The sequence below is a fragment of the Nelumbo lutea genome, chromosome 4, assembly GCF_056320005.1.
Source record: "Nelumbo lutea isolate HS-2025 chromosome 4, American lotus-T2T, whole genome shotgun sequence".
NCBI classification, from domain to species: Eukaryota; Viridiplantae; Streptophyta; class Magnoliopsida; order Proteales; family Nelumbonaceae; genus Nelumbo; species Nelumbo lutea.
Genome location: NC_142687.1, coordinates 86,297,619 through 86,421,136, shown reverse-complemented (window position 1 = coordinate 86,421,136; position 123,518 = coordinate 86,297,619). Strand labels below are relative to the sequence as shown.

Genomic DNA, 123,518 nt, shown 5'->3' with positions numbered 1-123,518 from the left:
CAACACATTTATGACATATATATGTTTTATAGAATAGAGAAAGTTTCAATATTCATAATATATAGGCCTCAAAATACAGGACTGAAACAATTACAGAGGACCTCTCATATCAGACTAACACTGCTCCCGCATACCTTTTTTAGCTAGAAGGTGAGCAAGAGAATTAAAATAATGGTCCCCACCCAAAACTCATTGGGAATCTCTTCATGACTGTATTTCAGAAATGGAGCACAATAACTAAAAAACTCCCTTTGTCTCAAATCTTAATTAGAAATATTCTATAGATTATAAAATATTGTCAATACCTGATTTTTACTCGGTCTTCTCTCTAAACTTTTAATTCACCTCGGAGAATTAAAAGAATCTAATTCTCATCCCCAAATCCACAAAATCCTCTGATGATCTCATCCGATACCCTTGAAGCCTAAGAATGCCCCCTCATTCCAAACTCCCAAAATCACCCCTCATACCAAATTCCTAAAATGCTCTTGACCAAAATACCCCTCATGTCAAAGACCTAAAACTATTTCAAGTTACCAAAACTACCTCTCATGTCAAATGACCAAAATACTCTCCATTCCACATTCCCAAAATACCCTACTTCCAAATCACGAAAAAAAAAACCTCATCCCCTAAATTACCAAAATGCCCCCTTCTTACAAAATTACCAAAATACCACGTATTCCAATTTTCCCAAATACTCTTCATTCCCTAAATCCCTAAAATACACCTTTTAAATTCTCAAAATATCCTTGACCAAATTACCAAAATTCCTTCTATTCTAAATTACCAAAATACCCCTTTTTCAAATTTCCAAAATGCCCCCTTAACCAAGATTACCAAAATACCCTTATTCACCAAATTACCCAATTACCCTTCTTAACCTACCTCTTTAAACCCCAAATCACCAAATTGCCTCAAAATTACCCGATTGCCCTTTTATCCCAAAATACCAATTCCCCAAGTCTTAAATTACAAAAATACCCTTTTGAAACCCGAATTACCTAAATACCCCCCTTTAAACTTGTATCACCCTCTCCAAACCCTAACTTACCAAATCAGCCCCCTTTTTTTCTGAAAGTTTATTAGCCCCCCTTTCTTCCCATTATAAGAAGAGGCTCAGGTCGAATGAGAGGGGGGCTCTCTCTTTGTTAGGCTATCGAATTAAGAATTCAGAGAGGAGGTCGGATGAAAGGAGTTTGAAGAGGGGGAGGTTGGATGAGAAGGGGTTTTCGAAGAGAGAGGGCGAAGAGAGGAGTCTCAGAGTTCTTGAAGGGGAAAAGGAGGAGAGAGAGAGAATGAAGAAAAGATAGAGGATATCGGGCAAGAGAGAGAGCTCTCATTTTTTAAGAAAAGGGGGAGATTACAGAGAGCATGAGAGGGTTTGAGAGAGAAAACGAAAGAGAGAAGAATGGCGAGATGAGAGAGCTCGAGCAAGAGGTTACAAAGGAATTGAGAGATATCAAAGAGACAAAAGAGTAGAGAAGATTTCTTTTCCTTCCATAGACCGAATGCATTAGTCACCTCTGCCTTCCCTTTCGCAAATATCCTATTTGCTATTCGGGTTATATTGCTACTATTAGAACCCTCGATCTGCCCCCTTTGTCATCGACCAACTAAAGCTTCCACAGCACCAGACCGATTTCATCAAATCATTCCAACCTTTACATTCAAGTTCGCTAACTCTGTAGATTCTCACAACAGCATCGTTAGGTTAAAGGCTATAGGAGATAGGTAAAATTTTTTACCTCACATCTTGTTGAGTCTTTGTTCTGCGAAACATGTAATCTCTTAATTTATTTCAAATTTTCCTTGCTTTGTTTTCAGTCCTGCATTCAAGTTTGAACACTCGAGTATGCGCATTCTCCAAGAGTCCAAGATGTTTGTGTTTCCTCTCTCTTCAGACCATTCAGCTGAGTTCGAAGGTGGGGGCTCTGACAGAAAAGGGGTGAGGGAGCAATCTCCCACCTTTTTGCTTAGGCCCCTGCATCAAAAAGGGGATTGTTCTATGAATACAGAAGGGAGCATCCTTTCAGGCTACTGGAGGATCCAGGTCTCCAATTCAGACTGAAATTTTAGAAAAGGGATTTGGCATTCACACTGACAAGAGAGCCTATCCCCTTCCCTCTCCCTTTCTCAACTTACCCAAAATAACCTCGTCCTAGTCGTGGTGTAGAGTCATTATTAATTTCTAAATATTTTACAAAATCCAATCTCAAGAGGCCCATCATTCTCATTTAGTTGTTCTGATGGGTGGCGAGTCCATCTGATTAGCCATGAAGTGAACAATTAGTATTTTTTCGACGTTCACAAACATGAACCAATCTTTCACCATTAACATATTCAACATCAAATTACAGTTGTATAGCTAACAATTCTATGTTCACATCTCCTATTCATTGAATGCAATATGAAAGAGTGGGCAAAGAAGTAGATAGAGAAGGAAAGGAAGAATAAGTCATGCTGATGGTGGTCTATGCAACCACTGGTTGTTGTAATATCCTCTTGATGAATGATAAGCAACCGACCAATGAGAAATATTTGCAATAACCAAGTCGTAGCAATTATCTTGAACTTCAAATGGGTTATATGACAAAAGAATGAGAACATGGTGATCATCTTCACTCTCAATATCATCGATGAACATTTGTAATAACCTGGTCTAGGCCAATTGGGTAAGGCTAGCTTATTGGTTCTGAAAGGGGGATGGAGGCATACTAGGACTAGTAAGCCTTAGGTACTCCTTCCTTGGACTTATGGTCCTCATGAGGCATCTACATTTAGGGGTGTCTATGAAAAACCGAACTAAATTGAGAAAACCGAACTGCAAAATGCAGTTAACTGAACCAATCGGTTTGGTTTCAATTTGGATTTTTTGAAAAACCAAAGGACCAATTCAGTTTGAAAATCTGCACCCAAATAAAAACGTGGAAATGGATTGTAGAACCACATTATATCAGCATCCTGAAAGGCAAAACAACCAAAAATAAATTGAGTTAAAAAGAGGGGAATTTTTAACAAGACTGATTGAAATACAAGACAATTAATTAATGTAAATGGGTATACATACATACATATATAGATAGATAGATAGAAAGAGAAAGAGAGAGAACAAGTACATGAAGATGTGTTACATATAATAGTTTGGTCAAAATATCAGCAATATGAACTTAGTGGGAGATACCAAATCATTACTAGTTTCTCTAGAACGCTCATATGTCATATACATGCATGCATATTGTGTTCATTCTTGTGTATATACTACTCACATGTGAATCCAATGGATGTAGAGCCACAACCTTATCACACACCATATGATAGGGGTGAGGAAGGCAAAATACGAAGTTGGTCAATATGTGCTAGGTCCAAATGAGTTCAATGACAACTATAGTTGTAGAGATGGCAATTTGACCATCCCCTACCGGACCTGAAACTCAGAGGATCGGGACGGAAAGAAGATGGTATTTGTCTATTCCACCCCACCTATATTATATTATATTATATTATATTATATTATATTATATATTGTATTGTATTATATTATATTATATTATACTGTAGGAAGATTTTAAAAAATAAAAATTAAATTTGCAAGTATGCAACTAGGAATGACTAAGGTGGGACGGCACAAATTCGGAATCCTCGTTACTTGTAAGAACGGGAATGGGGTTTGGATTTCTAGCCCTGATGGGATTCGGGGTCGGGGCATGCAAAACATGGCCCTGCCCCGCCCTGTTGCCATTCATATAATTGCAATAGCAGGCAAATTAGCTTTTGTGGTCGGGTCTTAATTTTTTTGGTTTTTCTTTGATATTTTATTATATCACAAAAAAAAAATAGTTTTTGTGCTCAAACAAATAACAATTGTTTTTTCTTAGTACTCCAAGAAACTAAATTGGAATCGAAGAATAGTGCAAAATCACTAACTGATCGTCGATCATCTAGGCACCCAGCCTAATCGGCACTAGAGAATGCCTATAACTGGGAAGAATGGATAGGTTAGATGTCCAAGCCATGAGAGGTCGTCCCTTTGAGATAGCATAATATGCGTTTAACTACACTTCAATGTGTTGACATGCTTTGTTTATGGTGAAGACCGCATTACACACTGCAAGGAGCCAATTAACTCAGCCCGCTTCAAAAGATCAACTATATGATAGAACGTGCATGGTGTTGAATAATCAGATGAAAGCATGCTTTTGAAGCTAACAAAATATTGGTTTTTAAAAGAAAAACAAAATTTCTAGAATATTTATATGATGGAACATGCCGGGTGTTGAATAATTAGACGAAAACATGCATATTTGAAACTTGATTCAAGAATATGTTTTTAGTTTCAGTTTTAAAAACAAAATACACACACAAACAGCCAAGAACATGTTTTTCATGTTTTTATTTTAACAAAAAAATCTGTTTTCAAATGAAATGGTTTTGATTTATTTTTAGAACGGAAATAATAAAAACAATTCACGTTGCAAAACACCCTCTAAGAAAAGCATATTGTACTGGTATAAGGGCCATTTAAATAACGTAGCACTATACTAATAACCCCATCCCCAAGGTCAATGGTTACAGGAATTGAATCAATGTTTCTGGATTGGTACAGGGCAATGGACTGAAAACGTCCACTTGATTTTAATTCCGGGGATGTATGTGGCTTTCAGCGAGGCATATGTATTTGGACATTACTATGGAACTAGGTTGGTGATAATTGAACTTATGATCTTCATAAGGTTGGTGATAACCGGTCAGGGGTCCAGTTATCAGGTCGAACGGTTTGACTATTCGAACTGAATGGTCGACCCGTTTTGACAAAAAAATAAAAAAAAAATGGTCAAAACCATTCAAACGATTCGAACGGTTAACCACCTGCTGACAAAATCATTGGTTTTTTGAGAAATCCTGGTTTTGGGGAAAAAAACAAAACCGATCACCTAACTGGTTCCTGGTTTTTCCAGTCCGGTTTTGAAAACCATGCTCTGCTCAATCACCACATTGATTATCTGAGACCCAAGGGCTTCATAGCAGTGTTTTAAACTCGCCATTCACTCGGATTGTCGAATTATCTTAACTGTACCTGGGATTTGATCAAAAACCATCTATTTTGGATGATTGAATATTCGGTCACGGGAGCCAAGGGGAGGGGTGTCAATGGATCAGTTTTGGATTGTACCCCATCCAAACTAAAACCAATTTGGACAGACTAGATAGACTAAGAAGGCATATTGAATTGGACTAGTTCAGACTTAATGGTCCAATGTATTTATCAGATTGGATTGGACCTGGTCCATGTGTAATGAATTAAGCAAATTTCCGGTCCATTGATGGAAGACAAGAATATAGGTGTCAACAATGGACCAGGTTTGGGTTAGAACCAATCTAAATTAAAACAATTTTGAACAGATTGGACAGTCCAGGCATTGAATTAGATTGGTCCAAAGTATTCATTGAATTGGATTGGGCCCGATACTCTAGGTTTACACAACTAAGGCCCAATTTGGTTCATGGGAATAGGGGTCTGGAATCGAAATCTGAATGGGCTATTCCAATTCCATCTGTTTGGTTGGGCATAATTAGAATTTCACTCCCATTCCTGCTGGAATGGCATTCCCCTATAGGGAATGGCCACTCCCTACCCCTCTCTTGGAAATTAAGGGCCCGTTTAGTTTGTAGTCAGAATCGGAATCAAAATGGTCCATTCTCATAGTCTGTTTGGTTTGGACGAGAATGGAAATGGGAATTAAAATCAGCAGGAATGGGATTTCATTCCCAAGGGAGGGGCAAGGAATGGCCATTCCCTCAAATGGGGGAATGCCATTCCAACAGGAATGGGAATGGGATTCCAATTCCGCCTAACCAAATAACTGGAATCGAAATAGACCATTCCGATTTCGATTCCAAACCCCTATTCTTGTAAATCAAATAGACCTTAAATCTCATTCCTGATAACTCTCATTTTCATTCTCATTCCTGTCTGAACCAAATAGACTATGGGAATGGACCACTCCGATTCCGATTCTAAAGAATTTCGATTCCGATTTCAATTTCAACTGTGAACCAAATGGACCTTATGAGTTTTATATAGGTGGACAGAAATGAGCGTGCCAAGACAACCCCGATAGCCCAAGCACGGCCCATTGTATGCATGTTCAATGAACACTACTTGATAAATAATCTAATAACTGTGTCAAATTTTATTTTGAATCTTTTTAATGTGTCAAAAATTTTTGTAAGTGATTATGAGGTCCCGTTTGATGTATCTTTCCGTGTGGCCTATCAGTTATTTACAAGTCTACAGACTGCATTTACATCTTTTTCGTTTGATTGCTAATAGATCTAACTGCCAAAAGTCGATGCATAAAAAAGATACGAAAAATCAATTTTGAGCTATTTTCAAGAAATTCCAAATAAAATTTTTCAGTATTTTCTGATTCATCTTTGCATGGAAAAATATGCCTGAACCAAACGATGTTCAAACCGCCCCTCGATGTACTCACCATGTGTGCTACCTGATCCAGACTGCCCTCGGTGAGCTGAACATGAGCCCAACCAAAAGGTTTAAGTGCTGAGGGATTAGGCTTAAAAACTAACAGCCAGTCAGCTGCTCTAAGCCTATACTCGCCTCATTGATGGGCCTCATTCCATTCTTTAGTTGGCTACGACGATCGGGCCCCACCATGCAGTCCACCGATGAATTGTTTGGTCCTACCAAATCGCTCCAAACGGACCGCCCGGTCTAAATTCAACGCCATCAAGATGAGTGTTTTAACTTCTAACAATTTTCCTCGGCGTGATAAAAAAAAAAATCATACTCTATTTTGTTGAGAATAAAACCAGATGATAGACACGTTGATTATGATATTCCAATGCGTTGCCACTTACGTGGGCCCTGCACTACCGGATTAGGAACCTCCATCAAACCGGCCTTCTGGAGTCTGGACAGCCGGACCTGGCAGGTTGCCAACTGGCAACCTTGGTAATGATATAAACACATAGTTCTTTCTGGGACCCATTTGATGTTGATGGCGAACAAATCCTTGATGCATTGCTGGCAAGCCTGGCCTTACCACCTCTTCTACGTGTTAGCACAAAGTCCACAGCTTAACACCACCTCCACGCACGTGTCACCTTTTCACTAACATGACCATACTGATCAACGAGAGAAACCCAAGCACTTCTATAAGAGATCAAGAGCCCGCCCGAAATAATTCCAACACGTCCTCCCTCTCTCTCTCTCTCTCTCTCGATCAGGTTCTCTGTTCTCTCATGGCATCGGAAAACGTCAGACAACGAATCAGAGATGAAGCCACCGAGTCCACCGATGCCGACAACGGCAACAGGACAAGGAGAGACAAGAAGACGGCCATGGCAAAACGCGGTCTCCGATCGTTAACCATCGCAGTGGCCGTTCCACTCTCCCTCGCAATCACAAATATCTACTTGTTCGGTAGTCCTGATCGATACCGTACCTTAAAGAAGCCCTCCTCCTGGTATCATCCATCCATCTGGGCCTTACACCTGGCCTGTTTGGCTTCGACCTTCCTAATGGGCCTCTCGTCTTGGCTTGTATGGGCCGATGGTGGGTTCCACCGTGGACGCTCCGCCTTACCTCTTTACGTCTCCCAGCTTGCTCTATGTCTGTCTTGGGACCCTCTTGTGTTCGCGTTAGGGTTATCTCGGATAGGGTTGATGGTGTGCATCGCGTTGTTTGGGGTTCTTGTGGGATGTTCTCGGAGCTTTGGGCAGGTGAATCCAACCGCGGGGGACCTTGTTAAGCCTTGTTTACTGTGTGCAGCGTTCAGGATGATTGTAAATTATTTACTTCTTTAAATACAATATCTCTGTAGTCTGTAGTCTATACTGTAGGCTGTATCTTCGTTCTTATGTACACTCTCTTGTCTCGATGTATTATAATATTCTCGTCCATTATTTCAACCTTATGATTAGAAGATCATAGCCGTCAGACCTAGATCAAAAATTTGAACGGCTAAAGGAATTCAAAGTCAAAAACCAGGAAAGCTAGATGTGCCAGGAATTCTATAACCTAAATTTGAACTGCAAAGACTGAATTGAACAAGGCATGTTCGTCTACTCCATTTACTACTTCTAATTTATGATATTTGTAAAAAATAAAAATAAATAAATAAATAAACCTTCAACTGTGGGCCGGGCCGGTTGAAATAGGAAATCCAGTTTGATTTTCAAACGTTGATATACAAACACCCGATCGGAAGTGGAACCTGCTATCATGGGCCAGACCGGGCTTAGCACTATGATAAGGTCTATAGCCGGGCCCGGACGGGTTTTGGGCCTGCCAATTAATTCACTATATTTAATATATATAATAATTAAACAATTTACACCCGCTCGGAACATGCTAAGTTGGATGATCATGGCCCGGGCCAGGCTTATCTTTGAGCCTGCCAATTAATTCACTATTTTTAATATGCTAAGTTGGATGACCATGGGCCGGGCTAGGCAGCACTATGATAAGGTTTATAGCCCGGGCCCGGGTGGGCTTTGGCCTTTGGGTACACTATATTTAATATACATAATAGTTGCATTATACGACATATAAATATAATTTATATAAATTGTGGGCCGGGCCGGAAATGATCTCTATTATATAAATCTGATTTGGCAATGCCAGTTCGGATAAAGTTTGTCTTGCCCAATTACCCCAGGGACAAATTTGGTAAATCGGTTTAGGGTCAAAATTGGACAAATTCGAATTGGACCCAGCCTTACCTAACCCAGTACGACTTCGACCTCTCCCTCCAGTTAAATTTAAAAGATTGAAAACCCTTCTCTTAATTGAGGCCCTGCAATGCAATAGCCAATTGCTCGAGTTGTCTTCTCTAACCCTTGATTCAGCATCTATCTCTTTCCATTATTGACATTAACTCAATATTTGCCCATGAACTTGTATTTAATTGCTTGTTATTAGCTTTTAAATTTAACTGAAATTTTCGTTAAAAAAAAAGCAAAATGAGTTTAACGATATGGTAAGTTTATTAAATATTTGATTCACTTGATCTGTTTAATTTATTTTTCTCCTTGACAATCCAAAACTCATTTATGAATTAATGTTTTTTTGTACCAAAAAAAATGCTATTAAGTAATGAATCGTTTTTTTCTATAAAATCTTATGAAGTGATGATATCATTATAGTATTATTTATAATGTTATAATTCGCTAAAATACGATGTATTTATTATTAATTTATAATTGTTAACGTATCCCTGACCTGTGAGTCCTTGTTTACTTTTTAGTCTTTGAATGATCAAACTCAGCATATGCTTGGGCGGGGTTTCTGAGAAAGAGTCTGGAAGCCGGAAGCTAAGGTTCCCCTCCGCAATAACAATAAGACAAGCTTTAATAGGGTTGTGATACAAGCATAACCCTTTGATGGGAATCTTTTCTTCATAAGATCCTAAATAAAATAATAAACTAGTAAAATGTTGCAATTCTTCAAACATTTTATTCGATTACTTTACTTAAAACAGCCCAAGCCCATCTTACCCCTTCCACTATTTTATCCAAAAATAAAGGCCCATCTGATGCAACTCTTCTATATTCCTCTTACCTCGCCCTTCAGATAATGGCGGGACCCATGAAAGGCCAAATCGTCTAATCTAATGGTCATCGTCTAGAGCTCCACTCGTAACGTTTGCCCAATTAAAATACACCTCGTCAGTCCGTACACATGGGTCCCATTTGTTTGGATGACGTGGTACATCGCAATAATCGTTTGGTTCTGTATACAGGATACGGGAGAACTTTACTAGTTACTGGTTACTACCCAAAATCTCTCTCTCTCTCTCTCGCGCTCTGTTGTCTGTCTGTTCAATTGTATATATATGGAAGGAAAAATAAAAGGAAAAAGAAAATGGGTTTTGTAATAGAATTTGTCCAAATGAATGGTCCCTCTGTTCTTACTCCATGTCTGTAAATCTTTCCTTCTCCACCGACCGACCTTTTGCCCATCTGTGCAAGTGAAAGAGAAAGAGAGACACACACGCAGAGAACACAGAGAGCCGCCTAAGGGAACTTCAAGTCTCAGATCTTTTTTCAGGATTAACGTTTATGATTTTATCGCAGAGGAATCTGCTGTCCTTCCAATGTAGGAAACCCTACATTCCTTCATTTTCAGATACTGATCTCAATCCACGACCCATCTGGGGTTAGGGTAAGGATTTCTCATCTGATCGGAGAAGAAAATCTGAAGGAAAATGAGACTGCTGGAGCGGTGCTTGGGTGCTCGCCGTGTTCGACAGATCCAGAGAGGTATTCGCCACGCTAAGATCACCCTTGTTTGCCTGTTCTTGACTGTCATCGTTCTTCGCGGTACCATCGGTGCTGGCAAATTCGGCACGCCCGAGCAGGATTTCAAGGAGATCCGAGACCATTTCTACTTTCGCAAGCGGGCCGAGCCTCACCGTGTCCTCGAAGAAGCCCAGACCATGGAAGGTGCCACAACCACAACCACAAGCAACAACTACGCCACATTTGATCCATCCAAACTGATGGTAGATGAGGAAGAAGACGAAAAGCCTGACCCCAACAAACCTTACAGTCTTGGACCAAAAATCTCAGATTGGGACGAGCAGCGAGCTAGATGGCTCCAAGAAAACCCTAATTTCCCGAATTTCATTGGGCCCAACAAACCTAGGGTTCTATTGGTCACTGGGTCTTCGCCGAAGCCTTGTGAGAATCCGGTCGGCGACCATTACCTCTTGAAGTCGATCAAGAACAAGATCGATTACTGCCGACTCCATGGGATCGAGATCTTCTACAACATGGCGCTCCTCGATGCAGAGATGGCTGGATTTTGGGCAAAGCTTCCGCTTATTCGGAAGCTCCTCCTCTCCCAACCGGAGGTCGAGTTCTTGTGGTGGATGGACAGTGACGCTATGTTTACTGATATGGCTTTTGAGGTCCCCTGGGAACGTTACAAGGATCACAATTTCGTGATGCACGGGTGGAATGAGATGGTATACGATCAGAAGAACTGGATTGGACTGAACACGGGAAGTTTCCTGCTCAGGAACTGTCAATGGTCGCTTGATATGCTGGATGCTTGGGCTCCGATGGGACCCAAGGGAAAGATTAGGACTGAAGCAGGGAAGATCCTCACAAGGGAGCTCAAGGACCGACCTGTTTTCGAGGCTGATGATCAGTCCGCCATGGTTTACCTTCTAGCCACACAGAGAGATAAGTGGGGCGACAAGGTATACCTGGAGAGCGCATACTACTTACACGGATACTGGGGGATTCTGGTCGATAGGTATGAGGAGATGATCGAGAACTACCACCCGGGGCTGGGTGATCACCGATGGCCTCTCGTTACCCACTTCGTGGGTTGCAAGCCTTGTGGGAAGTTTGGGGATTATCCTGTCGAGAGATGCCTGAAGCAGATGGACAGAGCTTTTAATTTTGGTGATAATCAGATACTACAGATTTATGGATTCACCCACAAGTCGTTAGCCAGCAGGAGGGTCAAGAGGATTCGGAATGAGACCAGCAATCCTCTAGAGGTAAAGGATGAGCTTGGGTTGCTTCACCCTGCATTCAAAGCTGTAAAGGTATCATCTTCTTGACAACCAGATTAGAATTGGGATGCTCCCTATCTGATTTTTGTTCGTTGTTAAATCTTAATAGATGCGATTTCTGTTGTGTATGTTGTTCTTATTTATGTTATGGTAGGTTTTGTGATATTTCTTTCTTATTTTTGCTCTGTGATGATATCAAAACCAAGCTTTTAAATTAAATTGATTTCCAAAGGAAACAAAACCCATTTTACATATACAGTCGCCATGGCGAATTTCTGTTGCATTGTATATCTTTCTTGTATGTAAAATTGCAAGTTTGCAAGTAAGTAGCTAACCTCTGCATTTCCCATGGCACAACCACACGAAACAGAGTTGTTTGCTGGAACACTTATTTTCAATCTAGTACCCCCCCCCCCCCCCCCTCAAGGAGAAGGGTGTATTTAGCTCTCAAGAAGGCTCATCCATATACTGGGGGAGGTAGATGGAAAGTAGTAATCATTGTACGTAAATCTTGTAGAATATGTAGATGAAGTCATGCAGTAGCCAACACTATCTTCTCAAATTTCAATCTGATTCTGCTCTGCCTATTAATTTAATAAGCTCTAAGAGAGTTTGATAACGTGTCTCTGTGTTCCTTCTAGCTCTAAATGTTTCTAAATAAGCTATTATTTAGAAATATAAAATTGTCAACTAATGCGTAAGTGCTAGACTGTAATTGAAGGCAACAATAAATAAATTCCATAAACACCATTAAGTAATCGTAATAGTTCATGGGGTTTCCGTTGGACAGCTTCATTGGTGACCAGATTGGGAGGGAGTAGAGAAATTAGAACTTGAAGCGGTTCTAGAAGTTGGGACCCTACAGTTGGTACCGGTAAGTTCCAGAAAGCTCAAATTCATCGTAGTCTAAACGTTCTGCTTGTATGCATTCTTTTATCTTTAGGCTTGTCCATGATTTGCACAAACATAAAGGAGAAGACAAAATCGAACACAAAAACAAAGAAAGAAAGAAAGGCGAGACAAGGCTTAGTGAGGAAAATGCAACGTGTGTGAGAAGTGAGAACTTAGTACAACCAGGGCAGAGCCAGGAGCTTTCATTCGGTAAACCGGTCTTTGACCAATGTTCTCTTGTTTGCTATGAGGCATCATTCCATAGCCAGGAACTTTCATTTGCTTGGGAAACATGCTTTTCGAAGTAAATACCCAAAATGGGTGTTTAGCAACCTCAAAACTAATTTCCAATGTTTAAGAAAACGACCCCGAACCAGAACCGTTCTGGCCACCGGTTTCTGGGTTGATGGTTTGACCGTCCGATCTGAACTGATGGCCTGTTCTGACAAAATAACTTTAAAATAATTAAATAATTTAAATTTAAAATGGTCAAAAACCGTTGAACATGTTGATGGTTTGACCATTTGGGTCAATGAAACATTGACCAGTTCAATGGTTTTTGGCCAGAGACCAGGTTTGGGGTAAAACGGAACCAGTTGTCTGGACAGTTCCCGAGCATCCGATCATCTGGGTCAATAGTGGTTCGAAAATCATGCTAATTTCTGACTTTTACATACTTGTAACACCACCATATGTGGTAGAATTAAAATGTAGTATTGCAGCTTATTTATCCATACCTATTATCATAATAAAAATCACATTGTACCTGTGTAGTTAATATTAAATATTTAAATCCATAAATAACAAAAAAAATAATAACGGATTCACCACAATACATAATCAATGTAACAAACAACAAGAACACCATGCAAATTAATAACCCAACAACAATGCAACGTAAGAGTGATGCAATCACAATAAGCCCATATCATCCATGATTTGATCAATAAATTGTTAGCCGTCTTTAAGTGTCACTTCTTGGTGACTGAATAATAGGCCTATGTATCTTGCCCTATCACCATCTATCCAAAAGAAGCTATTATTATTATGCCCCTATTGAATAAGGCATGCATTTTCAGTGAAACAAACAATAAAAAACCATCTAAACCTAGTAAGAAATAGTCCAATGTTTAAATAAGCATTAAAAAATAGTCCAATTCCAACAATAAATAACTGTCCAAGATTTAAGCATGGAAAAAACAGTTCAATTCCAACAAGAAATAATTGTTCAAAATTTTAAGCATGGAAAAAAACAATTAATAATAATTCAAGGTTTAAGCATAGAAAAAACAGTCCATTACCATCAAGAAATAACAGTCCAAGGTCCAAGTATATGGAAAAAAAAATAGTCTACCACCATCAAAAATTAACAGTCTAAGCTTTAAGTATATGGAAAAAAATAGTCCAAAACCATCAAAAGAATAATAGTCTACTGTTTAGGTCATGTTCACTTTTCGGTAAATTACTTACCTGGGTAAATGTGGTTACCGGGGTAATTCTAGTGTTGGCAACTTTCCCCTTAGGTGGGAAAGTTATTTATCCACCTAAGAGATGGGTATCACTTACCCGGGTAAGTGGTACCCAGGAAAATAAATTTTTCCTTGTCCCCACATAAATATGAAAAACCTCATCGACCAACTTCCCCCCTCTCAAAATCAAAAAAAAAATGCCCGTTAAGAAAGGTAGCAAAAAAACAATCCAGTCCCCATTCAAGTACTATGTTTGTGTCACATTCAAGCAAGATATATATCCATTTTAGCGGTAGGTAAAAGTCCAAGATACAACTGGGTATTGAGCTATGCAATTCATGCACTGCTTAACTATCCAAAAAGAGAGGAATGTATTAGAGAAAATGCACAAAAGCATACAAATAGAAAAATGAAGGCATACAGTTGTTAAAAAAAAAATGCAACCAAAAAACACATTCAAGCTATGCAAAATATATCAGCCACCAATAATCAAAAATTATGAAGGTGAGGCATATAGGTGATGTTTGGTATAGCTTCCATTTATTTGAAAAACTTTTGCACTTGATTTATCTTTAAAACCAAGAAAAAAAGTAGTTGATAAATGTTTTTCTACTATTGTTTGACAACTAAGCAGCATTAAGTGTAGGAGGAAAATATCACTTTCGCCATGTAGGTGCAAAACTTTTGCACCTTAGTGTAGGAGGAAACGGTAAAATGAAGCTTCTCCCAACGGTTGATTTACACATAAGCCAAGATAAACGTCTATTTGATGAACAAGCTTACTAAATACCATTTTGCAACAAGTGTCTACATGGCGTTGAGCTGGCACTGTTTTTCAAATTAACAGAAGCCATACCAAACACCATCATAATTATTGCTATGAAAAAAAATCAGGTCATGAAAAATATATTAGACTTAAAAGACATTTCTTGTTCAACATATCAAATATATAATAGTTGAGAGTTCAATATTTACATGCATATCTCATTCATGATGAAAGGGATTATATATACATTCGAAGGGGTTCGAAGGGGTTACACAAATCAAATAATGAGTTGATCCCATTTGAAATGGTTCACAAACCAAACAAATAACAGATTGAAATAGAGTAATAAAGCATACAAATATTAACTTAAAGATGGGTAAATAGCGGTTTAAGATGCCATACATGAGAATCAGCATTCTTATATAGAATCTTAAAAAATTGGGGATTGTCAAAGTTGGTTAGTTAATGAGTAGAAATGAAAGAGAGAGAGAGAGAGATGAGGAATAATATAAAGGAATAAAAACAAGAAATGAATAAGAAGATTGAAGACGAAATGAGTTAGGGTTTACCTGGTTTTTGTTAGGCTTAGATGGTAGTGAGAGCAAAGAGGGCTGAGAGTTCCGATAGAACTAGATGGTTGAGAGAGTGACGGCATATTGAGACACCCCTAAAGCCAAAAGTCCAAAGGCTATTTTTTGGAATTTCTATTTTTGGCCTATAAGATTCAGTTTGGAATGAGTACAAATACAAATATATAGAGTGCAGAACCTTGTGTTTTGTATATATTTGTATTTGTACTCATTCTAAACTGAGCCTAAAGGGATTTAGATTTCTGGGATTCAACTTCCCAAAGTTGGTGCTTCCAAGTAAAGAAAGCTTTTTTTGTGCTTTCAGTTTTTCAGACAAAATGGATGTTTGAAAGCAAAAGTTTATCCAAACACCACATCTAAACTCACAAGAAAGGGACTTCTCCGAACTTCATATGGTAACCATCTGCTTCTTGATTTTCCTATTATGATGCAACTGTTTTTAAGAAGGATAGACATAGTTTGCACAATCTTAGCATGCCTCTAAATAAAGGTTCAAATTCCATCACATATCAGCCCGTGTCAGATGATACTCATCGTATCAATGCATCACTGATACTTAAATCAGAAATCTTTTAGGCTGTGTTTGGTTGCAATGCAAATAAATTTGCACTGATGCAAAACTACGACAGTGCAAATAATTCAAGTGTAAATTTTGATCTATTTTTGTTTTAAATTTTAGTTTATTTTGTTTCATTGCAATGAAATTGAAGTAAATTAAGACACTAAGCAGAATAAAATAAAATATAAAACAAAATTAAATGAGAATTTGCATTTTTTTCATTTGCACTCCCATACATTTGTATTAGTGAAATATATATTAAAAAAGGTGGGTAAGGTGTATCCATATTTTTAACTTTGCCTCTAATTAATTGGGTCGTAAAGTTATTATATTAGAAGAGGAATATAGCTAAAATTTTATCCTACTCAAGTTGGTATTATTTTGGTTAATGAAAAAAAAAGCATGTAAAATGAAAAAAGATGTGGCTAAATTGGTATTCCTACTCAAATTCTTTATTATCTCTCAGCAAGAAAAGGACTGACAAACAAGATTCATGTTTTTTTGGAGATCATGTTGTTGGGTGTTGGAGATTCAATTGCGTCAAGTTGATTGACCTTGCTCCCATGTATGCAGCCCACTCAAGCCGTTGTATACAAAGTTGTTTCCTTACATTGCATAATAATCTGATCCCCAACCCCCAAATGATATTGAGAATGAAAATAGAAAACAAAAAAAAAGAGGGTTAGGGAAAAGGAACAATCAATGTGTGAGGAGTTTTAATAACTTATTAATTCACTATGATCCAAGTTGATTGACTTTTTTAAAACACATTTAAGAAAACAATGGAAAATCTCGGGCATGTTTGTCTGCCTGTGGGAAAGGCTTTCATAAAGTGTTTTGTGCAACTAGAACCCATTCGTATTATGATTTATCAACTAGAGGGTATACAAAAACAAAACTGGGAAAACCCTAAATTTGGCTTTGGCCACTATGCAAAGCAAAATTTGGTTCTTCTCTATTAAATTTCAATAGTAAAAACAGAGGAGGTTCAGTATAATTACCATCATTATACAGGAGAGGTTGTAGGGATGTAATCGAGTCGAGTCAAGTCAAGTTTTGGGTTTCATATTCGAACTTGATTAGACTCACCTCAAGCCAATTATAAATAATTTTTTATGAAAAAATTATAAATAAATTAATCGAGTCGAGTCAAGTCAAGTTTTGGGTTTCATATTCGAACTTGATTCGACTCACCTCGAGCCAATTATAAATATTTTTTTATGAAAAAAATATAAATAAATTAATATTTAAAAAGATATTAAAAATGTGATTCTATATTTAAATTTATATAAATCAATATTATGAAATGTTATGAATAAAATTATATGATGAAATTTGACTATAAATTTATTTATTTGTATTATAAATAAATTAATAAAAAATAATATTTATTTATATTATAAATAAAAATACATTAAAAATAATAATTTATTAGAAGGTTCGCAAGCTACTCGAACTGAGTATTACAATGCTCAAACTTGACTAAGTCAAACTTAACTCGACTCAATGATCTTCAAGCCGAGGTCGAATATTTTGCAAGCTGAGCTTGAGTAACTTGTGAGTTGGCTCGGCTCGCTTACACCCCTATTTTTGTGGTATTCACTATTCAATGATTGATCCACATGCATTATTGCATCAATGAACATGATAGATAGATTTAGGGATGGCAATTTCCCCCATAAAATTTGGGCCCAGTCTCGGATGGGAGGGTTTTCCCCGAATCGAGTACTGGGCGGGAACGGGTTTTGTATATAATTCCCCGAACCCGAAGGTAAATTAGTAAAATATTTTTAGGTTCAATATTAATATTTAAAATATTTCTAAGTTTTTCTTAAATTTTTAAAATCCTAAGATCCATAATTTTATTTTTGAACTACCCCTAAAATATTATAGTTTAATTCTAAAATGACCCCAAATTCTTATATCCTATGTATAAATTGTCCATAAAATAAATAATTTTTAAGTAATTGTCTTGGATTGAGGAAAATTCGAGAACTCTCCACCCTGGATGGGGAATAGATGCCCCGCCACCAGGGACGGAACAGGTATAAGGTAAGGTATCGTGACTTTGGAGTGGAAACGGGGAGGAGATGCCCCGCCCCATTGCCATTCCTATTTAGATTGATTGGATTAAGGCCAAAAAGGATTAATTGCTATGAAATCTCTCAATTTTACTAAATAAATGAATGTCCTCTTCGAACGACGGACTTAGTCTAGACTCTATGGGCAAATGATATCACATTCCAAACAGTGGACTCCGCTTATGAGAATTGAGAGGTTGAGAACCCTTGACCACTAGGGAACTAATAATAATTGCAAGTTGGGTTAGAGACAGATAATCAGTTTGTCAGAGCTCTCCTAGTGTTGTGGCCTTTCCCCAGCTCAGAGACAAGGTGCCTTCATAATCAAACTAGCCTGTGTAGACTACTTGATACAATGGATATGTATAAAGTAGTTTGGTCATGAAGTCTAATCCAAATGTTTGCTATCAAAAGTATTATGAAATTTTTTTACCAATAGGTTTTCTAGTTATTTGTGGCAGAGATGTCGGATCAAATCCCACCGCCATCAGGTTGGAGTTTACATTGGTAACCCACAAAGCATGCGCCACCGGTGCCTTATATGCATATCTCAACGTGTATTGGAACATCTCCCATACTTGTTATTGAGAGATGTTTACAATACATGGCTGGGATGTGATGCAGGGCACCTGTGGGGCTATCTTTATGGGGTGCCAAAATGAATTCTCAAGGTTGGGGGTTATGGGTGTGAGGGACGGGTTATTTCCCATTGTGTAATCCATGGTTTTAAAAAATGGTTCAGAAATAAAACCGTTTTAGTCATTGGTTTTTAGGTTGACGGTCTGATCATCAGGTTTGAATGGACAATCCGTTCTAACAAATAAATTTAAAAAAATAATAAAATTGTCAAAACCATTAAACGAGTCAATATGTTCGACCGCTCAAATCAATGAATTTTTTTTTTTTTATGGTTTTTTACCAAATACCGAATTTGAGGTAAAACAGAACCAATTGCCTTAATAATTCCTAGGTCGAATAGTCCAATCGTCTAAATCAACAACGATTCTCAAACTATGGTGCAACCCCATAAAAAAATTAAAAATTAAAAATAAATGTAAGGAATTTTACTTTTTTTATTGTAGTGTTGCTTGAGAGGAGTTGTTAAGCAATAAAATCATTATTCTATTGGGGCTCACTATTCTATGGATACCTATATCGCCCGTATTAAAACAAAATAGATACCTATCTTTCTATGGTTAGTCATTGCATTTCGATATGAGGTGCTCATTCTAAATGATGGTACCCCACCTGCAATAAGGGATGGAGAGCCATCATCTCAACATTAAATCAATAATGAATCTCACCTGTGTCCCTCGTGTGTAAAGGTGGGATTATAAATCCCAATTATTGGGATATGGAATCCCACCATTTTGGTGGGTTCTTCTTGGCTCCTTCAATGATATATGAACACATCCTTTTGCGCCTCTATATTGTTCCAAGTTAGCAAATTTATCCCATTAAATGAATAAAGAGGACAATTTCTAATTAATAGAGATGGAATATAATTCCTATTCGTTCTCTTTCTGGTCTTTAATGGTCTTCTTCCCAACTTGTAAAGAAAAATCTTCTTCTCAACCTAACAAAACCCTAGAATAGAGTTAATCATTATCTTTGGCATTCCACCTCTACTTCCACAAGGACCCTTCTTTCATTCACCATTTATATGGCCTTCAATATTTCTTGTTCCCGTTCATTGACTGTAATAACTAGTGCTTAGGAAACCAGGCCAGCTTGCCGGTCAAACCGATTGAACTGTGACCCAGGACCTTAGTTGGTCCGATCACACCCCAATAACCATATTTGTTAAAAATTCATTGAAAACCGATCGATCGGTCAATTTAACTGAAAAACCAGTGAATCGATGCTGGTTTTATGAAACTGATGGAGCGCGATCCGGCTGGTCTTAGCTGTCTGCTGCCTTGCTTTCTAACGGGGTAGTAGGGATCCTGAAACGGGAGAGATGGGAAAGCTCCGGGGGGAACCCGGTGTAGAGGCTCCAAAGCTCAAGTTAAAATCTTTCAAAAGCAAGGTAATACCAGATAGCGCATACCTCTCTTATCGGGGGGCAAGGGGCTCTTATAGTCGCTTCGCGTACTCGTCCCGAGGCCCTTGTCAGATCGGGTATGATTACTCTGGCGCTTGTCAACTCGGCTGTCGTCCCTTCTGCTGAGACAGAACCGTCACTACCTAACCGTCTAACTGGAGATGGCGGCGTCAGTGGCGGTGGCAGGTGGCCGTTTAGAGTGCTGCTCCCAAAACGTCAGATCCCAAGTTAGTTAGGCGTGGCGCCCTCGGGCACGGAATTCCCTGGTGCCAGGCATGGTACGACTTGTTTGGCTTTGGTGCCTAGAAGATTATGCGAAGTGCTGAGCGAGGTGGTCTTGAGCTCGGAGGTATCTCGAACTGTAACAAGGTGGGTCAGTTCGGCGAAGTGTGTCCCGAGCTGTTATAAGGTGGCAGTTCGGCGAAGTCTACCCCGAGCTGTTACAAGGTGGTAGTTCGGCGAAGTCTATCCCGAGCTGTTACAAGCGCAGTTCGGCGAAGTCTACCCCGAGCTGTTTACAAGGCGGTCAGTTCGGTGAAGTCTACCCCGAGCTGTTACAAGGTGGCAGTTCGGCAAAGTCTATCCCAAGCTGTTACAAGGTGGGTCAGTTCGGCGAAGTCTATCCCGAGCTGTTACAAGGTGGGTCAGTTCGGCGAAGTCTACCCCGAACTGTTACAAGGTGGGTTAGTTCGGCGGAGTGTGCCCTTGTTGCCGCCTAGGCTTGACCCCTTTTGTCGAGCTGTCGTTTCTGCCACATGTCTCATAATAAAGAGGTCGGGCCAAATTTTCCTTCATCAATTGCCCCCCACTCCTTGCGCTGAGGGCCTTGCCATGGTGCGGGGAGTTTTCGTGAGGTGATTGTAGATTTGTCCCGTCCTTCAAACCTTCGCTATACGAGACGCTTTTGCTAGGGTTTTTTCGGTTTTCGAGAAGGCTGGAAACGTGCCTTACTCAAAAATGCTGGTGGTTGTGACCGTGCGTTTTAAATTTCAAACCAAATCGCGCCGCTGGGACGTGACAGTGGGTCATTTCAAAAAGGCACACCACTGTTGTACGTACGCCGTCGACTGTCAGGGAGACATGCGGCGCGTCAGATTCGAAAAGACGCGTGTCGAAGCGACGTCGGTTTCAAAAAGACTTGCTGACGTTTCGCTTTTTTTGGAAAGACGTGCGCCAATCACGTCTCGACTTTAAGGGTTGCGCGGTTGGTAAGAACGTGGGCCGTCGGATCGTCTTCAGTTTGCACGGTCGATTCTTGGTTACTGTAGCTATAAATAGTGGGAGACCCCGGTTGGTTTGTCACTTCTGCGGTTGTCTATCGAGTTCGCGTCCAACCTTCCAACTCGCATCTATCTCTTCCAGCTCGCGTCAAGGCTGGTTATACAGTCTTCACGGTTCTTTAGCTTGTTCTTCAAACTTTCCGATGAGTACTTTCTTGAACCTATCTTTTCCCCAATGTCTAGCTTTGATAGCTCAGACGATTCTTCGAGTAGGGCCGACGTAGGTTCCACCAACCGAGCCGTGTCCCCAGACTGCCTTAGTGACCCCGAGGTGGAGCTTGAAGACTATGAACTAGTGGGCCGAGTTGCTTCGGGCAGTTTGGCGTCTACCTCCCGCCGAGGTCGGATGCTAGACAGGTTTGGTCCTTCGACCATGACGCCTGAGGGGCTTCAATCCATACTTCTGTCCTATAATCTTCCTGGGGGGTACACATATTTCATTCCTTCGGGTAGCTTTCCTTGGGAACACGGTCCCGACGAGATCATGATTTTTCGAGAGCAGCTCGCCGCAGGGTTGCGACTTCCTTTCCATCCCCTCCTCGTCGAAGTCATAAACCACTTCGGTGTCACCATTGGCCAGCTTCATCCGAACTCTATTCGGAACCTGGTGGGGACGATATCCCTTTTTTGCGAGCAGAATTTCCCCTTGGACTTAGAGATATTCTCCTCTATCTTGATGCTCAAGAGGCAGGCGGGTCCTCTTCCTGGGGGGAGACGGGCGTATTACCTTACTCCTCGCCAGGGTTTTAAGCTTCTGCACGATCTCCCTAACAAGGTCCCGGCGTGGAAGTGGGACTATTTCGGCATGCGAAGTGCACAATGATGGCCCTTTCAGACCGGGTGGGGTGAGGCCGCTCCCGACTCGGGCGTAACTCTTGATAAAGAGACGGTGAAGGGTCTCCGGCAGTGGGCACGGCAAGGCTTAAAGTGCCACCACTACTTAACGGAGGCTAAGCTTTTTGCAGCCGGTCTGAGTTCGGGTAGGTTTCTGGCTATGCGGTTTCTTGCTTGCTCTGTTCCTTCATTTTTTCTGATGTCGAACTCGTTCTGCAGGTGTGATGGATGCGGAGAGAACTCGCGGCGGGCGTTTGTTCCAAGGTATGAAGAGGAGGAAGCGGGTCGCCAAGCGAACTCGTACCGAGCTGCCCCTGGATGAGGAGCCCCAAGCCCCAGATCATACGACAAAGGATCTGCCCAGGGAGCCCGAAGTGACTCCACCGGTGCACGAGACTGCCGGGGCGCCTTTCGCTGAAACCACTCATATGGGCGCTCCTGCGTACTCAAGTGCTCCTCACTCTTGGTCTGCTCATACGCGGGCGGGGCCCTCAGGCTCGGGAGCTCAAGGGGAGTTTAGGAGCGTGTTGATGCCGAACTACGCTCTTCAAAAGAGTAGGGATGCTACTTTCCCCGAGGAGGTCACGGCGTGGACCGATCTTCCCTTGAATCAGGTCGCTTGCCGCGCCGTAACACATGCCATGGTGGTAAGTGAGATTCCGTCTTCCTTTTTTATTTTGTTGCTTCTGTTGTTATTTGCTCACTTGTTTCTTTTGGTAGGTGAATTCTTCAATTCATGCCTTGGCTGCCCAAGTGGAGAGGAGCTCGCGACAGGCGCGAGCTGCTGCTCATGCAGCTGAAGAAGCCTTCCGTGCTGCAGAGGCAAATACCTAGGCTGCTGAGGCGGCTGCTTACGGTGCTGAAAGGGCTGCTCGCGTCACGATGGCCAGACAGGCGAGGTCTCAGCGTGACGCCGAGGCCATGGGGGTAGTTGTCAAGCACATGGCGGACTTGAAGTTGGATTTGCAGCATCAAGTCGAGTATCTTCAGGAGGACATTAGGCAGTTGAAGACTATATTGCCTCCCTGCGTTTTGACGATCTGATGGTGGACTCTTACAGGAGGGGGTTCAAGTTGAGCCGGTGGATGATCCGGAATACATACCCCGACCTCGATGTAAGTGTCATAATCACTTCGCGCATAACTCAGGAGATGTCCAATGCTGCCGATGGCGAGCCGGACTCTGAAAGAGAGGCAGGGCCTTCGGGTGTTGTTGAAGTGCCTTCCGATGGCGAAGAAATAGCTCCGGGAATGTAAATTTTTTTTTTTTGCCAATGTACTATTTCTTGCAATGGAGTCTTTTTCCCCTTGCTCATCTTCCCCGAGTTGTTTCTTTGCCGGGTTTTTAGATTTCCGGGGTCTTTTATGCTATGAACTGATTTTTTGCCGAGCTGATAATGTGTTGAAGTTCCTCGGCTTGCCTTGTGGCACGGCCTGACTTCGTCCACTTCGCTAGGTGGTTTATAGGTAGTATCGCCTCAAGTTCACGATGTTCCACGTTCGGGGTACTCGTTTGCCTTCCAAGGTTTCGAGTTCATATGCGCCCCGAGCGTTGTTTTTACTTTATAAGGACCTTCCCAATTAGGTCCAAGCTTGCCGACGCCGGGTTCGGGCACCATAATTTTCTAGAGGACCAGGTCGCCGACTCGGAAGCTTCGTCGCTTTACTCTGCTATTGTAGTAGCGGGCTACCTACTGCTGGTATGCCGCTGTTCGGATGTGCGCGAGGTCCCTTACCTCGTCCAGTAGGTCGAGGTTGGTGCGTAACTCGTCTCCGTTCGTCCGATCGTCGTACATTTCTAATCGCAACGTTGGTATTTCAATTTCCGCCGGGATCACCGCTTCAGTGCCGTAGGTGAGGTTGAAGGGGGTTTCTCCCGTGGCTGCTTTTTCGGTCGTTCGGTGAGCCCATAAGACACTTGGTAGCTCTTCGGCCCACAATCCCTTAGCTCGATCCAGACGTGCTTTCAGTCCGCGCAGGATGGCTCTGCTCATTACTTCCGTCTGACCGTTTGCCTGTGGGTGCGCGACTAACGTGAAATTTTGCCGAATCCCCATGTCCTGGCACCATTCTTGGAACTTGATATCCTCGAACTGTTTGCCGTTGTCGGAAATTAGAACCCGAGGTAATCCGAAGCGACATACTATGTTCTTCTAAAAGAAGTTCTGTATGTTTCGGGCCGTAACAGTTGCCAGAGGTTCGGCTTCTATCCACTTCGTAAAATAATCTACCGCAACAACTAAGAATTTTCGCCCTCCTGCTGCTGGTGGGAATGGCCCGAGGAGGTCGATGCCCCATTGTGCAAAGGGCCACGGGCTGGCGAGGTATTTGAGGTCAGAGGCATGTTGATGGTGGATGTTAGTGTGCTTCTGACACTTGTCGCATTTTCTGATGAGCTCGACAGCTTCTGCCTTCATCGTTGGCCAATAGTATCCTTGTCGAAGTGCCTTTTGGGCGAGTGCTCTGCCCCCCAAGTGTCCGCCGCACAGGCCTTCATGAGTGTCGCGGAGTACAAACTCGGCTTCGGTAGGTCGCAGGCACCGCAAATAGGGGAGCGTGTACGACCGTCGGTATAACTGTTCGTCTATTATGACATATTTGGCCGCCTGGCGCTGCACCCTTTTGGCGGCATTGCGTTCTACAGGGAGGGTTCCGTCTATCAGGAAGCTCGTGAGTGGATCGATCCAGCTCGGCTCTGCTTCTAAGATGGGAGCGACCTCCTCTGTCCCCCCGAGAATACTAGGCCGAGGTTAGTCCTCTATGTACACAGTTCTCATATTGTTGTGACTCGTGCTGGCTAACCGGGACAAGGCGTCGACCTTAGTGTTTTCAGACCTCGGGATTTGCCTGATGATGTGTGACCGGAAGTTGAGCAGGGCTTCTTTTACTTTGGCCAAATATGCGATCATGGAGAGATCGTGTGCTTTGTACTCGCCGGTAATTTGGTTTACCACGAGCTGAGAATCGCTGCAGATGACCAAGTGTTTTGCCTTTAACTTTCGCGCTAGGTCCAGCCCGGCGATTAGTGCTTCGTACTTTGCCTCGTTGTTGGATGCCGCGAACTCAAAGCGTAGCGCGTACTCTACTTTTGTGCCGCTCGGGCCGCACAAGACTATTCCAGCTCCGCTGCCCTGCCGGTTCGAGGAACCATCCACGTGAAGGATCCAGGGCTCCTCATCCCAATTCGCTCTTCGCCTGATCAGGAAAGATGCCACACTGTATGCTACTTCACGGGGTTCAAACTCTATGGGCTCAGGAGCTCCGGGTCTGCCGCAAATGGAGACCTCGGGCTCGATCTGCAGGGCTTCTTGGCTGAAAGTGCACTCGACGATAAAATCTGCCAAAGCTTTGGGCCATGATAGCGGTTCTCGGTTTGTACTGGAGATCGTACTCGCTGAGTTCGATGGCCCATTTCGTCACTCGACCGGAGACTTCGGGTTTGAGTAAAACTTGTCTGAGAGGTTTGTCAGTTAGGACGATGACTGTATGAGCCTGGAAGTACGGGCGGAGTTTCCGAGCTGCTATTACTAGGGCGTATGCTAGTTTTTCTATCTCCGGGTACCTTTCCTCTGCTCACTGCAAAATCTTACTAACATAATATATGGGTCGTTGGACCCGGTCTGTTTTCTTTATTAGTACCAAACTGACCGCCTCGTCGCTCGCCGAGAGGTACAGTTGTAAGACCTCGCCCACCTCGGGCCGGGCTAAGGTTGGTATACAAGCAAGGTAATATTTTAGTTCGTCGAACGCGAACTGACAGTCCTGGGTCCATTCGAACCCTTTGCCTTTGACTGCCTTGAAGAAGGGTAGGCAGCGGTCTGCTGACTTGGATAAGAAGCGGCTTAGAGCGGCTATGCGGCCGTTTAGCCTCTGGACCTCTTTTACTTTCCCAGGTGGTTTCATATCTAGAACGACTTTTACTTTGTCCGGGTTGGCCTCAATACCGCGCCGATTGACAATGTAGCCTAGGAACTTGCCCGAGGTGACGCCGAAGACACACTTGTTGGGATTCAACTTCATGCAAAAGTGTCGCAAGATTTGGAACACAGAATCTAAGTCTTATATTAACTCTTGTGAAAACTAAGTTTTCACGACCATGTCTTCTACATAGCACTCTATCTTCGTACCAATCAGGGGCCGAAACAGCTTATTTACAAGTCTTTCGAAGGTTGCCCAGGCGTTTTTTAGTCCGAAGGGCATGACTTTGTAGCAATACAGGCCGAACTCGGTAATGAAGCTGGTTTTTTCCTCGTTGGACGGGTCCATCCTAACTTGGTTGTAGCCCGAGTAGGCGTCCAGGAAGCTTAGACACTCGTTTCCCAAGGTCGCGTCCACTAGGTGGTCAATTCTAGGGAGGGGGAAGCAGTCTTTCGGGCAGGCTCGGTTCAGGTCGGTATAGTCGACGCACATGCGCCACTTGCCGTTTGCCTTTTTTCCCAACACCGGGTTGGCCACCCAGCTCGGGTAGTGGACTTCCCTTATGAAGTTTGCTGCGAGGAGCTTCTCAACCTCCTCGTCGACCGCTCTCCAGCGTTCTGGGGCTAAGTTGCGTTTCTTCTGTCTAACGGGTCTAACTACAGGGTCAGTATTAAGCTTGTGAGTTATCAGTCCGGGGCAAATACCGGGCATGTCGGCCACGGACCAGGCAAAAATATCTAAATTTTGGAGTAAAAAACTTACCAGTTCGGCTCGTACGGGATCTTCGATGGAAGCTCCGATGCTTAGTGTGCGAGCTGGGTCCGTAGCTGAAGCCTGGATTGCGACTGTTTCCTCCGTGGGCGAAGCTCACTCCTCACCTTGCTCCACCGGCCGCTCCAGCTCGAGGTCGTCAGCCGTCTTGGTTTTTCCCTTTAGGGCGGCGACGTAGCACTTGCGGGACTCGAGCTGGTCGCCCCACGCTTCCCCTATACCGAAGTCCGTAGGGAACTTCATGGCCAAATAGTAGGTGGAGACCGCCGCCCGTAGGACATGCGTGATCGGCCGCCCTATTATGGCATTGTATGGGGAGGGGGTCGCGACTACCAGGAAATCATGGTTGAGTCTGACCGCACAAGGCCATGTGCCGACTTCCACAGGGACAGTTATTTTCCCGAGGGGCCTAACTTCCTCTCCGCTGAAACCTACCAGGGGAGTGTTCGCGGGCTTCAGCTCGCTCCTCTTTAACTGCAGCTGGTCAAATGCCGATTTGAAGAGGATGTCCGCTGAGCTGCCCGAATCTACGGGCACGCGCCTGACCTCGAAATCGCTAATCCTTAGCTTAATGACAAGCGCGTCATCATGGGGGTAGTGGACTCCTCGCGCGTCGTCCTCCGTGAAAAAGATTGGCTCTTCGGTCTTTGGCCTCTTTGGGGGGTTCCTTTCTTCGAGGGCCACTTCGCGAACTGAAGTTCGGGCTGCTGCCGAGGTACACTCCGCTACTACGGATCCTCCCACTATGACATGGATGGTTCCCCGAACTGGCCTCTCTTCCGGAGGCTGCTTCTGCAACGGTTCGGCAGGTCTGTTGCTAGACTCGGGTGCATCCTTTTCCTACTCCCCTTGCCGACCTGCTTTATTGTTATTGTTGTGCTGTACAAAATTTCTCAAGTATCCGCGACGGATGAGTCCCTCTATATCGTCGCGGAGGTTATTACACTGTTCGATGCTATGACCATGGTCTCGATGGAAACTACAATACAAATTCTTGTTTCTATCGTTCGGATTTCCCTTCAGGCGAGGTGGCCACTTAACGTACGGAGCGTCTTTGATCGTCATTAAGATCTCTGTCCGCCTCGTGTTCAACGACATGTAGTCCGTCCGAACTGCTAAGGGGGCCCGGAAGGACTGGTTCGGCTTCGGCTCCCAGGTCGGGTTTTTTCTACTCACCGGGTTGGAGAGCTCGCCTTCTCTCTTTCTTTTCTCGTTCCCGCCTTCGGTTCGTTGGTTGATCTCTTCCTCTGTCCTCATGAACTTATCCGCGAGTTTGAGGAATTCGGCCACGGTCGCGGGCTGGTTGGCCACCATGTGCCATTTGAACTCTTTGTGCGTCACCCCTCTTTTGGCCGCCGCGAGCTGCACTGCGGGGTCCAACCGTGGTATTTGCAAGCATGCCTCGTTGAACCGCTTGATGTAGCCCCGAATAGACTCTCCTTCTCTTTGGACCACTCCGAAGATGCTTTCCTTTGTTCTGGGGCACCGTCGGCTGGTGACGAAGTGCGTGGTGAACACTTGCACGAACTGGGCCCAGCACTTTATCGACCCGGGGGCCAGGTTCCTGTACCAAGTGCGGGCTACCCCCCTGAGGGTGGTGGTAAAGGCCACGCACATGCACGATTCGTTAGCCCTGGCGATGTGCATTTGCGACTGAAAGGCGTCAACGTGGTCGTTGGGGTCGAAGGACCCGTCGTACTTGTCCAGAGGTGGGAGTTTGAAGTCTCTGGGTAAGGGGACCGCCAGGAGTTCCGATGCGAGGGGGGAAGGAACGGAGAGAGCCGGGGTAGCCCCTACCTCGTCCGAGCTCGTGGCTTTGCCTCTGACTTCTGACAAGGCGCGGGTGGCGGTCTGGCGGCTTCGCCGGCGCCTTCGCCATTGAGCGGGCCTTGTGCTGGCGCTGCTGGCCTCCGTGTTACCGACCTCGATGGGCCCGGAGTGCTGGTAGTCCGCCGCCAGGGCGCTGAATCGATTCTCGGTGAGCGGGAGCTCGGGCTTGGAGCGCCGGGGTGCTGACCTCGCGGGCGAGGTTCCCGACCCACCCGCGGGTTGCAAGGCGGGGATGACATTTCTCTCTCATCGGCCTGGGGACGAGGCCTGACTGTTGGGGTGGTTTTGGGGCCGGGAGGCCTTCGCCTGGCGGGGGCGCCCATCCTGCGGGGAGGCCTTGACCGGCCTCGGAGCGGGGTGGCGAGGTGGAAGTAGTGGTTGGTTCAGTGGCAGTTGGGGGAACTGCTGTTGGTAGTGATACTGGGAGATGTTGTGCAGCACTTGGTGCTGGTGAAGCTGGTGTTGCTGGAACTGTTGCATTTGGGCTTGCATTGCCCGCATGCACTGCACCAGGTCCTCCAACCGATCTTGGCTATCTGCCAGGGGGACGGCAGTTGGTTCAGTGAAAGTTGTCTCAATGGGGAGATGAAAGGGGACGGTTGTGGTAGGAGGGTTTACGGGTGCCACTGTTTGTGGCGTGTTCAGGATGGGGGTCCCATCCGCCAAAAGGGGGATGGTGAACTGTCCAACGCACACTACGGGGACCTGAAGTTGCTCCCCGGTGGCGTTTGTCTCCGTGCCGCGTCTGGTGTTGCTAGAATAGGCCATGAGTATTGGGATTTTTAAAGAAGAAAGGGGGTATCGAAGTTTGGAGGGAGGCTTTTTGCAGCGTTTCCCACAGACGGCGCCAATTGATGGAGCGCGATCCGGCTGGTCTTAGCTGCCCTCTGCCTTGCTTTCTAACGGGGTAGCAGGGATCCTGAAACGGGAGAAATGAGAAAGCTCCGGGGGGAACCCGGTGTAGAGGCTCCGAAGCTCAAGTTAGATTCTTTCAAAAGCAAGGTAATACCAGATAGCGCAAAGTTTTTGCATACCTCTCTTATCGGGGGGCAGGGGGCTCTTATAGTCGCTTCTTGTACTCGTCCCGAGGCCCTTGTCAGATCGGGTATGATTATTCTGGCGCTTGTCAATTCGGCTGTCGTCTCTTCTGCTGAGACAGAACCGTCACTGCCTAACCGTCTAACTGGAGATGGCGGCGTGGGTGGCGGTGGCAGGTGGCCATTTAGAGTGCTGCTGCCAAAACGTCAGATCCCTAGTCAGTCAGGCGTGGCGCCCTCGGGCACGGAATTCCCTTGTGCCAGGCATGGTATGACTTGTTTGGCTTTGGTGCCTAGAAGATGATGCGAAGTGCTGAGCGATGCGGTCTTTAGCTCGGAGGTATCCCGAACTGTAACAAGGTGGGTCAGTTCGGCGAAGTGTGTCCCAAGCTGTTACAAGGTGGCAGTTCGGCGAAGTCTACCCCGTGCTGTTACAAGGTGGTAGTTTGGCGAAATCTATCCCGAGCTGTTACAAGGCACAGTTCGGCGAAGTCTACCCCGAGCTGTTTACAAGGCGGTCAGTTCGGCAAAGTCTACCCCGAGCTGTTACAAGGTGGCAGTTCGGCGAAGTCTACCCCGAGCTGTTACAAGATGGTAGTTCGGCGAAGTCTATCCCGAGCTGTTACAAGGCGCAGTTAGGCGAAGTCTACCCCGAGCTGTTACAAGATGGTAGTTCGGCGATGTCTACCCCGAGCTGTTACAAGGTGGGTTAGTTCGGCGGAGTGTGCCCTTGTTGCCGCCTAGGCTTGACCCCTTTTACCGAGCTGTCGTTTTTGTCACGTATCTCATAATAAAGAGGTCGGGCCAAATTTTCCTTCATCAGAAACCATTCGGGTCCTTAAATAATTGCAATTTTAAAACATAAAATTAACAACACTTTAACCCATGATCTCTTATTTTTATATGTTGCTTAATTACCACTAGTCCACCTCTATACCCAATTCGATTCTTCGAACATTGATAATAACCATTAAGGCCAGAGGAATCAAACCATAAGAGTTCATGGCCCAAGATCCACAAAAAGCCCTACTTCATGGTTCATGTTCAATGACTATAATAAGTTAATAATTAATGCTAGAGGAACCAATCTAGTATACTTCTACCAAAAACACAATAACTACCAAAGAACATAGGGCAGTTCGGGTGGTTCCGTTCAACACTGGAAATGTTGATAAGGAGTACGAAGGATCAAACGCATACATCCTCCAAGTGGATGGGGACTTTCCTCTTCATCTTTCTTCATTAAACACCCACATTTCTTTATGGGTAGGAGATAAAAAGCATGCAACAGAACTGAAAAGGTTATGGATTATGGTTCGATTGAAGGCAGTTTAGGTTTTCAAGGATAACATTAATTTCATTTGTCGGCGTCGTGTGGACTCTTTAGAGAGAAGAGAGAAAGGGTGAGAAAGAGAGAGAGAAAAAGAAGGGCTATAGTGAGTAAAGGGTAATGTAGGTTGCAACAAGACGGTGGCTGTAATTTCTCTAAAAGACGTGAAATTGTGTCTATCTTTAAAGATCTAGTTTTTTCTTTACTTATAGGCGCAGAATTTCTCGTCCGAAAGAAAAAGGTAACGTGATATATATATATATGTTTTAGACGTTTCCTTTGATTCAAATATCATTTTCCTTTAGTCTCTGGTTGCAACACATGTCCTTTGTTTCATATTTCATCGAGATCATCATTATATCTCTCTTTCTCTAATAGATGAATTCCATTTCTGGTATGGCAGCGACCATCACTCTATCCCCTCTTTTCCCCTAGAGGTGTAAAGTGGGCCGTGTCATGTCACCCTTCTCAATGAAAATTCTGGGCTGGGCCATAGGGTGGGTCTTCGACTTGGGCCAAATCGAGTTAGATTAAATGAATATGGATAAGGTTATAGATTATGAATTACGATTACCCAAAAATAAATAAATAAAATTATAAAATAATTCAAATAAAAAATTTATTTCATTTAAATTTGAATGAATAATGATACAAATTGCAAAGCATACAAATATTAAAATATACAATGGTTAGATACTTCATACTTCATACTTGGATGAGTGAAATATGAAAATGGAATAAATTAATAAAATATGAAAAATACAATATAGTTACAAATTGAAAATACAAAATTACATTAATAGCAAATAAATTAAATAAAATTAAAACAAAATTTATAATAATTTTAAAAAAATAAAAAAATTGTGGGTTATTTGTTAAAATTTACATATACATTATGATGAAAGCATTCACACTTTCATCATCTCCTTCAAGTGAAATATTCGGTGTACTTAATAGTATCATGCCTTCCTTTGTCTTGTATTTGTAAAGTTGTAATCTATATTCTGCATCATGACTGCATCTAGCCAACCCTGGTACAATTGTACCTACAAGTCTTGTACTTAGTAGATCATGAATGACGTGCCATGGCAAGATTGGCTACGAGAAATGTTCTCTAACTTCTCCCAATATTTTTAAATTTATTTTCCATTATTTCAACAACTCATTTAAATTGTGGGTTATTTCTTCTTCCTTCTCATGTATGAGAAAATGTCTGGTCAAATGGTCAATACCACCCTTGCTATAATAGCTAAAATCTTTTCTACATTTTTTGCAAAGTTCTCTTTTCCCCTTCCCCTCAACATCTTCTATTTTAAATATTTTCCAAATAGAACTACTAAACTTGGGGTTTTGGGAAGAGCCGGCCTTTTTTTAATTCTAGAAAAATAAAATTAATTTAATTGGACGTACCCCAGATTGTCGGTTCAAAACCCCAACTTGATTTCAATGGTTCAGAATCCCAAATTAATTTTAAATATTTTTCGAGCCTCCCAAATTACTAACTTGAAGAATCAGACGATCAACCAATCAAACTATGAGACTATCAAAGTTCACTCTGATTGCAAAGAATGTATGAGAGACTGAGAGAGGGAAGATTGAAGAGATTAAGAGATTAAGAGGAATAAGAGAATTGTTGAATTGGTGTGATGAGAATAATGGTGGAGGATAGGGGCCATAGGGCTATTTATAGGAATTGAAAATAATTCAATCGTGCCAGGCTGGACCGGGTCGGGCCAGTCCAATTTAGGGTTTTTATATTTGAGTGTTACTGGGTTTTGTTTTTGTTAATTTAGGGGTTTTATATTTGGTTTTTTTTTTCTAATCTATTCAATGGGAATAGCTTGACTGACTAGTTTTTCTTTGTTTTCTCTTGTTTTGTTTCTAAGATTGGATGATAGTGGTAGTGGGAATAGCTTCAATAGCTTGACTGACTAGGTTTAATGCTTTGCTAATTTTACCTATTACAATTTACAAAGCATTTTGAAACCACTTTCCTTTTCCTTTGATTTCTCATTATTATTTTTTTTCTGAATAAATCGACCCTCTCTAAATCATCAACAAAATTAGAAAGTCTGAAAAAAATCTTCAACAATTTGACCTTGCTTTTGTTTCAGACAATTCCTCCTGGTACCTAAGGTAGCCAACTTAGTACATTAATAATTATTAGTAATATTACTAAATAGTGTTTTTTAGAAATAATTATCAAAACCATTATTATATTACTCTTTATAAATTATGATAGACTACCCATAATAATTATTTAATTCATTAATAAATATAAAAAATTATCAAAATAGTTAATAATATTAAATATTTTTTATATTTAATATTATTCAAATAACTAACAGCCAAATTAGTCTAGTGAATAATTATTGATAATTTGCTATTTCAAAAATTATCAAAACAGTTAATAGCATTAAATATTTCTGATAATTAATATTATTAAAAAAACTAACAGTTGAGCTAGTCTAGTTAATAATTATTGATAATTTGCTATTTCTTGACATTTTAGTACAACTGTTTTACAATTTCTGAAAATATTACAGTAACTACTAATTAATAATTACTTCTGAAATAATTAACAGTAATTAACAATAATTATTAATTACCAGTAAATAACAAATCATATAACTAAAATAAATTACCACTATTTACCATAAATTATCATATTTTTGTTCCAAAGTTTTCCCCATTTATGTGAGAATGTAGAACTGTTTGTTAATTACTCCCACAACAATCTTTCTTGCAAATTATCACTATTCAATCAAACTATTCTTATTAAATTCAACTTTATCTCAACGAGTAATTCACTATAAACTTTCATCTTTAGAATGACATGTTTTTATTAATGAATATTATTACATTTACTTATCATTTATAAGGTTTAATTGGCCCGTGCTTAGCATGGGCCCCCTCTGCTAGTATCGAAGTAAATCAGTTGGTATGTTGGATACGGGAGGAGTGGTTTCAAAGATAGATTTTTGCCATGTCTCTTCACGGGGTCTCGGGTCTAGGCGTTTACACCTTTTCCTTGAGGTTCACCTATGAGTAGGGCTTTTACTCTTTATTAATAAAAAAATATTAGGTCCGAGCTCGAGTTTGAGTCCGTTCCGATCAACGGGCCTATATTTGGGCCCGAGCTCGGCCCTGATAAAAAGCTTGAAGCCCGAGCCTGTACCCGAAGCCCGACCTAATAAAAAAAACTCAAAATTTTCCCTATTCAAATGGATAGTATATATTTTAATTCAGATGTTTTTTTCCCCTATTTAAATGAGCAATAGGCCTACAAGTGAATCAACAACCTTCTTAAATCAAAAAATTTATTCAAATGAACATCACATATGGTTTTTATTTAGGTTTAGTTATAGGCCGGGCTCGGGCCAAAATATTTTGGGAAAGCCCGAGCCCAGCTCGAATTTTATACAGGCCAGGCTTTTTAGCCCGAGGTTAAACCCGCAGGCCAAATCGTAAGCCAAAAGGTCTATTCAAACCCGTCTGGGGGCCGGGCCAGCCCGTCGGACCACCCGGCCCATGATCAGGTCTACCTGTGAGCACAAGCTTGGCTACAATTCTACTCCTAGGAATCCTTCTCTACCTTAGTCGTAAGTGGAGTGGAGTGGGGTGGAGTCATCTATGTTTATAATCTCGCCCGTTTCGAGTATGATGAGCTAGTACGTCGTAGTTTAGATGGTGTGACATTTGCAACTTGCCTTGGAGCATCATATTCTTGAGCGGATGTTGTGAGGAGTGGCATTGTAGCATAGGTGATTGTTGTGTTGTTGTGGATTGTGAAGTATTCCTAATCTATTGCCTGTGTCGAATTTTGTGCAACGGACTTTTGGTGTTACGCTGTCAGCCTTCAGGCCTATGGGTACTTTTCTACGCATTTTTCTTTCTTTTCTTTGTCCAAAATTATTTTGGTATGTTGTGTCATTGGTATGCAACTGCATAAAGCTCTAAGACTTGGAAAAAAAGGTATTGCCTTTTGTAGAATAAGGTATGTGACTGCATAAAGCTCAAGAAGATAACTTTTCTTGTTAATTGATGGAATCGGATTGGATACAATGAATCCAAATTTGATTTGTTTATATTCACATTCAAATCGAATCTTACATAACAAAGTTTATATCAAATTCATATGGAATTCAGATCATGATCAATAAGTTAAATGAAAAATATCAAGAAATTATAATTATCAAATAAAATGAACTAAAAATGAGTTTTTTTGTTCCACTAGATAATGACCGCCTTGTATTAATTATGGGGCCAATATTCTAACCTACTTTGCTTCAAAGTCATTATCAATTTATCTTAGTTTTTTATTTGATTTTAATCATATATGTACATACATATACTATATTGTTTTATTTTTTATTTGATTTAAGAGATTAAATCATATTTTATTTGTGAATAATAACCCACTTTGTTTTAATTTGAGTTCATTATTTAATTTATAAAAATTAAATCAGGTTTGTAATTGATAACCTATTTCATCTAAAAGAACCACACTATAGGAAGTCTTTATAACACATCTTTTATTTGAAGGGACTGTACGGGTAAGAAATAGAGGTAAAGGAAATTGACCAAAGTAGTAATTAATGATTTAAGCACACAAAATTTAACAAATAATATGGCATTAAACCATGGTTTTTAAAACCGAACCAGTCAGGGCACCGCTTTCTGGTTTGGCGGTTCAACCATCCAGGTCGAGCGGTGTGACTCGTGATATCATAAATAAATAAAAAACAAAAAATACTTATATATGATAAAAAATACCATTGAAATTAAAAAAAAAATTACACAGGAAAAATAACAACATATGAAAAACATAAAAATATCTAAATATAAAAATAATAAAATACAAAAAAATCCAAAAAAATATAGAAAATATCTAGAAAATATAGAAAATTGTCCAAAAAATATAGAAAAAAATATGTAAGCAAGAATATGTAATGCTAACCTTTTTTTTAGAAGAAAAAAGCATATCGGTTCAAAAAAAAATTATCTGAACATATTTTGAGAAGAAAGCATAAATTTCATATCAAAGCATATTTTGAGAAGAAAAAAAAGAAAGAAATTTCAAAAAAAATATAGGATGAGGCCCTAATTTTTCATAACAAATGAAGAATAAGAAGGATAGAAGAAGAAGAATGTGTTGATTTGATAAAATTTCAGATATTCCTTGCTTATCATTTCGGGTTTTGAAGCCTTTGAGGGTATAAGACTGCATACATCTTGTGTATTGAGTCAACAAGCTTGTCGAGTGCTGAATGCCGCTGCAAGCTCGTCGTCTGCCGCTGCAAGTGCTAGTGTCTGGTGAATCTTTTCGTCGTCGGACGCCGCTGCAAGTGCTTGGGTTAGGGTGAATCTTTTCGCTGCTGGAAGTTCATCAGTCGTCGTCAGATGCCGAAGTTGATGGCCGCCACAGGTGGTAGGGTGTGAGGGTTGAGACTTGAGAGGACTAAGGAGTGAGGAGGGAACTCGGGAAATAACCCTAAAGGCTAGACCGAATAAGGGACTAGGATTCGAAAATCAAACTGGTTGGGATATAATTGGTATTTTATTTTTTGTTTTTTATTTAAAACATTAAAAATAAAAATATTAACCCATGAACCGCTGCCCGGGTCGAATGGTTTAGAGGTCCGACTACCCAGGTTAGCGATTTTTTTACTTTTCAACATTTTTTCAAATTTTGGTTTCTAGTAAAACCGGACTTGGGTGGCTGACCGGTTACCAGTTTTCCAGTCCGATCCGATTTTGAAAACTATGCCATAATAGAATTGTGAAATAGGATTCATGTAGCCGATCCCATATACCTAGTGATGAAGGATGATTTGACCCAACCTATGAAGCGGTGACACGCAGACACTGACTCAGCATAAAGCGACAGCTCAACAGTAAGGCCCAGTACAACCAACTAACGGGCTCATAAAGTAGCTCGCTACATCGTAGCGCACAAAGGGAGGAGCTCACCACAACGCGAGCTCCAGGTTCCCCGAGCTACCTCTAAAGGGATATTCTGAGGCAACTTTAGCTTGTAAGCTAAGAAAACCAGCCCGCTCGAGCTCCCAAGCAGACAAGTCATCATGAGAACCAATTGTACTTAGGGTACACCTGAAGTATTCCGAGCTCGCTACAAAGTAGCTCGCGAATGGGCCGCATGAGCACTCCTCAGGAAGCTTCTATCTGGCAGGCCGTACCGATCAGACTGCGCCACGTCCCTTACTGATGGTGCACTCCCTGTCCTTTCGACAGTTTGCACCCATGTCTCTCAACAGGCAGAGGCGTGCCTGTCACCTTGGAGACGTGTCACTCACCCGGGCGAGGAGTATGCCACAACGACCACCTGCACAGCCCTGGCAGGTAACAGTTGTGGCAGGGGCCCAGTGGCGATTATAGCCAATCTGACAAGAGCGCCTCTATAAAAGCCCTCAGGGAAGAAGAGAAGCTTCTTCTTGAGATCTCTAATCTCTCGAGTATATTGATAAAGCGTGACCTACACTCTTAACTATCGACTCTTCTTTTCCTTCTTTCTTGCATTCTAACTTAAGCATCGGAGTATTCCCACCGGGTAAAATCCCCGGGAATCCTTCCTTTCATCTTCTCAGGTGCCGTCCGTTGCCAGTAAGGAGCCAGTCAGCAGCCAGCTAGGAGTGCCCGGATCGTGTCGCATCATTAGTCCATGTCATTTCGACAGTTTGCATCCAAGTCTCTCAGTAGGCAAAGGCGTGCCTGTCACCTTGGAGACGTGTCACTCACCCGGGCGAGGAGTACGCCACAACGGCCCCTTGCGCAGCCCTGGCAAGTAACGGCTGCGGCAGGGGCCCAATGGCGGTTATACTCGATCTGACAAGAGCACCCCTATAAAAGCCCTCAGGGCGGAAGAGAAGCTTCTTCTTGAGATCTCTATTCTCTCGAGTATACTGATAAAGTGCAACCGACACTCTTAGCTATCGACTCTACTTTTCCTTCTTTCTTGCATTCTAACTTAAGCATCGAAGTATTCCCACCGGGTAACATCCCCGGGAATCCTTCCTTTCATCTTTTCAGGTTCCGTCCATTGCCAGCAAGGAGCCAGTCAGCAGCCAGCTAAGAGTGCCCGGATCGTGCCACATCATTTGGCGTCGTCTGTGGGAAACACTTCAAAAGGCCTTTCTCTCTAAACTTTCTGAGTTCTTTTCTTCCTCGAAACGACCCAACGCTCATGGCTTCCTCCAACAACGTCGAACGAAGCACGAAAATGGATAAGTCCAAGGAACAACCCCAGTCTCCTACTGTCTGTATCGGACAGTTCACTATCCCCCTCTCAGCGGACAGAATCCCCAGCTTGAATGTGCCTCTCATAGTGGCACCTATCGTCGCCCCACTTCCTGTTATAGTCGGAGCGACGTTCACCGAACCCTTGGTCATGCCCCTAGCGGCCAGCTCAAACCAATTGGAGGACTTGATGCAGTGTATACGGGCCATGCAGGCCCAAATGCAACAGTTCCACCAGCTTCAGCTCTATCAACAACACGTACTGCACCAGGTCTCCCAGTATCAGTATCAGCAACAGTTCCCCCAACTGCCTCAACCTCAACTTCAGCAGCCGTAGTTCCCGCCTCGGCACCCGGCCTCTCAGCAAGCTAAGTTTCACCGTCAGGACGAGCGCCCCTCAGGCCGAGGAGAGGTCCCCCAAAACCTCCCAAAAAATCAGGCCTCCCCCCGCATCAGACGAGAGAGACTGGCTATCTCGATCTCACCGCTAGCGGATAGGTCGGGAGGCCCCCAACTCGTCGGGTCAACGTCACATCGCCAGTCGAAGTTTGAAACCCCACTCCTTGAGAACCAGTTCGAGGTCCTGGCAACGGAACCCAAGTAGGACCCCTCTTTTCGCAGCCGTCACCTGCAGATTGGGATACTCCCTGCGCAGAACATTCCGGACAGTAGAGAGGTGAGCAACACGAACGCCAAGCCCACCAAGAAGCAGAGATGCCACCGCTGAGCTCGCCGATCTGTCACTCGCGATTTACTAGAGCTCATGGGCAAAGAAGAGGTAAGCTCGGCCGAAGCCAAAGCCCCCTACTCTCGGTTTCATCCCCCTTGTCCTCCGAGCTCCTGACAGTCCCGATGCCCAAAGACTTCAAGCTCCCCCCTCTTGACAAGTATAACGGGTCGTTTGACCCAAATGATCACGTAGATGCCTTTCAGTCGCAGATGCACCTGGCGCAAGCTAGTGAGTCGTGCATGTGCGTGGCCTTCTCCACTACTTTTAGGGGAGCAGCCCGTATGTGGCATCGGAACTTGGCACCCGGGTCGATAAGAAGTTGGGCACAGTTCGTACAAAACTTCACATTCCACTTCATCACTAGCAAGCGGTGTCCGTGAACTGAAGAAAGTCTCCTCAACATAGTACAGAGAGAGGGAGAATCCATCCAAAGTTATATCAAGCAGTTCAACGATGCATGTATGCAGATATCGCGCCTGGACCCCGCAGTACGCATTGTAGTGGCTAAGAAGGGCGTGGCACACAAAGAGTTTAAATGGCACATGGTCGTCAACCAAATGGTGACCATAACCGAGTTCCTGAAGCTTGCGGACAGGTTCATAGCCACCGAAGAGGAGATCAACCAAAATGGCAAGGGCGCGCCCGAAAAAAGAATGAGGGAAGGAGAACTTTCCAGTCAAGGGGACGGCCGAAAGAAAAAGGACACAGCTCGGGGGGCAGAGCTTTCCGGTCAATTTTTCTGACCTCCTGTAGCGGACCGAGTTGATTACACCCCACTGAACGCGAAGCGAGCTGAAATCCTGATGGCGATCAAGGATGCCCCGTACGTGAAGTGGCCACCCCGTCTGAGAGGGAATCCCAGTGAAAGAAATAAGAACCTGTATTACAATTTTCACAAAGATCACGATCACAATACCGAGAGTTGTAAAAACCTCCGTGACGAGATAGAGGAGCTCATCTGTCGCGGATATCTAAGAAACTTTGTACAAAATAATAACAATAGTAATAGAACAGGTCGGCAAGGGGAGCACGGTAAGGATGCCCCCGAGTCCAGTAGCAAGTCGGCCGAGCAACTGCAGAGGCAGCCTCCGGAGGAGAGGCCAGTTCGGGGAACCATCCACATGATAGTGGGAGGTTCGATCGTTGCGGGTTGCACTTCAGCAGCAGCTCGGACGTCGGTTCGTGAGGCCACCCGGGAGGAGCAGAACCCCCCAAAATGGCCGAGGACAGAAGAGCCAATTTTCTTCACAGAGGATGATGCGCGAGGGGTCCACTACCTCCATGATGACGTGCTCGTAATAAAGCTAAGAATCAACAACTTTGAGGTCAGGCGCGTACTCGTCGACTCAGGTAGCTCAGCTGACATCCTTTTCAAAGCTGCGTTTGATCAGCTCCAGTTGCAAGGAGGCGACCTGAAGCCCGCAGACACTCCTTTAGTAGGCTTCAATGGATTAGAAACCTGGCCCCTTGGAAAAATAACAGTACTTGTGGAAGTCGGCATGTGGCCTTGTGTGGTCATATTCAAGCACGACTTCCTGGTGGTCGCGACCCCCTCCCCCTATAATGCCATAATAGGTCAACCAATCACCCATGTCTTACGGGCGGTGGTCTCCACTTACCATTTGGCTATGAAGTTTCCAACAGACTTCAGTGTGGGGGTAGCGTGGAGCGACCATCTTAAATCTCATAAGTGCTACGTCGCCGCCCTGAAGGGAAAAGACAAGGTAGTCGATGACCTCGAGCTGGAGCGGCCTATGGAGCAAAGCGAAGAACAAGCCACGCCCACAGAAGAAACAGTCACGGTTCTAACCTCAGCAACGGATCCAGCCCGAACGCTTCAGATTGGCGCTTCCGTCCAAGAACCTCTACGATTGGAACTGGTAAGTTTCTTACTTCAAAATTTAGATATTTTTGCATGGTCCGCGGCAAAGATGCCTGGTATAGACCCCGAACTCATAACTCACAAGCTGAACACTGATCCTGTAGTTAGGTCCGTTAGATAGAAGAAATGCAACCTAGCCCCAGAGCAGTGGAAAGCGGTCGACAAGGAGGTCGAAAAGCTCCTCACAACAGACTTCATAAGAGAAGTCCACTACCCGAGTTAGGTAGCCAACCCCGTCCTGGTAAAGAAGGCCAACAGCAAGTGGCGCATGTGCGTCGACTACACCGACCTGAACCGGGCTTGCCCAAAAGACTGCTTCTCGCTCCCCATAATCGATTGCTTGGTAGACGCAACCTCAGGGCACGAGTTGCTAAGTGTATTGGACACCTATTCGGGCTATAACCAAATCAAGATGGACCCGACAGACGAAGAAATGACTGCCTTCATCATGGAGTTCAGCCTATACTATTACAAGGTTATGCCCTTCGGGTTGAGAAACACAAGGGCAACCTTTCAAAGGCTTGTAAATAAATTGTTTGCGCCGTTAATCGGCAGAAAAGTAGAATGTTATGTAGACGACATGGTCGTCAAAACTCAATTCTCACATGAATTAATACAAGATTTGCATTATGTTTTTTAAATTCTGCGTATGTTTAATATGAGACTGAACCCAAACAAGTGTGTGTTTGGTGTGACATCGGGCAAGTTCCTAGGATACATCGTTAATTGACGTGGCATCAAAGCCAACCCGGATAAGATTAAGGCCATTTTAGATATGAGACCACTCCGGAAGCAAAAGGAGGTTCAGAGGTTAAATGGGCGCATAGCCGCCCTGAGCCGCTTCATGTCTAAATCGGCAGACCGTTGTTTGCCGTTCTTTAAGGCAATTAAGAGAAAAGGGTTCGAATGGACCCAAGACTGCCAGCTCGCGTTCGACGAGCTCAAGAAATACCTCACCAGTGTGCCGAACTTAACCCGGCCCGATGAGGGCGATGTTTTAGAACTGTACCTCTCAGCGAGTGACGAAATGGTCAATTTGGTACTAATAAAGGAAGTAGATCGGGTTCAACGACCCATCTACTATGTTAGTAAAGTATTGCAGGGAGCAGAAACGAGATACTCGGAGATGGAAAAGCTAGCATACGCACTGATAATCGTAGCTCGGAAGCTCCGCCCATACTATTATCGTCCTCACCGACAAACCTCTGAGGCAAGTGTTGCTTAAACCCGAGGTCTCTGGTCGGTTGACGAAGTGGGTCGTTGAGCTCAGCGAGTACGACCTCCAATACAAGCCGCGAATTGCCATTAAGGCCCAAACTTTAGCAGATTTTGTAGCCAAATGTACATTCAACTCCAAAGTTCCCAGGCTGGTTGAGCAGGAGGCACCCAACTTAGATGAGCCTGAAGCTCCCAGGCTGGTCGAGTCTGAACCCAATGAAGTAGAAGCCAGTGTGGCATCTCTCCTAGCTCGGCCAATCACGAGCTGGGATGAGGAGCCCTGGATCCTTCACGTAGATGGCTCCTCGAACCAACAGGGCAGCGGAGCCGGAATAGTTCTACACGGCCTAAGCGGCATGAAACGGGAATACACGCTATGCTTCAAGTTCGCGGCGTCTAACAAAGAAGCAGAGTACGAGCCGTTGATAGCTGGACTAGCCCTAGCTAGAGAAGTAAAAGCAAGGCACATTGTTATCTACAGCGACTCCCAGCTCGTGGTTAACCAGGTCACCGCCGAGTATGAAGCTCGTGAGCCAACCATGATTGTCTACTTGACCAAAGTTAGAGAAGCCCTACTGCACTTCCAGTCACACTTCATCAGACAGATCCCTAGGTCAGAGAACGCTGAGGCCGATGCTCTATCCAAGTTTGCCAGCACTAGAGACATCACCATGAGAACCGTGTACATAGAGGACCTGTCTCGGCCTAGCATTCTCAGGGGGCAGAGGAGGTCGCTCCCGTCGTCTAAGCAGAGCCGAGCTAGATTGACCCGCTCGCGAGCTTCTTGCTACACGGAACCCTCCCAGCAGATCGCAATGTAGCCAGAAAGGTGCAGCACCAAGCAGCCAAATACGTCATGATAGACGAGCGGCTATACAGGAGATCCTGCACGCTCCCTTATCTGCGTTGCTTGCGGCCTATTGATGCCGAACTCGTACTCCGCGACACTCTATGAGGGGTTGTGCGACGGGCACTTGGGGGGCAGAGCCCTTGCCCAGAAAGCACTTCGACAAGGGTATTATTGGCCAACAATGAAGGCAGATGCCATCGAACTCATCAGAAAATGCGACAAATGTTAGAGACATGCCAATATCCACACCAACCTACTGCCGACCTCAAGTATCTCACCAGTCCGTGGCCCTTTGCACAATGGGGCATCGATCTATTCGGGCCATTCCCGCCAGCGACGGATGGAAGGAAGTTCCTAGTGGTAGCAGTGGACTATTTTACCAAGTGGGTAGAAGTCGAACCCCTCGTAATGATCACGGCCTGAAATGTTCAAAACTTCTTTTGGAAAAACATTGTATGCCGCTTCGGATTACCTCGGGTATTGATTTCTGACAACGAGAAGCAGTTCGAAGACATCAAATTCCAAGACTGGTGCCTAGACATGGGAATCCGACAAAACTTTACTTCAGTCGCACACCCTCAAGCAAACAATCAGGCAGAAGTAACGAACAGAGCCATCCTCTACGGGTTAAAGGCACGGCTGGACTGAGCTAAAGGATTATGGGCAGATGAACTACCCAGTGTTCTGTGGGCGTATCGGACCACAAAGAAGACCACCACGAGAGAAACACCCTTTAATCTCACCTACGACACTGAAACGAGCTTGAGACCCTCGAAGGGAAACAAGTACCTCGGGCATGGAATATTGTCAACTTAAGACAATACTATCTGTAGCAACCGAGTAGGCCATGAGCTGCTCCCAAAGCCCAAGGGCAAAAAACGCCGAGCTAACATGACCTCGGCACAATAAGACCCGGTGGCCTTTGAGGCATGGGCAAACCTCAAAAATAGACTATAAGTCACCCCTAGAGCCTAAGGGCAAAGAACGTCGAGCTAACAAAGACCTCGACATCAAAAAAGACCTAGCCACTTCAATGGCGAAGGCAAAGTATGAAATATCGAAGGCGTAAGCAGCTCGGGTTTAATCCTTACAAAGCATAGCTCGTCTCAGTATGTTGGTTGAACTGAGGAATAACCAACCGATGCATAGTTCGGGCATACATGGTAATCACCTCGCGGTATGCCATAGAGGCCTTAAACGTTAAAGGACAGATCGGGATAACGACTATCGAAAGGTCCTACTTCGAGCATGTAGCTCTGAAGACTCAAGTGATGAGATCGCTTTAGCAAAAATAAAGGGAGTTTGTCATACTCAGAAGAAGGAAATAACTTTCATTGACACTTCAAAAAAAAAAGAAGAAACCGAGCTAAATGGCTCGGGAAAAGTTTGAATATCATAGGGCACAACCGTCCAACCAAAGACTTGCGAAAGACCAAGTTTATGGCACCCGGAAGCCACCAGAAGCCCAGAGAAACGCCGCCTCCTCATCCTCTGGAGAGTCAGGCTCCTCTTCCCTCGCTTGGTCCGCCGTCTCAGGAGACAGACCCTTCATTGTAATGCTGTCGAGGTTGAGTCCAGAGAACTTCTTCTGAACCAGCCACCGACAAAGCTTAAACCCCGAGCGGTACGAACCCGAGCCGTACTCGGCCTGGAGGTCTTGAAATTCTTGGGAGTCTTTAAAATCCCAGACCGCTTTCTCTCGCTCAGCCTCCACCATCTGATCAAAGTTTCAAATCCGATTTAGAAGAGTGGACTCCAAGTCCTACACCTACTGCCTGAGGAGCTCCCTCTCCGCCGCCATCCTCGATGATTCCTCCCTGTAGTGTGTGTTTTCTTCAGAAAGCCAGGCGATCTGAGCCTCTTGGACGTGGACGAGCAGCTCCTGAGACTCGCTCCCCTTATGGGTGTGATGGAGCTCGCCCCGGATCCGGTCAAGCTTGCCCTAGCTTCTGGTTGGTAGCCCGCTGTTCAAGGGCTTTGACGCGATGGATGTGCGTCTGGAGAGACATGGCATGGATGGCAGAATTCACCTGCCGACAGAAAAATAGATCAGAAGACAACGGAAAAAAGGGCAAAACAAGAGAGAAAAAAGGGAAAAAAGGTCAATTACCACCATGCAATGAGTGGAGGTGAATGCGGAGAGGTCCCCGGGCTCCATGTTTCCCGATTGAGCGATCTCGTCATTAGTGATCGCCTTCCGGCTCCTCCGGCAAGCCACCAGATAATCATTTTCCCCTCCCAATTTCCTACTGGGAACCGGGGGTAAGGACGGGGCTGAAGGGGATTACAAGGAACCTCCCCCAGCTAAGGGAGCTCGTTTCCCCCAGGGTTAATCCCACTAGCCCCCCCAGGTGGGGGCATCGGAACATCGGGCGGAGGAGAGGGTAGAACCGCCTCAGTAGACCCGAACTTAGTACTTCCTGAAGGAGGGGTTTGGTCGAGGCGCGTCCTCTTCGCATGGCGTCTCTGGCTGCCCAAGAGAAGGCGGCGCGAATCAGCACTGGACATGATGGCTGCCAAAAGAACACAGGGTATTAGTTCGACAACAAACAAGATACGTGTACACAATTGTCACAAGATACTACACGACCTAAAAGGCCAACCTACCCGGGCTCAAGCCTGCCTCCACGAGCTTCTTTCGGTCAAATATTCCGAGCAAATAAGACCTACCGACACCCAGGACAACATCATTTTCTGAGTTTTGGGGTCCAGGTCGGCCCCGGGGTCCTGGATGGCGCCCCTCCAAGCAGTGGGGAAGGGCCACCCCTTGGGGTTATGGACCACAAAGTAATCCCGCTTCCAGGTAGGAATCTTATTTGGCAGCTCGTACAAGAGCTTATAGCCGCAGCGGGGAGAGAGGTAATAAAAGTGCCTCTCTGGAGGAACTCCAGAAGCAACATTTTTTATACAGAGAATAGAAGTAAAAATGTCAAGGTCCAAGGGAAGGCAGTACTCATAACACAAAGAAATGGTCCCAACCATGTTCCGGGTAGCGTTGGGATGAAGCTGATCGATGGTAACATTAAAATGGTTTAGCACCTCCACTATTAGGGGGTGCAGGGGAAGACGCAAGCCAGCCTCAAGCTATTCCTGGAAAATAACTATACCGTTGGGACCATGCTCCCAAGGGAAGTTACCAGTGGGGAGACTGTAGACAAGATCCCCGGGAAGGTGAAAATAGCAGATCAGGGACATGAGTCTCTCTGCCGTCATAGAGGAGGGACTGAAGGTGTCAGAATCCCTCCCACGGGAACTAGAGGCCACATCACCGGAGGTCTCTCGTGCCTCTGGAACCTGCTCCCAAGCTCTCCCCGAGCTTGAGGGAGCGTCATTGTCATGGTTACCGTCCCGGTAACAAGTATGGTATGGATACCTAGACATGAATGACAGTGATTGAGACTCATCGGAAAAGACAAAACGAAGTGAATGGAAGAGCTTGGGTAAACTAGATGGATTCGCGACCTCAGAATCTGGAGATAGCAAGATAGCATGAAAGGAAATGAGGCCTAGGGGGCCCTCCTATTTATAGCCACTACACCTTCGAATCAACGGCCCAGATTGAGGCAGATCTGATGGTTCGCAGTCAAGCTGACCACACGCCTTCTGAAACCGAAATGTGACTGGCTGTATGTCTCCCATGATTGAGGTAATGACGACTGCACGACATCCGGAGTTAAGAGCCGCTTTAGCGCGTTTTCGATATGCGAAAGGTCATAAATCCCCTAATTCCCACGCACACATTTAATATGAGCAATCAATCAAGTTTGAATTTTGGTCAAATAAGTCCGTCGCACTTCATAAACTCCCTGTACTAAGGCGGTACTCTTAGCTCGAGGAGCGGGGGGCAATTGATGAATGATGATTTGACCCAAACTATGAAGTAGTGACATGCAGACACTGACTCAGCATAAAGCGACAGCTCAACATTAAGGCCCAGTATAACCAAGGAACGGGCTCATAAAGCAGCTCGCTACATCGTAGCGTGCAAAGGGAGGAGCTCGCCACAACGCGAGCTCCGGGTTCCCCGAGCTTCCTCTAAAAGGGATATTACGAGGCAACTTTAGCTTGCGAGCTAAGAAAACCAGCCCGCCCGAGCTCCCAAGTAGACAAGTCATCTTGAGGACCAATTGTACTTAGGGTACATCTGAAGTATTCCGAGCTCGCTACAAAGTAGCTCGCGAATGGGCCGCATGAGCACTCCTCAGGAAGCTTCTATATGACAGGCCGTACCGATCAGACTGCGCCACGTCCCTTACTGACGGTGCACTCCCTGTCCTTTCGACAGTCTGCATCCACGTCTCTCAGTAGGCGGAGACGTGTCACTCACCTGGGCGAGGAGTACACCACAACGGCCACCTGCATAGCCCTAGCAGGTAACGGCTGCGGCAGGGGCCCAGTGGCGTTTATACCCGATCTGACAAGAGCGCCCCCTATAAAAGCCCTCAGGGCGGAAGAGAAGCTTCTTCTTGAGATCTCTAATATCTCGAATATACTGATAAAGCGCGACCTACACTCTTAGCTATCGTCTCTTCTTTTCCTTCTTTCTTGCATTATAACTTAAGCATCGGAGTATTCCCACCAGGTAAGATCCCCGGGAATCCTTCCTTTCATCTTCTCAGGTGCCGTTCGTTGCCGGCAAGGAGCCAGTCAGCAGCCAGCTAGGAGTGCATGGATCGTGCCGCATCACCTAGGATTTTTTCTTCTTTTGAAAATGCCCGAAGGCTCATCCATTCAACTACAATCCACAATTACATCAAAGTTCAGGGCAGCCCAAAGAAAGTCGGAAGGGTTGGACCAGGTTTTAGGGGTAAAGATAACTGTGGAGTTTTTGAAGGTGAGAGAGAAACCTCTTGCAAGAAAAAATGAGCATAAACACACTCCATCGAGGATTTGGGATGATCCCACTAAATAGTCAACAATTTGCTTAGTATCACCTTCGAAGATAATCGAGTGTAGACCAAGATGCAAGGCATACTTAATGTTTCCAAGTAGAGCCAAGGCTTTAATGGTTAATGTCAAGGAAGCAATTGTTGGAATGACTCAAGCAAACATTGGTATTGTGGGTATCACCATCAACACCAATGTATTAGCCAATTAGGCAAGGCTCGATTTAGGATAATCATTAGTTCGAATGCATAGGTCAGATTTGAACCAAACAAGCACTATTGTCGAATGGTAAAGGAATATATGCTTAGGTATTTCCTCAGCCTCATTACAAAAGGGTCAACGTGTATCAATATGTTTTTAGATTCTTTTCAAATGAGACCAAGTACGAAGGATGTTATGTATGTTACACCATATGAAAATCTGGAATTTTGGACTTACGACTTTTAATTTTGTGGATTCCATCTCTTCCAAATGGAATACCCAAAATCTAAACAGAATCCTAGATCCAAAGCATAGGCCTTACTGCAAAGGATCTCATTTCTTCTTCTCGTACATGGGACCATTAGAAACTTGTATCCTTATTCACAAGACATAGTATATTGCATATTCTACAAACATTAAACTCTAACCACCTCTTGTTGGACAAGCTTCATTTGAAGAAATCAAAATCTGGAGATTATGGTGTTAAAGCGGGTTACAAATTCTTCACAGATGCCCAACCGTCCTCTTTTGGACACCAAATAAATTGGAATCTCATATGGAAGTGCAAAGTTCTAATGAGATTTCAAGTCTTTATGTGGAAGGCCTAGTGGAATGACACCAAGACCAAAGATAAAACACACTTTCTAAATGAAGAAGAGAAGAAGTGCTCTTTGTGCCATACAACCACTGAAACATGGCAGCATGTCTTCTTTGAATGTGCTTATTCTCGAGTTGTTTGTATCTTAGCCCACCTGGGCATAAATCCAAATAGAATTCATAATAAATTCCTTCATGAATTCCTGTCTGAGTGGATTGAGTTCAAACTAAATGACTTAAATAGATATGCGAAACAATCTTTTATTGTCAAGTTCTTTATCCTCTTTAAACTCATATGGGATATGAGGAATGCATCCTTGCACAGTAAGCCTATTTGGAACCCATTACAACTAATGGAAAGTAGTTATTACCTTTAAACAAAGCAATGCAAAACACACACCCGAGCTTTATTCAATCCCATATCAACTCCTCAACAAAATATTAAATGTTTATTGATGGGTCCTTCATATCTATAACTGTGTTGGCAGAAACAGGAGTTGCAATTTTCTCAGCAGATGATGTTATAGTATTTACAGAAAGCAACAGAGTTACAGTAATCAACTCCCTCCAAGCTGGATGGTGGGCACTCCTTCATGGCATACAATATGCCCACCGACTGGGACTAAAATCTCTATCTATATTTTTTTACTCATAAAGCTTAGTCAACAACTTTTACAAGAGTGATGAAAATGACTGGTTTGTCCAACCTATAAAGGAACATGTTCTATGCCTGTTATCCTTTTTTGATATAATATGTGTAAACCATGTAAATATAGATATGAACATGGTTGCTCATGGACAGGCCTATAAGGCTTGTAAATATAATATAGTAGTATGTAATGAGAGCAACCCAAACTCCTCTTGTACTGATGATCCTTGATCAATGGTAGTTTTTTGAGTTTTCTTTTTGCAAGAAAAAGGGACCCTGTTCTCACCTCATATTCCTTGGAGTAAATAATTTCTGCTTCCCTTGGGAACCACCCCTTTGCTTAATAACAACATGTATATATGCACTTAGACTAGAAAACCATTGAGGGATTTGTCTATAGAGGAGACAAAAGTAAGGATGAAGTTAATATTTCACTAAAGTATCATTAATAATTTAAGTATTAATTTTGTCCTCTATCTCTCTCTCTCTACATTTGATAAAAGTGCTTCTCTACCAAAAAAGGAATAGAAATATATCTCTCCAAAATTTTAAGAGTAAATTACAGATGGACACCTTGTACTTTGGGTGTAGTGATACTTAAGGGACTAGACTTTCAAGGGTGACAATCAAGTATCATGAACTTTTGGAAATGTATAATCAAAGTCCACCCATTTAGCATTCTATCCCTTATATTGAATTCCTCTATAATCATAATATGGACATTTTTATAATTTTATCCTCCACATCCATAGTTTAATGGAATTGGACTTAGGTTGTGTTTGGTTTGAAGGAAAAGGTAGGGAAAGGAAAGGTAGGGATACAAACTTCGTATAGGTTTCCCTACCTTCCCCTTCAAACCAAACATAGCCTGAATGTATTTTCTAGAAGTTAAGGTCATTTTTTGGTTCACTGCTCTGGGCCTCATTCTTTTAATTCTTGCTCACTTTGGGCAAGAATGAGCGAGAATGAATAACATTAGAGGTAGCTTGCAACATGAAAAATAATCATGCCCCATCTTGCTCCTTTTCATTATTTGAGGAAACTCTGCCTATAAAAATGTTGCCATAGATGTTTATTAGCGGACTACCATGGAAGTACTTTTTACGAAAGCACTTTTACACAAGGTTCTAAATATTGATACAAGCCTATTGGTCTGTATCGATGCTTTTTTTATGTTTTAATTTTCTTTTCAAAATCGGTTTAAAGGGGTCGGTTTAAGTCCCGGCTACCCTCTGAACCATGGCCTGACTCGATACACCCCCTACGTATTGGCTGATACATAACAGTATTTTGAACCTTGCTTTTACAAAAGTACTTTTACGAAAGCATTTTTGTAAAAGCACTTTTACGAAAGTACTTTTATAAAATCGCTTTTACAAGAAAGTACTTTTACGAAATAACTTTTACAAAAGTACTTTTATGAAAATACTTTTATCAAAGTATTTTTATGAAATCACAAAAGCACTTTTACAAATGTACTTTTACATATGACACTTGTTAGTTTGAAAAGAATTCATTTTTAGGAAAAAATTGTTTGGTTCATTACAATATTTTCTCATTGTCTATTTTTATCCATTCTTGTCCATTTTAGAATTCCATTTTGGGCAAGAATGAGAATTGAACCAAACATAGCCTTAGGTACTAAAATGGCACATTTTGAAGTCACTAAAGTGAGACTACTTGAAATTACAAGGCAACCATATGCCCTTTGCCCTAAAAATAAATTATTTGATGAGCTAATTCAACAAATTTAGAAGAGTCCAAGGTCCCAATTGGCTAGTTGGTAAGGTCTCTTGTTGGTTGTAATAGATACTTGGATCAAGGTTCTAAATATTGATATAGGCCGGTACATCCTATCGACCGGTACCGACGTGATGGCCTGTATCGGTGTTTTTTTTTATGTTTTATTTATTTATTTTTCAAAAACTAGTTTGGAGGGGTCGATTTAAGTCTTGGCTACCCTCTGAACCATGGCCTGACCTGATACACCCCCTGTAGGGGCGTATCAGGAAGGCCTCGATACGATACATATCGGCCCGTACGTAATGATGTTTTGAACCTTGACTTGGACCAAATCTCGTAGGTGCTTTGGGTCGGGGGATGGGCTACCTAGAGGTGTAAAACAGGCTAGACGTGCTAACTATAGCGATGGTGTAAAAAATGATTAAAATTTAAAATTATTGTAAATTTTGAGAATTTCAATTTTATTTATAGCTTGTGAGTTATTTGTCATTTTTTTTCATTGCATCGTAATTTTTTATTTTCAATTTTATTATATCATTTTTTAATTTCATTGTAATTTTTCCAATTTCATTTAACCATTTTATATTTTTATTGTAGGAATTAATTATTCATTATGGAATAAAACTTCAAGATGTTTTTTAATTGTTGTTGCAATCATTTAATTTTCCATTTTTTCCTTTAAATTTTGATTTTTTTTTTGAATTTTTGATTTTTTGCTGTGAAAAAAAAAAACAATCCAAGGCCCGTGGGCTATAGGCCCTGACTCGTGATGGGCTCCACCCCAACCTGCACGTGCCATACCGGCACGGCCTGCTACAGTAGCCTCGCAGGGCCGATGCGGCCCGTTACGGTGCAGACGGTACGAAAATTACATTACACCACTAGGTAGGGCTACATATAAAAAGAAAAAAAAATCAAAATTAGAATTAGAAGAGAGCAGAAGGGCCTCTGTCTCTCTAAGCAGTTTGCCCTCCTCTCTGTGTTATTTTTGTCCCACTATATAAGTCTTACGGTAGGAATGAGACTCTTTTCCCTCAATTTTTTTCTTTTCCACTTTTTTTTTTATTTTTTTATTTTCTAGCTTCGGTTCTGAATTGTCAGCTTCGCGCTCTTGTTGTCTACAGGGTCTCAAAAACCCTAATTTCTCTTCGCACAGACCACAGTGCCCAAGCTCAGAAAGACACCAATGGAAGTTTCTCTAGGGCAAAAGCAGAAGCAACATGAGTTCGCATTGGTTTCCATGTCTCAGCTCACCTCCTCCTCATCTTCTTCTCCTTGTTCGCCAGCAATCGCTCGTTTCGGCATCGATTCCGGAACTGCTCAGCTTCAGTTCCTCCACGAACCAGAATCTACCGAGGTTATCAACGTCGACATTGGTACCACCCAGGTTGGATTTTTACCTTTTTTTCCTTGTTGAATCTAGATTTAGATTACGTTAACACGGATTTCTTTAAATCTGTTATGTACCCGAAAATTTCATTTTTTTTTTCTTTTTTTCCCTCCCAGAAATCATTATGAATTGCTTTCGATCACAACGATAGTTTTTTTTTTCAGCAATGACGTTAATGTATACATTACGACTTGGTCCGTTGTTTTTCAGCTTTTCAAGTTAGGCCCCGTCGAGTCAGTATGTATAACCGTAGATTCCGAAACCAGCAGTAAGAAGGAGGTAGGCCAATTACTTACAGTTAATCATTTATTCGTTTTGGTTGTACTGTACTCGTTTGGTGTAACATTCATTATGAAACGCGTGATATTCAAATTATTCTGTCTAAACTACTGCTTGTTTACATACTCTTTTATTGTTGTCAGTTTTGTGATTGGAATTTCAGTGAAGTGCTTTCTGACGTCTGTCTTACAACATCTTTCCTTTTGAGTCAGAAGTCTTACTCAAGGGGAATTACCATTCGATTTAGAACAGAAGATGAAAGCAAAGCTTTTCATTGTGCATTTGAGCAATGGAAGAATGAAGTTATTTGTGGAAGTGCTGGTATCACAGCTGCCCCTGTATTTTGTTAAATATAGTCTGAAACTGCTTGAAACTTTGCTTTGATGCTTTTTTTCCCTTTCCACCATTTGTTCCCTTTCCCTCCTTTGTCTATTTATATTCCATTAAGAACTAGGGAAAATTGTTACTGTTTTGACATTTCTTTTGGTTATCGTTTGCTTCCTCTGGTTATCCACACCTTGGGAGGGTTAAACTGGATGCAGGCCTAAAATTTGACATTTCTTTTGGTCCCAAGGTGGCTATTCTTGGACTCAAACCTATGTTTTCATGCTTGTCATCCCAGGATTTTACCTAGGGTCCCAAGCAATGACAGACTCCTCCTTCATGTATTTAATGATGGAAATCTGAATATTCAGTCTACTTTTGGAAACGACTTTAAATTCTTGGTTAACCTGCATCTCTTTAAATGGGTGAAGTGCAATTTGTAGATAAAGTAAATGGTCATTTCCAGGCCTATCTTTGTATGCTAATACATACTAACTAATGGGTCCAAGTGTTTTTATATCCGGGGTGGTATGAACTGATTAGAAGCATATAGCATTTAACTTTTCCTATTCATGAGAAGAGTATAGGGTAACTGGCATAAACCCTGTTAAATTCATGTGTTAGAAGCAAATAGGGAGAACCAGGTAATTAGTTTAAATTATTATTAGGAGATAAGCACAAAAGATCCGTCGACAACAGCAGTAATAAGAAGTAACCTGTTGCAAGTTGAAGAGCCAAGAAAATCTGGGGTGGAGGCAAGCCAAAAAGAACATAGGTTAAATCAGTGATAACTGATTTTTTTTATCATTGCTTTTAGTGTATCATCCTTTACAAAGACGTATTTACAATAAACAGACAGATAATTTTGTAGTAGGTTACATTGATTTGAAGAACTCATAACACACTTTAAGTATTGCTAGTATTGTTACCGAAAATCAATACTTCAGAATTCATTTGGCTCGTATGGCAAAAATATTAGTTTTCTGCATTTTCAAATCGAATTTGGTTTTGTCTGTTCAACTTTCCATTGTTAATGAGATAATGTGTTGGTTGAGTGAATTTCTTATTATGGAATGGCTATTGAATCTAGCTCATTTTGACTATTTATTGTTTACTTCCCCCCTTTCAGGAGAATGCTTAGAAAATGGAAGTCTCTTAACTTCTAGAAGCAAGTTTGATAATAAAATAGAGGCAGCTTCTGCTAAAATGTACTTCCATTACTATGGACAACTTCTGCATCAGCAAAATATGTTACAGGATTATGTGAGGACAGGTTATACTATGAGACTGTAATTTGTTGTTCCCTTCAAGATTTATGTTGTATAATCAGCCCTTGACTTGGCTGTTGGAATTCCTATTTTGATCATCAAACTCCTTTCTTGTTTGGTTTCTCAGAGATAGAATATCTCAATGAAACCACATTGATCCTTATTGTGCTCCAACTTTGAAGCACAGGTGTCGTTAGGTTTTTAGTTACCATTTGTTAAAATATGGCAAAACCTGTCATTGATGTAAGGAATGTTGCTATGGCTTCAGGAACATATTGTGCTGCAGTCATTGAGAACCGTGCAGACTTTATTGGTCGGGTTGTAGTTGATGTAGGTGCTGGTAGTGGTATTCTGTCACTATTTGCTGCTCAGGTAAAGTGCATGACCCTGTGTAACAGTGCATTCCTTTTCTCTTTTCTTTTTATTTTCCTCTGTTAGTGCATCTATATGTTTTCTGCTGAAACGATTAAATTTATCTTCAGTTATATTTTTTGTATTAGGCTGGTGCAAAACATGTTTATGCTGTGGAAGCATCTGAAATGGCAGAGTATGCACGCAGACTTATTGCAGGGAATCCATCTCTGGCACAGCGAATTACGGTGAGATTTAATTTGCCATTTGGCATCAAAATCAAAATTCAAGCTTGACGGGCCGGCCCGGCTTGGCCCCCGGACGGGCTTGAGCATGCTTATAGGCCTGCGAGCTTAAATTCGGGCCAAAAAGCCTGGCCCACAATAAATTCGAGCCGGTCTCGGGTTTTGTCAAAATAGCCCGGCCCGAGCTCGGCCCGGCCTGACCTAATATTAAACTTAAAATGAGTTATGTGATTATGTCCATTTGAATAAATTTTTTGATTTAATAATGTAAAATTGTGTTTTAAAATACAAAACAAAGGGAAAAAATACCATCTTGTAGGCCCATTGTTCATTTAAATAGAAAAAAACTACTATCTGAATTTTTAATTCTAATTTGAATAGGAAAAATTGTTTTTTTTTTTTTAATTAGGTCGGGCTTCGGGCTCGGGCTCGGGCCTAGTATATTTTCATTAGTAACAATGGAAAGCCCGCCCCGACCCGGCCCATGAACAGGTCTAGAGGTAATGTCTTCTTTGGGCTATTCTTTTATTTCTTGGGGGCATTTTGTTATCTATTGCAGGTGGTCAAAGGTAAAGTTGAAGAAGTTGAGTTGCCTGAGAAAGCTGACATTTTGATCTCTGAGCCAATGGGTAAGCATACTGCCTTGTGATTTGCTTGTTACTGACATGGAGAAGATGGTATTCTATCTGGAAAAAATGCCTTATAATAGTCTGCAAAAATGTTGGTAAAATTTCTTTAGTCTTAATTGATTGAACCAACTGCTAGGTTGTGGAATAATAAAGCTGGCGTTTATGGATATTATGAGCAATCTGCAGTGCTATTACATGACATCATACAATCTTATATGCATAAGATTTAAGCGAAAAAAAAGATACTCTTCTCCCTTTGGGTTTTCTGGAGTAACTGAAACACTTTCATGAGTACTATTTCATCTTACATTCACAAGAAGAGTACTTGGATTCATGTGAGGAAATCTTTGTCTTTCTAATAAAAAATAAGTTATAAGATATGAAAAATGATAAGAAAATGGATGTCATAAGCTCCACTATTTGTGGAATGAACTTGACTTGTAGGATCCAATTTGTTTTGCCAACCAGAATCAGAAATGGAATACTCATTTTTCCCCACCAGTAATATTGGAAATAGTCATAAATTTCTGTGCAAATGAAGAGTAAAACAATGAGACTTTCTTGTGTTCCTTGCTTAATATATTACGAATTGCAATGTTATATTTTGATTGATTATGATCAGAGAAATGCTATTATTATTATTATTGGTAACAAGGAAATTTTATGATGCAAGGGGGAAAAGAAATAAAAAACTAAAATCTGGAAAAAAAACCCAAAACGGACCAAAAAAAGAGAGGAGACTACAATGTACTTCTGCATAAATTGTTAACCTCTTGACTCAGGTGCAGGTCGAGCCAGAGCTTCTCTCTTCTTATTCTTCCTGAGGTAGATCCAAGTGATGGGTGGCCAGTGGCCTAGATCCATGGGCCTGCGTTGGGCCAGTGTTCCCATCAGGTGCCAAGTTGAACAATTTTCTTCCCTGTCCTCCCAGAGAAAGTAGGCCCCCAAGAGCTAAGCTACTTTGTATCGGGCAATATGATATGCCCTGCACTCCTGCAATTGAGACCAAGGATGAAAATTCGTATCGTATTGTATCTTTTGGGTTCTGAAATACATGTTTACAGGTGTTTCGGGAACCCTCTTTTTTTAATGAAAAATATATGTAAAATACTACCCAAAAACCAATTTTTGAAAACAAACTAAACAATATAAAATTGCAAGGCTTTTAGTACCGGTATGCCTCTATCGACACACAGGGGCGTATCGATACTTTGAACCTTGGTTGAGACAGTTAGTGATAAGTTAGGATTTGATGCGTGTAATCAGCCCATCTATATATGAGTCTGCTGGCTAAGGAAATCATTAATGAAAAATCTTTACCGAGCTTCTCCCCTCCTCCTCTCTCTCTCCCCATCTCCTGTTACCCCTTTCTTCCATTTCAGGAGGTAGAGTCTCCCTCTGAGAGACTCCAGATGTAAGCTGAACTTACCAGCATCTCATGGAATAAGGAGTTTAATTTAGAATCTAGAATACAATTTTCTCTGGAAAAATGTTATATCTGCATAGGAAGAAAAAAAGAGGAAAAAAAGAAAAGAAATGTTGACATCTGTAGGGGCCACCTTTTGGTCATATGAGTTAGCTTGTATACTCAGTCTCTCAGAGCCAAGAGGTTCTGAATAAACCTAGTTCCTGATGGAAGGCAAGTATGCTCTTGGAAGTTTACTGTCACCAGGTAGCTTTGGAAAACACCAAAGCAATCTATTCATGCCCCTCCAATACCAGACAGACAACCTGGGTTCCTGGAGGAGCCCCTATTAGAGCTTTATCATGCCCAGCTCATGAGGGGTCCAATGTTCAATAGTTGTCTTAGCCTAAGTTGTTGGCCCCTGAACTGACTGTTGAGACTATATTATCAATTGGTGATGCCCCTCTAAATATCTAACAGATAGTCTAGCTAGTGTAATGGTACAAAGCAAGACTTTGCATTGGGGATTCGATGTAGGATGGATTGGTCTTATGGGAGATATGTGGGCTTAGGACCTAGGGGAATGACTTAACTTATAAATTAGAGACATAGGGAGGTTTAGGAGAGTTGTCTGTGATGTGCTACTTGAAATATAAGCAATTTGCCAAATTCTCGTGAGGCTAAAGTTTGTGAAATTTAACCAAGTCTAGGGACAAAAACTTTCTATCACATTGTGTACAGGTTTAAGATAGAAGATTGTAACTGTTGATCATATTTTGGGGTTTTGGGCAGCTTTTGCACAAAAAGAGAAAGTGACTTTGATGAAGAAAGCCTGAAAATGATGCAATATAGGTAAGAATTTTTGGGTTTAAACTTGATAGCATTAATTTTGATGGAGAATGATGGTGGATAGATGACTCATAAAAAATGGTGGTGGATAGATGAATTTGACGAGATTTTGAGAAATTTAGGCACAGAAGGACAAAATTTCAAGACATTAGGCAGTTTTGAAAAGCAGGATTGTAATTTGAGGGAGCTGTATGAAAGGGAAGCTTATGAGGGAAAATCAAAGAGGACAGCTGAAACGAATTTGAATTTTACACATCTAGGTAGGGATGGACAATTTAGAGAGAGAAAATAATGAAATATCAATGAGGCAACAAGAAAGCTGAACAGGCTAAGAAATTTGAAACTCAATTTATAACTAAACCTTAAGTAGACTAACAAGACTAAGGGGCCTGATTCAATAGTAGACAAAATTACCTAACTAATCCTGCAGAAAAGATGTGATATCATTCAGAATGTCCATGAGTCCAGTGTGCAACTAGAGTAATGATCATATTTGTGATGATTAGGTAGAGTTGAAATAATTATGGCAAACCTTTGAATTTCCTTTCTCCTGTATATGAGACGGACCAAAATGGACATGGGGTTGAAGTAGTAAGAAATGATTTATGGGCTCAAAATTTTATGATGGATATGACACTGAATAGAGTGGAATGGAGAAACAAGATTCATGTAGTCAACCCCATATAGTTGGGACAAGGCTTAGATGAAATCAATGTTATCTTCCTTGACCATTCAATGCATCCCAAATCACTCCACAAATTTGCATCAAGTTCTTAGTAGCTACAAGACAATCAATGGACATGTAATTTGGTACCAGTTCGTTTTGCTTGTTTGCATAATAGCAAAACATGTGAAGGTAGCTATTGATAAAAAAAAACATGTGAAGGTAGCCACCAAACTGCACTTCTCTGATTACTTTAATACATTTATATTTGTTCTTTATTTTTCATTATCTGATGATATTTTTCTGATTCTCTGTGTTGATGAACATGTCACTGCATAACTCTCAACCCCAAGTCTCCAGAGAAAAGAAAAAAGAAATGCTAATCTTTATTTGTTCCTAAATGTTATTAGCAACCTTAAGCATAATTTCTTGTTTTGAAGCCTTAAAGGTTTTTATTGGAACATAGAACATTACAGTTCAGTTGAAAAGGTTAGTTCCAATAGCTAATGTTTGTTTCTTTTTGTTTTTCTTTCTCTGGTTTTTATAACCAGGTACCCTATTGGTTAATGAGAGAATGCTGGAATCCTATGTGATTGCAAGAGATAGATTCCTTGTCCCCAGGGGGAAAATGTTTCCAACAATGGGAAGGTATTTTTTGAGAAAAGATAACTACCTTTTGTAATTACCTTCTTATTTGCTTTTCCTTTCGTGGACAATAGGATTTTTTTTTAATTTTTTTGAAAAAGGTAAAGTATGCTTGTATTAATATAAGGCCCTGTGTACAATGAGAATCTGTACAAAATGAAGGACCTCAAAAAAAGGCCATACTCAAAAAAGTATAATCAGATATGCTATCTCTAAAAACAGTATGTATAGACATCCAACTTCTCAAAATCTCTATTGCCAAGTTAATGACCTCGGCTTCAGTAGTAGATTTTTTCTCAAAAATCCTATTGTTCCTTTCTGACCACACAGCTCACAGCACTGCCGGAGGAATGGAAGTCCAGCATAACTTTCCTTTCTTCGACAGCCCCTGAATATGCCACTCCTCTAGCAGAGCTCTAACTGAGGTTGACATGCACCAGCTTAGATTCAGGGATTTGAAGAAGTGTGGCCAAACTGCAGAACTAAACTTGCAATGAATGAAGAGATGCCCTGAAGATTCTACTTGTATATTGCAAAAACAGCACCTCCACTCTGGCAGATTAAGACCTTTTTTCAGCAGCATTTCTTTGGACAAACACCTCTCCAGAGCTGCCACCCATGCAAAAAAATTTGATTTTTGGAGAAGCCAAATTCCCCCAAATGACCTGACTGGGAAAAGGGGCTTCAGACCTTCCCACAAGAAAATTATAGAAGGATTTAACTGTGAACTCTCCAGATTTTGACCATGTCCAAACTGTTGAGTCTTGCTTCTGAAAATTTAGCTGTTGGTCTTGTAACAGATTAAGAAAATCTGCCATCTGCTGAATTTCCTAGTCATTGAAGCTTCTCCTAAAGGGAGGAACCCAGCAAAGCCTGCCTTCCTGGTGACACATAGAATCAGCCACTAAGGCTTCCTTATCTACAGCCACATTGTATAAGGCATCAAGGCTGGGAACAGCTCGTTTAGAGTGTTGTCACCTACCCACTGATCTAACCATAACCTGGTTTTTCTTCCATTTCTCACTTTAAATTTAATACCACTGCTGAACTGCCTGTAAGCCTTACAAATTCCTTTCCACACCCCACAATTATAAGTACCAGAGGGAATAACACCATCCCATCCATTGTTCCTTAAGCCATATTTCTCCTCAATCACCTTCCTCCAGGGTTTGTTTGGTTAAGATCTAAACCTCCACAGCCAGCTTCCCAATAGGGCAAGGTTGAAAAGCTTAAGGTTTCTTATTCGTAGCCCACCCTGTGACTGGGGTTTACAAATTTGCTCCCAGCTCACTAAATGGTACTTAAGTTAATTGCAACCATTGGAGTTTCTCTCCTCTCTCTCCCTCTCATGTGTGTATTCTGTAGCCAATGTGAACTGTTCATCAGGTTGTGGACCCTTTGAATTAGCCGTGTTCACTCTTTTTTTTTTTTTGAAATTATTATGGCCATCTAAGCTTGAACCATTGGAATTTCTTCTTCTCCTCTCTCTCTCTCTCTTGTGTTTGTGTGTGTGTGTGTGTGTCTATCTTGTAGTCAATCTGAACTGTTCATCAGTTAGTGGACCCTTTGAATTAAGCATGTGTTCACTCTTTTTTTTTTTTGAAATTATTATGGCTATCTAAACTTGAATGTTTTTGTTTAATATTTTATTCCATTAAATCAAATCTGAAATTTCTACTACATAGACTCTCTTTATATAATAAGCATAAGGGATGAGATCTCTGTTTACAGACTCTATTTATATAATATGCATATGGGCTTGGTTAACATATATTCTAACTACTTTGGAACCAAGGCCATAAGGGCAATCAAATAAGGACTCTAACTCCTACAATAACTCATACCACTTACTAGATACTAACCCTACTAGCTACTACAATTAAACAAACCAAAAACAATACCAAGAGTGATGCAGAGAAATAGATAGATCCATTTCCCCATTGCAGATACCCCATTGAAGCCTTTGTCTCAAATATATGGGGCTGGCTACATGAGTCCTGCTTTGGCATTCTATCCCGTTCAGTATTATCTCAATTGTCAAGTTGCGGGACTTGAATCATTTCTGATTCTAGCATTTCTAGCTCCTTCAACTTGTAATAGATCACTTCTTTTTACTGGTTGTGTAGATGGTCTTCTCTGCACATGTCCAAACTTTCGTAATCTACTTTTCACCATTTTGTCACCTATTGGAGCTATTCTCAGGTTAGATTCATTGTATACTATTTTATAGTTTTCCCATTCAACCCAATCATCTATCTAATCACTCAGAATTCATGCTAAATGGCCAAGGTTTGACCTCAGAAAAATAGGATTTGAGAACAATGATGTGATTGCGTCTAACTTTTCAAAATTTAAAAAATTCTATAATAAAAACGGACCATATTCCCATGACACTAACAAACTAAAAAATAATTTAAAAGAACTAAAATAATATGCAAATCCAAAACATCCATATATTACAAATTTGCCATTGAATGAGGAACTGGGAGAAAACTGATGTCCTTCTCCATGCATTATTTCCTTTCTTTGATGCCTTTATCACTGTATTGCAAAGATAGAAACCATCATAGTTTATGTTTTATTTTCTCTTTCAAGTGCTATCTGTGTTGCATCCGTCCAGAGTCTTATTGGAGTATTTTGATGATTTTGGGATAGGTTGTCAGAGTTTTGGTAAGGTAAGGATGTGTGGTAAAAAAAGAAAAGGAAATTTTTGAGGGCTTGATATTGTTGAAAGCATTTAGAAGGCAGGGTATTTTGATATTTTGATTGCGGGATAGGCTGTAGGAGTTTTTGAATTGACCATGTAATTCTTTGTGGCCAGATATCTTGGTGACTGTCTTTAGAGTGCTTGGGCTGCAAAACTCCTGCTCTCCTTGTATACTTTTCCTTTTCTTCTTTTTAATGATTTTTTATTATTTCATCATCATTATCTAAGCCTTGCCCTAACTATATGGGGTCAGCTACATTAGTCCTTGTTTGTAATTCCATTCTGTTCAGTCCTATATCCATCATTAAACTATGGGTGCTTAAATAATTTCTTATATACTTTAATCAAGTCCTTTTTGGCTTGCCCCTAGCTCTTCCAGCCCTTTGAACTTGTTGCAGATCACTTTTTCTGAAAGGTGCTGTAGATAGTCTTCTGACCAAACCATCACAATCTACTTTCTCTCATTTTATCTCCTATTGGAGCTACTTGTAGTTCCTTCATATGACTTCATTTCTAATCCTGCCCTTTCTAGTTTTACTACTCAGCCATCTAAGCATTTGCGTTTCTGCCACACTAATTTTTTGGACATATTTCTTAACTGCCCAACACTTTGCTCCATACAACATAGTTGGCCTTACAACTGTTTTATAGAAATTCTCTTTTAGCCAAAGTGGTATAATAATCTTTTATTACCTGCTATCAAAAAGGAAAAAAGGAGTTAAATTAGTCCCAATAATCATCAGAGTAATTTAGAGAGTAGTTTTAACTTTTAACTGTTCATCATTGTAATGAACTTCTTAAATTAGCTGATGCTATGGTTACTGTAGGCTTGTGAGTTGTGACTTGTTTTGCAGCTTTCTAAAACTCATACAAATACATTTGATTAATATAATGTATATTATGAAAGAGAACTCTCTTTTACATTTTTTATAGCCTTTCTGGTATACAATGTCAGACTTGTGATATTCATTGCTTTATGGTTCTGATTTGTTAAGTTGTTTACTACTGTAGGATACACATGGCACCATTCAGTGATGAATACTTGTATGTTGAAGTTGCAAACAAGGTATTTGTAAGAAACATAATGCTCTATTTTGTAGTAGATTGGTTTGATGGCTTGCACAGATTTGTGCTGTTCATCATGATCTAAGTGGCATATGTGTAATTTTTCAAGGCTTGGAATTAACCTTTCTAGAGATGTGAGCCATCTTTGGATACTTTCCTCCATTTTTCATGTTTGAGCAATAACAAAAGATTCCACCTGGCTCAAATGGTAAAGTCAGTGGATGTAGTTTCCAGTGACATGGTTTCTCAGGCCATTATCAACTTTCTGACCCCCCCCCCCCCAGTTTGTAGATCAAGGAAAAATAGTTAAGAGGAAATTTTAACATCATCTACAAAAAGATGCCCTCTAATCGGTTAGGTTTTACTTCTTGTTCCACACAGTGAAAATGTGATGAAATGATGACTGGTCCATTTTGGACTCCCTAGTTGATGAATTGATAAAATGACTAGTTGGTGTGGTGGTGACATTTTGGATTCCCTAGTTGATGAATTGGTGAAGTACTAGTTGGTGTTGTGGTGACATTTTGGATTCCCTAGTTGATGAATTGGTGAAATACTAGTTGGTGTGGTGGTGACTTGGAGCTGACTTCGATCACATAAAGGTTATGTTCTAAATATAAGATATAGAACATGTAGTTTGCAATCTTTTTCTAGAACATATAGAGAAGGATGGCCAATTAGGCTTAGATAGGGAAGGGAGTCATGGTATTTGATTTTCAGAGAAATGAATGCTGATAAAAAAAATCAAAGAAATGAATGCAATATTGACTATTTGATTGGCTCTTTCTCTATGGCAACTCCATACCAGCATACCACTGATTGGATTGAAACTTAAAAGAACCCTTCCATTATTATTGTTTTATTCATTATTTGTTGTCAACCAGTTGTATACAATCACAAATGCTTAAATCAACTAGCATGCCATGAATTTACCTAATAAAAGCATATAAACAAGACCGTTTCTCAAATAAAAGAATATGCTATAATGTTTTGAATAATTGCATGCACAAACAAGTAATGCTTTAAAATAACTTTATGTTTGATTAGTTGTCCCAAACAACTGCATCATGGGTATTGGCTAACTAGTTGGAGGGTGTGGTGGATAGCATAAAAATTACGCTAACTTTATGGGTAAAGACCTTGAGTTGCATTCAAACTTTTTCTATCACTGACATCTTAAGAGCTTGGACTGAAGTAGTTCATCTTCAAGAAGTTTAGATAGAGTGAGTGGAAATGTGGAATGAGGCAACAAGGTTAAGCTGAACTTTGATGGGAATTCCATTGGAAATCTGGGAATGGCAAGAATAGGTGGGGTAATAAGAAATTCTAAGTGAAGGATTTTGGCATTATTTTCAGGACCGATTGGTTTGAGGAACACAGTAAAGGCTGAATTGATGTCTCTTTTGCAAGGCCTCGGATTATCCAAACAACTGGGCTACAGGTTAATTGAGACTGAGGGGGATTTAAAAGTAATCATTTGATGGGCAAACACCAGCAAACACCAGCAGACATATCCCTTGGATTTTGAGACATGTGATGAGGGAAGTGGCTGGGATTGTAAAAGACATAGGGGCTGAGTTTAAGTGGGTCAGAAGGAGTGCGAATGGGTTTGCTGACTATCTGGCTAAATAGGGTGTAACAAGACAATAGTCGTTTTGGGCTGGTTTGTAACAAGACAATAGTTATTTTTCTGATTCTTATTTCATTTCTTTTCTTCTTATTCATGTTTATTTTCTATAATATGAACATTATACTTATTTGATGAAGAAAGATTAATGATAATTATTAGTGAAAGATGATTGCTGGTTGCAGTGAAACCCAAGGAATTACCCTAGGATTTAGGGATTTTATTTAAAAAGACCTGTTGCCTAGGTGACCCCTGAAAGAATGGTAGGATCCATCTAATGGACGCCATAAAGGTTGCGGAATGGGTGGGCGAATTTCAAAAATTTCCTACATTCTCTCAACTGGGAATCATATTCCCTAAATTTAGAATACAATATTCGAGGATCCTACTTGAACCATAATCAAACCAGATCTGTACCAAAAGATAAATGGGAGGAATATACCTGATCCGGAGAAGCAGTATCTCCCAAAGTTGTTGTTCACGCCCAAAGAATGCTCCAAGATCCGTTCCTGCTGAAGATGACACAGCTGTGAATGGAACAGAAACAGCAGGGTGCGTCCTACACACTGGATCCTTCACAAGAATCCTCTGGAAGTACTAAACACTGAATCCTTTTCAGTCTTTCTTGCAAGACTGATGTCAAGAACAGATTTCTTGACTTTCTTTTCTGCAAAGATCTAATCTTGCAATGGCAGATGGCGGCGGCAGGAGGAGATCTCCAAATCGAAAAAGGCTGAACTGCTTTTTCTGTTTTTCTGGAGAGTATGAATCAGATCAGATCTGAATTCGCAGGAGGTATCCTATACCTCTTCAAGGTGGTTCGAAATCTCCTCCTTTCTTCTTGATTAAGAAACCTCCTTTTTAGGAGTTATCCCAATCCAAATCAGTATTTGGATAGGGGATAATCTCAATCCTTTTCTGCAGATAGAGTTAGCTTACTCCTGATCTTATCAGGAGGTTACCAGATTCAAATCTAATTTGAATTTGGTCTCTAAGAGTGGATAAGGCTAAAAGGCCCAATCCTTTTACTAACTTTAATCTCAAATTCGCCCCATGGATGGGTGATCATATCAGCCCACCTAGAAATGGGCTTTTGGCCCATTAAGTGTTCAGTGTCTAATTACTTTCCAATCTGCTGCCCAGTTGGGCTTCTTTGTATGGTGTGGGACCCAAGCATTGATCTACACACCAGCCACATGGGTTCGGCTCAGCCTTTAATACAAGGTCGAGCCGAATTCACTGAAAAACTCAATGAACCCCTTGAGTCCATCATATGGACCCTATGGGCCCAACACTTACATTAAGTGGTCCCTGGGCCAAGCCATCTTATAAAAACCCAGGGACTGTGGGCAGGTGCAAGATTAGCCCGTCAGGTATTATCCTCAATGGTCTTACACTTAACCTCTCAGCCCTTAATGATCAAGCACTGCCCGACAAGAGAGGACCTCTCCCTCGGTTGCAAGGTACAGTGCCGCACTCTCCTCTCACATGGATCCCGGGAATTAAAACCATTTGCAAACAATTCAAAACCGTACATATATATATATATATATATATAAATATTAATTTTGCAAAACAAAATTCCAACGATTGAAATCAACTGCCGGCAGTTTGGTTTCCATCAGAGAGAGTGCATTCCCGATCATTACCCTTTGTCCGACAAAGTGGCTGATTCTGTCACTATGATCACCCACTCAGATGAATTCTCAAACTGCCCCAACATACCCAGGTTTTGATCCCCGCTAAGGATCTCACTGAATGGCATATCAAAGGCAGCCTGATCCAACACCTAGTGAAATGTCATAATCGAGTATAGGGGTCAGGTGTAACTTTCCAGTTTTGCCCATCTATCTCCAAGGTCCAGGGCAATACTGGAAATCTGGTCCGGTTCAAGGATTCAAGTAATCCCATACTGCATGTGCCTCGGGTCTTACCCTGATGGCTGAGACAGGCCATCCCAACACTTGGTGGCACACCAGTATCAGCCTTGGCAGGATAAATCTCCCCAGACTTATCCAACGGCTGTGAACATTTAAAACTAACATGAGTCTCTATAAATGTCCAGTTTTAGGGTTTTACACAGAATTAAACCAAACAACATGAATCAAACATGCACTTTATTTATTTCCACTAAATAACAAAAGTACATCAAATCAGATTGAAGCTAAGGGCATACAAAACTGTCTAACAGCTCCCACTTGCACTTAGGTCCAATCTGGTACAAGCCGGAGTCCCATACTTTCCACGTGTTTCTCAAACACCTTCTGTGTCAGTGGCTTAGTCAATGAGTCTGCCACATTATCCGCTGATGCTACCTTCTGAATCAGGACGTCCCCTCTACCAACGATCTCCCGCAGTACATGGTACTTTCTCTCGATGTGCTTCGACTTCGAGTGAGCCCGAGGCTCTTTAGCCTGGGCGATCGCTCCGTTGTTGTCACACAACAACGGGATGGGAGATGTGCTGGATGGAATCGCTCCCAATTCGTGTATGAACTTCTTCATCCACACGGCTTCCTTGGCAGCTTCACTTGCGGCAATGTACTCGGCCTCGGTTGTGGAGTCTGCAGTGGACCCCTGTTTGCTGCTTTTCCAGCAAACAGCATACGATCCTATCGTGAAAACATACCCAGATGTAGACTTTCTATCATCTGGATCCGGCTGGAAATCGGCATCGGTATACCCTAGAACTTGCAGTGAACTACCATCGAATACCAGACAAAACTCTTTTGTCCTTCGAAGGTATTTGAGTATGTTCTTCACAGCAGTCCAATGCTCCTGCCCTGGGTTTGCCTGGAATCTGCTTACTACACTCACCGCCTTTGCAATGTCAGGGCGAGTGCACAGCATGGCATACATGATGCTCCCTACGGCTGAGGCATAGGGAACGTCTCTCATGCTCTCAATCTCCTCAGAAGTCTTGGGAGACATCTTCTTGGAGAGAGTGACTCCGTGCCTGAAAGGAACGTTTCCTTTCTTGGAGTTCTCCATGCTGTACCTCTTGACAATTTTGTCAATATAAGCAGCCTGGGATAATCCAATTATCCGCTTCGATCTATCTCTATAGAGTCGAAGACCCAGTATGTATGAAGCTTCTCCAAGATCTTTCATGGAGAACTGCTGTGATAGCCATACCTTGACCGAAGTCAACATTCGTACATCATTCCCAATGAGTAGGATATCGTCCACGTACAACACCAAAAAGGTGATCTTATCCCCACTGGACTTCCTGTAAACACAGGGCTCATCCGGATTCTGCTCAAAGTCAAACGTTTTGACTGCAGAATCAAAACGGATGTTCCAACTCCTAGAAGCCTGCTTAAGTCCATATATGGATCTATTAAGTTTACATACCATGTGTTCCTGACCAGCAACAATGAAGCCTTGCGGCTGCTGCATGTAGATATCTTCACTAAGATCTCCATTCAGGAACGCGGTTTTGACATCCATTTGCCAAATCTCATAGTCATGGTACGCTGCTACAGCTAGCAGGATCCTAATGGATTTAAGCATGGCCACGGGCGAAAAGGTTTCCTCATAGTCGATGCTTTCTTTCTGAGTATACCCTTTCGCCACCAAGCGAGCTTTAAAGGTCTCAATCCTGCCATCGGGGCCCTTCTTCCTCTTGTAGATCCATTTGCAACCAATTGCTTTTACCCCGGGGGGCGGATCCACTAGAGTCCAGACTCCATTGGTCTCCATTGAGTCCATTTCAGCTCTCATGGCCTCCACCCACTTCTGGGAGTCTATGTCTAACATAGCTTACGCGTAAGTCACGGGATCCTCTTCACTAGTCAAGGTTTCCACCAGGTAACTATCTTGGTCATAACCATATCGGACTGGTGGTCTGGATACCCGGGTGGTTCTTCTAGGTTGGTCATTACCTGGAATTTGTGGGACATCTCCCACTGCTCCTGAGCTCTCCTCATCAAGAACTATTTCCTGACGATGGGTGTCCAGGATGTAATCGGATTCTAAGAACTGGGCGTTTCGACTGCAGAACACTTTCTGCTCACTCGGGTCATAGAATAGATAACCCACCGAATCCTTTGGGTAGCCTATAAACAGGCAACGACTGGTTTTAGATTCCAACTTGTCCGCACTTGTTCTTTTAACGTGTGCAGGACAACCCCAAATCTTCAAGTGTCTTACACTTGGCTTCCTTCTGGTCCAAAGTTCATATGGAGTTTTCGGAACTGATTTGGTTGGAACCCGATTCAGTACGTAGATAACAGTCTCTAATGCGTATCCCCAAAAGGATGTGGGTAATTGTGAGCGTACGAGAAGTGACCGGACTATGTCTAACAAGGTCCTATTCCTCCTCTCTGAAACACCGTTGAGTTGAGGTGTAGCAGGAGGAGCTAATTGTGACACTATCCCATTGGCCTTTAAGTAGTCCCTGAATTCGTCAGAGAGATACTCGCCACCTCGATCTGATCGAAGGGCCTTAATTTCTCTCCCTAACTGCTTCTCGACTTCCTGTCTGAACTCTTTGAACTTTTCAAATGATTCAGACTTATGTCTCATTAGGTACACGTAACCATATCGTGAAAAATCATCTGTAAAGGTGATGAAGTACACGTGTTGATTCCGTGTCCTAACACTCAGGGGACCACATACATCAGTATGTATTAGGCCAAGTGTGCCTTCAGATCTTTCAGGCTTACCGTCAAATGGCCGCTTAGACATCTTACCTTGAAGGCAAGGTTCACAAGTGGGAAGATTTTCTACAATTAGAAAATCCAAAGGACCATCCTTTACCAACCTTGTGATTCGGTCAATACCGATATGGCCAAGTCGGTAATGCCAGAGGCACGTGGGACTTACTGTATCATGATTCCTTTTCTTGGGATTTTCGACCGACGTAGTTTCGGTTAAGTTAGTTTCCAGAGAAGGATGTAGAACATAGAGACCGTTCTCTTGTTCCCCGCATGCGATGAATTTTTTATTCCGTTTAACAGTAATCACATTACTAAAATAAACAGTATATCCATCAGCACACAGTTTTGAAACAGAAATTAAATTTCTTCTCAAGTTCTGTACATAAAGACAATCTTTAAGTACAAGTATTCCTTCTTTAAAAACTAATTCTACGGTTCCTATTGCCGCTGCTGCAACACTTGCAGTTGTTTCCAAGAATAATGTCACTTCACCTTCACTCAACCTTCTACTAACTTTGAACCCCTGTAGTGAGTTACACGCATGAGTTGAAGCCCCGGAGTCAACACACCAGGACACAGAAGTAACTAACAAGTTAGTTTCTATGACACAAGTTTCGATGTTACCTTTCTTAGATTCCAGGTAGGCAGGACAATTCCTCTTCCAGTTGCCGGTCTGCTTGCAGAAGTGACAGACATCAGATGCCTTGTTCTTCTTCTGCTTCTTAGGATTGGTAGCCTTCTTCTGAGGCTTCTTTGCCTTTCTCTTTTTCTTGCCCGATTTGTTAGTTTCAGCAAGCATAACCACAGGCTCATCCTTCTTGAGTAGATCCTCGGCTCTCTGCAACATATTGCTGAGTTCCTGGACGCTGACATTCAGCTTATTCATATTGTAGTTCATTGTGAACGCATTGAAGGAAGAGGGCAAAGAATTGAGGATGGCATCCACTTGCGTGCCAAGATCTAACCCGGATCCAAGAGCTTCAAGTTCGTTAATGTAACCCATCATCTGAAGACAATGGTCATGAACTTTCTTCCCTTTGGTCATCTGCGCGGTCATGAACAATTTCAGGACCTTTTGTCGAGTAGAACGGTTCTGCTCTTCATACATTGTTCTTAGACTGTCCAATATGTCCTTGGCTAGTTCGATCTGATCGAACTGCCTCTGTATTGAGTTGTCTAATGAGGCAACGACAAAGCAGCGGGCTAGGGAGTTCTTATCCTCCCACTCTTGGTAGTCTGGGCCTCAGAATCCCTATCACCCGGACGTTCCGGTGCAGGATTTTTCACTACCTTGTCTAACTTTTCGGAAGTTAGGACCAGCATAAGATTTCTGTACCAGTCGGCATAGTTTGGGCCCTTTAGCTTGTTATCGTCTAGAAGCTTTGCAAATTGACCGTTTGCCATTTTCTGATAAAATAGCAAAATCATTAGTCCACAACCTTAGTTTGATTCATGTTACCTACATAGATATGGCTTTTAATCTATGTTCCATTCCCATTTGTCCATCTCTGAGATTTCCCTCCTTTCTCAGTGACGGAGACGACGAAATGTCTCTGCATTTCCAAAGGTCTTGGCAAATTGGTTAGGTGGTATAGAAGCCTATAATAGACGGGGCTAATATAACTCTACCTCTAACTTGTAAGAGCCTAGAAAGGAGATTCTGAGAAGGGATGGTATCTGTATCATTTTTTTATCAGAAAAGCTAACTTTCATTAGAGATAAATTAAACTGAAATACAGAAGTCAATCCTTACTAGAAAAGGTTGATCCAATAAACATCAAGCATTACAGCACTGCCCAATAGTCTCTCCCTTACAGTCCCTTGTTTTGCTAGGGCGTCAGCAAAACCATTTGCTGATCTCCTTACCCACTTGAAGCAAACACCCACCTCCGTTGTTATGCTAACAATTTCCCTTATCAGCTGTCTACATTGCCAAATTCCTAGCTGCCCTGATTGCATCCACCCAATTACCAACTTGGAGTCTCCCTCTATCTCAATCTTCTGTAGCCCCAATTGTTTGGCTAGTTTTACACCTTGATGTAGTGCCAAGATTTCCGCTCTTAAGGAATCTCCAACTCCTACTGGACTTAAATACAGAGCCATTATCTATGAATACACCTCCTATACCAGATGGGCCCGGATTACCTATAGAGCTTCCATCAAAGTTCAGTTTCACCCTTTGTTGTGCTGGTGGCGACTAAACTTCCTGTATCATAGCTTTGGAAGTAGTAGTAGATGCCACAATACCCCAACTTCTATAAATGTCTTCAGCTGAGAAGTCCTTAAAAAGACCATAGGATTTCAACCAATGGATAACCTTAGTAGTTACTCCTTCCACAACCTCTTCCTTGGATCTACAACTACCTTTGAAGATCCTATTGTTTCTTTCCTCCCACACTGACCAAAATACAACAACTCTAATGGCTCTCCACATAATCCTTCCACGAACCGTTGGTTGCCTGCAAAAAACTGGATCAAAGAGGTTCACCATGCTTGAGGAGGGAGTCCAACTGCAGCCAAAGAGAGAAGAGAACCAAGACCAAATAAAGAACACAAGGGGACATGAGATTAGTAAATGTGAAATTGTCTCACCAGAACCCAAACAGAGACAACAAACATGGGGGGAGAGGCACATATTTGGAGTGCCACTTCCTAGCAAAAGGCCTGAATTTTTGGGGGTATAGGGCTACCCCACACCTCCTTTGAAGGAAAGTTCCCTACAAGGTTAGAGGTTTGAAGCAAAATGTTATAGAAAGAAGAGCAATTGAAAAAACCAAAAGGGGAAGGTTTCCAAATTCTGTTATCTCTACAAGATTGATCAAGAAAGACTTCCCCTAACTAAGTGATCGAATCATTAACCATCCCCATTTCAAAATCCCTTAGACCTCTTCTCAAGTCCAAATCCCAGGAGTTATCAACAAACACTAAAGAGATCACTTTTCTTTTGTTATCAAACAAGGACTAAATAGAAGGAAATCTATCTCTAAGGGAGTTTTCACCAACCCAAACATCTTCCCAAAACAAGATTTTATTTCTAGCATAGACATCATATTTGAAATAAGGGAGCATAAGAGGCAAAATAGCTTGAATAGCTTTCCAAGGAGAACACTTAGAAGCCTCAAGGTCGAGTCCTGCATCCCAACTGTTATCTGCCAATCCATGAATACTAACAATTACTCTAGACCAAAGTCTATCCTATTCCATCGGTAGTCTCCAGATCCATTTCCCTAGTAAAGCCGTGTTTCTTAATCTCATATTTCCTAACCCAAGGCCTCCATCATCCCTACTCCTAGAAACCACCTCCCACTTCACTAAGTGAACCTTCATAGTATCCCCTAGTTCCCACAAGAAATCCCTCATTATCTTCTCTAACTGGTTAGCTACTTTCATTGGTACTCTAAAGGTAGACAGGAAATAAATTGGCAGGTTGGTCAAGGTTGACTTGATTAAGGTTATCGTACCCCCTAAAGAGATGTAATTCATCTTCCAATTTGCTAACCTCTTGGAGAATCTTTCAATCACAGGGTACCAAAAACTCTCAACCATCGGGTTCCCTCCCAGTGGTAGCCTCAGATATTGTAAAGGCCAGTTCCCCACTTCACACCCCAAAATCCTAGCTAGGGAATCCACCTCCTTTCCCCCTAAATTGAGCCCTACCACACAAATTTTCCCCAGTTCACTTTAAGATTGGACTTCCTTTTAAATTGAAGCACTAGACTCTTTATGTTCCGTAACTCCCCTTCCTCCCCGCCACAAAACAAGATGATGTCATCCGCAAATTGTAAGTGTGTGACCATCACCTCCTCCCTACCAATCCTCCAACCTCTTATGAAATTGTTAGCATCAGCCCTCGAAATCATGGCACTCAAAACATCAACTACTAGGGTAAAGAGGAATGGGGACAACAAATCTCCTTGCCTAATACCCTTCTTTGTAGGAAAGAAACCACTAGCTACACCATTCACTAGTATTGAGAAATGACATGAGGAAATGCATCCCTTTACCCATTTGCACCATCTCTCCCCAAACCTTCTCCGCTTGAGAACCTCTGGTAAAAAATTCAGTCCACCATGTCATATGCCTTTTCAAGATTCAATTTGGAAGCAACCCCTTTTCCTTTCTCCTCTTTACCTCAACACATTCATTGGCAATAAGTATTTGATCTACAATTTGTCTTCCTTCTACAAAGGCCCATTGATATAGTGAGATTAGAGACGGGAGGATCTTTTTTAATCTTAGCGCTAGGACCTTAGAGATGATCTTATACATGCTTCCCACTAGGCTTATATGTTTGAAATCCTTTGGTTGGAGAGTGTCCTTCTTAGGAACCAAAGTAATAAAAGTTGCATTTGCTCCTGAGTTGAATTTGCCTCTCTCATAGAACTCTTCAAAAACCTCCAACAAATCCTCTCTAATTATCTCCCAACAATCTTGATAGAAGGCCATCGAAAAACCATCAGGCCCAGGCGCTTTAGATCGATCCATGGAGAAGATTGCATTTCTCACTTCTTGGGCCTCAAATATTTTTTTTCCAAAGATTCCAATAAGACACTATCTTCCACCCTCCACTCCAAGTCCTCTAAGCTCTCACTAGGTCTCCCGGGGTTGCCATACACTAATTTGAAGTGATCAACCAGAGCTTGAGCTATATCCTCCAACTTATCTCCTCATTCCTAAGAAGATCTTCCCGTTCCTGTTTCAAATTCCATCTTTCCACCCAACCCTCTTCCCCCAACCTTCTTTCAGCTTCTAGTCCATCTAACTCCTGCACTCTCTGATTGATTTCCACTTTCCTTTGCTCTATTCTACCAAAACCTCTTTGTTCCAATTCTTGAGTCTAGCTTTCAAGAGTTGTAGCTTCTTTTAAAATCTATACCCCTTCCATCGGAATTCTGTTTGGTCCACTTCCCACCATTCTTTTACCTTAGCTATAAACTCCGGATGAAGTAACCACATATTTTCAAACCTAAAAGGGCATGGACCTCATCCATTCTTTCTTGAGACAACCTGATTGGGCAATGATCTAAAATAGGTCTTGGCAATGCTGTGTAACACCTAAAATTCCCCATTCAACTTCCCAATCCACTGTAAAGAGGAACCTATCTAAATGACAACAGGTAGGGCTTTCTTGGGAGTTTGACCAGGTAAAATTTGCTTGCTGAAGAGGGAGGTCCCGCAATTCAAAATTCTCCGCAAAGATTAAAATTCCTCATGGTAGATGTAATCCTACATTTGGGGTTATTGGACTCGTTCAAGAATCTTATTACGTTGAAATCCCCACCCAAACACCAAGGGCCATCCCACAAATCCCTAATGGCTGCTAGTTCTTCTCAGAAACCTTCCCTTTCCCTGTAAGAGGTGGGACCATAGACATTAGTTAACACCCAAGTCCACCCATCTTCCTTTCTCTTCAATTGTATTGACACCGAGAAGTTCCCAATTAATTCTTCTTCACACTCCCAGTCTTCATTTCTCCACAAAGTAATAATTCCCTGTGAAGCTCCCCACGGTTGTGCAAAGCCCCAACTCAAATTTCTTGTTGACTAGACTCCTCACCCATTTCTTGTCCACTTAGGTCAATTTTGATTCTTGTATTAAGAGTTAAGACCACATCTGGCTTTTCTCTTCTCAAGAAGTCTCTGATCACTTGCCTTTTCTTTGAACTCCTCAAACCTCTTACATTCCAGCTTATTAACTTGGACAAACATTTCAGGTTGCCCCAATCAAACCACCCTCTTTACTCCTTTTTTCCATCCTTCCTACCCCCACTCACTTTATCATAATCCACCCCACTCTTCAACCTCTCCATCTCACTCAGATTTTTCTTCCTCTTCTTAGAAAGCTCTCCTACCTTCTTACTAGACTCTTCCACCTTTTCCTTTCCTTCTAGTTTTTTTACCTGACCCCTTCTTTTTCCGTTGTCCTTTTGATTTTCCACTGTATCCACTTTTCTCCACTGTACTGGGATTTTGAATAATCTCCTCCTAAACCCTACCCTCTTTCTCCTTCAGCTCCTCTTCCATTCTGATTCTCAATAGTTCCAAGCTTAACTCCCAAATTTTGTCCCCCAGTTCTCTCTCTTCTGCTTCAGAATTTATCTCCCCCCTACCTCTGTCACTTGTCCCGAATCAAATGAATCGGCAGACTTTATAGCTGGGCTGGATTCACCTGTAGGCCAAACACACACAGGACTTGGGGAAAAAGAGTTAGTAACCAAAAACTGAACCTGAATACAATCCAAACCTTGGGAGGAAGAATATGCAATATGAGTTGCTGGACTAGCCTGAACCCTCTTTGTTTGACTTCCGCTGGGAATAGGACCCTTGAAATCAAGACCTGGATTGATTGCAGTGGGAAACGGGCAGTTTATAGCTCTGCTCGGAGGAACCAGATTGCCAACACACACCGTACAAGCACCCATTCCCTGGTCTTTACAAAGGATGGTATCTGTGTCACTGTTGTAAATATATACTGTAGCTTGTCATATCTTAATTTCCTATGCTTATCAATGCCAGTTGAACATGTTCTCCCAGGCATAGTTACTTGCTTTTTATTTTATTTTTCTAATTCTTCATTTAAAATCAAATAATTGAACTTTTGAGTATTGAAGCTATTTATTAAAAAAAGTTGTTGAAGCTGGTCCCAAGAGATGGTTAATGTTTGTTGGTTTATAATGACGCCCATTATTTGTTCTCTTTGATTTTGATAGTCTAATTTTAGTTTTTTTTGAAAGTAAAAAAAGAAAGTTCATTATAAAGAAAAAGCAAATTCAACCTAGGAGGTGTTGAGGAAACACCTCCAAACAAAGCTAAGGAAGCAACATTCTCCCAAACACTTCCTATGCATACTTATTCACCCTAATCCCATTTCAGTACCGTAAAAAACTAACAAAACCAACTATCCTGAAAGAAACACAACAAAACTGAAACCCAGAATTTGTAACAACCGCATGAGCACACAACACTTAAGCCCCTGGATCAAAAGCAAACAACAACAGATTCACAAGCCTCACCCTTTGATAGTCTAATTTTATTGCCACCAACTGTTATAACCATGCCTGAGAAAGTTTTGGTTTTAATGGTGTCTGAAAAAATAAATGGTTTACCAAACCCATCAAAAGAGAAGTTTTTTTCTTGAAATATGAAAAAATGCCAATGGAAATTATATTTGCCTTGTTTTTTCCTGTTTATTTTATTGATTGTTTATGAATTGATGGTTCTTATTTGTAATTAACAACTTGTGGTGTGCTTTGGCATGTGTAATTTGGTATGTTTCTGATATTTGATTTATTCTGGTTGGAAATTGGTGATTATATGGTTCTGAAAAGCACTTTTTAGAGTGGAAAAAAATATAGAAAGGCTTTCTGGATCTAAAATTTAGAAAACAAAATTTCCCTTCTAATAATTGCAGTAAACCTGGCTGTGATGAGAAACTAGGAGATTTCTGTTTGTAATGACTTTATAGGTTTTAATCACTTTTAATTATCTCCATGGCTATGTGCATTAGCAGACCTAATGTAGAATGATAAGGAAGCTCTTCATGGGCGTGAGTTTCCTATGGGAGCTCCTTTCTTTGCAGCTATTTGTTTAGTTCCATGAGTCTATGAATGCGTTCATTTATTTGAAATTTTCTTGTTCCTGTATGCAGTACTGTCGGTTTTGTTCTATTTGTGCCGCTATTTCTTGCTCTAATTCTTGATACTCTCTCCCTCTTCTTTTTTCATTTGGTGGTGGGGGGGGGGTTGATATTGTTGTTTGTGTAGGCTCTCTTTTGGCAGCAACATAATTACTATGGTGTTGACCTCACTCCCTTATATGGACCTGCATTTCAGGGTTATTTCTCTCAGGTATATGACTATCCCAGTATAGTGAGGAAACTAAAAGTTTAGGCCTTTTTTTGTGCTTTTGCTCCATAATAACTAGTCTCCATGGAAGACTTTTGTTATTATAATTCTATGGATCTGCATTTCAGGAATATTTGAGAGACCTTCCCTATTCATTGGTATAGATGTTTAACTTACAAAATTTCCCCCAACATTCGAGCCCTATTAACCCCTTGCCTGGCCATTGCACTGGCCACTGAATTTGCTGATCCTTAAGCCCATGAATAGCTAACTATTGGTTACCTTTCCAGCATAGTTTTCAAGGCGCCAAGGCGAGGCTAGGTGACAGGGGGGTGCCTTGTCACCTAGGCAATGGATTTTTTTTAAGTGAAAAATACATATCCTAGGTAGTTCCCTAGGTTCCATAACCATCGTTCCTTAATAACTATCCATAATTTTCATAAGAAAATTATAAACTTCATGTTTATGTCTAGAAAATCAACATATTTATGAGAAGAAAAATAAGAAAGAAAAGAAAATTCTATAAATATGGGGACTGAACCCTATTTTTGTTATAGGAAAAGAAGAAAAGAAGAAAAGAAGAAAAGAAGAAAAGAAGAAGAAGTGGAGGAAGAAATGTGTTGATTAGACAAAAATTTAAGTTTTTCCCTTATTGGTTCAAATTCTGAAGTCTTTGAGGGTTCATTACAGCAGTTAGCAATGTTTATGTTGATTAAACCCTAACAAATAAGAAAATAATAAAAGGAAATTAGTTTATAAACACAAAAAATGAATATTTTTGTTTAATAATGTCTATTTTATAATTATAATCTCAAAAAAATAACAATATAAAAGTATTTTATAAGACAATATACAAAACTGCTAGGCGATTGGGTGAGGCGAGCCTCCAAGGGCGCCTTGACAACTATGCTTTCCAGCATCTTATCTCTCATAGCATGTCTATGATGCCATGGGCCTTGAGTGTAGAAGAAAAAAAACCTTGTGAAAAGAAGGGACTGTTTAAAAAGTTGTAGAAAATAAAAAAAAAGTAGCAGAATTCAGGTTTCAAGAAGAGAGAAGAGGAAGAAGAAGGTGGCGGCAACTAGGGTTTAAAGAAAGATTTTCGAACATAATCTCCTCTTACACCCCTAATTCCATTTCATTAAGTTAAACTTTAGTAATTTACAGAGAGGTCCCTGGTTGGGCAAAAAATTAAAAAACATAACGTAAGAAAGAACAAGAGACCAAATTAAGGCCCATTACAACAAAGACCATAAAAGATAAAAAAGATAAATAGCCTATGGGCCAAATGGCCCATCTTCTCTACACTCCCCCTCAAATTGAGCATAGATGTCAATCATGCCAAGTTTGCCAGTATCATGCTGCAGTTTAGCCTTGGGAATGCCCTTGATGAGGAAATCAACTAATTGTCCTTCAGAAGTGATGAAAGTTAAACACACTTCTCCAGAAGCCACTCTTTCTCGAATGAAGTGTTTGTCAATTTCAATATGTTTGGTTCTGTCATGTTGCACTGGATTGTAAGCAATGTTGATAGTAGCCTAATTATCAAAGTATACCATCAATGGCTTATCATGCTCAATACTTAGTTCCTCCATCAAGGATTTAAGCCACAGTAGTTCAGAAACTCCATGAGCCATGGCTCTATATTCGGCTTCGGCTGAAGATTAGGCAACAATTGATTGTTTTTTGCTTCTCTAAGAGACAATATTACCTGCCACCAAGCTACAGTATCCAGAGGTGGATCTTCTGTCATCAATATTTCCGACCCAATCAGCATTTGTATAGGCTTCAAGTTTCATATGACCATGCTTAGCAAATAGAATTCCCTTTCCAGGGGAATCCTTCAATTAACACAGAATCTACTCTGTTGTTGCCATGTGAGTGTCCTTGGGAGCATGCATGAATTAACTAATGCAACTGACATCATATGCAATGTTTGGCCGAGTCATGCATAGACAGAGAAGTTTTCCAAGTAGCCTCTAGAATACTCCCTTATCTTTCAACAATATTCCATCTGAAGCAGAGAGTTTATGACTCGTATTAATAGGATTAGCAGTTGGTCTAACACCCATCTTCCCTGTTTCAGAGAGCAAATCAAGTACATACTTTTTCTGAGAGATAAAGATCCCATCTTTGGTTCTACCAACTTCTATGCCGAGAAAGTATCTCAATTCCCTCAGATCTTTGATCTCAAACTTTGTATGAAGGAAAGATTTGAGATCATTAATCCCTGATACATCATTACCAGTCACAACAATATCATCAACATACACAATTAGGTAAACTGCCAAGGATCTCTTTTCCACAAAGAGGGTATGATCAGACTGAGCCTGTACATAGCCAAAGCTAACAAGGGCAGTCCTAAATTTTCAAACCATGCCCTAGGGGACTGTTTAAGTTCATAAATAAATTTCTTCAGCCTACAGACCTTCCCTTTCATGTCTGTTTCATTCATACTTGGAGGAAGAGACATATAGACCTCCTCATGTAACTCTCCATTCAGAAACGCATTATTTACATCCAGCCGATAAAGTGGTCAGTCTGAGTGTGTAGCCAGAGATAGCAGAACTATCACATAAGTCATCTTGGCAACAGGAGCAAATGTCTCTAGATAATCAATCCGTCAGTCTGAGTGTGTAGCCAGAGATAGCAGAACTATCACATAAGTCATCTTGGCAACAGGAGCAAATGTCTCTAGATAGTCAATCCCATATGTCTGTGTATAACCTTTTGCAACCAACCTAGCCTTGTACCTTTCAATGGTGCCATCAACATGATATTTGATGGTAAAAACCCACTTACAGCCTACTGGATCCTTCCCTTCAGGTAAATTAACCACTTCCCATGTGTCATTCTTGTGCAGGGCATCAATTTTTGTTCTCATAGCATCCCTCCATTCTGGAATAGTAAGAGCTTTTGGAACCCGGTTCTAGAAAAACTTGAGAAAAGGTTTGCCTTATTGAGGAAAAATTATATTTCTCTAAGGGGGAGAATCACTTTAATTAGCTCTATCCTAGCTAACCTTCCTGTTTACTTTCTATCGGTGTTTAAGATTCCCGCATATGTCTCAAGTAGAGTGGGAAAGTTAATGAGGGATTTCTTGTGGGAACCAAGAGAGGAGAAGAAAGACCATAGGGTGAGTTGGGAGGTGGTAACTAGAAGCAAGCAGTTAGGAGGGCTTGGGATTGGGAATATTAAGAAAAGAAACATGGCATTGTTGGGGAAATGGTTATGGAGGTTTCCAATGGAAAGGGACAAACCTTGGACGAAGATTGTAGCTAGTATACATGGGCTGGAAGGCAATGATTGGGATCCAGGAATCTTGGCAAGGACCACAACTGCTTTTCCTTCGAAAGCCATTCATGATTTGCTTCCGGTTTTCTCCCCTTGGATAAGGTATGATCTGGACTCTGGTAATCTCGCAGAATTCTGGAAGCAGCCTTGGGTTGGGGACTCATCTCTGATGGACCAATTTCCCTCCTTATATGCGTTGTCAGACCTGAAGAATGAACCCATTTCTTCTTTCCTAGTTCCTTCTAATTCTAATTCCGGATTTGGATTGATTCTAGGGTTGAGGAGAACAATAAGGGATACAGATTTGGGCTGCCTGTCGTCTCTACTAGCCACCCTTGAAAATGTTTTTTTGGACCCGAGTAAGGACGACTCTAGAATTTGGACCCCATCCTCCAATGGTTCCTTTTCCTATGCGTCGTTTTTTGAGACCTTGGTTCATCCTCCTGCTCCCTCTGGCCTTTCCTTTCCTGTTAATGAGATTTGGAGTAAACCCATTCCTCCTCTGGTTGGTAGTTTTTGCTGGGAAACTTTCCTGGAAAGAATAAACACAACCGACTTGCTTCAAAGAAAGAGACCTAATTCTTGCTTACTTCCCAATAGGTGTGTTCTTTGTAAAGCTAATGGGGAAATGACTTACCACCTTATGGTTACTTGTCCGGTTGCTAAGACTATTTGGGAATGGGCTTCTTTCAGTGGTATCAGAGCCAGGTTCGAATCTTGAACCAAAAGAAAATCAGATCTGCGATTTGCAGTTTGTGAAACTGCAACCCTAGTGATTAACTTCTGTTTTGCAGGTGGTGCGAATAGTCCATAATTGATTTGTGTTTGTTTAAAATCAAAATTGTTAATTTTAGATCTTTCATGAATTAATTCTTGAATTGGAAATTAGTTTCGAACCATTTCGGACTAGATTGGACCAAAACTGTTTGAACCAAATTTGGGGTTCGAAAGGGACTTTTTCAGTCCAATTTCTCACACTTTCGATCCAAATCTGATGTTCAATTACAGGGATTAATTCGGCCCACCTGTAAAGCCCAGTTTTAAAAGGTTAATACTACAAAAGCCCACACTTGTGTTGGATGCACTTGGAATCCCCTCGTGAGTTTGCAAAGCTTGTTCTCACCCTCATTCTCTAGATGGCCTAAGAAAAGAGGGAAGATCATATGGAGAAGCATTAGAGCAGCTGTGTGCTGGTCCGTATGGGAAGAGAGGAAATCTCGACTTTTTTCATACAAGGAAAGATCTATGGAGAATTTAACTGAATTGATACACTTAAGGGTAAGTCATTGGTTGAAATCTTTGGAGCTTTTTTCAGAGCTCTCCAAGGCTGATCTTTTGAGAAAATGGAAAGAAGTTGCTACCTCGGCTTAGTGCAAAAGGACCTCTAGACCTTTTTGGTTCGTTCCTCCTTCAGGCTGGTGCGTATGGGAAGAGAGGAACTCTCGACTTTTTTCAGACAAGGAAAGATCTATGGAGAATTTAACTGAATTGATACACTTAAGGGTCAGTCATTGGCTGAAATCTTTGGAGCTTTTTTTAGAGTTCTCCATGGCTGATCTTTTGAGAAAACAGAAAGAAGTTGCTACCTCGGCTCAGTGCAAAAGGACCTCTAGACCTTCTTGGTCCGTTCCTCCTTCAGGATTCATGAAACTGAATTTTGATGGTTGTAGTTTAAGGAATCTTGGGCCTTCTGGGATTGGGGGAGTTTTCAGAAATGAGGTTGGGATTATTTTTGCCATATTCTCTGGCCCTATTGGTGAGGGTGACTCTCTTAGGGCAGAGATTTTAGCTGCTTTGGAAGGAATCAAAAGAGCAAGAGAATTAAACATTCGATGCTTGGTCATTGAAGAGGACTCGGAGGTGGTAATTAGGTGGTTGAAGGAAGACAACAATGGTTTGTGGAGCTATAGCAATGAAAAGAAAAAATTTAAATGGCTGAGTAGGGATATTGAGGTGAAGTACAGTTGGGTGAAGAGAAGTGCTAATTCCATGGCTGATGGGTTAGCCAAGCAAGTGGGGCTTAAGGATTCTTTGTTTTGGGCCACTTTTTAGCTTTCCTTCTTGTTCTTTGTTGTGGGGGGGGGTGAAGATATTTTACCTCCCCTCTCTTGTACTCAAAGTTTCACAATTTTTATAATCTAATAAAACATTCAGTTATTGATAAAAAAAAAAATAGTAAGAGCTTCTGACATAGACCTTGGAATTGGATTAAAAGCAACATAAGAAAGGTGGCCAAAATATGAAGGAGAGAGCAAACTATAAGGTGTTTGGAAATGCAATGTGCAGTACACTTCCTTTTTTCTTTCCTTATAGCAATAGGGATATCAAGGTCTGGAAATGACGACTCCAAAGGGGCCGTATCAGTACTTGTTGTCTCTTTCGTGACTGGAGGTGCAGGAGGCTCATGTGGTGTAGGGGAAACAATCTACTCACTTCTGGTTCTCTGTTGTTGGTACAACCTGGGATTAAAAAGAGGGTGAGGAGGTAAAGGAGGAGGGATAGGAACACTGAAATGAGAATGAAATGACTGATTCTCCCTTGACTCATTTGAAGGAGGAAGAATCATCAGAAGACTCAACTGGGACAGGAAGGGGGAGAGCAAACAACTGTGACAAATTTTCCCCCTTTGGACAATGCCTCTCCTGAGAAGAATCATAAAAGGAAGAGAGCTCATCAAAGGTGATCCATTGAGACATACTGAGTTCCAGTCTTCAGATCAAAACAACAATAACCCTTTTGTGTGGGGGAATAACTAAGGAAGATACACTTGTGGGCTTTTGGTTCAAATTTATATCTCTGGACACTTGGAATATGTACATAACAAGTGCAGCCATGGATTTGTAGGGACATGTGAAGCAAATAGGATACTTCTTGCAACTTCAACAATATGTCGATTTAACAGCTTCACCCCAAAAATTTGTAGGGATGTAAAGCAAATAGGATACTTCTTGCAACTTCCAACAATATGTCAATTTTTTCTTTCAGCAACTCCATTCTGTTTTGGATCCTAACAGGAGCTTTGGTGAATAACCCCCAAACCAATGAGATAGCAGGTTGGGTTTTTCTCAAAATATTCTTTTGCATTGTCGGATCTGAAAATTTTAATTCTGGTATCAAACTAGGTTAGAACAAATTCATGGAATTGCCTTACAAGTCTGCGAACTTCAAAAAATATCCAAGTGAATCGTGAAAAATCATTAATGAACAAGATAAAATATTTGTAGCCACCCATAGAAGGTAAGTGGTAAGGCCCCCACACATCCGAGTGCACAATATGGAACGGAGAAGAAGATATTTTATTACTCAAAGGATAACTGCTTCTACAATGTCTTGACAACTCACACTGCTCACAATGAAGACTGGACAAACTAATTCCCTTAAACAGATCTAGGAATAAATGACTTAATGCTGAAAAAGAAAGATGGCCCAAACGAAAATGACATAATATGACTCGACTGATGGACTCTGTCTAGGAGTGTCCAGTAGATATATTCCATTCGCCTCATGGCCACTCCCAATCACTTTCTGAACTTCAAGATCCTGAAAAACACAGTAGGAAGGAAAGAAGGTTACACAACAATTCAAGGACTTAGTTAGGCTACTTACAGATAACAAATTTGTATTTAGCTTGGGTACATGAAGAGCAGAAGGAAGTACTAAGGAATCTGTAGCTTTGATAGTTCCCTTGCCAGAAATAGGGGCAAGAGAGCCTTTTTTCCCCTGGAGATAAAACCCTATTTGACTCTACTACGGATATGAATTTTTACTGATTGTGACCAAACTAGATAATTAGTTCCATCAAGCTTGACTGTGGTCACAGCCAGTAGAGAGTCTACAGAGGCTCCCGGAACTTATCCGGATTCAGCAACATGCTTGTTTTCAACTTCTAAAGGGTTCATCTTCTTAAAATGCTTTGGAAATTTTTAACAACTTCGGATAATAATAAATGAAGACAGAAGAAAAATTGTGTTGTGAGTCAATTTCTATGCAGCCGTACCTGCTATCTGCATCATACTTGGAACTTGGGAGAAACAGAGAAATCTCAGCCGCTTCTTGTAGATTTCACAGAACACCAATAAACTTGAATTGATCTTCAAGATGAAGGATGAGAAGACTTTTGGTCACTGAGCACCCAGGTCAAACTCCTTGTGGGGCCTGTAATCAGATTTCTCCAGAAAATTAGGGTTTTGGGCAACACACTTGAATCTGTTAGGAGAACGACAAAACCAGTCCCCTTCTCTCCAAAAAACCACTAACAACTGGGCTGAAATAGGGTTCTTTAACTATTCATCCGATTTTGTTCTCCATATACACTGTGTATGGGAAAAAAGAAGTGAGAAAAAGAAGTCAATCCTGCTTTGATACCAAGAAGAAAAACAGCTTTTTGAAAACAAATGACTGTTTAAAAAGTTGCAGAAAATCAAAAGAAAGTAGCAGAAATCAGGTTTCAAGAAGAGAGAAGAGGAAGAAGAAGGTGGCGGCAACTAGGGTTCAGAGAGAGATTTTCAAACATAATCCCCTCTTACACTCCTAATTCCATTTCATTAAGTTAAACTTTAGTAATTTATAGAAAGGCGTCTGGTTGGGCAGAAAATTAAAAAAGATAACATAAGAAAGAATAAGAGCCCAGATCAAGGCCCATTACAACAAAGAACATACAAGATAAAAAAAGATAAACAGCCTATGGGCCATTCGGCCCATCTTCTCTACAAGTGTTTTGCTGGAGGCTTCTTCCACCACTCCCTTATATTAAGTGTTTTGCTCAATCTATTTCTCTCATAGCATGTCTATGATGCCATGGGCCTTGAGTGTTTTACTCAATCTAGTTCTTCAACTCATGTAGAGTCCCCAATCCCCATTCTATCAACCCCAAGTATATGGTTAGCATTGACCCATTGCTGTTTCTAAGCACACCACCCACACCTGATGGTCCAGGATTCTGAAGATTGCACCCATCAAGGTTGAATTTGGTTTGGCCATTTAAAAGGGGCTCCAACACAGAGCATATCTTGTGATGGAGGATGCTACATTCTGCCAGTTTCTAATGATATCTCCTGTAGAGGAATTGCCAAGGAGATCTGGAGGATTTATTCAATGTGCTTTTATTGTGATAGTTTCCAATGTCTTCCTTAGACCTTAAACATCCTTATGTTTCTCTCTTCCAAATCAATCATATTGCTGCTGCCTTGTGTATCTCCACATTATTCTCCTCCTTTTCTTTTGTAATGTGAAGAAAGATGACTTGAAGAAGCTTTCCACATTAGCTGGTTGGTTGTTTGCACCTGCCTCCTAATACAGCAACTCCCTCCCCACTTCCTCTCCTGCTCTAATCGTGTGGCAAAAGAGGCGATTTCAGCCCTTGGGGAGTCCCTTTTTCAATTCATGCTTGCCATAATAGTTTTGATGTTCATTTTGTTTATTATGATGCATATGCTGTATTTTTTGTCTTCATAATTAATGTTTAATGTTTATGGTCCCCCCCCCCCCCCCCCCGGGTTTTTCCTTTGACTTTTGTAAAGCCTGTGGTGGATGCGTTTGATCCAAGGTTATTGGTAGCACCAGCCACCTTCCACACAATAGACTTCACTTCGATTAAGGTATGAATCGGCTCATATGAAAATGCTTCTTCAGAATGGTTCCAGTTTTTCATTTGTATATCCCTTGAATACAATTTTCTCTTAGTGCACATTCAAAGAGTAAGATTGTTGCTTCTGAAGGTAAAAGTAATTGTGTTCATCTTTTGAAATTTTATAGGAAGAAGATCTATATGAAATTGATATCCCACTTAGTTTTATTGCCTCTGTGGGCACTAGAGTGCATGGGCTGGCATGCTGGTTTGATGTTTTGTTCAATGGGAGGTAATCACGAGGTCTTACTTTGTAATTGTGTAATTTTACAGCTTTCTTGTGCCTTTCTTTTCCATATAGTAGCATGCTTTTCTTCTTGCATTGCAAGTACTATCTTCATCTAATTATCAAATTGGTTTTATCTTCAGTACGGTACAGAGGTGGCTAACCACCGCTCCGGGTGCACCTACAACTCATTGGTATCAACTACGTTGTGTTCTCTCTCAGCCTATGTATGTCATGGCTGGCCAAGAAATTACAGGACGACTCCACATGGTTGCCCACAATGCTCAGAGTTATACAATGTATCTAACTATGTCAGGTTGGCCTATTTGTTTCCATTTGTTTGAATTGCATTGGTATTGATGAAAGGCTGCATTAGTTCCTAACATGTTGCAAGTTTCTTATGCCAGCTAAAATGTGGGGAGCTGGTGCTGAACAAGGGGGAATTCTACAGACTTCATCATGCAAACTTGATCTCAAAGAGCCATACTATCGTATGTCCCAACCACAGGCATATGCATGGTCCCAAGATCAGCAACCACATCAATTAGTACATGCACAGGTATGCTTTTTGTCACATGCAAGTTTCTGGGGATAAAGTCTGGTTTTCTGTTCTAAATGTTGAGTTGATTATAGTGATTAACAGGGTTACAAGAATGCATTGTATGACTTTTACCTCAGAAGCAAACCCACCCAGGTGGCAGGTGCAATGGCCCTGGAGTCTAAATTTGCCCCCAATTTCTAACCCCCTTTAATGCTTTGCAAGCAATCTAACTGTCTGCCACTTATAAATACTCCTGGTTGTGAACAAGCTGAGCTTTGCCCAGCAGCAACCTCATGATTGCTTTGTGATGTTTCTTGGTCACTAGTCTTGGTTTTTACCTCCAGTCCTGATACCACCTCAAACCAGAAAAGTAAATATTTAAAGTTACGTACCTGTTCCACCTCGACATCACAGAAAAAGAGTGCATCATCTGTGAACTGCAAGAGGCACCTTCAAACCATTGTTACTGACCTCAAAACCCTCTAGATATCCTGAAACCAAGGCTTTTTCAACCATCCTGCTCATAGGGTCTCCCTGTCTCAATCCTCATGAGATTTTGAGTTGTCCTTTCACTGAACCATTAGTCAGAATTGAAAGGCTGGGTGTGGTAGTGCATACATATTTTTATCCAATTCTTCCATTTGGATTCGAAGTGCATCCTTGCCAGCGTGTAGTCTAGAAAGGCCCAATTCACATGGTCATAAGCCTTTTCCAAATCAATTTTGCAAACCAAACCTCTCTTCCCGCTTCTTGAATCAATGATTTCATCTGCAATGAGGACTCCATCATAAATATGTTTATTGTGGACAAAAGCCCCTTAATAACCAGAGATGAGAGAATCTATCACTACACGTAGCCTTAGCCTTGATGAAGGAAGAATTTCAAGCTCCTCTCTAGAGTTGCTGAACTATGAAATTCTTCCAGGACCTTGAGCAAATCTGTCTTTGATTAAACCCCAATGTTTCTCATAAAACTAGATGGCAAACCCATCCTGGCCAGGTGCCTTCTCCCTTTCCATTTCATCAATAGCTGCTTTTCTAGCTCTGAAAATGGCTTTTGGTTTGCCTCTACCATTTACTACTTTAGCTTTCTATAGTGGCTATCAGCATTCCAAGGGTCTGTGTGGTTCACAGTTGGAATCGGAATCGGAATCAGCAGGAATGGGATTTAATTCCCAAGGGAGAGGCAGGGAACGGTCATTTCCTCAAATGGGGGAATGCCATTACAGCAGGAATGGGAATGGGAATGGGATTCCGACTCTGCCCAACAAAACAGTTGGAATCGAATAGCCCATACTATTCCAACTTGGTATGCAGACCCCTATTTCTGTGAACCAAACGGAGTCTAAATTGCTGAAATAAAATAGATTACAGGTCATGGAATACCTTAAGTTTGCAGCTATTGACACGTTTGCTTTGTTTAAGAATGAAAATAGAAAATGACTTTTATTTAACAAAGAGAGCTGGACTTCTGTTCCCCCCCCCCTCCATCAGGAAATCTTCAGTCATATTTGTGAATTACAAGTTGGTTTCATTTTTCATGGATTTACCACTTTATTTCTATTCACATATCTTGAGCTGGAGTCACCTTTTTGTTTTACCTCTAACAGGATGTACCCATTCAATCTCAGGATGTGGTCGGACCTGGCTTAGCACCACCATCCCAAAATTCAGCAGCTCCACTGAATCGATGACGAAAGTTCTCTTTTTACCAGGGAGAAGGGGTTGCGGTTGAGCCCAGTTAGGCAATCATGTTTGTAACATATACGTGCTTTTCACCTTCGAGATTGCGGGGGTATCAAATCAAGCCCTCGTCTAGTTACAGGCTTACAGCCCGAAACAGTGCCTGCATTGCATTTGTAAATTATACAAATCTTTTTTTACGGTTGTTGGATTGGATAATCAGTGGTTCTATTCAATGTCGTCATAATTAAACTTAAGCCAAACGATTTATCAGATTTCTATCAGCTTTCTCCGTTTCTTAGATTTTATTATGTAATGGAATTGGCAAAATTGTTTCACCTTGGAATTGTTCGCTCATGCGGTGGACCCTAGCTGTTGAGCTTAACGTTTGGTTTTTTCTTCGGCCTCGTTTGTTTTCCTTTTGGCCATTTACCCAGTCAAGTGCTTCACCTGTGGTATTTTGTTTTCCAAGTGAGAAAATGTCCATTTTAGTCTTGAAGGACAATATTGACCCCCCATCATGTACTGGCAAATTTCCTCGCAGGTGGTGGAAAAGCTGTTTATCCACTTGAGGGATACCGGGGTAATTTTTCTGGGAATCCTACATGAATCGGTCAATGGGAAATTGGGAACCATAATCTTATGAACCGATTTTCCCCTTTCAGAATCTGTGTAATGCACAGGGCATCATTATTTATTACCTTTCTTTTCCATTAAACCGTTTTCCGTTTCCACCAAGAAGTAAATAATGGGACACTGCATATGCTACGTCAAAGCAAAAAATGCAAGCCTGAGACTAACCCCATGTTCTGTTATTCTTGATGAGTAGTGTTGATAATTGAAGTGACCCATTAACCATCTACCATTCCTCGCTCCTGTTCTAGGGGTTTAGGTCCCGATACAGAGTTCGCTGCCTAGTCCCATCTCAGTAAATTCGGTTTGTAACCTTGCCCAAGGTGAACAATAACAAGGTAATGTCAACGTTGACCTCTGAAAACTAGCAAGCAAATCAAAATAGATTACCAATTGTTGGTGCTGAGTTCTTTTATTATCTGTCATTTTTATTTCATGCTTTGTGTCTCACTAAACTCTCCTATTAATTCCCAAGCTTGCTTGCTTGCATTCATTCATTCTTTTTTTTTTTTTTTTTTCAACTTTACTCCACTTATCCTCTATATTACACCAACCCAGCGCTCTCTGTTCCATGCGGCACTCACAAAAACATTGATATTCTGAGAGTTGCTGTTGTTTTGAACTCTCCCTTTCCTATTGCTCTGTCTCTCTCTCTCTCTTGAAAAGGGTGTGACTATTGTTGGGAAAGCAAGGTTCAAAATATTGCAACGTTGAATCCACTGAAATCAGGATTAGGATTTAAAAGGATTAGGGGGTCTCATTCCCTCGTCTTAACTAATCATAAAGCGTCATAAAGAAAAAGAAATTAAAAACATCATAAGAGTGGTAATCATTCAGGCAAGGATCAAAATATTGACGTCTGGTACTAAAAATTGGGTATCGGTGCCTATTGATAATTTATTGAGTACAAGAGGTTGTCTTCTATCATTCCCAAATCCAAACTTTGCGTATATAAATGTATCCATGAATTTTTATGACCTTTGATACGGATTCAAGGTGGTATTCAACAAATTTCACGAGCTTTGATTGGTCAGAGCTATTCTCCTATCATGTCTTTCTCTTTCATCAATTCATATAGATACGTGTGGTCTATTATTCTAAAGGGTTGGACCATGGTGCCTGAAATAAATGATACCACAAAAACTTTCGACCAATCAACCCGTGTCATAACTCATAAGGGTAAGAGACTTAAACCTTCCCTAGGATTTATATTAAATACTAAGACCTCCTTTCTCTTTACAAAAATGAATAAAACTTCCCCTGTAAAGAAGATCAGATACCGTGCAGGATTAAGCAACGATGGAAGAAAGAAAAGTGGGTTTTCTTTGCGTTTTCATCAAATTTCATGGCGTTTTTTTTTTTTTTGTTAAAACAAATAACAAACAGAGAACAGATACAAACTGAGCACAGAAACAGAAGAACTACTAAGACATAAAACCAATTTTTTTTTTAAAGAGGCAGCTTTCATTCATTGATAAAGCTAGAATAATATACAGATTGCTGTTTGGAGTAGATACTATGGAAATTGCTGCTTTACATGCTGTGTATTCTAAAGTATGAGCAGCTTGATTGTTAGTTCTATTTACATATACCAAAAAAAGTTTAGTAAAATCCTTCAGAAGTTTTGCCATCTGTGGTTGATGTAACTTTTCGATCCAGAGGTTGGGTTTTGATACATTTTGCAAAAAAGACGTAAGCTGCATGGAGTCACTGTAAACTGCTATTGTAGTACTTTCTTGTGCTTGAACTGCCTCTAAACCTGCAATTAAAGCCTGTTGGAAAATGGAGTCACTATAATTTTGGAGGAGAAGCTATGAGGCGCGTCTGAAGATACTGTCTTTAGAACATTATTTGCCCCCACTCAGTTTCTCTAAGTTTGTTGTTGGGTTAAGGCAAATCCGTTCCTAGGATACAACAGAGCCTTGGGCGAGAATCTGCAACCAGCAAAGTTGAAGAATCTCCGGAGAAATCTTTTGTGAGACTGTAGCAGACCAGACTGAGAGAGAGAGAGAAAGTGGATTTCAAAAATGTGTGTTTTTGGAGTCTGATTCATGCTCCTTAAATATTTTATGAAGAGGTATAAAGAAAAGGTAGGTGCTGGTTTAGAAAAAGGCACTTTGAACAATCACAATTTAAAATATTGTGACTGTTTAAAAAGTAGTTAACAGTTAATGACTGTTAACTTTGAATTGTGCCTCTTGATCACACCCGATCGAATCGTGACTATTGATCTCATCAACAGTGATCAACGGTTAGCGTAGCACCAAAACCAAAGCCACCCTTCGCGAGCCACACGAAGTGCGAGCAAAGTACCCCTCTAAAGCACCTCATTGCGCCGCGTGCATGCGTGTGTGCACGTTGCGCGGTATCAAACCCCCATACTCTCATCTACTATTTCTAAGGAGTGTAAATCAATTCCTATTAAAATATTGAAAACAAAGATTATAATTTTCCAATGTGGGACAAGCTCAAAACTGGGTTTTGTAAGAGAAAAGCTATTTTTTCAATCAAGTGTGCAGGTGCAATTTCTCATGTAATTGACTAATCAAACCTATTGGATTTAATCTCTTATGAGATTAAAATCCAACAAAGCCTTTAGTTTTGCATCATAACGGCTGATTGCCCAGCATGGTTTACCTTCAAAGATGGCTTTATCTCTCAACGATCATTGGAGGATGAAAGCTCGTCTTGCACATCCTGTTACAAGATCATATGAACCATCAATTTGTAGTGTAGCCACTCCGTTAGGAGGGTTTTCTAAGGACTGAACATCTGCGGAACTACCCAAATACTATTGCCCATCTTGTGCTTGGGAAGTTTTCCACTTTTTTAATATTTCCTAGGGGGTGTATGCGATGTTATCGAAGTGTTTTTTGTTTCTAGCATTCCATATGAGATAGAATAGGATGCACCCTCTCCCAAAGACTTCCAAGGCTTCTGTTTTGAATGCATGATCTTGAGCTTCTGGTACCAATGCAGAAGAATTGTATGGGCTAGCTGATTGGTTATCATATAGGGGTTTAGCCCAACCTGGGTTGAGCACCATATTGCTCGGGTGAAGTGGCAGTGAAAGAAAAGGTGATGAAAAGACTTAGTCTCACTTGAGCACAACACACATGTTAAATCTGATGGAGTTAACCAGTGGTGACTTTTGTCTTTTGTTGGTATCCCTTCCCATAACATTTTCCATATAAACAATTGGAACCTATATGGGATTTTCAACTTCCATAGTAGTTTCCATTCGAAGAAAGATGATGATGATGATGATGAACTCCCCTCTGTGGAGAGGAAATGATACACTGAACTGATTGTGTATTTCCCTGATTTTGTTAATTCCAGATGAGTGTATCTTTCTCGGACTCATTGTTGGGAGAGAATGTTAATATATGGGGTATTGAATGTTGATCTACATACTATTGCAATGATGACTAGTTCCACTCTCCACTTGGCCTTAATAAGTCGCACACCCTGACATGTGGGACATGTTGTGCATTTTGAGTTGGCTTTGGTAGCCCTCCATTTATTGTGGGGATCCAAGAGTCCTCAAAAGCCAATATATTAGACCCACCCTTAATCATCCACATAATATTTGATTTGAGGGTTGGTAGGAGCTTTTGAGTATGCCGCCACCAAGTGGAGCTATTCGTTTTTTATTTTCTTGCTGTGTTTTGGGGTAGTATTTTTGTTTAATCTGTGAGCTCCACAAGCTGTTTGGGAAAGGAATTAGTCGTCATATCTGTTTGCTAAACAAGGCTTTGTTCATTAGAGCACTTTGTCTGAAACCAAATCTACCGTAAATTTTAGGGAGGCACAGTTTGCTCCAAGAGATGGTGTGTCTCGACTAAGAGTTCCACCAGAAATCATGGACCAATTTGTCCAAGGATTTGTGGAATTTTGGGGGGAGTAATGTTGATGCATTTGATACTATGGGATGGATTGGAGTACTGACTTTACAAGGGTGGTTTTGCTTGTTGGGATGGCAGGTTTGAGCTCCAAGTTTTGAATTTTGATAATATTTTTTTTTGCTGGAGCTCCTTTTGTGTGTTGGCTTCCCTGTCATGTGGCAATAATCGCACACCAGGTATTTGGTCCCAAGTAATGGCTGCTTCACTCTGAGTACATGGTTGATAATTTTCCTATGATGCATCGGAACATTTGTATTGAATGTTACTGAGGACTTACCTTGATTAGATTTTTGTCGTGAGAAGAATTCAAAATGTTGGAGAGTTTTATTGAGCTCTTTTATTTGTTTGAGTTCAGCTCAAGATACAATCATCTGCAAATAGAAGATGTGTGATGGGGGTACTATCCTTGGTTAGTGAAATTCCCTATAGTTGGTTGAGAACTGCAGCTTTTTGTAGTAGATGAGAAAGGACCTCCATACCTATTATGAAAAGGTACGGAGAGAGTGGATCTCTTTGTCGTAACCCCCTATTGAGCTGAAAAGATTCATGTTTCTCCTCCCAACTTCACTGAGAACTTTGGAGTAGATATACATTGATAGAGTAGGTTGCACCAGTTTTTGGGAAATTCCATGTATCTTAGTACCTCTGTGATAAAATTCCTCTCCATTTTGTCAAAAGCTTTCGACATGTAGTTTCAAAGCTATTGTACCCTTCCCTTTTTTCCATGATTTCATTTGATAAATGATCTCTTTTGTTAATAAAATATTGTCTATGATTTGTCGGTTCTTGAGGAAACTTGCTTGGTATGGGGAGATGATGTCCTATAGAATTGGATGATGCATTCTCATGACTAACCACTTGGAGATGATCTTATAATTGACATTACACAGACTGAAGGGTCTATAGCTAGTGGCATCCACTGGTGATTTGTTTTTTGGGACAAACACTAAGTTGGTATCATTGATTCCTTCTGGAAACTTCCCTGTGTTGTAGAAATTTGTAACCAATTGGTGAACATCTCCCACAATATCCTAGTGGTGTTGATAGAAGTTAGTTGTAAACCCATCTTGCCCTGGGATTTATGTGGGTTCATCTGCTGCACTACTACAACAATTTCTTCATTGTAGGTGGGTGCAAGAGATTAAGAGAATTTGTGATTGCTCCTTTGAGATACAAGGTAGGGGGATGTTGGAGATTCAGCTTGGGTTAAAGTCTTCATGTACTCCACTGATTGCCCTCATAGAGTGTTTAAAAACTTTGGCTATTTGTTGTTTGTTTGATGTCCACTCTCCATCTGGTTTCTTAATCCAAGCAATATCATTCTTGGTATTTTTATAGTTTTCCATGTGCTGGAAAAACTTTGTGTTCCTGTCTCCTTCTTGAAGCCAGAGTTCTTTGGATTTTAACTTTCAGAGTTGTTCTTCCTTCTGTAACCAATATTGATATTGTCTTTTTAGGTTTTGCAGATATTTTTCTTCCCTGGTTGATAGAAGTTTGAGTTGAATTTCAGCATTTTGGAGAGCAAGAGTTTGGAGGTGATGTTGTATATATTGTTCCATGCCTGCAATGCATGCTTGCAAGACTGCAGTTGCCTTTGAATTGTATGACAATTCTGGACATTCCAAGCTTCTGCAATTATGGATTTACAGTCTGGATGGTCTGTCCAAGAAGGTTGGTAGTGGAACTGTGGTTTTCTTGGAGTTTTTTCTGGGAGAGTGGATATTTTGATGGGACCATGATCAGAGGAGATTATGGGTAAGTGAAAGAGGGTTGTTTATGGATAAATTTATAACTAAGAGGGTGTAACTAGAGTCCTATCAAGTATTTTTAATATTTTACGGGGCCCTTGTTGCCCATTTATCCAAGTGAATGGGGTCCCACAAAGTTTAGGTCCACCAGTTGAAAAGAATTTATGAACTGTAATTAAGTTTCGTTGGCTCTCATTTATGGTGATACCAAAAGGTTTGCCTCTTTTACGCTTCATGGTGCATAGGTCAAGGACTCCTATTCCTCTAGTTTTTGTAATGTAATACCTCTTGTAGCCATCATGCAAGAATTGGCCATGAGGGCTGTGCATGAGCTGACATAGTTAATTGTAGGTTATTGGGGTTAAATAGGGTATTGTTTTTTGGAGCCCGATAAAAATGAGCTATGGGAGAGGTTAATGCATGTTAGGTTACGTGCCATGAGAGAAGTATTTGGGTTGTTTGCCACGTGTTGGCATTGCATGGGGATACCTGACTTTCTTTTTGCATTTGCTTTACGTGGAGCTGAGGGTTGCCCACGTGTTCAGTGGTGGATGTTCTCTCTCTGAGACTGAATCAACTCTATTGCCTGGCACTGAGTTAACGAGTTGTGAATCGCCGATTGCGGGGGAGCTGGATGTTCAATGCAGAGTGGTTTCTAGCCACCCGTTCCATCTTCGGAGTCTTCATCGGAGCCCTAGTCACTATGGAAAATTTTACAGGTAGTAGGTGGTTGAAGCACTGGGCTGAAGCCATGTATATTGTATGGCTTATCTGGTCGGTGGTTTGCTCACAACCATTTTCCAGGGTTGTTGGTGGGATGACCTTCCAAATACAATTTGTAGTCTTGCATTGAGGCGTCAAGTTGTTTGTAGTTCGTCCATACATGACCCACAAGACCGTAGTTAGCACGAGTTCTTGGTAGCTATTCATAACAGAACTAAAGCCATACTGGTTTACCACTGTAGATGAGAAATCTCCCTGTATATAGAGGTTGCCAAAGGTCTATGATTATTTTTTTCCTGACATAAAGCCCACATTCCATATGCCTTTTTCTTTATCTTCTCTTGGTTTGGTATCACAGTTCCTACATATTGGGATAGGAAACAAATGCAACCGGCTATACACGTGTCCATATTTTCTCAATTCCCCCTATAAAGGAGTCAGACCATTCGTCTAGTAATAACCGGCTAGATCTATAGAACAAGGTCCATTTTTGAGAACTTTTTTTTTGTCTTCTAGATTTTCAAAGATAAACTCCAAGTTACCCCCTTAATAAATCTCACAGTTAACGAGGATTGAGACTTGTTGCCAAGGGAATATTCTCCCCTTTAAAGTTAATTGTGAGATTGGAAGATCTTCTTCCACAGGTTCAAAGGAGGGAAACTCATTATTCATAATCCCAAAATATTCATGCATGCATTGATTACCTTCCATGTGAGGGATATGCGGGGCCTGTAAAATCACCTCCTTACCCTTCGAACTTGGACGCCATCAATCTTTAAAACCCTTGATGTTGAAGTTGAAATTGCTGCTACCTGTTAGTATGTATGAGCGCTTTACTGAGGCAATAAATAGATGGTAGAGCGTGTTGAAGGACTCTAATGCTAAGCTGGCAGGTTGGGAATTGTGGTGGAAACGGATTGTAGAAGATTAAGAGACTGAGAAGATCAAAGGACTGAAGATGATTTATGGGTGAAATTAGGTTGTATGCATTGTGTCGTGGTTACAGATGCAAGGTCGAAAAGTATTTACACACAAAACCAAACTAAAGGGGCTTTCCAACCACCGGAGAAGCACCAGAATAAGTGAATTCCAGAAATGGGGCTAGCCAATCTGCTATGATTGTCCATTCAGCTTGGACACCTGCTTTACCTTTTCTCGCCAACTCATGGGCTGTACAGTTCAGCGAATAAAACTAAACCTAAGATTTAAGTACTTGAGAGCATAAATATCTTGAACTAGATGTTGGGTTTTAATCTAACTGCCACCTTGTAACAGTTCGGGATAGACCGCCGAACTAACCCACCTTGTAACAGCTCGGGATAGACTTCGCCGAACTACCACTTTGTAACAGTTCGGGATAGACTTCGCCGAACTGACCCACCTTGTAACAGCTCGGGATAGACTTCGCCGAACTGCCACCTTGTAACAGTTCGAGATAGACCGCCGAACTAACCCACCTTGTAACAGCTCGGGATAGACTTCGCCGAACTAACTTGTAACAGCTCGGGATACACTTCGCCGAACTGACCCACCTTGTAACAGCTCGGGGTAGACTTCGCCGAACTGCCACCTTGTAACAGCTCGGGATAGACTTCGCCGAACTGACCCACCTTGTAACAGTTCGGGATACCTCCAAGCTCAAGACCGCCTCGCTCAGCACTTCGCATCATCTTGTGGGCGCCAAAGCCAAATAAGTCATACCATGCCTGACACCAGGGAAGTCCGTGCCTGAGGGCGCCTCGCCTGACTGACTTGGGATCTGACGTTTGGCAGCAGCACTCTAAACGGCCACCTGCCACCGCCACTAACGCCGCCATCTCCGGTTAGTGACGGTTCTGTCTCAGCAGAAGGGACGACGGCCGAGTTGACAAGCGCAAGGGTAATCATACCCGATCTGACAAGGGCCTCGGGATGAGTACACGAAGTGACTATAAGAGCCCCTGCCCCCCGACAACGGAGGTATGCAAACTTTGCGCTATCTGGTATTACCTCGCTTTTGAAGGATTCTAACTTGAGCTTCGAAGCCTCTACACCGGGTTCCCCCCGGAGCTTTCCCATCTCTTCCGTTTCAGGATCCCTGCTACCCCGTTCGGAAGCAAGGCAGCAGACAGCTAAGCTCAGCCGGATCGCGCTCCATCAATTGGCGCCGTCTGTGGGAAAACACTTCAAAAAGCCTCCCTCCAAACTTCGATACCCCCTTTCTTCTTCAAAAAACCCAACACTCATGGCCTCCTCCAGCAACACCGGACGCGGCATGGAGACAAACGCCACCGGGGAGCAACTTCAGGTCCCCGTAGTGTGCGTTGGAAAGTTCACCATCCCCCTTTCCGTGGATGGGATCCCCATCCTGAACACGCCACAAGCAGTGGCACCCGTAAACCCTCTTACCACAAATGTCACCTTTCCTCTCCCCATTGAGACAACTTTCACTGAACCAACTACCGTCCCCCTGGCAGCTAGCCAAGACCGATTGGAGGACCTGATGCAGTGCATGCGGGCAATGCAAACCCAAATGCAACAGTTCCAGCAACACATGCTTCACCAGCACCAAGTGCTGCACAACATCTCCCAGTATCACTATCAACAGCAGTTCCCCCAACTGCCACTGAACCAACCACTACTTCCACCTCGCCACCCCGCTCCGAGGCCGGTCAAGGCCTCCCCGCAGGATGGGCGCCACCGCCAGGCGAAGGCCTCCCGGCCCCAAAACCACCCCAACAGCCAAGCCTCGTCCCCAGGCCAAAGAGAGAAAAATGTCATCCCCGCCTCGCAACCCGCAGGTGGGTCGGGAACCTCGCCCGCGAGGTCGGCACCCCGGCGCTCCAAGCCTGAGCTCCCGCTCACCGAAAATCGATTCAGCGCCCTGGCAGTGGACTACCAGCATTCCGGGCCCATCGAGCTCGGTAACACGAAGGCCAGCAGCGCCAGCACAAGGCCCGCTCAACGGCGAAGGCGCCGGCGAAGTCGCCAAACCACCACCCGCGCCTTGTCGGAACTCAGAGGCAAAGCCACGAGCTCGGACGAGGTAGGGGCTACCCCGGCTCTCTCCGTTCCTTCCCCCCTCGCATCGGAACTCCTAGCGGTCCCCTTACCCAGAGACTTCAAACTCCCACCTCTGGACAAGTACGACGGGTCCTTCGACCCCAACGACCACGTTGACGCCTTTCAGTCGCAAATGCACCTCGCCAGGGCTAGCGAATCATGCATGTGCGTGGCCTTTACCACCACCCTCAGGGGGGTAGCCCGCACTTGGTACAGGAACCTGGCCCCCGGGTCGATAAAGTGCTGGGCCCAGTTCGTGCAAGTCTTCACCACACACTTCGTCACCAGCCGACGGTGCCCCAAAACAGAGGAAAGCATCTTCGGAGTGGTCCAAAGAGAAGGAGAATCTATTCGGGGCTACATCAAGCGGTTCAACGAGGCATGCTTGCAAATACCGCGGTTGGACTCCGCAGTGTAGCTCGCGGTGGCCAAAAGAGGGGTGATGCACAAAGAATTCAAATGGCACATGGTGGCCAACCAGCCTGCGGCCGTGGCCGATTTCCTCAAACTCGCGGATAAGTTCATGAGGACAGAGGAAGAGATCAACCAACGAACCGAAGGCGGGAACGAGAAAAGAAAGAGAGAAGGCGAGCTCTCCAACCCGGTGAGTAGAAAAAACCCGACCCGGGAGCCGAAGCCGAACTAGTCCTTTCGGGCCCCCCTAGCAGTTCGGATGGACTACACGCCGTTGAACACGAGGCGGACAGAGATCTTAATGACGATCAAAGACGCTCCGTACGTTAAGTGGCCACCTCGCCTGAAGGGAAATCCGAACGATAGAAACAAGAGTTTGTATTGTAGTTTCCATAGAGACCATGGTCATAGCACCGAACAGTGTAATAACCTCCGGGACGAGATAGAGGGACTCATCCGTCGCGGATACTTGAGAAATTTTGTACAGCACAACAATAACAATAAAGCAGGTCGGCAAGGGGAGCAAGAAAAAGATGCACCCGAGTCTAGCAACAGACCTGCCGAACCATTGCAGAAGCAGCCTCCGGAAGAGAGGCCAGTTCGGTGAACCATCCATGTAATAGTGGGAGGATCCGTGGTAGCGGGGTGTACCTCGGCAGCAGCCCGGACTTCAGTTTGCGAAGCGGCCCTCGAAGAAAGGAACCCCCCAAAGAGGCCAAAGACCGAAGAGCCAATCTTTTTCACGGAGGATGACGCGCGAGGAGTCCACTACCCCCATGATGACGCGCTTGTCATTAAGCTAAGGATCAGCGATTTCGAGGTCAGGCGCGTACTCGTAGATTCGGGCAGCTCAGCGGACATCCTCTTCAAATCGGCATTTGACCAGCTGCAGTTAAAGAGGAGCGAGCTGAAGCCCGCGAACACTCCCCTGGTAGGTTTCAGCGGTGAGGAAGTTAGGCCCCTCGGGAAAATAACTGTCCCTGTGGAAGTCGGCACATGGCCTTGTGCGGTCAGACTCAACCATGATTTCCTGGTAGTCGCGACCCCCTCCCCATACAATGCCATAATAGGGCGGCCAATCACGCATGTCCTACGGGCGGCGGTCTCCACCTACTATTTGGCCATGAAGTTCCCTACGGACTTTGGTATAGGGGTAGCGCGGGGCGACCAGCTCGAGTCCCGCAAGTGCTACGTTGCCGCCCTAAAGGGAAAAACCAAGGCGGCTGACGACCTCGAGCTGGAGCGGCCGGCGGAGCAAGGTGAGGATCGAGCTTCGCCCACGGAGGAAATAGTTGCAATCCAGACTTCAGCTACGGACCCAGCTCGCACACTGAGCATCGGAGCTTCCATCGAAGACCCCCTACGAGCCGAACTGGTAAGTTTTTTACTTCAAAATTTAGATATTTTTGCCTGGTCCGCGGCCGACATGGCCGGCATTAGCCCCGGACTGATAACTCACAAACTTAATACTGACCCTGTAGTCAGACCTGTTAGACAGAAGAAACGCAACTTAGCCCCAGAACGCTGGAGAGCGGTCGACGAGGAGGTTGAGAAGCTCCTCGCAGCAAACTTCTTAAGGGAAGTCCACTACCCGAGCTGGGTGGCCAACCCGGTGTTGATAAAAAAGGCAAGCGGCAAGTGGCGCATGTGTGTCGACTATACCAACCTGAACCGAGCCTGCCCGAAAGATTGCTTCCCCCTCCCCAAAATTGATCGCCTAGTGGACGCGACCTCGGGAAACGAGTTGCTAAGCTTCCTGGACGCCTACTCGGGCTACAACCAAGTTAGGATGGACCCATCCGATGAGGAAAAAACCAGCTTCATAACCGAGTTCGGCCTGTATTGCTACAAAGTCATGCCCTTCGGACTAAAAAACGTCGGGGCAACTTTCCAAAGACTTGTAAATAAGCTATTTTGGCCCCTGATTGGTACGAAGGTAGAATGGTATGTAGACGACATGGTCGTCAAGACTCAGTTTTCACAAGAGTTAATACAAGACTTAGAATCTGTTTTACAAATCCTGCGTCACTTTAGCATGAAGTTGAATCCCAACAAATGTGTCTTCGGCGTCACCTCGTGCAAGTTCCAAGGCTACATTGTCAATCGGCGCAGTATTGAGACCAACCCGGACAAAATAAAAGCCATTCTAGATATGAAACCACCTCGGAAAGTAAAAGAGGTTCAGAGGCTAAACGGCCGCATAGCCGCTCTAAGCCGCTTCTTATCTAAGTCAGCAGACCGCTGCCTACCCTTCTTCAAGGCAGTCAAAGGCAAAGGGTTCGAATGGACCCAGGACTGTTAGTTCGCGTTCAACGAACTAAAAGGTTACCTCGCTAGTATACCAACCTTAGCCCGGCCTGAGGTGGGTGAGGTCTTAGAACTATACCTCTCGGCGAGCGACGAGGCGGTCAGTTCGGTACTAATAAAGGAAACAGACCGGGTCCAGCGACCCATATATTATGTCAGTAAAATTTTGCAGGAAGCAGAGGCAAGGTACCCAGAGATAGAAAAACTAGCATATGCCCTAGTAATAGCAGCTCGGAAACTCCGCCCGTACTTCCAGGCTCACACCGTCATCGTCCTAACTGACAAACCTCTTAGACAAGTTTTATTCAAACCCGAAGTCTCCGGTCGACTGACGAAATGGGCCATCGAACTCAGCGAGTACGACCTCCAGTACAAACCGAGAACCGCTATCAAGGCCCAAGCTTTGGCAGATTTTATCGCCGAGTGCACTTTCAGCCACGAAGCTCCCCAGGTCGAGCTCGAGGTCCCCATTTGCGGCGAACCCAGAGCTCCTGAGCCCATAGAGTTTGAACCCCATGAAGTAGCACCCAGTGTGGCCTCTCTACTGATTAGGCGAAGAGCGAATTGGGATGAGGAGCCCTGGATCTTTCACGTGGATGGTTCCTCGAACCGGCAAGGCAGCGGAGCTGGAATAGTCTTGTGTGGCCCGAGCGACACAAAAGTAGAGTACGCGCTACGCTTTGAGTTCGCGGTATCCAACAACGAGGCAGAGTACGAATCGCTAATCGCCGGGCTGGACCTAGCGCGAAAGGTTAAGGCAAAACACTTGGTCATCTGCAGCGATTCTCAGCTCGTGGTAAACCAAGTTACCGGCGAATACGAAGCACGCGATCTCTCCATGATCGCATATTTGGCCAAAGTAAAAGAAGCCCTGCTCAACTTCCGGTCACACATCATCAGGCAAATCCCGAGGTCCAAAAACACTGAGGCCGACGCCCTGTCCCGGTTAGCCAGCACGAGTCACAACAATATGAGAACTGTGTACATAGAGGACTTACCTCGACCTAGTATTCTCGGGGGGACAGAGGAGGTCGCTCCCATCTTAGAAGCAGAGACGAGCTGGATCGATCCACTCGCGAGCTTCCTGATAGACGGAACCCTCTCTGTAGAACGCAATGCCGCCAAGAGGGTGCAGCGCCAGGCGGCCAAATATGTCATAATAGACGAACGGTTATACCGACTGTCGTACACGCTCCCCTATTTGCGGTGCCTGCGACCTACCGAAACCAAGTTTGTACTCCGCGACACTCATGAAGGCCTGTGCGGCGGACACTTGGGGGGCAGAGCACTCGCCCAAAAGGCACTTCGACAAGGATACTACTGGCCAACAATGAAGGCAGAAGCTGTCGAGCTCGTCAGAAAATGCGACAAGTGTCAGAAGCACGTTAACATCCACCATCAACCTGCCTCCGACCTCAAATACCTCGCCAGCCCGTGGCCCTTTGCACAATGGTGTAACAAGTGTTATCTTCGCAGCGCCATCCACCGTGCCTACAGCCGCCACTCCAGCATCCAAATGCGTGTTATGGGTGGGCTATGCTTGTACTTTTGTATGGGGTTTTGCCAATGGCATTATTGTAATACCGTAGTATGCTCTTTCACCTTTTTGATGTTTCTTATTGTCACTCCCCCAAAAGCTTAACGTACTCTTTGAGGGGAGGTAGGTAGTCGAGTGAGCTCATAAGCGTGTAAAGGTTAAGCATGAGATCCCCTCGACACTGTACTGTGTGCTTGTGCTTACCACTGATTAATGCAATACAAGTAGCCTTTTGCTAATTCGTGTGCCTTCTTGTTGCCTTTGTGTGTGTGTTTGCTTTGTTTCGTAGGCTTACTCGCCCATTTTGAGTGCTGCACGGGGCCCCAACGATTATCCCCGTGACAATGGGGCATCGACCTCCTTGGGCCATTCCCACCAGCAACAGGTGGAAGAAAATTCTTAGTTGTTGCGGTGGATTATTTTACGAAGTGGATAGAAACCGAACCTCTGGCAACTGTTACGGCCCGAAACATATAGAACTTCTTTTGGAAGAACATAGTATGTCGGTTCGGATTACCTCGGGTTCTAATTTCCGACAACGGAAAACAGTTCGAGGATATCAAGTTCCAAGAGTGGTGCCAGGACATGGGGATTCGGCAAAATTTCACGTCAGTCGCGCACCCACAGGCAAATGGTCAGACGGAAGTAATGAACAGAGCCATCCTGCGCGGACTGAAAGCACGTCTGGATCGAGCTAAGGGATTGTGGGCCGAAGAGCTACCAAGTGTCTTATGGGCTCACCGAACGACCGAAAAAGCAGCCACGGGAGAAACCCCCTTCAACCTCACCTACGGCACTGAAGCGGTGATCCCGATGGAAATCGAAATACCAATGTTGCGATTAGAAACATACGACAATCGGACGAACGGAGACGAGTTACGCACCAACCTCGACCTACTGGACGAGGTAAGGGACCTCGCGCACATCCGAACAGCGGCATACCAGCAGCAGGTAGCTCGCTACTACAATAGCAGAGTAAAGCGACGAAGCTTCCAAGTCGTCGACCTGGTCCTCCGGAAGATTATGGTGCCCGAACCCGGCGTCGGCAAGCTTGGACCTAATTGGGAAGGGCCCTATAAAGTAGAAACAGCGCTCGGGGGCACATACAAACTCGAAACCTTGGAAGGAAAACGAGTACCCCGAACGTGGAACATCATGAACTTGAGGCGATACTACCTATAAACCACCTAGCGAAGTGGACGAAATCAGGCCATGTGCCACAAGGCAAGCCGAGGAACTTCAGCACATTATCAGCTCGGCAAAAATCAGTTCGCGGCATAAAAGGCCACGGAAATTTAAAAACTCGGCAAAGAAACAGCTCGGGGAAGATGAGCAAGGGGAAAAAGACTCCATTGCAAGAAATAGTACACTGGAAAAAAAATTTACATGCCCGGAGCCACTTCTTCTCCATCAGAAGGCACTTCAACAACACCCGAAGGCCCTGCCTCTCCTTCAGAGTCCGGCTCGCCATCGGCAGCATTGGCCATCTCCTGAGTTATGCGCGAAGTGGTTATGGCACTTACAACGAGGTCGGGGTATGTATTCTTGATCATCCACCGGCTCAACTTGAACCCCCTCCTGTAAGAGTCCACCATCAGATTGTCAAAACGCGGGGAGGCAATGTAGTCTTCAACTGCCTTCTTTTTGGCGTCTTCAATGCCTTGGGAAAAAATCTGTGTTCTCTCCCTAATGTCCTCCGAAAGATACTCGACTTGATGCTGCAAATCCAACTTCAAGTCCGCCATGTGCTTGACAACTACCCCCATGGCCTCGGCGTCACACTGAGACCTCGCCTGTCTGGCCATCGCGACGCGAGCAGCCTTTTTAGCAGCATAAGCAACCGCCTTAGCAGCCCGGGTATTTGCCTCTGCAGCACGGAAGGCTTCTTCAGCAGCATGAGCAGCAGCCTCAGCAGCTCACGCCTATCGTGAGCTCCTCTCCACTTGGGCCGCCAAGGCATGAATCGAAGAATTCACCTACCAAAAGAAACAAGTGAGCAAAAAGACAACAGAAGCAACGGAATTAAATAAGACAGAATCCTACTTACCACCATGGCATGTGTTACGGCGCGGCAAGCGACCTGATTCAAGGGAAGATCGGTCCACGCCGCGACCTCCTCGGGGAAAGTAGCGTCCCTACTCTTCTGAAGAGCGTAGTTCGGCATCAACACGCTCCTAAACTCTCCTTGAGCTCCCGAGCCTGAGGGCCCAGCCCGCGTATGAGCAGACCCGGAGTGAGGAGCACTTGAGTACGCAGGAGCGCCCGTATGAGTGGTTTCAGCGAAAGGCGCCCCGGCAGTCTCGTGCACCGGTGGAGTCACTTCGGGCTCCCTGGGCAGATCCTCTGTCGTATGGTCTGGGGCTTGGGGCTCCTCATCCAAGGGCAGGTCGTGACGAGTTCGCTTGGCGACCCGCTTCCTCCTCTTCATACCTTGGAACAAACACCCGCCGCGAGTTCTCTCCGCATCCATCACACCTACAGAAACGAGTTCGACATCAAAAAAAAAAAAAAAGCCGCATAGCCAGAAACCTACCCGAACTCAGGTCGGCTGCGAAAAGCTTAGCCTTCGTTAAGTAGTGGTGGCACTTTAAGCCTTGCCGTGCCCACTGCCGGAAACCCTTCACCGTCTCTTTATCAAGAGTTACGCCCAAGTCGGGAGCGGCCTCACCCCACTCGGTCTGAAAGGGCCATCCTTGTGCACTTCGCACGCCGAAGTAGTCCCGCTTCCACGCCGGGACCTTGTTAGGAAGATCGTGCAGAAGCTTAAAACCCTGGCGAGGAGTAAGGTAATACGCCCGTCTCCCTCCAGGAAGAGGACCCGCCTGTCTCTTGAGCATCAAGATAGAGGAGAATATCTCTAAGTCCAAGGGGAAGTTCTGCTCGCAAAAAAGAGATATTGTCCCCACCAGGTTCTGAATAGAGTTCGGATGAAACTGGCCAATGGTAACACCGAAGTGGTTTATGACTTCGACGAGAAGGGGATGGAAAGGAAGTCGCAACCCTACAGCGAGCTGCTCTCGAAAAATCACGATATCGTCGGGACCGTGTTCCCAAGGAAAGCTACCCGAAGGAATGAAATATGTGTACCCCCCAGGAAGATTGTAAGGCAGAAGTATGGATTGAAGCCCCTCAGGCGTCATGGTCGAAGGACCAAACCTGTCTAGCATCCGACCTCGGCGGGAGGTAGACGCCAAACTGCCCGAAGCGACTCAGCCCACTGGTTCATAGTCTTCAAGCTCCACCTCAGGATCACTGAGGCAGTTTGGGGACACGGCTCGGTTGGTGGAACCTATGTCGGCCCTACTCGAAGAATCGTCTGAGCTATCAAAGCTAGACATTGGGGGAAAGATAGATTCAAGAAAGTATTCACCGGAAAGTTTGAAGAACAAGCCAAAGAACCGTGAAGACTGTATAACCAGCCTCGACGCGAGCTGGAAAAGATTTGGACGCGAGTTGAAAGGTTGGACGCGAACTCAGTAGACAAACCGCAGAAGTGACAAACCAACCGGGGTCCCCCACTATTTATAGCTACAGTAACCAAGAATCGACCGTGCAGACTGAAGACGATCCGACGGCCCACGTTCTTACCGACCGCACAACCCTTAAAGTCGAGACGTGATTGGCGCACGTCTTTCCGTAAAAAGCGAAACGTCAGCACGTCTTTTTGAAACCGACATCGCTTCGACACACATCTTTTCGAAGCTGACGCGCCGCACATCTCCCTGACAGTCGACGGCGCACGTACAGCAGTGGCGTGCCTTTTTGAAATGATCCGCTGTCACGTCCCAGCGGCGCGAGTTGGTTTGAAATTTAAAACGCACGGTCACAACCACCAGCGTTCTTGAGTAAGCATGTTTCCAGCCTTCTCGAAAACCGAAAAAACCCTAGCAAAAGCGTCTCATACAGTGAAGGTTTGAAGGACGGGACAAATCTACAACCACCTCGTGAAAACTCCCCGCACCATGGCAAGGCCCTCGGCACAAGGAGTGGGGGGCAATTGATGAAGGAAGATTTGGCCCGACCTCTTTATTATGAGACACGTGGCAGCAACGACAGCTCAGCAAAAGGGGCCAAGCCTAGGCGGGAACAAGGGGACACACTTCGCCGAACTGCCACCTTGTAACAGTTCGGGATAGACCACCGAACTAACCCACCTTGTAACAGCTCGGGATAGACTTCACCGAACTGCCACTTTGTAACAGTTCGGGATAGACTTCGCCGAACTGACCCACCTTGTAACAGCTCGGGATAGACTTCGCCGAACTGCCACCTTGTAACAGTTCGGGATAGACCGCCGAACTAACCCACCTTGTAACAGCTCGGGATAGACTTCGCCGAACCGCCTTGTAACAGCTCGGGATACACTTCGCCGAACTGACCCACCTTGTAACAGCTCGAGGTAGATTTCGTCGAATTGCCACCTTGTAACAGCTCGGGATAGACTTCGCCGAACTGACCCACCTTGTAATAGTTCGGGATACCTCCGAGCTCAAGACCGCCTCGCTCAGCACTTCTCATCATCTTGTGGGCGCCAAAGCCAAACAAGTCGTACCATGCCTAACACCAGGGAAGTCCGTGCCCGAGGGCGCCTCGCCTGACTGACATGGGATCTGACGTTTGGTAGCAGCACTCTAAACGGCCACCTGCCACCGCCACTGACGCCGCCATCTCCGGTTAGACGGTTAGGCAGTGACGGTTCTATCTCAGCAGAAGGGACGACGGCCGAGTTGACAAGCGCAAGGGTAATCATACCCGATCTGACAAGGGCCTCGGGACGAGTACACAAAGTGACTATAAGAGCCCCCTGCCCCCCGACAACGGAGGTATGCAAACTTTGCGGTATCTGGTATTACCTTACTTTTGAAGGATTCTAACTTGAGCTTCGGAGCCTCTACACCGGGTTCCCCCCGGAGCTTTCCCATCTCTTCCGTTTCAGGATCCCTGCTACCCCGTTCGGAAGCAAGGCAGCGGACAGCTAAGCTCAGCCGGATCGCGCTCCATAAAAAACCAATGGGTTTGATTGGTCAATTTCATGAAAAAGCACACCTGTACACATTAGAAGAGATATTTTAAATATCAATATTAAACCTAGAGATCTTTTACTAATCTACCTTCATGTTTGGGGCGGGTTCGAGGAATTATATACAAAACTCATCCTCGCCCCGTACCCGGTTCGGGGAGAAATTATTTCCCCGTCCCCATCCCTGCCCTATCCTTGTTTAGGGTCGAGGAAAACCTACCCCGTTTGGGGTGGGTCCTCGATTTTACGGGGGAAATTGCCATCCCTAGGTCTATTATAGTCTCACAGAAGGTTTCTTTGCCCAAGGCTCTATTGTATCCTGGGAACGAATTTGCCTGTAACCCAACTAGGACTGGCAACAGGTAGCCTACCCGTGCAAATTGCCCTACCCATTCCCGAACCCGCCTATGTATCCCTAATTCCAAACCCGTCCCAAACCCATCTAGCTTTTCCTCTCAATTTCCCAAACCCATTAAACCCGTCCCAACCCGTCTCAGCCATTAAGCCCCTTGACCAAACGTTTTCTACTAAAAAAAGTTTTTTAATGCTTATAATGTGACTTGAACCCAAATCAATTAATGATAGGGACAAATCTCTTAGCACTACTTTAAGCTACTAAGCCATATTGCCTTTGTGTTATTTAATGAACTAAAATATATTTTATTAACTTTTGTGTTCATCAAAACAATCAATACATATATATTGTTAACAATTCCAACTAAAAATTAAAAGAAATAATATTTACAATTAGCATTTTATAACTAAATGAAATAAACAATCTATCAAATCCAAATTTACATCAAATGATGATTTTAATACCAAGAAATTTATACAAGTAAAATATTAATAATAGAATAATTATCTTAGTACTTCTAATTCATAAGTTTTTGCATGATATATAATATAATGGGTTCATATTTATGCATCCCGAGTATCGAGTATCAAGTATTGGTTACACTAAAGTCAAAACCCAAACCCGTTAGTTTTAATCTAAATCCCAAACCATCCCAAATGCTATAGCGTTTTGATAAATGGGTCCTATTAGGGTCAGGACGGGTTGAATACTCAAAAATTCCCGCGAAATTGCCATCCCTAAACCCAAAAGCAAACTCAGTGAAACTGAGTGGGGGCAAATAACGTTTTAAAGACAGTGCCTTCAGACGCGCCCCAAAACTTCTCCTCCAAGTTTCAGTGACCCCAATTCCCAATAGTAGATGCCAAACACCAGGAGAGCAATCAAAAGAACTGCTCAACACTTTAACCAAACTAGCTGAATCACTTTCTATGCTAATATAGGTTAAACCCAAGGACTGAGCCAATAAACAAAACTCCAAAATAGCATGAAGCTCAGCTTACTCCACATAGATAAATTTACAACTACCACACTTAGATAGAACAAAAGCACCAAAAAAGTCTGTTAATCTGTTGATTCTTGAGGCTGGATTTGGAAATGATGCAAATGGATTGTAAATCCCAGTTTAGGGTAAATTTGCACTCTGGTTCACTTTTGCCTGTATTTGGCAACACTACATTTATGCATTGACAAATAACAAAAAACATATTTTCCAATGCTAGTAAGATGTAAAAATACATAAATAAAAAAGAAGTAAATTTGCATTCGTGTCTACAACCATTACAACTGAAGCCAATTTGATAAGAAGATAAATTTATTAATGCAAAACTAATCCAACTTTACAATTTATATGGATCATTTTATAATCTACGTTGCATTCACACTTATTTCCAAACGCAGCCTGAACAGAAAATTTCCACAATTTCTTCATCATCCTGTGACATAAAACAAGAAAAATACAGGGATCACGATAGACATCTTCAAACACCAACCTGTTTCTAGCAATCCAAATTTCAGGGCGGTTTATGATTGGTAAAAGTATTTCCCCCTATCATGTTTTTTCGGCATTATAAAATTCCCCTTATTCCAATCATTTTCTTTTGAGTTCGATTACAATATAAAAAACATATGATATCCGAAAAATAACTGAAATCATAAATGTGATAGCGAATAAAGTATCATTTATCAAAATTCAAGAATAAGATCAAAACTCTTTCTATACGATATCTTTTCGTCATCGTAGATTTCTAATCCTATTATTTATGTAAATAACCCTCCTTAGTAGTTTTTAATTCTTTTTCTTTCCCAAGTAGGACCCATCTAATCGCATATTTCCCGACTGGATTGGTATGAACTAATATGAACCAAGGCCAACCTTCAATCTGTGGGCACCGGCAAGGATTCCGGTTTTGTTTTTGTTGATAGGCATGTAGTCCATCTGCTGCGAACGTTACGGTGGAACGTTTTCCTGAACATCATTGATACGAATATGATTTATGAGTGGTACTGTGGCCGTGTGGGACGTCACTCCACTGGCCGGTAGGAATTCGAAACTTTCACTATCCCATTTCGTATGGCGACACGTGTCAAGTTATGTGCGATATTTTTAAGACATATGGACCTAATTGGGTGAACCATTTCTGTCGGTTTCTACGTGTCACAAAAACGATACGGTGCTTCCACATTCTTTTCCTTAATCACGAAGTTGTCAACGTTGATTCATTAGACCGGATCGGTGGTTTTCTGGGGCCCGCTTGGGTAGCCGATTACGTACTAGCCGTCTCATTTCGAGCAGAATCGTCTCTTGCTTTCCTTAGTGTATAAAACGACTCGGTTCAACTGATTCTTCTTCCACACGGCCTCCTGAAATTCTCTGTTCGAATCTTCGATTTGTGAAGAAGGGTTGCGTTTCTTCGTGGGTTTATTTATTCTTTGATCAGTCGTTTCGGCAAAGGGTTTGAAACATAAACGGTGTCGATAGCTTGTTGAATTGAACCAGTGAGATAAAATGGCGGGAGAGGATGTAAGACAGCAGCCGGAAATGGTAAGAAAGGGTTTTTTTTTTTAGTGTTCGATTTGAGGCTTTCTTTTTTCTCTTTCTTTTCTATGATCCAACCTGTGGATGTGGATCCAACTGTTTTCTTGCCCCTTACCCCATTCTGTTCATGATATTTCTCAGAATGAAAGATCTAACCTTATTTTGTGAAGATCGAAAGACATTTGATACTCGTAATTTCTTCATAATAGTTTTGTTTGTTTCTTTGAAAAGGAGCGTAGCGTAATTTTTGTTATCATACTTTGTGGTGATCGTGGCAACTGTTTTATTCTGTTTCTGGATCAATTTTGTTTTCTCTAGGGCTTTTGAAACTTTTTAGGGTTCTTATTGATGGGAGTTGTTTCCTGGACCTGTTTGAATTTAGGCCGAAAATCATGAAAAGGACCTCAAGTATCTGGAGTTCGTCCAAGTTGCGGTAATCCAGGCCGCACTGTACTTCTCGAGCCTGTACAACTACGCGAAGGAGAACTCCGGTCCTCTGAAACCCGGCGTGCAAAGCGTCGAAGGTACCGTTAAGACCGTGGTTGGCCCTGTATACGAGAAATTCCATGACGTCCCCTTCGAATTTCTCAAGTTCGTCGACCGCAAGGTAAGAACCCTCCTGATCTATTTTCTCAAGCCAACTCCGAACTTCATTCTTTGAATCTTTTGCTCTCTACTCCGTCTGATATATAAGCTTAGGCATGCATTTTTTTGGAGCTTGAAACGTTTCGAATGAACTAAGCTCTTCGGAGTTCTGACATCTGATACACAAGAATGAGATTCTATCGAACTACGGCGCCATGTCCGTAGTTCGAGAAATTGCGCGTGTTTCGGGCCTTGGGCTAATGGGCTCTCTGTGACTGACTCGTTCCGCTTCCGCATTCTCGTGCTTGCAGGTGGACGACTCTGTTAGCGAGCTTGAACGCCACTTGCCATCGGTCGTGAAAGGGGCAGCAAGCGAAGCCTTCTCGGCTGCTCAGAAAGCTCCGGAGGTGGCTCGAGCCGTGGCTTCGGAGGTGCAGCGCTCTGGCGTGGTGGAGACTGCCACCGGAATAGCGAAATCGGTGTACACCAAGTGCGAGCCCACCGCCAAGGATCTATACGCAAAATACGAGCCGGTGGCCGAACGCTACGCTGTATCGACATGGAAATCGCTGAACCAGCTTCCACTGTTTCCTCAGATTGCCCAGGTTGTGTTACCGACGGCAGCGTACTGCTCGGAGAAGTACAATCAGGCCGTATGTTATTCGGCGGAGAGGGGGTACACCGTGTCTGCGTATATACCGTTGGTCCCAACCGAGAGAATCGCCAAAGTATTCAGCGAAGGGGGGAATCAGGCAGAACCAGCTACCGTGGCGCAGTAGTGGCCGTTTGATTTTCCTGTTTTCATATGATATTTCCTGTATAAAATTGTGAAAAAAACAGCCGCACAAGTCAGTAATTGTAAGGTTTGTTTGGTATAATGTCTATCAGTCTGTGTAATACTTTTTTATTTTTTTAATTTTCTACTTCTATATATCAAATCAAACAAATGGTTGCAAATGGTGTTTTAGGTCTGGAAGCTTGCTTCCCTATAAAACTTCTACCATCAGGATGAAAAAGAAAGGTACTTTTAGCAATCAAATGGTGATTGAACCTGCTTTTCATTCATTTCCCACTCGAAAAAGCTTAGCCTCTGTTTCAATTGTAGACCACGAATGGTCTATTCCAATTCTAACTTTCTGATTGGACAAAATTGGAAGTGGTCTATTTCAATTCTAATATTACATCACTCCGCCGGTAAGTTGTTTTTTATAGTCGATGTATTCTTGATGAAATGTGTGTCTAAAGCTTAATTCACCTAATAGATTTATTTTTTATCTACACTTGATGAAATGTTTGTCTAATCCAATATGTTTTATTATCGAAATGGGTTGGTTGTAATGTTGATAGCAACTTTATGCTTATCAAAGGAAAAGCAGCCCAATTTACCCAATAGATTTTATATCAACACTAATTTAGTAATTTCATCAAACATGGCCATGTATTATGCTTTTATACTAGATCAGATTTTCTTTTATAAACTGCTGAATTTTCTATCATCCACGGTTGGCCCAATTAGCATTAATGTAAATCTCAACTCTCATATGTCTATGCTTCGGTTGGCCCAATTAGCATTAATGTAAATCTCAACTCTCATATGTCTATGCTTCTTAAAGAGGAGACTTATTCCTAGGAATTTCTTTACGTATCTGAGAACCATATTTGCTGCCCCTAGGTGTGTTGCCTAGGGTGCATGCATGACTGACTAGCATATGCAATGTTAGAATGTCAGGCCTAGTCGTAGATAATTAAAGGAGTTTACCCATAAGCCTATGGTACTGTTTTGAAACGTTTATGGGCTCATCATTGTTGTCCCTGAGTTTATGATTCACATCTATAGGAGTGTTAGTTGGTTTTCCTGTTGATATAGAGTGTACTTCCTTTAAGAGATGAAGATACTATGTTGAGAGTGGATAACTTCAATCTCAAGGAAGTAATGTAATGGCCCTAGATCTTTCACCTCAAATTGTGTAGCCAAGAACTTCTTTAACCTTTATATCTCTAAGACCTAGTCACAATGATAACAATATCATACACATAAGCAATCAAGGCCGTCGTTCTTCCTTCTTCCTTTTTTTTTTTTTTACAAAGAGTGTGTGATTAGTTTGACACTACTTAAAACCCATTTATTGAAATGCCTAGTGGAATATGCTAAACCAAGCCCTTGGAGATTGCTTTAGACCATATAATGATTTTTTCAATTTGTAAACTTTTTATTCTTTGCTCTTACATAAAATCAATATGTTGAATCATGTACATTTACATTTCCTCCTCCAAATCACCATTCAATAAGAAATTTTTAATGTCTAATTTATAGATTTTATAGTCTATATTTATTACTAAAGAAAGAAGAACGTGAATAGAATTCATCTTTTCCACTAGAACAAAGGTCTTTGCATAGTGAACTCCATATACTTATGTAAAAGCTTTTGCTACTAATCGAGCATTATATCTCTCCCCTATGCCATATGTCTTATATTTCAAAGAGAACACCCATTTGCATCTCATAGGCTCTTTTCCCTTAGGAATATCTACCAACTCCCACGTGCCATTTTTGTGTAAGGTGTCGATCTCTTCATTGCATCTGTCTACTCAAGAACAAATAGTCTCTACAACACTATGAGGGAGGGGAATACTATCAATGGTAGACATTAAAATACGAAATAAGGATGAGATATTCTCATTGGATTAAAAATGAGTTATAAGGTGGTGTGTGGTGCATGATCTGACACCCTTCTTTTTCTAATAAGTTCATATCACAATTTGAAGTTTTAATATCAATAGCTTCAGGGATATCAATTAGAATAATGGCCTTGGATGTGGTGAGGGATCCAACCCTAAGAGTTCGATGGCACTGGTTACATAGCTTTAAGTTGCTCTATAACTGTTAAACTTTATTGACCTTGGCTTATATAATGTTATTTATAGAAGACTTGAAATGTAGGAATGTCGGGAGGAAAAGGCAATAAAACTTGTATTTATTTATTTTTTTATCCTCACTTGATACCTGAGGAGAAACAAAAAAATAAGGAACATTTTCAAAGAAAGTGACATTCATAGAGACATAATATTTTTTAAATGGGGTCAAACCAATGATATCCCTTCTAAGAAAGAGGATAACCAAGGAAAACATAAACAATATTCTTGGGATCAAGCTTACCATAAGGAGATAGGTCATGAAAGAAGCACTAACAATAAAAGGCACACATAGGTATAGGAAACATTGGGGCCTTAGGAAAGAAGAGATTATGAAGAGACTTATATTCCAAAAACTAAGATGGTATTCGATTGACAGCATAGGCAACATTCATCTGTTAAAACAACCCCTGAGCAATTTCTAGAAGATGGAAATTGTTTTCTCTCTATGACACCATTTTGTTGAGAGGTTTTGGCACAAGAGCTCTAGTAAAGGGAGTCATATGATGCAAAAAATTCTGTGAGGTCACCATGAAAGTATTCCTTTGCATCGTTTGATTGAAAAGCTTTAATATCTGTATAGAATTGGATGTAGACCATTTGTTGAAAATCTCTTACAAGTTTAGGGAATTCTTGTGAATGAATAGGATAAACTCAAGTGTATCGAAAGAAGTCATCAATAAAGAGAAGAAATATTTGTATACATTCTTAGTTAAAATATTAACAGAGCCTCAAACATCAGAATACACAATATAAAAATAAAAATTTGATCATTTATCATGTAAAGGAAATGAAGTTATACAATGCTTACTTAGTTGGCACACTTAACTCTAAAAATCATTAACTAACACAGACTTGAATAATTTTGGAAATAACTACTTCAAAGACTTAGAAGACATATAGTTTAAACAATGGTGCCGCAAAGTAACTTGATTGGCTCAAAGACTTTGAGACCACAATACCAACTTTTCTCTAGCATATAGAGACTATCGACCATATTCTCTTTACTAATTGTCCTTCCGAAGGCCAAATCTTGAAAAGCACAAAAATGTAGAAGAAATGTTACTAAACAATTCAAAGCATGTGTAATACAACTAATGGATAATAAGTTAATAAGCAACTTTAGGACATGTAAAATATTTGTTAAAGAAAAGCCAAAATGCAAAAATATAGATCATTGACCAATAATAGAGGATAAGGGTCCGTTAACCAACCTCACTTTATCTCTATTAGAGAGAAAGGCGTATAATTGGAAAAAGATTGGCTTACCTCCAATCATATAGTTTGAAGCATCAGAATCAATAATTCATAGGAATTTTGGGGTATAGTAGATAATGGAAAGCAAAGGTTGAGTTACATGAGGAGGAAGCAAAAGAAGTTGAAGGAGTGGAATTAATAATATCCTCCTTGAGATGAAAACTAGAGGGCAATCCTGAGAAGAATTCATGGTGAAAAAACCACTTTGAGTTTCATGAGATACTAAGTCTCTACACATATTCTGATTTGGTTTATTGCTTTGTTCTTGTGTTGATTTATTACTTAATTTCTCTGTCCATTTTGATTTCCCATTTAACTCCAAACAAGTCTCACAGGTGTGTGTAGATTTTTTACAATGAGTACATTACCTTTTTTTTTTTTTTTTTGCTTTTTCTTATTGAACTTGTGCTACCTCTTATTGTTAAATCAATAGTCTCCCCCTCATGAGAATTCATAGTAGATCTATTTTCCTTAGATTGAACCAATGCATATACTTCTTTGATAGAAGGAAGGTCCTTGTTGTCCAAAATCTATACCCGTATGGGTTCATACATTGGATTAAGTCCTAATAGAAATGCAAATCCTCGTGAGATTCTACTTGTAATTGATGGTAATCCAACTCTTTCCAAACTAAAGTAAGGGCAAAATAATAAGTTGATAAACTCATTTCTCCCCTACTTACATGTTGAAGATTCTACTTGTAATTGATAAATTCTAGCATAATGCCTTTATTCCGAATATGTTGCCTATGCTTGTTCCCATATTTCTTTAGTTGTTTTGGCACACATGAAGTTTTGGTTGACAAATGATAACAAAGATATCAAAAGCCATAACATAATCATGCAATTCTCTTGGTCCCACTTACCATATATAGCAGTACCAATCCTAGGTTCCTTTACTTTTCCATTTATATATCCTACTTTACCCTTGGCTATAATATACAATCACATCTCCTTAGACCATGCCAAGTAATTTCTGCCATCCAAGGGAGTAATGGTCATTGGAAAACCTAAGGAATTATGACCACTATTCATCCCACCTTGATTAGTGGTGATTCCTAAAATTGTAGAATCTTTAGAAGTCATGATAACACTTCTAAGTAGACAATAATTTTTTTTCCTTTAATCCACACACATACACACAAAATTACTCAACCCTAGGGGTGGCAAATGGGTGGGCTGGGTAAGGGTCTAGACCCACCAACCCACCACGACCCATCATCAATGCTTGTTAAAGGGTCATAACCCACTCTAACCCTAACCCTCCCATATTAACCCACTTGACCCATTCATATGACCACCCTCACCCATACTAACCCACCTACCATCGCATATAAATACATAAAACGGGTCGGGTCGACCTATATACCCTAAACAACAATTTTTGCGAGAATCAACTCTCTCGAGATTGTCAAGTGGTATAAATGGGTTGGATCGACCCATGTACGCAAAAATAACATTTTTGATGAAAGCACCTCTAAACGATGCCACATGGTAGAAATGGGTCGTGCCCACCCATAATACCCAAAAAATAACAACTTTTTGGTAGAAATGGGTCGTGCCCACCCATAATACCCATAATACCAGAAAATGCAGAAATTAATCAGAAAAAATTGCAGAAAATGCAGAAAGTTGCAAAAGAACAATAGAGAATTGTAGAAAATGCAGGAAAATAGTAGAAAATAGCAGAGAATTATAGAAAATAGCAGAAATTACAGAAACTTACAGAAAATGCAAAAAAAATGCAGAAAATACCATAAAATGGTAGAAATTTGCAGAAAAATATCATAAATTGCAGTAAATACCAGTAAATTACAGAAATGCAGGAATACAAGAAAATTGCAGAAAATACTAGGAAGTTGCAGAAAATAGAAGAAAATTTCAGAAATAACAGAAAATACAAGAAATTAGCAGAAAATTACCAAAAAATTGCAGAAAATATCAGAAAAGTGCAGAAAATACCAGAAAATTGCAGAAAAATAGCAAAAAATACCAGGAAATTTCAAAAAATGCAGAAAATAGCATAAATTTGCAAACAAATTGCAGAAAATATCAAGAAATTGCATAAAATACCAGAAATTTCAGAAAATACCAAAAATAGCAAAAATTTGCAAAAAATACCAGAAAATTACAGAAAATGCAGAAAACACAAGAAAATTGTAGACAAATAGCATAGAATACCAGAATATTGAAAAAATTATGAAAACAAATAGCAGAAAATGCCAAAAATACTAGAAAATTGTAGAAAATGCAAAAAGTAGAAAATTATAAAAGAAGTGTATAACTTTTGCAGAAAAAAATCAGAAAAAAATGTATAACTTTCTGACATTTTGAACAAAAGCTAGAAAAAAAAATGCAAACATACAATTTAGGTGTACGACAAAGAGAAAAAAATACATATTTCATATTGTAAGTGTATGAGAAATAAGATAAATAATACAAAAATAACATTCATTATATTTAGCCATGAGCAAAATTAAGTACATACTTTGACCATGCCTATAGATGCTATGTATTAGAGTATGAAATGGAACAATACGTTGTTCATGCCTATAATAGTTTGTTGCTAATTCAAGGATGTTCCTCTAGATGGAATAATAATTTGTTGCTTCAAGGAAACTGAAACATGTGCTTAACCATTTTAGCTAAATATCACATGAATTTCTAGGCATACAAAATTCCAGATGGGTAAACTCTGCTTTCAACCAAGAGATTACTGATTTGAGTTTTCGTTCTGTAAATACTGAGATGGTCATCAGATCCATATTCCCGATATCTTTAGCACCAAGTTTAGAAAAGTTTTGCCTTATTACTATCAGTAACCTTGAACATTTATATATTTGCTACTAAAACCAAGTAAGCAATGTGGAACAGGCACATAGAGACAAGTTTCAGACAAAAAATATCCATTTTTTGTCAACCAACCTACTTATTTTTCTATTTTACAAAAGCAAGTAATTAACCTGCTCCTTAGTTATAAACAAAATAAATAAAAGATTATGGCTTGTGCATGGTTTACCCCAATTTGTAATTTTCCTTCATTATGAATCAACGCCAATTAGTACCACACAAGCAGGAAGCTGAATCAGGAAACTATGGGTTGGTCTAGTAGATTGGTGAAAATGTTCATTTTATTAAATAATACTTTCTAAATTAGTGACAGTATACTAACAAAAACTCATGCCTTGCCATTTCTAACAGAAGAAAAACAAGAAGGAAAGTAATAGATCTTATTTAATTAAAAAGAACATAGAGATTTTGAGGAAATATTTGGAATGTTTATTTTAGAAGCTAGATTGGGTATGATCAAGTATTATCATGTCTATGCTGGGTTAAAGTTATAAACCATAAGTATCAGAGTAGTTAAAAAGCTGAAGTTGTTGAAGTGTGGCATTTCTAGTGTATAATGTTAATGTTATTTTAAACAAAAGAGTGAGCTTGGAAGATTAGACACATTGTGAATTGTGATCAGGGGTCATTGATGACAACTAGGGACTTTCATAGCTACATAGATACAAGACCTCTAACATAGTTTGGGGCCATATAACTTGCCATGTGTTCCAACCTGGGGTAAGCTACTCAGGTGTCCCACCCTAGAATGGAGAGTGATGGGCTCAAAAATAAGCTAACTAGAATATGATTCCAAATGAATGTTTCTAGTATCAAATATTTAATTTGGATGACACAGAGAAGTTCTATCAATATTCTTTAAAGCTCTGAAGATAATTCTTTATAAATGAAGTCATGTTTAAACTCAAAAAGTTTGTTGAAACTTTGCTGTTCTATCCAATATTCTTTATTCATTGGAGACCATCCCATGGTGTTGATTGAAAACTTCTTTACCAAACCATAATGAATAGAGCGGCGGATTTGAGGCTATAAATTATAATAATACAATTGTTATGAGCTTGGACTTGTGCAGCATAGTAGAAGATGTGACCTCCATTGCTCCAATTTAATTAACAATCAGTCAATGTCGTGGACCTTAATTTAAATTTACAGAACTGGTGTAGGGTTCAGTGCTGGATATTAGATAAGATTGTGATAAAATAGTGACCATGTTCAATGGGCATGGGCACATGACAGCCTCAGAATCTAAGTTCAGACAAGTCATCGTCAATCTTAAACAAAATAAAAGAAACGAAGTTATCAGGAATGAACGCTCACGTCAATCCAACTTAATTAGAACCATCACCGCTAGACGAGATATAAGGAGAAGACAAGCGGCCATTAGATATTTGATAAAAGAACAAACTGAAGACATACTTGCTGGGTCGATTTGCATTAGACTATACTGTAAATCTGCGGTGTTTAATAAATGAAGCTCCATTACAAGCACCAAGTTAAGGGAGACATTCATTGATCTAGTCCGACAGCCTTGTAGCCGTTTCGTTCTTTTCTCTGTTTTATCTTTTTCTTCCAACAATCGTCCAACACAGAGAGATCCCCATGAGCCCCTGACTCAACTTTCCATGAATCATCCCACCTAACCAATGGGGATCTTACTAGAGAGTAAATATATGTTTTGGGCACTTTTGGTGCAAAATATATGCAACAGGGACAAGTTTCAGACATGTTTCATGTTCAACTTTTTTACTGAACAATATGACTATGGGAGGCAGATAATAAATGAAGGTTGAGTAATGCCAAAAGATTTACCTATCCAAAACTCTGATGTACACGCGACTTGAGATTTGAGAACTCTGAGAAACTAAGAGGACAAACTTGTTTCAATGACAGAGAAGACAATCTTGCTTCAATGGCAGAACAAATAACTGCAAATGGATTGAAACCCTAACACCTTCCAATCTTGCACTTGATCTAATGACTAGTGGAACAAAGAGCAAAGATTTGAAACTTAAATAATGAATTAATTTTCAATGGTGGAAGTTCGGTCGACTGAGAACTGAGAGAAACCTAGAGATCTTTCTTCGATAGTTCAACTCTTGCAGCAACTCTCTCTCGACCCTCTCTTTACCCAAGTAATCCTAACCCCTTTTGACCCAACAGGTACCCTCGACCCAACCCACCTTGACCCTTTTTCCTTGACCCTAATGGGTCACTTGACCCATATAACCCATTGTTGAAATGCGTGGGCATGGGTGAATCAAAAGGGTCAGGGTCAACATTGCCACCCCTACTCAACCCTCACTTTATGGGTTTAAAACACTATTAACCAAAACACAACACTTGCTGTTACACACATTCACAGGTCTAATAGACCTCACTGAAGTTAATATGAGCCAAAAACGACATCAATAACACTACTATTGTACCTTGACAGCTGAACTAGGTCACTCATGACCTATAAAGGTTCCACATGCATATAGTTTTGGATCTTCAAACCCATAAGAGGGGTTAAACTCCCCTTATACCATTCGATCAAGGAAAACCTTAACATGCTCTTGGTAGCAATACCAAGAACCAAGAAAAAAAACTTAGCTTATATCCTTGTTTAGTTCAAGAGGTTTGTGGAGGTTCCAATCCAGGGAAAAAATAAGAATCGTGGAAAAATAATCGCCAACCTCTTAGGAAGCTTCGGTCAATCATTTATTAATTTCTAGAATCTATTTTATTGAGTTTCTACCAAGAAATAGAAGAAGAGGTGACAATCGAAGTGTTCTTAGGGCTAGTCGAACTTGTCTCCATTCTCATTCCAAAGAAATAGGTAGGAGAAAGAGAGAAGAAGAGAGAATGTTAGAGAGCTAAAAACATATGTTGGTAGTGCCAAAACTTATATTTATAGAGTAGAGTGACTATACAAAATAAAAAAGAAAAAAAGGACTAAAGTGCCCCTTGCGACACATAACTAATATTACATCAGCGTTTCCATCCATCCCTTGCGATCAATTGATTCCAATTCCAATTTTGATTCATGTCTCGATCAAACAAGCAAGGAATAGACCATACAAATTCTAATTGTAAACAAAATGGAGCCTAAATATTTATTTGGCTATAGTCTGCTATAGTTTTTTTTTTCTATTTTTTAAAGAAAAAACCAAATTCTATCCAACATCAAGCCATCAACAAAACAATAGTGTCAAGTTACAAGTTGTTCAAACCATGAGAATTACATAAACTACGAAATTCTAGCATAAACCACTAAGGTGTGTTGGTACTGAGTTCAAATCGGCTCCCCATATAGTTAGGGATGGCAATGGGGTGGGTTTGGGGAGGGTTTTGTAAAATTTAGACCCTACCTGCCTCCATAACCCCCCCCCCAATCTATACTCACCCTAAAAGTTGTAGTGGTTTGGATATTGAGAATCCAAATCCTCCCTACACATGAAAATTCCAAACCCTCCCTGACCCTGCCCTCCTCGTATTCAAGGATAGGAGTGGGTTGGGTTTAGAACCCACATCTAATTCCTCATTGTTTCTTGTTATATATAAGCAATAAATAAGTAAAATAACACAAACAAACAACAAAGTTTCCAATTATTTGATTAAGACATGTAAAATGCATATATATCACCAATTATCCTTCACATAAAATTCAAAAGATTATTAAAATCAACATCTAATATTAAATTTTATATGCTGTTCAACAATATGTGGGTCAGGGAGGGTTGGGTTTATCCTAATACTGTTTTGTACCCGTACCTATATGGGTTGTAGAATCCCAAAATCCATCCTTCAAGCAAAAAAAAAAAAAGCCCTATTAGGGCAAGTAGGGGTGGCTACTCACTAGGTAGGGCAGAAATTGCCATCCTTACATATTGTGTACCCTATACACACCCCCATGCACATCTCAAGGTGCATTAAAAACATTTCTCGTACTTATCATGAGGAATTATTCCCAATGCATGGTTAGGATGTTCCATGGGGCATGTCCCAATTCACAAAGGCACATCATAGGCCTCCTTACAAATCATTGGGTCCAACTACATGTCATGGAAATGATAATGAATAAAACATTCTAAATTTCGAGTAACTTATAAGATTTTAATTAATTACACAAAGCCTCAAAAGTTAAAATAAATGAAAGGAGAAGTGAAGTATTGAAGATGAGCTTTACAAATTGCAACTAAAGGGCCGACCTCCATGGTAGGCTACAAATGAATCGGATTGAATTGGATATAGGCAGATTGAAATTTGATTTGTTTAGATTCGAATTGAAATCGTATCATATTCATAGATATCTAGCAGATTCGAATAGGATTCAGATTGTAATTGGATATAAAATGGTATAAATAAATTAGACTTCAAATTATCAAAATATTACCTTTGACAATTTAGTGAAAATACAATATTTAGATCAACTTCAATAATAGATATAATATAAATTTTAAACATATAAGAGCATATGTATTTAAATTGAATTGAATCAGGTGGGGTATTTATATTTGATTCTATTATAAACGGATCAAATTTGGACTAACCTACTATCAAATTCGAATTTGGATTCAGATAATCAGATAATGTTTGCAGCCCTACTTAGTTCCCTTTAAACACCCTCATGGATCCTGTGGGAACTATACTTGACCCAGACATCTAGAGGATGCCGAAAATGAAGTGTTTGAGCAACTTATGTCAAAGTGTCAGGCCCAGTACCAACCACTTACATTAGAGCAATGAGGCTAGTTTGGTTAAATTGGGATTGAAAATTTTTAACAAAAAAAAAAACTTATGGGATTTCTTAGGCTTGGAGAGGCATCCTCTTATCTAGGCATCTCCTTAAGAAGGGAATAGGTTGGACAGTGAGCAATGGAGGGACCATCAAGTTTTGGGACGATAGACGGGCCAATGACTCTCCTTTGTCTGAACTGGTTGACCAGAATAGAATAAAAAACGGTAATATGTTAGTCACTGAAGTGATAGATCATGAAAGAGGTTGTTGGAGAGAACAAAATCCATAATTTGATTTCCAACCAAATTTGGCTCATGATAAGATATATTTTTATTCATTCTAACACTAGCAAGGACAATATGACGTGGAAGCTCAACCCATACGGAAAATTTTCAGCTAAAACTACCTACACAACAAGATTTTCCCCATCAAGGATGGTGACAACCTATATAACCTTTAGTGCCCTCTGAAAATTAAAGCCTACCTATACTTATTGCTTAACAACGGGCTCCCTTTTAAGGGCCTGTTCGTTTCCTCTTAATTCATATCTCTTAAGAGGAATCTTTTAATTTTAAGAGAAAAATGGTTGTCCATATCCTTTTACTCTTATATCTTAAAATGCAATAAAACATTTTTTTTGTTTTTCAATGATACCCCCAAAAAAGATGAACAAAAAATATCATATATGG

At 41.9% G+C, this 123,518-nt stretch overlaps 4 protein-coding genes and 2 long non-coding RNA genes across 31 annotated transcripts; all 6 read left to right on the top strand.

Moving 5' to 3' along the window:
- Positions 1-1,134: 1,134 nt before the first annotated feature.
- Positions 1,135-2,334, top strand: LOC148861520 (uncharacterized). The gene is made up of 2 exons (XR_016094935.1): positions 1,135-1,734; positions 1,828-2,334. It is a non-coding gene; the product is annotated as an uncharacterized LOC148861520 (long non-coding RNA).
- A 4,882-nt stretch (positions 2,335-7,216) lies between these two features.
- Positions 7,217-7,935, top strand: TSPO (TSPO(outer membrane tryptophan-rich sensory protein)-like protein). The gene has a single exon (XM_088986353.1). It carries the CDS (start codon positions 7,267-7,269, stop codon positions 7,828-7,830), a length of 564 nt encoding a protein of 187 aa, XP_088842479.1. The 5' UTR covers positions 7,217-7,266; the 3' UTR covers positions 7,831-7,935.
- A 1,843-nt stretch (positions 7,936-9,778) lies between these two features.
- LOC148861518 (xyloglucan 6-xylosyltransferase 2) lies at positions 9,779-11,804 on the top strand. Its single transcript, XM_088984206.1, has one exon. The coding sequence runs from the start codon at positions 10,233-10,235 to the stop codon at positions 11,598-11,600; it is 1,368 nt and encodes a 455-aa protein (XP_088840332.1). The 5' UTR covers positions 9,779-10,232; the 3' UTR covers positions 11,601-11,804.
- A 531-nt stretch (positions 11,805-12,335) lies between these two features.
- LOC148861517 (uncharacterized) lies at positions 12,336-16,044 on the top strand. Its single transcript, XR_016112864.1, has 2 exons — positions 12,336-12,426; positions 15,573-16,044. It is a non-coding gene; the product is annotated as an uncharacterized LOC148861517 (long non-coding RNA).
- A 35,842-nt stretch (positions 16,045-51,886) lies between these two features.
- LOC148861516 (putative histone-arginine methyltransferase CARM1) lies at positions 51,887-88,623 on the top strand. Of its 26 annotated transcripts, none has more exons than XM_088984059.1 (16): positions 51,887-51,977; positions 52,090-52,352; positions 52,566-52,634; positions 52,850-52,955; positions 54,088-54,231; positions 54,495-54,598; positions 54,727-54,825; positions 55,382-55,451; positions 58,921-59,017; positions 62,733-62,787; positions 76,836-76,919; positions 85,730-85,807; positions 85,965-86,068; positions 86,206-86,378; positions 86,470-86,621; positions 88,234-88,623. In XM_088984059.1, the coding sequence occupies exons 2-16, from the start codon at positions 52,152-52,154 to the stop codon at positions 88,294-88,296; spliced, it is 1,599 nt and encodes a 532-aa protein (XP_088840185.1). In that variant the 5' UTR covers positions 51,887-51,977; positions 52,090-52,151; the 3' UTR covers positions 88,297-88,623. The 26 variants fall into 26 exon arrangements, with proteins under 26 accessions (XP_088840185.1, XP_088840176.1, XP_088840184.1 ...); XM_088984050.1 differs by having other exon boundaries at positions 88,213-88,623; XM_088984058.1 differs by having other exon boundaries at positions 52,847-52,955.
- Positions 88,624-109,853: 21,230 nt separating this feature from the next.
- LOC148861515 (stress-related protein-like) lies at positions 109,854-112,047 on the top strand. Its single transcript, XM_088984678.1, has 3 exons — positions 109,854-110,511; positions 110,888-111,112; positions 111,402-112,047. Exons 1-3 carry the CDS (start codon positions 110,476-110,478, stop codon positions 111,867-111,869), a joined length of 729 nt encoding a protein of 242 aa, XP_088840804.1. The 5' UTR covers positions 109,854-110,475; the 3' UTR covers positions 111,870-112,047.
- The last annotated feature ends 11,471 nt before the right edge of the window (positions 112,048-123,518 follow it).

Bases quoted from the DNA above. Each gene is read 5' to 3' on its own strand.
- LOC148861518 (XM_088984206.1), top strand. From the start codon at position 10,233: ATGAGACTGCTGGAGCGGTGCTTGGGTGCTCGCCGTGTTCGACAGATC.
- LOC148861516 (XM_088984041.1), top strand. From the start codon at position 52,186: ATGAGTTCGCATTGGTTTCCATGTCTCAGCTCACCTCCTCCTCATCTT. The intron at 62,788-76,835 runs GTATTTGTAAGA...TTGTTTGTGTAG, and splicing joins ATGTTGAAGTTGCAAACAAG to GCTCTCTTTTGGCAGCAACA. The intron at 86,069-86,205 runs GTAATCACGAGG...TTTTATCTTCAG, and splicing joins GATGTTTTGTTCAATGGGAG to TACGGTACAGAGGTGGCTAA.
- TSPO (XM_088986353.1), top strand. From the start codon at position 7,267: ATGGCATCGGAAAACGTCAGACAACGAATCAGAGATGAAGCCACCGAG.
- LOC148861515 (XM_088984678.1), top strand. From the start codon at position 110,476: ATGGCGGGAGAGGATGTAAGACAGCAGCCGGAAATG. The intron at 110,512-110,887 runs GTAAGAAAGGGT...GTTTGAATTTAG, and splicing joins TAAGACAGCAGCCGGAAATG to GCCGAAAATCATGAAAAGGA. The intron at 111,113-111,401 runs GTAAGAACCCTC...TCGTGCTTGCAG, and splicing joins TCAAGTTCGTCGACCGCAAG to GTGGACGACTCTGTTAGCGA.